The sequence below is a fragment of the Cheilinus undulatus genome, linkage group 5, assembly GCF_018320785.1.
Source record: "Cheilinus undulatus linkage group 5, ASM1832078v1, whole genome shotgun sequence".
Classification (NCBI taxonomy): domain Eukaryota; kingdom Metazoa; phylum Chordata; class Actinopteri; order Labriformes; family Labridae; genus Cheilinus; species Cheilinus undulatus.
The window spans coordinates 51,885,966-52,002,463 of NC_054869.1; the positions used below are offsets into that span (position 1 = coordinate 51,885,966).

The 116,498-nt window shown below is 40.0% G+C and overlaps 2 protein-coding genes across 2 annotated transcripts in view; both read right to left on the bottom strand.

The window, feature by feature from the left end:
* The window catches only part of LOC121509387 (GRAM domain-containing protein 2B-like), a 31,785-nt gene extending 13,423 nt beyond the window's left edge, over nt 1–18,362 (bottom strand). Inside the window, exons 1-8 of the mRNA XM_041786704.1 lie at nt 18,113–18,362; nt 8,742–8,861; nt 4,493–4,580; nt 4,215–4,284; nt 2,696–2,799; nt 1,253–1,348; nt 566–637; nt 270–359 (exon numbers count right to left, since the gene is read on the bottom strand). Coding sequence (XP_041642638.1) covers nt 270–359; nt 566–637; nt 1,253–1,348; nt 2,696–2,799; nt 4,215–4,284; nt 4,493–4,580; nt 8,742–8,861; nt 18,113–18,201 — 729 coding nt within the window. The 5' untranslated portion in view covers nt 18,202–18,362. The remainder of the gene's footprint in view (nt 1–269; nt 360–565; nt 638–1,252; nt 1,349–2,695; nt 2,800–4,214; nt 4,285–4,492; nt 4,581–8,741; nt 8,862–18,112) is intronic.
* A 6,571-nt stretch (nt 18,363–24,933) lies between these two features.
* znf608 (zinc finger protein 608) lies at nt 24,934–110,133 on the bottom strand. Its single transcript, XM_041787454.1, has 10 exons — nt 110,092–110,133; nt 108,897–109,493; nt 69,955–70,225; nt 51,604–51,691; nt 43,173–45,609; nt 41,783–42,260; nt 35,447–35,613; nt 32,588–32,735; nt 30,776–30,832; nt 24,934–25,817 (listed from the first exon to the last, which is right to left on the bottom strand). The coding sequence occupies exons 1-10, from the start codon at nt 110,131–110,133 to the stop codon at nt 25,798–25,800; spliced, it is 4,305 nt and encodes a 1,434-aa protein (XP_041643388.1). The 3' UTR covers nt 24,934–25,797.
* Nucleotides 110,134–116,498: the final 6,365 nt, after the last annotated feature.

Consider the following 116,498-nt stretch of genomic DNA (forward strand, 5'->3'; position numbering starts at 1 on the left):
TGTGGCTGTTATAATTTCTCTGGTTGATCAGTGTTCTCTAAGATGTCTTTAATGTTTCTCTGATGATTCGATTTTTCACTAAACATAATTCGAGAGAAGTTTAGGGAAATATTTTATTTTACTACTAAAGTTGACATGCAACTTAGGCTTCACTTACAATTTTGTTTTCCGTATTAACAGATATCAGTCAGAAAATCTTTTCTCTTCCCATCCCTTTAAGGTAGTGCTTTAATCTTCTTTAAATTTTAGTAGGTATGAATGTGGCATACCATAGGAAAGCGGGGTGACAGAGGTGACCTTTGACCTCTGAAGCTGCTCTCAGCAGAGGACGGTATTGGACTGCTACAAGGGCTCTTCTCCTGTTAGAATGCATAACATAAAATCAGACGTATGACATGTGCTCTTTCTAGTTTTAATTCACCATCAGTCTCCAGGAATCTCAATGCTTATATTTGATGAAATAAAAGCTAACCTAAATTAACATTAAAATGACAAAAAGTGATGCTTTTCTGCCTGGCGACAGTGACTTAAAAAGATTGAACCACATGTTGGAGGCTAGTCTTACCTCCAGATGAAGACAGACAGACATCAGGAACTTGTAGGTGTTGTCTCTGGACAGGAAGGACACAAACATGTACTGCAAAACAAACAAAAATAGGTTGACCACAGAGTTTTTCTCTTTGTTTAATGGTGAATATTTAAACTGACAGTACTGAGCGATCTGCAGGTTGTGCACTCAGGAACTGACCAAACTTACAAATGTTGTCTAAGCACTCAGAAGCAATGGGGTATCATTAAATACATGGAGAATTAGGGGTAATTTGGCATGTCTTCTTTGGCTTATTAAGGACAAAACATCTCTCAAGATTTGAAACATCCTTAAATAGATGCACATGACTCAGGAAATAATAAAGGTTTTCAATCCAAAAAGTTATAGAGCAAATAATTTTACTTCCAAGTGATTAACAAGTTGCTATTCTTGCATTTATTTTCACCGCTTATACCAGTGTTACTCAACCCTGTTCAACAAAAGAGCCAAGTTAATTAAAAAATACATCTGCAAGAGCCAAACGAAGAATGGGTTAAAGTGGCAGTAAGTCAAAGCATGCTGCTGACTAACCCAGGGAGCATCTTTAGAGCAGAACTCTGCCAAGTAAAACTGTAGATCCATTTGCAATAAAATGGTTCAATATAGTCTGAGGAGAGTGTTCCTTAATGAACCAAATATTTATGCAGTTCAGTTCTTTCTCACCCTGTCATTTGCTGTGGCGATCACCAGAGCATTTGGCACCAGGATAGCAGTTTTGGTCTTCTTGATGTGAGTGATGGACATCACTGGAATGGCGATCTGAGAAAGATGGATAACATAATATGAGATGAATCGGGTACAGCGCTGTGAAAAAAAAAAGTATTTGCCCCCTTCCTGATTTCTTATTTTTCTGCATATTTGTCCCATTTGAATTTTAGAAGATCATACAAACTTTATTAGGTCCTGAGCACTGACCTTAGTGCATGTCCACCTGTTTAAGGTCATGCCACAGCATCTCAATCAGGTTTAAGTCCAGACTTTGACTACACCACTCCAGAACTGTCATATATTATTTAGTCCATTCAGAGGGGACTTGGTGTGTTTGGGATCATGGTCCTGCTCCATATCCCAAGTGTGCTTGAGCTTGAGGTCATGAACTGATGGACGGACATTTTCCTTTAGGATATTCTGGTAGAAAGCAGAATTCATGGTTCTAGTGGTCCAGGTCCTGGTCCAGACCATCACACTACCACCACCATGTTGGTCTGATGTTCTTTTGATGAAATTCTGTGCTAGTTTTATTCCAGATGAACAGGACGTAGACCTTCCAGAAAGTTCTTCTTCTATCTGGTCAGTCCACAGAATATTTTCCCAGAAGTCTTGGGGATCATCAGGATGTTTTTAGTCAAATGTAAGACGAGCCTTTGTGTTCCTTTTGGTCAGCAGTGGTTTTGGCCTTGGAACTCTCCCATGATGCCGTTGTTGCCCAGTCTCTTTCTGATTGTTGAATCATGAACTCTGACCTTGACTGAGCCAGTGAGGCCTGCAGGTCTTTAGATGTCGTTCTGGGTTCTTCTGGGACCTCCTGGATGAGTCGTCCATGCACCCTTGGAGTCATTTTCACTCCTGTTCCAAGTTTTCTCCTTTTGTGGGTAAGGGCTCTCACTGTGGTTCACTGGTGTCCCAAAGCCTCTGAAATGTCTTTGTAACCCTTTCCAGACTGATAGATGTCAGTGACTTTGTTTCTTCACTTTGTCAGACAGGTTCTAGTTAGGGGGTTTCAGCAGGTCTAGCAGTAATCAGGTCTGGGTGTGGCTCATGAAAATGACAAACATGAATGTCTTCTTATATCTGTGCTCTGCTCTTTCACCCCTACTGTGAGTACATTTCAATACTTTAGGCTTAAACTCAGATCAAACCTGCTGCAGGGGCACCTCACTGAGTTCATAAAGGAGAGACAGCAGGAAAGTTTAACACAAAACGAGAGCAAACTGACAGTTTGTAGTTCAGTGAGGTTCTTGTTTGTCTGAAATGAAACCAGGAAACTAGAAAGTCTGAGCGCTCAGTGATAAATCCCCAGAGGGAGAAATCTTTGAATTCTTGAACAGAGACGTTGACACAGACATTCACAGACTAGTAGGAGTCGCGTGTCCCTGCCGACGTTACCTTTGTGTCTTTGCCAAACACTTTGGAGTGGAAGCAGATCCAGTGGTCAGAGACGAACATGCGTCCCTGATAGAGGATGTCTTTCTGTAGAGCACACGTGTAACCTGACAGGACAGTAAACAGCATCAGATTACTGAGGGGAACCTGACATAAGTGATGAATGAGTGGAAAAAGACAGAAACGTGACATTATTCAATCTTAAAACAACACAAACAGCAAAATATACTTAAGAATCCAGCTTTACTTTGTCTTGATTGGATGCACTTAAAAAGTCTGCTGCAGTCCAATCATATTAAATTATTATTTTTTAACTTAAAGTTCATCGATTAATTTTTTTTTAAATTCTTTTGTCTTTAACCCTGAGGGATTGTTTTTTATTAGTCACACTCAAGCTGCTGAGCCCAAGAAATATTCTGTTCATGCAGTAGCTGTAAAAATATGATCCATTAATATCTTATTCTACTACTATTGAGCTCATCTCTTTACCTACAACTTAACCTAATTATTGATATCAAATACTCATTAATTTTTTAAAGATTTTAACCCTTTAAATGCCAGTTTTTTGTCATAATGCCACACACTTTTCAATGAAAACAAACAAAAAAATGAATTATTTACAAAAAAAAAAAACCTTTTTGACAGATTTACCCACAGTGGAGAAATCTCACAGATTTTGAATGTCCGATGAAAACTAAATTACATTTTAGTCTAGTTTTAGTCATCTTGACAAACACTAAACTTAGTTTCTGTCAGTTTTAGTCATCACAGATCTATTTTTGTTAGTCTCGGTCTAGTTTTTGTCATGGAAAAAAAGGCTGTCAATGAAAATTTTTAGTCAGAGTTTTAGTCGACTAAATGAACACTGGACTGGCCAGACTGCATGAACATGGCGGTAGCTCTGGGCTGGGTTTAGTTGTACTAGAAGCGACAGCATTGCCTGCTAAGTAGCGTTTACCTTGGATGTAGGTCAATTTTATTTATTGGCATAAATAAATCCTTTCAACATTAGAACCCAATAAAAGCTTGGCCCTGATTTTCAGCTCTAAAATGAGGTTACTGTTAGAAAAGATGCCAGCACCAACGCTAATGATCAAAAGCATCAGTATCAATGTTGTCAAGTGATAAAAGGTGAAAAGATGGAGAGAAAATGCAAAGTACTGTAGCTCCACATAGTGGTCAACGATAGCTGAATTATAGCTGATTCCTCTGAATTAGCCCTTTTTGCCCTCCTCGTGAGTCTACTGACTGAAAGCAATTAATCTGACATTAAAAACAGGTCTTTTCAAATGCTCAATATCTGAATATACACTGCTTAAATGCAATTAACCAGAAGCCATAGTACTCCAAATATTAATGTTAATTTTGACCTTAATCTCATCTAAACCTGATGTGAGCGTCTCTTTTCCCTCACGGTCCGTCGTTATATAAGAAAAGCTGGTTGTATCGAATGTCTGAGTCTGATCGAATCCTCATTCAGTATTTAAGGTGAAGCAAAGAGATGTAATCATTAAAGACTCACTCTGCCTCAGCTGCTCCTCTTTGCTGATCTCCTTGAATATTTTATGGTACTGACCGTTGCTCTTAGAAAGCTGAAACACAACACAAAACACACATTTACAATGACATAACATGTATCTGACCTCTGAAGGTCTAAAACGGCCCTTAATGATGGAATTATAAAGAGAAAGAAAACGTCTGTAAATGCAGCCAGTGATGGAGGTTATACCTGACGGTTCCTCCATACTGGGATGTTTATGGGTGTCATAAAAGCATCAGAGTAGATTAATAAAGCCTCACCTGACTATACTGAGACTTCTTTCTCTCGATCTTTGAGTCTGTGTCCGTTTGGACCTGAGTGAGCAGGGAGTGATCGAAGGTCTTTGACCTGCAGACAGAGCGATTAGTACAGATAGATAAGACTGATATCACTTTATACCACAGCAGGAGGACCGTCTGTTTACTGTTCATCTGAGTCACTTTGTACTCTTTTATATAACACTGCAGGTCAACAGGTGAGATTACATAAATGATACGGAGCAGGGGCCTGAATCCACCCACCAATGAATGGGGGCGTGGCCTGTTCAGTCCAAATAGTCTATAGCACTGATCATCAACTGGTGGCCCAGGGGCCATATCAGGCCCCCCAAAGCTTCCTGTCCGGCCCCCGAAAGATCATTAAATTCAGAAAAGGAGGAAACGAAGATGTTGTGGTTTAAAGAGTATTCTTTGGCTTTAAATGTCTGCAGCTTTTAAATCCACCCACAAACAATTAATATGAAATTGTTTCAGAATGTCTCAACATTCGATCTGTTTTTTAAAAAATTTATTTTTCAGTCATACTTAAAGGGGGTAAGGTTGGCAAGTGTTACAAAAATAATGGGTGATAAATGGTAAAGTGGGTTGTGGGGTGGCACAAAGGGACAAAAATTGGTGAAAAAGTGGTGAAAATGGGAAAAAAGGGTTAAAAGTATCAAAAATGGGTTAAAAGTGTCAAAACTAGTACCAAAAAAAGTAATGAAAAGGGGTTAAAAGGTCTCAAAATATGAAGAAAAGTGGAACCAAGAGGATAAAACCTTCTGGAAAAGTGGGTTAAAAGGGGTTAAGAAAGGAAAAAAGTGGGTTAAAAAGGCAAAAAGTATCAATAAGGGATAAAAGTAGTAAAAACAGCACAAATAGCCTGGCAAAGTTGGAAAAAGTGATTAAAAAGTGGCAAAATAGGTGAAAAGTGGCAAACATTGATTTAAATGTTGAAAAAAAAGTAATGAATAGGGGCAAAAAAGAGGCAAAAATGGATAAAAGTGGGTAAAACAAGCAGGAAAGGGGGTTAAGAAGGGTTAAAAGTATTAAAAATGGGTTAAAAGTGGAAAAATAGTGCAAAGAATTAATGGCAAGGGCTTAAAAAGTGGAAAATAGAAGAAAAGTGGCAAAAATGGATAAAAGAGTGGCTCAAAGAGAATAAAACATGCAGAAAAAGTGGTTTATAATGGGCTAAAGAATTGAAAAAAGAGTTTAAGAGGCAAAAAGTATCAAAAATTGATTAAAAGTCGCAAAAATAGCCTGGCAAAGTTGCAAAAAGGGGTTAAAGAGTGGCAAACATTGATTTCAATGTTGCAACAATTATTGAAAAAAAAATGAAATGAAAATGGGTGAAAAAGTGGCAAAAATGGATAAGAGTGAAGGGGGTAAAATGTGCAGGAAAAGTGATTTACGAAGGCTTAAAATTTTGCAACAATTGGTAAAAGAGGAAAAAAGGAGCAAAAAGTATCAAAAATGGGGCCAGATAGGGATAGAGCTCACTGGGAATGACTAAAAATGTCCTGCTTTTGAAATACAAATACTAAAACCATTATATTTCAATCAGACCAAAATATTTCTTTAATTTTTGTGGATTTGAAAGTCCCGCCCCCAGGGTCTCTGTGGAGAATAAATCTGGCCCTTGTGCAGATATACTTGATGACCCCTGCTCTGTAATAATAATGTAATACTCTTTATAGTGTTTAGGCTTCATAAATCCACTTTCAGTCCCTTTGAATCCACATATTTCAGTAGGAGGCTGCATTTTTTCCTTGGATTGTATGACCTACCTTACTCTGCCTCCCATTGGCTAATATCCATTATGGCCTTTGTCCATTAGCTGAGTAAGTACAGATCAGGTCAGGTTCAACACTACAACCTTGGTCCTGTACTACTCTGGCCTCCTGATGTCCATTCTCCAGACCTGTGCCTAATCTCTCCAGGTTTCCACCCAGCTGACCCCTCCATGACACATGCGGTCACCCCCAGCTGACCCCCAGCATCTGGACTAGAGTTACTCAACCCTGCTCAACCAAAGAGCCAAATTGTTGAAAAATACTTTTGTAAGAGCCACAACCTCAGTGGTAAAAAGTGGTAAAAACAGCATGAAGTAGCAATAACAATAAAAGAACAGTGGCAAAAATGGTTAAAAAAGCAGCAAAAATGTGTAAAAGGGGAGAAAATGGGGAGAAAGAGTGGTAAAATGGTTAAAAAGGAGCAAAAAATGCTCCAAAGGTGTCACAAAAAATGAGTGAAAGTGACTAAAATGGGCAAAAAGTAGTCAAGAGTGGCAAAAATGGGCAAAAAAAAAATAGGAAACAAGTGGTTTTCAGTAGCATAAGGTAGATAAAATGGGTGAAAAGTGGTGAAATAGGGCAAAAATGGGATAAAAGTGGCAAAAAGAAGTGGCAACAACAGGCAAAAAAGTAGGAAACAAGTGGTATTTGATGGGAAAAGGTAGCTAAAATGGGTGAAAAGTAGCAAAAAAGGGATGAAAGTGGCAAATATGGGTAAAAAGTTGCAAAAAAAAGTGTCATAATAGGCAAAAAAAAAGTAGGGAAAAGGTGGTATTTAATGGCAGAAGGTAGCTTAAATGGGTGAAAAGTGGCAAAAAATGGTGAAAAAGGGCAAAAATGGGATGAAAGTGGCAAATATGGGTAAAAAGTTGCAAAACAAAGTGTCAAAATAGGCAAAAAAAAAAAGTAGGGAAAAGGTGGTATTTAATGGCAAAAGGTAGCTTAATGGGCGAAAATGGGATAAAAGTAGCAAAAATTGAAAAGAAAAGAAGCAACAACAGGAAAAAGGTTTCCCTATTTTAAGGTTTTCTGGGGGAAAATGTCTAAAATTAAGACATAAATGAGCCACAAATAATCACAAAAGAGCCAGATGTGGCTCCAGAGCCACACGTTGAGTACCACTGTTCTAAAGGCTCACACCTCTCTATAGAAGGCCTCACAGCTGACAATGATTTTAGAGCAGAAACCAAGGGTCAAAGGTCAAAGGAGCTGCAGAGCTCAGAGAAAGGATTGTTGGACGTTTCCAAGAGCACATTGGCCTCCAAAAACTCTCACATGGAAGAAGTTTGGACCAACCAAGACTCCTCTAAGAGCTGGTCACCTGGCCAAACTGAGCAATTGGGGGAGACGGGCCTTAGCAAGAGTGAAGACCAAGATCCTGATGGTCCTGACTGAGATCCAGAGATCCTGTGTGGAGATGGGACAAAGTTCCAGCAGGATAACCATCACTGCAGCCCTCCACTGATCTGAGCTTTATGGAGGAGAGATGAAGACTCTCCTCAGTGAGAAACACATGAAGGTCTGCTTGGTTTTGTTTGGTAGTCGTTTAAATGAATTGAAATGACTGCAGCATCAGGCTGCAACATAACAAAACTGGCAAAGTGAAGGAATCTGAATCATTTCTGAATGCACCGTAGGCTCTATCAGGGTCAGCCAATCAGAGGCAGAGTAGGGCAGGTGTGATTTCTGCTAGTGCTACTTCCCATCAGCTCGCTCCCCTCATCATAGTTGCATAACAACCCTTACTTCCTGATGCAAACAGCAGAAGTTGGTAGAAACACAAAAGGACAATTCTAGATGATCAAAACATGGAGGGGAAGTCTACAACAGAGGCTGTTTGTATGTCGATGGATAGGTCTCATGAAATGTGGAGCATAGTTTAAGAGCATACCCTCCTCTGCAGGCGCCACCTCTGCACGTAGCCTGAGTGACACCCTGCATGTCAGTCAACCTGTTTTCAAGTTTTCCTTAGCATGCACTACCTCTGCTTCCTGTCCAACTGCACAGAAACTGATGGAAAGAACGACATAAAAATTTGATTTGAGCTGCATTTGTGTGCAGAGGTCTGTCTAAGGAGAGCTCCAGTGCACAGTGTTTATTTTTCCACATCAGGGAGCTGAAATCAGAAGGTAGCAGGGAATCATGGGAGTGATTTCCTGCTAACCTGACACTTTTATTTTGAATATAAATACTCCTACATTTATTTAAGCTGGTGAAAATGCAGGCTGAGCCAGCAGCCCAGTAAGAGGGGACAGATGATGAGAACACATCTGGTTTGTTTGACCTGATATTTGAAGTTTTCTGTCAAAGGTTAGGGAGTTGAGTCTACACATGTGAGCCTTCAACAGACAGCAGTACGACTGAATTCAGATCTACACCACGGCCTGTTACAGTCTCCACTGCTCTGTACTCAGGTTATTTCTTGTTGTGGTTAAAATCTTCTCATAAATTAATACCTGACTAGAGCTGGTTTCCTCCGGCCTGTGAGCTCCTGCTGCTCCAGAACCACGGTCTGCAGAGGCTCGCTGGCCATCCTCTCGTACCTGTGGCGCTCCTCCATGTTTTCTACATCTGAACTACAAAACAGAGAAACAACAATCAGACTCCACAACAGCAGGGACAGAGGAGACTGTGATGCACACACACACGTAAAAAACCCAGAGGACGGGCCCACACATGCATTGATACCAATGCATGTGTGTTGGATCAGTAGCATCGGTGCTAGCGTCCTGAATAACAGTACCTCATTCCAGCTGACAAGTTTGTCAAGCTGTGATTGGATTCTGACGGTGAAATTCTTTAAACACGTCTCTTTTAAACCATTTTTTAACTCCTTGTCACCATTGTTTCCTATCAGTCTGCCACCTTTTCCCTTATAACCCATTTTTGATATTTTTCACTCATTTTTGCCACAGTTTAACCCCTTTTCACCACCATATCCAGCCTTTTTTGGTACTTTTGCAATTTTTTTTCGCTACTTACAATATATTTCGACACTTTTTGCCCATTTTTGCTACTGTTTAACCCCTTTCTGACAAATTCTTTCTACCTTTTTATCCCATTTTCACTGTTGTCCACCCCTTTTTCTCATTTTATTCATTGTAAGAACCTTTTGGGTTTTTTTTGTACTTTTTGTCCTCTTTTAACTGACTTTGCCAATTTTCCCTATTTCATAACTGATATTTTTCAATTTTTCTGGCCTTTTTTTCTAAATTTTTCCACTTTGAACCCACTATGATACTATTTGCCAGCTTTTGTCACTTTTATGCCATTTTAGTCTTCTTTATTCCATTTTGCCACTTTCTCCTTGTTTTCTCCCAACTTTTTCACCCATATTTTACTCGCCATCCAGCCACTTTTGTAACATTTTAACCATCTTTATCACATTTTGGTACTTTTAACTCATTTTTGCTACTGTTTAACCTCATTTCACTACTATATCCAACCATTTTAAACGTTTATGCCCATTTTGCCACTTGAACCCTTTTTTTTTTGCAACTTTTCAATCATTCTTTTGACCTTTTCAACCCTTTTTTCCATCATATTATCCATCCCTTTTCACTCCTTTTATGCATTTGTAGAAACCCTGTTTTGCCACTCTTATTTTTTTTGACCATTTAGTCATCTTTCAACTGATTTTGCCACCTTTCCCCATTTTTATAACTGATATTTTTCACTTTGTGGTTTTTTTTTTCAAAATGTTTCCACTTTAAACCCACTTTGATACTATTTGCCAATTTTTGCCACTTTTATGCCATTTTAGTCTCCCATCCACATTGTTAAATGGCAAAAATGTTCTAAAATTGGTGTTAAAAAGTGATGAAAAAGGGTTAACATTTGGTAAAATTGGTGTAAAGTGGCAACAGTGTAATTTTAAAAATATTGTTTGTGTTTTTTAAGGCATCTGGTGAGCCCCTCTCAGTGTCTTGGGACCCCCCAAGGTTTTTATTTTATTTATTTATTAAGTTTATTTGCTAGGGACAATGCAAATTACACAGTGCAACTTCAGCCTGTTACAAACAAGCTAAAAGTAACTGATGTTTCACATACAGAGATTATAGCTTTTGCTAGTTTCCATCTCTGTCGCTAGTTAGGCTTTTAGAAAATGAAAGAAGGTAAAAATAGAGATATCAAGTTTGTATAGAAATTGCACAAAGAGTTACATTTGATTAAAAAACGGTTGAGAACCGCTGCTGTAAAGGACACATCCTGTCTGCCATCATTCACTAGAATATACTTGTAATGTTTGTAACTGCCTGTTTGAACATTGTGCATTTAAAGAGTAGTATTTCTGATTTGAACTCAACTTTCTGTCTCACTCCAGTCCCATGTTATCATGAATATTTTGAGGTGATAAATGAGAAGGAAAAATCTTCCCAAGCCTAAACCAGATTTAAAACAAAGACTTAGAGTTAAAAAGAAAGCTGTATTTACCCAGCATGACCTCAGAGAGGCTGATTCCAAATGACCTTAAACATATCTTTGACTTTTCAGCTCACTGATAAGGATTTTTTTTTATCTCTGATAAACGTCCAGCTTGTTCATTCTCCAGTGTGTTCTTATAATAACCGATACTTAGTGTCATTATTGACAGAGAGAATTAAATCCACTGTTACATGCAAATTCAGTTTGCTTTTCTACGATAATTGCAGTTCAAATTAAAGTAACTAAATAAATCCCCAATTCTAAAAAAAGCTGGGGCGCTGTGTTAAATGTAAACAGAAGTTAATGATTGTGAAATCTCATAAACCCATACCTGATTTACAGTAGGACATAAAAAACACCACAGATGTTGAACCTGAGACAATTTACCATCACCACCATTCATTATAAATATAAGCTCAACTTGAATTTATGGCAGCAACATATCTCAAAAAAGTAGGGACAGGAAAACAAAATGCTTTAAAACTAAGTGGTACTAATGGAAACAGCTGGAGGAGCATTTTGCAACTAGTTAGGTTAATAATTGACAGGTCAGTAACAGGGCTGAGAATAGAAGGAGCATGCAGAGTCTCTCAGAAGTAAAACCAACCTGATTAAAAAAAAAAAAAAACTGCATCTAAAAGTTGTGGAACAATTTCAGAAAAATGTTCGTCGATGTAAAATAGCTCAGACTTTGAATCTCCCTTCATCTACAGTCCATAATATCATCAACAGGTTCAGAGAACCTGGAGAAATCTCTGTGAGCAAGGAACATGGACTGAGGAAACATGGAAAACTGTTCTGTGGTCAGAGGAAACCACAGACACCGTGTCCTGAACGCTGTGCCAAAACACCGAACATTTTAGTCATTACCAGTGAGATCTGTCCCTACTATCTATAATACAGCAGGACACAAGGAGACAGACCTGACAACAGAACCGGCCGCACCCCTGAAAATCACAGAGAATGGGCCGTCCACAATTGTGATTTAGCACCAGTATTAACCCATTTTTGACACTTTTTACCCCTTTTTCATACTTTTGCCCCTTTTTGCCTCTTTCAACCAATTTTTGCAAGATTTTAACCCCTTTTGACCCACTTTTCCTGCATGTTTTATCCACTTGTGCCACTGTTTTATCCATTTTTGTCACTTTTCTTCTGTTCTGCCACATTTTAACTTCTTTTCACTGCTTTTTCTGCCAATTTTCATCCCTTTGTTCCACTCCACAACCAATTTTGCCACTTTTCACCCATTTTTGCTGCTCTCTAACCCCTTTCCTCCACTTTATCTGGTCATTTTTACAGCACTTATGCCAACCTAAAACCAGATCAAATGTTGAAGCGTTCTAAAACTATTTCAATTTTGTTTTTGGGGATGGATTCAACAGCTGCAGACATTTAAAGCCAAAGGATACTCTTAAAACCACATCTTCTCTGAATTTAATGATCTTTTAACATCCAGCAACATCCAGACGATGTCTCTTTCAGGGAAGGCCTTGACTATTTCAGCGAGACAATGCTAAACCACATACTACATCCATCACAACAGCATGGCTTCACGGGAGAGGAGTCCAGGTCCTGAACTGGCCTGACTGCAGTCCAGATCTTTCACCAATAGAAAACATTTGGAGCATCGGAGAAGGGAAAATCCAGCAAAGGAGACCCAGGACTATTGAGCAGCTAGAATCCTATATCAGACAAGAATGGGACAACATTCCTCCCCCAAAACTCCAGTAACTTAGATATAATTTAAAGTGAAAATAATCTTTGACAGCAATGCAGAAAGGAACATTACATACATGTGTACCCACGAGACATAAAGCAATTCATTCCAATATAAGATCTATCACATATTCTTGATGACTTCCTTTTTTGCCAAATGACCTTTGTTTTGTTGCCTAGGATACGGATGTCCCAGTGCACCTCTGCCTCTATACCATAGCTATCAGCACTACCCCACATGTCTACTGTGCATTCTTCTAAATATCCGAGCCTGTTTGAGTCTGTTCACTCACTGGTAGTCTCTCTCCTCGTGTTTTGCAGATCCTCTGTTCTTCCTGCGGCTGTCCTCCGGCCCGTTCCCACTCTGCTCTGTCATTATCGCTGTAATATCTTCACCAATCAGCCGTCTGTTTGTCTGTCGGCTGCTGTGAGAACTAACCCTGAGTTCAGCCTGATCCTCCCCTGCACATTCACCTGTTTGTGGGCGTGTCTCTGGGCCTCCTGTTCTCACATGTCACAGCCAGTTAGGATGCAGAGCGATGTGGTGTGTGTTTGTGTGCATGAACCATTGTACTAGTGACTTAAACAGCATCTTTTCATCTATGAAGATCTTACACCTCCTCTCTTCATAGTTTTCAGACAGAAAAAGTACATATTTTGTGTAAGCAGGTAAAGGTGAGTTCTCATGCTGTGTCTCATGTTACACAGGAACAAAACTGGCTTCTCTTTTCCCCCCTTTAGCTTTCACGGCTGCAGAACAGGAAGAAATCTGAACACTTTCCTTTGTTGATACCTGCTGCCTTCGTTTCCAGCGATCTCAGGGTTTCTACACATGGAAATGAGAGTTTGGGTTACAGAGAGAAAGAAACCAGTCCAAGAGCCAGAGGAATCCAAGTCAGCAACAAAAAGGACTGGGTCGTTGCTCGGTGGTCCAGATGAAAGTAAATTTTGCATTTCATTTTGGAATCAAGGTCGCAGAGTCTGGAAGAAGAGTGGAGAGGACCAGAATCCAAGGTGCTTGAGGTACAGTGTTAAGTTTCTGCAGTCAGTGATGATTTGTTGTCTCCACTGCTGGTTTCCAGTGGGACTTGAGACCTGCCCACACTGCCCAAAAGTACCAGTACCTGGTCTAAGGACCATGGTATCCCTGTACTTGATTGGCACCTCAGCAGTGCCACGGACTGATCGCCTCATTGCCATGCCACATTGCTGCAGGGATTCATGCAAAAAGAGCCCCGACCAAGTACTGACAGCTGTACACGTTCATACTTTTCAGTTGTCCAACCGTTGTGTGTTAAAAATGTTTTTGTTACAGGTCTCACACTGAGTACCCATAAACCAGCGATACTCAACCTGTGGCTCTGGAGCCACATGCGGCTCTTTCATGTCTTAATTTTAAATGTTTTCCCCCAGAAAACCTTAAACAAGAGAAACTTTTTTGCCCATCTTTCACCATTTTTTTTTTTTGCCACGTTTCACCCATTTTAGCTACCTTCTGTCTTTAAATACCACTTTTTTCCTACTTTTTTGCCCATTTTGACACTTGTTTTGCAACATTTTTTTTTGCCACTTTTCATCCATTTAAGCTACCCTTTGTCATTAACTACCACTTGTTTCCTAGTTTTTTTCCATTTTGGCCACCTCTTCTTGCAACTTTTATCCCATTTTTTCCCCTTTTCACCATTTTTCAGCCATTTCAGCTATCCTTTGCCATTAAATACCACTTTCATACTTTTCAGTTGTCATACTTTTAATCCAATTTTGACACTTGTTTTGCAACTTTTTACCAATTTTTTGCCACGTTTCACCCATTTTAGCTACCTTTTGTCATTAAATACCACTTTTTTCCTAGTTATTGCCCATTTTAGCCATTTCTTTTTGCCACTTTTATCCCATTTTTGCCCTTTTCACCATTTTTTTTTTTTACCATTTTTTGCCCATTAAGCCCATTATCCTTTGCCATTAAATACCACTTTCATACTTTTAATCCAATTTTGACACTTATTTTGCAACTTTTTACCATTGTTTGTCATTTTTCACCCATTAAAGTTACCTTTTGTCAATAAATACCACTTTTTCCTAGTTTTTCCCCATTTTAGCCACTTCTTCGTGCAACTTTTATCCCATTTTTGCCCCTTTTCACCATTTTTCACCCATTTCAGCTATCCTTTGCCATTAAATTCCACTTTTTCATACTATTTTTTGCCCATTTTGACACTTGTTTTGCAACTTTTTACCAATTTTTTGCCACTTTCCACCCATTTAAGCTCCCTTTTGCCATTAATTGCCACTTGTTTCCTAGTTTTTGTCCATTATGGCCACCGGCCACAAGGGCTTAAATTACTGTGTTCTTTTTTCCCAGGAAATAATTTCCACAATTCAAAACACAAACAACATTAAATATGATGATATATTTATTGTGCGTCACATTTTCTTAATAATTTTTTTTAAAGTAAACTATTTATAAATTTTGCCACCTAACTTATATTGCTGACTACTTCAGGCTGTCTTTGCTTCACCGCTTATGACTGTGGCTCTTGCAGTGAGGTGAAATACGATCTGGCATGTGCCTGGCCTGGATATTTTATTTTGGTTTCGGCAAAACTTCCTCCCCTCTTGATCTGCTCCATGCTGAATTTATGCACAGGGCTCCGGAAGTCCTGCTTGTCTGCTGCAGGGCGCTGTGACAGAGTTTGTGAAAGCACTCTCATTGATTAAAACTAAAACCTGTCCATGGGGAGAAGGACAGCACTGCTGCCTCCTGCTGGTCAAACTGAGGTATCACACTGAATCAAATCAGTTACAAATCAAATACATTACCGGCCACAAGGGCTTAAATTACTGTGTTTTTTTTTCCCAGGAAATAATTTCCACAATTCAAAACACAAACAACATTAAATATGATGATATATTTATTGTGCGTCACATTTTCTTAATACATTTTTTTAAAGTAAACTATTTATAAATAAATGTGCCTCCTCTTATCCCGACCTGCTGACTACAGGCTTGGCTGCATCACCGTTATGATGTTTTGTCGATGCAGTGAGGTGAAATACGATCTGGCATGTGCCTGGCCTGGATATTTTATTTTGGTTTCGGCAAAACTTCCTTCCCCTCTTGATCTGCTCCATGCTGAATTTATGCATACAACCTAAAAGTCCTGCTCTGTCTGCAGGATGCGCTGTGACAGAGTTTGTGAAAAATTCTCATTGATATCAGACCACTTCAGTGCTGGTTTCTGAGACATCCTGCCTGGTGGTGACACCAACAAAATCCAATGTAAGTGAAGTAAAGAGTGTTAATATAACTGAGGGTGATGGCATGTAAAAAGGAGGAAAACATGATGACGTGAACTGTGAGACCTGGCTTCTGTGTAAAGAAATGTGACCCTGCTATTATCCTGATTCTTTGTCTGTGTAATCTGAGCTGACTGATATGAGCTGTGGGTCACTGGGCCACTTCACTTGTCAACAAACGTGAGGAGGTTCCTCTGTGTATATGAGTCTCTGCTCTCTGGACCTTGTTATCACATACACTATATTGCCAAAAGTATTTGCTCACCTGTCTTGACTGGCATATGAACTTAAGTGACATCCCATTCTTAATCCAAAGGGTTTCATATGACGTCGGTCCACCCTTTGCAGCTATAACAGCTTCAACTCTTCTGGGAAGGCTTTCCACAAATACACAGGAGTGTGTTTATGGGAATTTTTCACCATTCTTCTAGAAGCGCATTTGTGAGGTCACACACTGATGTTGGACGAGAAGGCCTGGCTCTCAGTCTCCGCTCTAATTCATCCCAAAGGTGTTCTATCGGGTTGAGGTCAGGACTCTGTGCAGGCCAGTCAAGTTCATCCACACCAAACTCTCTCATCCATGTCTTTATGGACCTTGCTTTGTGCACTGGTGCACAGTCATGTTGGAACAGGAAGGGGCCATCCCCAAACTGTTCCCACAAAGTTGGGAGCATGGAATTATCCAAAATCTCTTGGTTTGCTGAAGCATTCAGAGTTCCTTTGACTGGAACTAAGGGGCCAAGCCCAGCTCCTGAAAAACAAGCCCACACCATAATCCCCCCTCCACCAAACTTTACACTTGGCACAATGCAGTCAGGCAAGAACCATTCTCCTGGCAACCGCCAAACCTAGGCTCATTCATCAGATTGTAAAAAGTCAAAATTATAAATTGAAAAGGTCAAAATATGAGACAAAAAGCCCCAAAATCAATTGAAGTCATAATTGTGCAATACTCTGTATTTTTTCCACATTTTTATGACTGAAGGATATTTCATATCATCAAGGTTAAGTTTACAATTTAATTCTGGAGGAAATCTGCAGACCTCATATTTTAGGGCCAGTTATAACTAGGTGTAACTGTACTACGGGCCAGATTTGGCCCCCGGGCCTCGAGTTTGGCACCCCTGCTATAGGCCAATCACACTTATGCTTCCATTTTTAAACTGCTCCAGCCAAACTTCTCTTTGCTGCTCCCTCTGCAACCTTCCTCCACCCCAGCTCCTCCTTTATTTTGCATCGTCATTCTGTTCTCTCTGCTCTGGATTTTTGCCGCTTCTCTCCCTGCCTCAGGCTTTCCTTATACACACAGGAAAGGCAGGTTCCTGCTGTTCCTGTTTCATGCTTTCCACAAAGGCTCATGGGAGAGCGGGGAGATCCCAGAACAGCCAAAATAATAACTGTTGATATAGAACAATATTTACAACTGCACATCAACTGCACTGTGATAAACACTCCTCCAAATGAAAAGAAGTCACTCTGGTTCTATCTCTCTCATTTCTCTGTCGTTTCCATCTGTAAACCATTTCACTGTGACTCCCCTGAAGAGGAGTTGACTAAATGTGATTTAGCTGAGGTGATTAGATCACATTAGGATGAAGTGACACACACAGAGTCTGAGTCTGCTCCATGCTGAGCTGTACAAACAGACAGCAGACGCCCTTTGGAACACAAAAACAAACTGGATGAACTGCAGCTCCGAACGCTAAAATCACCACATTGGATATGTCCTGCAGGAAACCTGAGATTCTGTTATGAAGCATGCTGCCGCAAAAGATCATAGTACACTGCATTCCAAATTATGATGCAAATTGGATTTTAGTGTCATAAACATTCAGATTTTTGTTTTTCAGTTAAACTCATGGATGGCTTTGTGCCTCAGGGCTCTTTGGATCACTGAAATCAATCTCAGACACCTGTGATCATTAGTTTGCCAGGTGAGCCCAATTGAAGGAAAACTACTTCAGAAGGACGGTCCACATTATAAAGCAGGCCACAGGTTTCAGCAATATGGGAAAGAGAAAGGAGCTCTGCTGCTAAAAAGTGTGGACAAGGTATGAAATCATTAGATATTTCAGGAAAACCTAAGCATGATCATCGTACTGTGAAGAAATTTGTGGCTGATTCAGAGAACAGACGGGTTCATGCAAATAAAGGCAAAATGAGGAAGGAAAGAAAGAAGACATTAATCCAGACTCTGGGAAGACTAATGCACTGGTGTTAAATCATAAAGGCAATCTCACTCTCAAAGATGTGACTGGAGGTAGGAACAGACTTGAGTAATTTAACAAGAAGAGAAAAAAACAGATGAAGCATGGATTAGAATGACCGAAGCAAACATGCCACATCAGAACTGGAGCATCTGAGACATGTTAGAGAACATTTCTTACCGGTGATGTGTGCTCGTGTAGTACAGAGGTTTGGACATGGTGCTTTTCCTTTTTAACCTAAACAGGTCGTCTGGACCGTAGTTCTCCATCGCAGCCACAGGATCACTTTAATGCTCCTTTCCTGCCTGAACTGATCCATGAAACATGTTTAATATCGGCTGACTTTACTGAGGTGTTCTGACTTATTTAGCAGTCTCTCCTACTCTCACATTTATACTCCCCTATGAAACGCCTCCTGGACGTCTGCAGCGTAAACACGGTCCAGCAGTGAGTGAGGCTGTACAGTGGCTCTGTTTGTTTGGTCTGACAACAGTGATATAAGATAGACTTTTACCCCCCTCCCCTCATCATCCTGTCCCAGATCTCTTATCACACACTCTGGTCAATGATAGACAAGCTGTTTTTGGACTTTCACTGAAAAACACAACATTTGGGGAGGGAAAGGGTTTGTTTTTAATAAACCTCCTGAACCATCAACATGCGGATGTATTAACCCGTACTACAGCCCTGTCTCCTGGCCGCTCCTGCTCAATTTCAGACTATTACCACCCACAGTAATATCACACTGACATAAGTAGTCAGAGCCTTTAATCAACTCTGTAAATGTAGCTCAGCTTCCTCCATCTCTCCTGATCTTTGCTGAGATGTTTCTACACCTTGGAGTCCACCTGTGCTAAATTAACCTGATTAGACATGATTCTGAAGGCTCACACCTCTCTATAGAAGACCTCACAGCTGACAATGATATCAGAGCAGAAACCAAGGGTCAAAGGTCAGAGGAGCTGCAGAGCTCAGAGACAGGATTGTTAACAGGCACAGATCTGGGGAAGGCTACAAAAACATTTCTGCTGCTGAAGGTTCCCAAGAGAACAGTGGCCTCAAGGATTCTCATAAGTTCTCCAAGTTTGGACCAACCAAGACTCTTTAGAGCTGGTCTCTTCACCAAACTGAGCCATCAGACGAGAAGAGACTTAGTAAGAGGGCATGCTCGGGCCTTTGTTGGGGCAAAATCTTCTATGGAATTTAGGCAGCATGTAACTGAAATGTAACAATTTTTTTACTAATTTGATTAGAAATTTTAAGTAATGATTACTCTATTTTAACATTTTGGGAATTTGCCTGGAATTTAACAGGAAATTTCATGGAATTTTTATTGAAAATTTCATTTATTTCTTGAGGCTTTTCCTGAAAGATTTACTTAAACATTTGGGGAATATTTGAGGATATTTTGTGGTATTTTTAAAAAGATCTTTGCTATTTTAAAGAGAGCTAATGTTGAAATGTTTTTTGGATTTTAATGAAAACTTGAGATTTTTTTAAGTTTTGGTAATTTGGTAGTTTATTGGAAATTTGGAGAGGGAACTTCCGTCCCACTTTCCTGAACTTTCATAGAAGTTTTAAACTCCTTCGATGTTTCAGGGGTTTTCCTTTGGGAAATTGTCCTTTGGAATTTAATTGGAATGTATTTGTAATTTTTTGTGCATTTGATTGAAATTTGGGGTAATTTGCTTGAAATTTCCTGGAAATGTCATGAAATTTTGCTGAAAATCTTAAGGCTTCTTTCCAGAAAGATTTCCTATAAATCTTGGGGAATATTTGAGCACAGGTATCAAGTACCTAGGCTTCTACTTAGGAACAGGATGTGAGTATATTTACAACCTCTGGACTTGGCACCTGTCCTCAGCGAAACCAATATACCAGAAGCTGGTCTGACCTGAACCCCGTAGAGCCGGGGTTTTCAAAGTGTGGGAGAGTGAGCTTCCCCTAAGAGAAAATTATTCATTCGGTGGACCCCCACCCGCATAAAGATTCAGATTGAAAAAAACCTTGACAATATTTTCAAACATTTATGTCTAATTTTAAACATTTTTAACATTTTTATATCTTTGACATTTTGGTTCCAAATATTCTTAAACATCCATCTTTCCCCAGCAATCAGTTATTTCTTTTCAGTTATGATTATTTGCCAATACCTGATTATTGTGCTCTACGCTCTTGTTTAGTGGGAACTACAAGTTTTCATCTCTACATTCGATGCAGGATTGCATAACAGCAGACCCCCCTCCACTTTCAGCCTTTTCTGGCACTTGCTTTTGATCAGTGACGGAAATTCCTGTCATGTCCTGTTAAAATTCCCCTAGTTTGGTCACTAAACTTTGTGCTCAGTCTTCAGAAAACTCCAAGGTTTACCCAGCTCAGTGTTGGGAATTAGCACCTGTGCTAAAACACTCAAACAATGCATCTGGTTTGTCCAATGTAATTATGATGTCCACATCAAATAAACAATAAATAAATAAATAAATAAATAAAGCCTTATGCTGACATTAGCTTATGCATCTTTGCAAATTAAACACTGACTTGTGCATCCTCAGGATCAATGCAGGAAAATCCTAACTTGAATAGCTGACTCTATTTCATAGTCCTTAAAGTAACTATAAGTCTATTTATTTTGCTCCATGCACAGCAGAAGTTAGCAAAGCAAGTCACCTTTTTTTCTGGTTTATGGTTCCGCGCCTCCCCTGAAGCTCTGTGGCGCCCCCCAGGGGAGGCCCACCTCATACTTTGAAAACCACTGCCGTAAAGGATCTCTGAAAGATGAGACAACAGACTCAACAATCCAGACCGGCTGAAGGCTGCTATCAGAGAACCTGGACTTCATAACCCCCCAGCAGGCCCACGGACTGATCGGCTCCATGACATGAGCGGAGATGCAGGACTTCATGAAGAAGGAGCTCAGACCAAGTACTCAGAGAGAAAGGAGCAGAATTTAACAGAAGACTGACATTTCTGTATTAAAAATACTTTTATGTACTGATGTGTAGAACTTTTCCATGAGATTCACCTGTTGCATATTTAGCTTTTTATACACATGTAATCCACATTTAAAGTGAATGTTGTTGGCTTTTTAGAGATCATGTTTTCTACAATGATGTATAGCTGTGTTGTTTTAAATCTAAATTTGTTCTAAAGATGCTTAAAATGGTGCCTCTAACTGTCTGATAGGGAAGCTGACCCCTGGACCCTCCCAAGTCTGAGTTAAACTCTTCTCCATGTGTCCTTGTCCTCCATGCACCCTGGTGAGGCTGTACCAGAAATACCTTCAGCTCTCTAATGTCTGAACAAGCAACACTGCAGCGCCCTCCTGTGGCCAACAGCAGCTGCTGCAGTCCTTTTCTGAAATGCAGTGCTGTAGTCATACTGTCCCTGTAAATAAACATCAATGAATGCATAAATAAATCAAGTCAAACATTGATTTGTTGTAATTTATAAAGAAAAAACTCCACAGACTAAAGAGAATATATATAAACATCCTTTAATCATGATTGCCAAACATATGAATTAAGGCATATACAGTATAAAAAAGCAACAGCAGGTTTTGGATGTCTGTACGGTTTTCAGAGTGATATTAGGTGGGTCCACCGGCTCTTTGCTGTGTTTCTGTCTGTGTGTGGATGGAGTGAACAAACCGAGCAGCCTTTAAAGACAACACTGTGTCTCCCAGAAGATGACAGCGTCTTGTAAACAGAGTTCATAGCACTATATTCAAGTAAGAGAACGATCACTGATACTATGCAGGTGAGGTGTTGTGTAGGTGAGGCAGAGCTGCTCATAGACTCAGAGGTCAGAGGTCACAGAGATAAATACTGCGCTGCACATAAAAATAATGCTCTATGCTGCTGAAAGCATGCACAGCTGCGGATATTAACACTTTTGAGCATTCTCACTGTTAAAGCATAGTTGTTTTAAATGCTGGTGATGTCTGCTCATCAAAATATATACGACAAAGCACAGGCTGTGATTTTCATCTACTCCAAAGGAAAAAAATGACATTTAACTTTGATCATCGCAGCCAATTCAACCCTGATTTATTGATCCTTCTCTGACTATTTTAGCCATAAGCAGGAAACTGCAAATTCCCATCACTGCTCAAACTCAGAATAACCACAAACAGCCAAATTAACACGATTAAAGAGCGTTTTAAATGTCCCAGGACTTCCCAGAACAATCATCCTCATTTTTGGATTTTTGACACCTCTTCTCTTGAATGGGACCCTCGTGTCTATCAGCAGCTCTGCAGCGAGCTAGTTAGCTTGTAGGTGGCATGGGAGCAGGGGCAGCGCAAAGGATCATGGGTGTCTTGATGAGGGTTCACCATTACTTGCAATAAAATCTTTTACTACAGAGGACGATTCAAGCGTGCTCAAGTTATTTCCATTACTAATTTCCATTTTCTGACTTTTTATCTAATCAGGGTCAACAGGGTCAACACTGAACAACGAACTGTCAGCCTCATCTTCATCAGCAATGAATTATGGGGGATTAACACTGAGGATCAATCATTTTGAGATTGAAAAAGTCAAAATGAGAAGTTAAAAGGGTCCAAAAATGAGATAAAAAGTCAAATTTAATAGTTCAAAAGGTAAAAAACAAATTTAAATGTCAAAATAATGTTTTTAAAGCACAAATATACAAGATATAAAGTCAAAATACTGAGTTTTTTAAATGTCAAGATATGAAATAAAGCCCGAGCCTCGTTTATTAGACTACTGCTCAAAATTTACAGCCCATCTTTAAATGAGTATAACTCTGTAACTACATGGTCTATTTGAATGATCAAGGTACAATAATGAAGAGGGCACTCGTGAAATCTGTTCAGAAGTGTAAATATTTGTATTTATCTTACTTGATCAGAGAGAATCAAGTTGGCAAATGAAACATTTCATTTTCGACTAACTGTTTTTGCAATTTTAGCATATATCTCATAGAAATAATGCAGATGAAGTCCAAAAATCTCCAGTAGGCCAAAGCACCACATTTTGACATTACCTCTTTCTACTTTCATGCCACTAGAGGGTTATCAGGACAAAATAAGAGAGATTTTAGCTAAAAAAAATTCCAGCCAAAATCCCCTCTTGTGCCATTTGGGCCCAATTTGGCCCAATTTGGCCAAATCTCTGCCACTGGAAAAATCTCAGGTATCAACGTTTTTTCACTCAAATGTCACTATTGGTGGTCACTGCATCATGGAGTTCTTTTTTTCCCCCTCAAATCACCCAGACCTCCATAAATTTCCCTTTCAAAGGAAGTCTAACAAAGGAACTAAAGTCTGACACCGAGAGGAGCAGATTTATTTTCAGTGACACAAAAAAAAACAGCAACAGAAAATGAAGTGTAGAAAACTAAAAGAAACCGTTGAAACAAATGGAAACTGCAGAAACATGACTGGAATTTTCAGTAGAGGCTTTCAAATGAGCCCATGTTTGTGTCTGCAGTAACAGGCACCATCCCATAGGGGGCGGAAGGCTCTGGCTATGTAGCGCTACGGCCACTTTGATATGTGGTCATTGATTTGAGTCCTTTTTGAGTTGGATGTGGTGGAGGTAAAAATGGTTTATTTGGGCTTGTAGCTGAGCTTCTTCTGTTTAATTTGATGTGTCACATGACTATTTTTGTGCACAGAGCAAGTTTGTTTGGATCAAAGCGAGCAGGACCTAATTTGGTCCAGGTAGCGCTTAAGAGGTTAAAAGGTCAAAATATGAGATAAAATTCAAAACCATGAGATTTAAAGTTAAAAACATGACTTAAATTTTAAATTGTGAGTCTAAAACAGGGGTGTCAAACTCAAGGCCCAGGGGCCAAATCCAGCCCGTGGTACAGTTGTACCTGGCCCGCCAGGTCATATCATATTTTTATTATAACTGGACCACTGGTCTGCAGATTTCCTCCAGGTTAAACATGTCAACCTAACCCTGATGATTTAAAATATCCTTGTTAGGTCATGAAAATACAAAAAAAAAAAAAAAAAAAAAAAAAAAAAAAAATTAAAATAGATAAAAAGCCAGGAATGTGGGAAAATACATTTCTGTTTTCATTTCATATTCTTAATTTGGCATCTCAGAGTTATCAGGCAAAGTTATGGTTCTGAGCTTTTCAATTCACATTTTTTATCTTGTTTTTTACCTTTTTAGATCTTCAATCTTGAATTTTTGAGTAATATTTTCAACTTTAAACTCACGATTTTGATTAATTTTTCTCACGTTTTGACCTTTTAGCTCCTTACTTTGACTTTCACCGCTTAATTTGGGCGTTTGTGTCCTCAATTTTAAAATTTAAGTAATATTTTGACCTGTAAAACTCAAAAGTTAATTTTTTCTCTGCTTGTGACATTTTTAACTGATGATTTGGAAGTTTATCTGATATTTTGACTTTTAAAACTCATGATTTCACATTTTAATCTCATGTTTTGACCATTAAAAATCAAGATTTAAACTTTCTTTCTTGTATAGTTGCCTTTTAAAAACATGATTTTGACTTTAAATGCCTTTTGAGCTAATAAGTTAGAATTTTTATCTCAGATTTTGAGCCTTTAAAGTTACCATTTTTACTTTTTTAAATCTCAAAATCATTTATTATCAAGGTTTTTCTGCCCCCATAATTCAATGCTGGTGAAAATGAGGTTGACACTTTAGGGTTAAATGTTGACCCTGTTCGGCCTTCAGATTGGACCCAAATTCAGAATTTGGCCCCTGCTGTGGTTTAGTTTGACATCTCTGCTCTAAAAGGTCAAAATCTGAAATAAAAATTCAGAATTATAAGTGTAAGTTGTGAAATGCAAATTGAAAATATGAAATGAAATACTTTGTATCTAATCAGGGTTAAATTAACATCTTTGTACTGGAGGAAATCTGCAGACCTCATACAGCTGGGCCAGTTCTAATAAAATTACATGATCTTGCGGGCCAGGTGTTACTGTACCACGGACCGGATTTTGCCCCTGGGCCTTGAGTTCGACACCCCGCTATAGAAGAACGGGGAAAAATGTTCTCATGTTAAGAACATTGATGGTGTCTGTGAGTGAGTGATCTTTACTGAGAATTATACTAAAAGATGTTTTTTAAAACGGCATGTATAGACGGGATTATGAGGAGGAAAACCCCCTTTTATACACGTCTACATGAGGACTAGGATCCAGTCACAGGAAGACACCCTGGACTGGGTTTAGCTTTAAATTAAAACTCGTGGGTGTATTTTTCCCTCGCTGCCCGCTGCTCCCTGCACGCTGATGGAGGTCGACATAGAAAGCGTTAGTGCTCTGCCATGAATCTGTACAGAATATTTACACCACTGGGCTCCTACATGGCACCGGGCAGGTCGATGTGAAGGTTTACTCTCACATAAAGACAATACAATCAACATGGTTACGCTCAAGTACAGGTTAGTAATACAAATGTAGCGTCAGCACTATGGAGGAGGAGCACTTTAATAATCAGGAGGATAATAAGGAGGATAATAGACTTTGTAGCTTCCTAATGCTGCTTCCCAACAGGAGTTTTTAAAAAAATGACCAACACTATTGGGGTAAAGTAAGTCGTCATCAGTACATTCAGTCAAACCATCATTTTACACTACGATACATGTGCAACACCTCAGCGCCGCTCTGCTTCTGTAAAATCCTGCAGAACTGAAATCTTCAGAAGTCCCGGACGTGGATCTCTCCAGACCGCCCTTCTGCTTCCTGTCCATCTGACGTCTTATAAAACAGGTGGTGATCATCAGTAAGAAATGAAGAGGTTAATTCTTTTATTTCAGTTCTCTGCCTCTCAGCGAGGCGAAGCTTATTCAACACCATGGAATTGATGTCTGATAAATCTGCCGTTCCTCATGTGAGACGTGGTCACATGGTCCTACTTCTTCCCTTCACTGTCTGGAGACAAAAACACAAAACATGAAGTCTTATGACAGGCTTTCAATTCAGGAAACTGGGTCAGAACTAAAGGTTTGGTCAGATTAATGCTGTATGATCCCTTTAAAACCTTTTTAGAGACCTTTCTAGAACATTGAAACAGTTTATCAACACAGACCACACACTGTTGGGAACATACAGTCATGGATGAAAGTACTGGCACCCCTGGAATTTTCCAGGAAATACATCATTACTCCCAGAAATTGTTGCAATTACAAATGTTTTTGGTATACACGTTTATTTCCTTTATGTGCACTGGAACAACACAAAAAATCTGGAGAAAAAGACAAAATTGACATAATTTTACAAAAAACTCAAAAATGGGCCGGACAAAATGATTCTCCCCCTTTTAAAACTGTGGGTAAATCATTTTATTTCAAGCATGTGATGCTCATTTAAGCTCACCTGTGGCAGTAACAGGTGCTGGCAAAATAAAAATCCCACCTGAAGCCAGTTAGAATGTCTAAAAGCTGACTCAACCTTTGTGTTGTGTGCCTGTGTGTGTCACACCAAACATGGAGAAGAGAAAGAAGAGCCCAGAATTGTCTGAGGACTGAAGAAGCAAAATTGTAAAAAAATATGAACAATCTCAAGGTTACAAGACCATCTCCAGAGATCTTGAAATTCCTTTGTCCACTGTGCGTAACATAATCAAGAAGTTTATAACCCATGGAGCTGTGGCTAATCTCCCTGGACGTGGACGGAAGAGAAAAACTGACAAAAGAATGCAATGCAGGATAGTTGGAATGGTGGATAAACATCCTCAGTCAACTTCCACACAAATTCAGGCTGTCCTGCAGACTCAGGGTGCAGAGGTGTCAGCTGGGACCATACGTGGTCATCTGAATGAGATGAAGCGCTATGGCAGGAGACCGAGGAGAACCCCACTGCTGACAAACAGACATAAAAAAGCCAGACTGGAGTTTGCAAAAATGTACCTGAGTAAGCCTCAATCCTTCTGGGAGAACATTTTGTGGACAGATGAGACTAAGATAGAGCTTTTTGGAAAAGCACGTCATTCTATTGTTTACAGAAAACAGAATGAGGCCTACAAAGAAAAGAACACAGTACCTACAGTCAAACATGGTGGAGGTTCAAGGATGTTTTTGGGTTGTTTTGCTGCCTCTGGCACTGGGTGCCTTGACTGTGTGCAAGGAATCATGAAATCTGGAGACTATCAAGAGATTTTGGGCCACAATGTAGGGCCTAGTGTCAGAAAGCTGGGTCTGCGTCAGAGGTCATGGGTGTTCCAGCAGGACAATGACCCCAAACATACCTCAGAAAGCACCAAGAAATGGTTGGAGACAAAGCTGGAGAGTTCTAAGTGGCCAGCAATGAGTCCGGATCTAAATACCACTGAACACCTATGAAGAAATCTTAAAACTGCTGTTGCAAGAAGGCACCCTTCAAATCTGAGAGACCTGGAGCAGTTTGCAAAAGACGAGTGGTCCAAAATTCCAGTTGAGAGGTGTAAGAAGCTTGTCCAAGGAAGTGATTGGTTTCAGTTGTTTTTTTTCCAAGGGTGTGCAACCAAATATTAAGTTGAGGGTGCCAACAATTTTGTCCAGCCCATATTTTGAGTTTTGTGTGAAATTATGTCAATTTTGTCTTTTTTCTTCAGTTTTTTTGTGTTGTTCCAAAGCATAAAGGAAATGAACATGTGTATAGCAAAAACATTTGTAATTGCAACAATTTCTGGGAGGAATGGTGTATTTTCTGCAAAAATTCCAGGGGTGCCAATACTTTCGTCCATGACTGTACTTTAGACTTTTGAGAGAACCAGCATTAACATTGAACTTCCAGTTTATATTAAGAGGAAGTCTGGCCATAATTACAAATTAAAGACATGCAGAATTTTTGCACTGAAATGTCTTGAACTTGCAGGCATGTTCATGCCAATAACTGAGGGGTGTAATGGCGAGTAAGCTGCCATCAGACAGGAAGGAGGATTGAGACAACCCCAGTCGTGCTTCTACCAGCTTCTAACTGGATTTTTAAACTCCAGTAGTTCCTGTTCTGTCTCTGTCAGCATCTCCTCTGTAATCTGCTCTATCTCACTGAGATAACCATTTATAGAAAATCACAGGTAATCATCACATCATGCTGTTTAACTGTCTGCCGGGCTTCCTCTACTTTATCTCACACTTTCAAACAAAGGCGGAGCTTTTTGGACTGTCTAAATGTGAAGCAAACGCTGCAGATTAGATAATGATCCGCTGGATGAAAACTCAGACAACAATGCAGAAATATCAGAGAGCGCTCTGTCTCAGGAGACCAGCGTTAGATATTTATTTATTGATCCAGCAGACGGACCAATCTCCGGCTCATTCTGCTCCGTTTGCATCTCATGAAAGGACAATTTTGCCAATTCAATTCATAAGATGCAAATGTAGAGAACAATGTGAGAGTGAGCAGAGAGATGGTGGAAATATTCAGCTCAGACGAGACAAATCATTTCAGAGACTGAGAGGAAATCAGAAAAGCTGTGGATAATTCAGCAACCTGTCTGTCTGGGTTTCAGCTCTACACAGCTGTATGTTGTGGATCACTCTGTGTTGTATTTTTCATTAAAGGGAACGTCTCCATTTGACCATAACTGGTCCTTTGATGAAGCTGAATTAGCATGAAGCTTTTCTGAGGTTTCCAGACTCTGATGGGCATTAACCCTCTGAAACCCTGTGTACACATACAGTATGAGGACAGTTACATGTTGGCTTTCCTACAGTACAGTAGAAAAACCTGCTGTTAGAATTTTTGATATGATTGACCAGAATTTCCATAAAAGTTTAAGTAATTGGCCTGGGATGTTCTTGACAATTCGCTTTGAATTTTCAGAAATTTTGGTACTTTCGTGAGAATTTGGGGATTCCTTTTTTTTTTTTTTAGCTTGGGAAATTTGATTCCAAAAATAGGTAGAGAATTTCCTTTATTTTTCAAGGAATTTTTGGGACTTTGTTTGGATGTTTGGGGGATTTTGGTGAAACATTTTCCATGGAATTTATTTGTATCTATTAGAATTTTTAGTAACTTGATTAAAAATTTTAAGTGATATCTGCTTTGAAATTTGGTAAATTTGCCTGAAAATTCTCAGGAATTTCATGGATTTTTTTTGGGTGAAAGTGTCATGTGTACCTTTAGGCTTTATCCAAAAAGATTCACTGAAACATTTGAGAAATACTGGAGGACATTTTGGGGTAATTTCAAAGTGATCTTGAATTTTACAGAGATCTAATGTTGAAATGGTTATGTTTTAGGTTTTGGGAATTTATTGGTAATTTGGGTACGGAACTTCCTTCACATTTTCCTATTTCTTTAATGGAATTTTAAGAGGATTTTGTTTGAATGTTTGGGGGATTTTCTTTTTGGAAATTGTTCATAGAATTTTGGCAGAATTTATTTGTAATTTTTTGTGAATTTGATTAGATGTTTTTAGTTATTTTACCTTTGAACTTTAGAGGAATCTGCCTGGAATTGTTCAGGAATTTTCATGGAATTATTGGTGAAAATGTCATGTGCTTCTTTAGACTTTATCCAGAAAGATTTACTGAAACATTTGGGGAATACTTGAGGGACATTTTGGGATATTTTTAAAGGAATCTTTGGAATTTTACAGACAGCCAATGTTGAAATGTTTATCTTTTTTTGGAACTTTCATGAGAACTTGGGATTTTTTTTAAGTTTTGGGAATTTATTGTTGACTTTGATACCGACAATGTTGAGAACTGACATATTGAAACTGTCAAGAATGTAGTTTTGTTAGTTTTCTTGTAAACAATAAACAAAAAAAATCATTTTTATTTGTTCCTGTCTTTCTAATGCAGCCACACCTTTTGAATCAAAAAATAGATGTTTCCACAAATATTTCATGATAATATTTGAGACCGTGTAAAATTTTAAGGGTGTCCGAAAAATTTTTTCCACCACTGTATTTGGGAAATACTGAGGACATTTTGGGGTATTTTCAAAAGAATCTTTGAAATTTTACAGAGAGCTAATGTTGAAATATTTATGTTTCAGGTTTGGGGAATTTATTGGAAATTTGGGTAGGGAACTTCCTTTACATTTTCCTGAATATTCATGGAATTTTTAGGGACTCTGTTTGGATGTTTGGGGGATTTTTTTGGGGGATATCTTCCATGGAATATATTTGTATTTTTTTGTGAATTTGATTAGATATTTTGATTGAAATTTGGGGTAATTTGCTTGTAATTTCCAGGAATTTTCATGAAATTTGTGGTAAAAATCTTCAGGCTTTTTTCCAGAAAGATTTCCTATAAATCTTTGGGAATAATTGAGGACACGTATCAAGTACCTAGGCTTCGACTAAGTTACAGAATGTGAGTATATTTGCCACCTCCGGACTTGGCAGGTGCCCTCAGTGAAACCAGAACTACCAGAAACTGGTTTACTGACCATGGTATTACAGGCTTTGATGGGTCTGACCTAACCCCACAGAGGATCTCTGGAAGATGAGAGACACCAGACTCAACAATCCAGACCAGCTGAAGGCTGCTACCAGAGGAACCTGGGCTTCATAACACCCCAAAGGGACCACAGACTGATCAGCTCATGACACGAGCAGAGATGCAGGACTTCAATTCAATTCATGCAAAGAAGCTCCAACCAAGTACTGAGAGATAAACTAACATAATTTTACAGATGGCCGACATTGATTATATATCAACATGTAATATAAGTCCTTTTATTGGCCTTTGTAATATGGTATTATTTTGAGATAATGGATTTTTGCTTGTCTTGAGCTGTAAGCTGGAACAATTATGATTAAAACAAAAAAAATAATATTTTAAATATTTCACTTTGTGCAATAAATCTAGAATATATGGACATTTTACTTTTTAAATTACAAACTTTTTTATGATGTTGTAATTGTTTGAGATGCACCTGTACATTGTCCTCACCTGTAGAGGAGTGTCCTGACACCTGCTGACTGGAGACCAGCGACCTGGAGCTCAGACCTTTAATAATGAGAAGAAAGAACGAAGAATGAGCTGTGATAAAACATTACAACAGAAATGTCTTCAAATGTTGACTGACTCATAAATCTGACTCATAAAACCTAACGTACTGGACTTCCATCAGGTTTGCCTGGTACGTTTATAAAGTTTCAGAGCAGTGATACTCAAAGCGTGGCTCTTTTGTGATGATTTGTGGCTCTTTTATGTCTTTATTTGAAATATTATTCCAAAAAAAAGAAAAACTTAAAAAAGGGAAACTTTAAACTTGGAAATTATCCATTGCAAGTAAGATTAATCAGTTTGTTTCCCACTCTTCTACAGTTTGCTTAAATTGTCATCCTTTATTTTTTTTGTTTGTATATTTCCATTGCCCTTATTTGCAACCCCCCCCCTTTTGTTGCCACTTTTAATCTATTTTTACTGATTTTAAGCCCAAGTTTGCCACTTCTTTTACTCCTTTTCACCAGTTTTTTCTTTTTTGTTCTCTTTTTGCTAGTTGCAATTTTTTCCACTTTTGCAATTGAATGGCATTTTTTCCCAATTTTTTTCCATTTTAGTCTCTTTTCACTCATTTTGCCACATTTTTAAAGTTTTTTTTTTACCATTTTTGCCACCTGTGACTCAATTTTTTAATCAATTTGCCAACTTTTCTCCCCATTTTTGCCAATTTTTCACCAGTTCTTTGCCAGTTTTTGGGCATTTTGCCACTTTTGTCTATTTCAGTCTCTTTTCAGTCATTTTTGCCACATTTTTACAATTTTTTGACTAATTTTGGCACCTGAAACTTGTTTTTTTGTTAAAAAATGTTTGCCATTTTTCACCAGTTATTGCCTTGTTTAGCTTGCTTTTGTTATTTTCCATGTTTTTTTCCACTTCTTGCCATTTTTTGCCCCTTCTTGCACATCTATGCTGCCTTTTGCCATGGAATGCCACTTTTGCCCATTTTAGTTACTCATTTTTGCCACATTTTAATTTTTTTTTTTTACCATTTTTTCCACCTTTGACTCATTTTTTAATCAATTTTTGCCACTTTTTCTCCCCATTTTTGCCAACTTTCACCCTTTTGTTGCCACTTCTTTGTCGCTTTTTCACCATTTCCCCACTTTAACTATTTTACCACCACTTTAAGCCATTTTTGCCACTTTTCACCACTTTTATTGTGGCTCTTGCAAAGGTATTTTTTAACACTTTGGCCCTTTGGTTGAGCAGGGTTGAGTAATACTGTTTTAGAGTATTTTAAAGGGAATCATGTCTACCCTGTGTATCTGAAAATTCCACCATTTAAATGTAAATGTAAAACAGTTGAATTTCAGTTATTAACCTCCACGTCTGTCACTTTTTGAATCTTGAATCAGCTAGTGTCAGTGTCAGGGCAAAGTGGGATCAAAATAAAGTTATCATACAGTGCCTATTAAAAGTAAGCAGCTGAGAAGCATCCCCAGAGCATGATGCTGCCACCACCGTGCTCATAGTGGGGATGGTGTGTTTGTGGTGATGTGTAGTGTTTTTAAGGCACTGTAGGTGTATATAAATACTTAGCTTTATGTCTATTAATTTTTTAAATGATTAATTAGTCTAGTTTTAATGTAAATAAAGGGTTAATTTAATGACCAAACCCCTCAAAAGCTGTACCGTACCAAAGCCGACCTCTTCCATCAAATGAAATATGCTCAAGCATGCTTGGAATCAGTGCAGATGTTCTAGTGTGAGTGAACCCTCAGTCCCAAACGTTGTGTGCTCAGCGTGAGGCCGTACCTTGGTAGATGTCGTACTGTCCTGACATCAGGTTGTAGCTCATACCCAGGTGTGTGTGATGGTGTGTGTGGAGGTGTCGGGCAAAGGACACGTGGTTCCTCTCTCTCTCTGTTTCTCTCTCTCCCTCAGGGGAACCTTTCTCACCAGGCTGGAAGAAAAGATGAACACACATCAAGCTTTACACTCTTTAACTGATTCCTTCCTCTTTTTCAATAGTCTTAACAACCTCATCGTTATTGTTTGTGTGAGCTCAAAAAAATCAGCTGTTTCCCGTCAGTGTTGACCGTGGCGTATTAGGGGTGCTTTAAAAAAGTGTAGTTCTAAAAAGGGAAAATTTGCTATTTTAAATAATAAAAATAGCTTTGAAGAAAACCACACCCAATTAAATTCCATACACAAGAACCGCAACCGAGAGTCTGATCATATTTTAATGTGGAAACAAAACCTGGTGGCATATTTAAAGTCCTTCCTGTCTTACATGGAGGAACATTTTTCTGAAATTGTTGCACAGTTTTGAGATGTGTTTATACATAGAACCTCTGCCCATCTTTACTTCTGAGAATCTCTGCCCTTCTCAAATGCCTTATATACCCAGCCATACTCACCTGTTTCCAATTAGCCTAATGCATAATGCTCCTCCAGCTGTTTTCATTAGTACCAAATTTTACTTTTCCAGCCTTTGTTTCCCTGTCCCTACGTTGTGTGATGTGTTCCTGCCATCAAATGAGCGAATATTCATGAAATAGGAAATGTTTCAGTTTCAACATCTGATATGTTTTTTTATGCTCTATAGTGAATAAAATATGGGTTTATGAAATTTTACTATCATTGATTTTTTTTTTTTTTTTTACATTCTGGACAGTGTCCCAACTTTTTGGGGGATTTGGGTTGCATTTGTGGTTTTAGCCCTGAATAATCACATTATTACTGTCATTTAGACTTAGAAGAACTGGGGCTACCTAACCACTCTTATTCAGTTTGCTTTCTTGTACATTCAGGACTTTATAAACTTGCAATTTTGGGTTTTAAAAAGTCAAAATTGACAACTAATTAAACTCAAAAATTTTGAGTTTTTTCTTGTAACTTTACAGCTTTTGAATCTCAAAAATTCTACTGTTCTTATTTTCTCAAAAATGAACAGAAGCTCCTCAGTTTTCAGAGTGGCCTTTATAATTTATCAGTGTTAAAGAATCATTTTTGAAATCAAATGCAGTATTTGATTGCTAAAAGCCTTTTCTATCCCATCCTTTTTATTATTTATTTCATATAATGTTTATTTGTATAGGAACAAGTATAAAGCAAGTAAACCGTTGCCACACACTACAGCATTCGTAGGCAGAGCTAATTTACTGTACTATGCCCGTCCCTAGCTGGGCTTTTAAAATACATAAGCTATAGAAATAAGTGTTTACTTGGAATGGGCCAAAAAACTAAAATGAACTCTAATTTGGAGGGAGCATATTATTTCTTTTTATTTTTAACTGGTCTGGTCTGATCCGGATTTTCAGTATTCATTTTCTTTGTGGTCATTTTTAGTAAGGAAATAAAAATAATCACATACATCATAATCTTGATATTCACATAACAACCAACCTGAAACATACAGGTTTCAAATGATCACTGCATTTGAGCTTCCTTCCCTGAGTGTGACGAGGCTGGCATGGAAATACGGTGCAACTCCAAAACCTCTGTTTCTTGTAAGTTATTAACCCTCAGGCCCTCCTTTAAAAAAGTCACACTCTCCCTCTCAAAGCCCTTTTAGGACATTGGATATATTTTAAAGTATTAAAAATGAATGAAAAAAACTTCTTTTTATATTTTTGGTCCTCAACTCCAGTCCTCGTCATGTATAGCAGATGTGTACTATTTTTCATAATTTTAACTCTATAAATGCCAGTTTATTTACATGATGCCACATTTTCTGACACAAAAAAATGAATTATTTTCTATTTGAAAAATGCAAAGCAGATTTTTTTTGTGCAGGGATTATCAGTCTTGGATATGTCAATGAGTAGCAGTAACACTGATTTTGATGTACTATTAAGTTTTGTGTAATAAAAAAAAAAAATTAAAAAATCACACTCTTCCTCTTAAAGCCCTTTTAGGGCATTGGATATATTTAGAAATATTAAACATGAAATAAAAAACTTTAAAAAAATTTTTGGTCCCTAACTCCAGTCCTCATCATGTATAGCAAATGTGAATTTATTTTCATAACTTTAATTTTTCACCAGACTCTGACATCCATAGAAAACACCTAATGTAGTTTTAGTTAAAATAAATAATTCCACTGGCCTACAGTCACTGATATATCCTATCAGTTCAAACAAGGTCATCATCTCCCACAATGCCTCTCTACAAACATTGAAAAATCGTGAAATTTGGTGGCATTTTTTTGGTGTGCAAATATTTTTACCTCTGAATGATTGAATTACAGAGGAATTAACAGGATTTCTTATTTCTGTATTGCAGTGGCAGTAGAATGAAAATAAGTGATGAGGCCTAAAAGGGCTTTAGGAGGGAGAGTGTGAGTTTTTGTCTACACAGGGGAAAATTCTGCCAACACAGTGTGGATAATGAAATTTCGCATTAAACACTGAACATCTTTGTCAAATATCATCCTCTTAGCATGATAACTGCCAAAGTAAGGATAAAAAATACAATCAAAAAGCCTTTAAAGGGCTCTAGGAGGGCCTGAGGGTTAAAAAACATACACTTGTGGCTCAGGTACTAGAACAGGAGCAACCCTGTAACTGTTGTGTCTGTCATGATCATTAACCATCTTCTGTCCTGTTAATTTCTATAAGATACTAAAGCTGTGAGCATCAGTGTGCATGTGACAGGAAAGAGGAGTCTCACAGCAGGAGATTTTCCGTGGTACTGATGGCTCTGCTGCAGCAGCTCCATGGCTGAAGACGAGGAGGAATCACCGCTCTGCTTGCTGTTCACCGCCCCCCCTCTGCTGGGAGGAGTCACCTCTGACTCCTCCCTTCCAGCCGTCTTACCGTACAGAGGATAGTGGAAACCTGGCGGACAGAAACACAGATACAGCCGAAGACAAAGACACATTCACGCACAGGCACAGAGACTTTAGAGAGACAGAAACTAAAGAGCTGGGAAGAAACTAGATGATGCTTCATGTTGAAGGCAGACTGAAGCTCAATACCAGCTTTTACCTCATGTCCCTTTAACAATATGTAACAAGACAGCAGAGCGCCCCCTCTGTTCAGCTGGGGGTTGTTTTTAGAGTTATGGTCAATCAGAGTTTGGTGTTACACTGGTATCCTAGGCTGTCCATAAGGGGTCCAGTCAAACTGGGGGCCCATGGAGGTCAGCAAAATCATGGTCCACTGTAAAGTTAAGACCTGAGAACGATATTTTTTCTTTAACCTCAACAATAACTACTCTCATCAAAGAAATAAGAAAATAATTTGATTTATACATGCTGTAGTACAACAACGTCTTTTTAAATAATGTAAACCCCTTTTCCTAAAATGGAATTATCTTTTTACTGGTGATCTTAAAATGTGAATGGGACACTGAACTAAATAATTAGGACGATAATGTGAGAGTTCATGGCTAGGCTATAATGTGCACAGATGCAAGGGTGCCAGAAAATAAAGAACAAACTGAGGTTTTCCCACTTGATGGAAAAGAATTAAGGAATCATAAAAAAAGACAAAAATGGGTGAAAAGTGCCCAAGAATAGCAAAAATGAGTGGAAATCGGCATAAAATAGGTTAACAGGCAAAAATGACAAAAAGAAGTGGAAAAATGGGCAAAAAGTTGCCAAGATTGGCAAAAAATGGCAGAAAGACATGAAATGGGTTAAAGGCGGAAAAGCTGGGGAGCGCAGATGGTCGAGTGGTTTAAGGTGCTACCCATGTACACGGGCGGCCCGGGTTCGAATCAGGCCTGTGGCCCTTTACCGCATGTCTCTCCCCACTGTCCACTGTCCTTCCTCTATCAAATAAAGGCATGAAAAAGCCCAAAAATAAATCTTTAAAAAAAAAAAAAAAACAACGTGGAAAAAGCTGGCAAAAATGGTAACAGGTGAAAAAGAAGTGGCACATTGGGCTAAAGCAGTGGTTCTCAATCTTGGGGTCTCCAGATTCCCTACAAAAAACTAAGAATATTTTTTGAATAATGCTGTTTCCACCTTACACAAATTCTAACCCATTTTCATCATTTTTTCCCCACCAATTCTAACACATTTTTGCCAGTTAACACCTATTTTTTCCCCATTTTAAACCCTTTCCACCACTTTTTTCTGTTTCATTTTTCACTTAAGCCTAATGTTGCCTCTGTTGACCCATTATTGGCACTTATAACATCATTTTACCACTTTTATGCAAGATTTTCCCCATTTTAACCACATTTCACTATCTGATATGCCCATTTTGCCAGTTTAACCAATTTCTGCCAATATCTGCGTTTTATTCTTTCTCAGTTAACACTTTCTTGCCAATTTATATCAATTTTTCATCCCATTTCATGAAATTTCCACCCATTTTTTTGCCCATTTGAAGCCTTTTCAGCTTCTTTTTAACTCCCCTTTACTGCTATTTATGCCCATTTTTGCGTTTTTATTGTTTTTGCAATTTATTATCATTTTTGCCACGTCTAACCCATTTCTTCTACTTTTAAAATCCAATTTTACCTCCTTTTCCACCATTTTATTTTTTTGCCATTATTAACCTTTTTTTTGCTATTTTGAACCCATTTGAGTTATTTTTTTTAACAAAAGTGATTTACATTTTTAAGAAGGCTATTTACAATACATAAGATTAAAAACGCTATCTGTTTCTTTGATAAGTGGTTAAATTTCAGGTCAAATATGAAGTATAAATATCACCGCTCTCCCATTTATCCCCCCTAATGGGCGGCCTTGTCTCCACATGACTATTCTTGAATGTTCATGGCTGTTCCACCACCCTCAGGTACAGTGGGGGTCCCCAGTCTCTGGCATTTTGGGGGTCACGGGCTGAAAAGGTTGTGAACCACTGGGCTAAAGTAGTAGGAAAAGTGTGGAAATTGGGCAAAACGTGGCAATGAATAGCAAAAAGAAATGGAAAAATGGTTAAAGTGGCAGGAAGAAGTGGAAAAATGGGCAAAAAGTGGCCAAGAATGGCATAAAAAATCACAGTAAGCTGCGAAAATGTCAAAAAGATTTGACAAAATGGGTTACAGTGTAAAAAAATGGCCAAGGTGGCAAAAAAGCGTCCAAAATGGGTTTAAAAGGGAAAATATAGGTTATATGTGGCAAAATTGGTTTACACTCATAAAACAGGTCAAATTAAAAGTGGCTATTATAGGTACAATATATCAAAACTGGCAAAAAGCAACAAAAACTGGTTAAAAGCGGCAACAGGAATGGTTTACACACACAAAATAGGTGTGTGGCAAAACTTAGTTAAAAGCAGCCATGACATGCTTGTAAATGAGATTTTTAATCTCAGTGAGGATTTTCTGGTTAAACCAATTTAAATGAACAAAGAGGAAGAGTCCAAAAGGTAGGGCTGGGCGATTATGGCAAAAATCAAAACCATGATTGATTGTGCTTTTTACCTCGATTACAATTAATGAAGAATTATTCTATCCCCCAGCCTCTAACTCTGTTTGGTCTGTAAATATTTTCATAGTGTTAAAACGAATAACTGAGGAGCATGCAGAGATTAACAATTAATGGTTATTTATTGAGACAACTGAAATCAAAATACACAGCTGAAATGAAACTACCTGGCAGCCTATCATGTAACTACACAGCTAGTCGTTTGTTTGTAGGGGGTGGTGCATTAGTAGAGAGAGACATTATAAGGGGAGAAAATGAAATAATTGACATGTCAGGTTTTTTTCAGTTATTGGCTCTAAATGTCAATTTTGATTATTTTTTGATTAACTGCCCAGTTCTACCAAAAGGGATGAAAGTGGACAAAAAAAGAGAAAAAAAAAAGGTTAAATATAGCAAAAAAAGTTTTACAATGCTGTAAATACTGGATTTTAGTTGCAAGAAGAAGTGGCAAAATGAGTTAAAAGAGGAAACTATAGGTTATATGTGGCAAAAATGGGACAAAAAGCAACAAAAATGGTTTACACTTACAAAATAGGTCAAAATGTGGCAAAAATGAGTTAAACGTTTTCTGGTTAAATAAATTCAAATAAATTAAAAGAGGGGGCAAAATGTATGAAAGTGGGGAAAAACCTGGAAAAATGGGTTAAATGTAGCAAAAAATGTTTTAAAAGTGACAAATTTTGGCTTAAAAGTGGCAAAAAGGAATGGCAAAATAGGTTGAAAGGGCAAAAATTGGAAAACGGTGTCTAAACGAAGTCCAATGTAGATTAAAAGTGGCAAATATAATTAAAACATTGTAAAACTGTGAGATAAAGCAACAAAAATTGTGAAAAGTGGCATAATAGGACAAAAACAACAAAAAAAAGTTTACACTCAAAAATGGGTCAAAATGTGGCAAAATTTAGTTAAAAACAGTCATGACATGCTTGTGAATGAGATTTTTAATCTCAGTGAGGTTTTTCTGGTTAAATCAATTCAAATGAACAAAAAAAAGAAGAGGCCAAAAGGGATGAAAGTGGGAAAAAAATGGAAAAAAGGGTTAAATGAAGCAAAAAAATTTAAAAAGCTGCAAATATTGGATTTAAGTTGTATGAAAAAGAGGCAAAATGAGTTAAAAGAGGCAATTAGAGGTTTGACATGGCAAAACTGGGACAAAAGGTGACAAAAATGGTTCAAACTCACAAAAAAGGTCAAAATGTGGCAAAAATGAGATAAAAGTGGCCAGAACACCCTTTTAACTGAGATTTGTAGTCTCACTGAGGCTTAGCTGGTAAAATACACTCAAATAAATAAGATGAAATTGGGCAAAAACCAAAAAAATGGGTTAGATGTAGCAAAAAATGTTTTAAAAGTGACAAAATTTTGACTTAAAAGTGTCAAAAAGAAATGGAAAAATGGGTTGAAGTGGCAAAAATTGGAAAAAGGTGGCTAAACGAATGTCGAATGTATGTTAAAAGTGGCAAATATAGGTGATATGTGGCAACAAAAATGGGTTTACATTGGCAAAATAGGTAAAAAACTAGCAAAACAGGCAAAAAGTGGCCAAAAATGTAAGTATGCATTAATCTGGGCTGAAGTGGAGGCTGGGGGCCTGATGTGGCCCTCAAGCTGCCTGTTGGTAACTGGTTATTGTGAATTCTCTCTATGCTGCCTAAATGGCGGCATCTGGTGGTCAGGGATGCAACTGCAACTTCATCTCTTGCTAGTGATAACTGCCAACAGGTGTGTTGGGAACTCAAGTGTGCCTGCAGCCAGTATTTAGAGCCCAGATTAGACATGCAGAGATCTCTTTACCTATTACTTCAATTGTTTTGTTGTTGTTGTAGAAACCATGGCTGTGAATGGAAAATACAACTTTGCCACTATTGTTAACACCTCTTTAATCTGAGATTCTTAGGTGATGAGCCTTTTCATAAGAATCTAACAAGTTTTAATACTGGTCTTAGGTCTGGATGAGCTGTGTCAGACAGTGCTCGTATGTGGTCTGTTTCCACCAAGTGCTCTGGTTTGGTTCAGTAAAACCTGATCTTGTGTTTCCACAGCTGATGTTCCTCAAGCCTTGTAGTTGTGATGGGAAATTCATCTCTTATAAGTAGGGATGCACGATAATTATCGGCACCGATAAATTATTGGCCGATAACGCATATATTTTACATATTTAAATTTTGCCGATGATAAAATATTAACCAATGAAATCCACCGATAATAAAGGCATTTGTTTTCTTTCTCACGAGACTACACATTCCGAAACAGTAGATGGTACCACAGTACACGACCCACTGTTAACCACCAGAGAAGAAGAGAAGCGGCCTCTGTGCTAAGAGCTAACAACATGGTGAAGTTATTCAGTATTTACTGGGAGGATAACACGACAGTGTGTGTAGAATTTGCCCTGCAAAGGTCCTGAAGCGTGGAAAGAAGTCTTCGACTGGCCTTTAAAGTCACTTAAAGTCATCATCCTAACAACGTTAAAACGAAGCGGCAGTAGCCGCTAGCGTTAGCCGCGAGCATTAGGACCTAGACAAAAGTTAAGACGAGGCCGAGTGCTGATTGAAACTGAAAACTGCAGGAAGTTCGTCAGAGCCAAAAGGCAATGCTAATAATGACAAATCATTCTGACAGTCTCCTGATCCACCGCTGCTTTCATAGACGTATACCTGCCTGCTCTAATCCTAATCTTTATGTAAACATCAGCTCTATTTCTGACTTATGCAACAAAAACAAAAAAGAGACACCAAAACATCTCCATTTGTTAAGCATGACAGCCTATCATTTGTTTTTTAAGTCTGATTTGACATGAGTCAGCTGAATCCTTGTTTAGTTTATTGAAATGTCAGATATGACATTTGGAATTTATTCCAAGGGGAAAGGGGATAATGACGGTTAGAATTAGTTATAAATATCTTTGCTCACTACATATTAACCCTTTCTTACCCCCAGATGTGCATAAATACATGCAATCAACTTATTTTTTAAAATCACACAATTGAAAAAAAAATATCAGTTATTATCGGCCATTAGGAGTAGGAAATTATCGGTTATCTGTGTCGGTTCAAAAAAATACTTACCGTGCATCACTACTTATAAGAGATCTGCATTGATTGGCTCAGCTCGGTAATAAAACCTGGAACCAGTTTGGCTTTTTAAATGTGGACTAAACAAAGACAAAAATGAATGAAAGGCTCTAAAACAGGAGCTAGCTACTGTTAAAGAGATGTTTTGTAGAGCCTGCTAAATGGTGAATGACGCATCATTACTCAGTCTCTCACTCCACAAGGTTTATTTGGTCAATAGTGTACCAGCGTTTTCATTAAAAGTGTGTTTATGACAAAATGAAGGAGAAAAGCTGTTAAAGAGGCTACATCTCTTAGCTCCATACTAGGCTCCTCTAGACTCCTGTCTCCCTTCTAGATGTGTAGTAGGAGGTTTGTAAGACAAAGTCATTAGTGATATGGAGCTCCACCCCATATGCAGCGCCACCTAGAGCTTTAACAGACTAACTTTTTTCCATTCACATTGATTCATAACTGCTGATCTTCACTTCCTGCCTCCAATCTGACGTCATCAGCATCACATGACTGCGGACGACCCATATAAACCCACTTCTGTGCTCCGACTCTTACCTGGGTAGTTGTGGATCAGGGTTGGGGACACACCTCTGTAGGAGCCCCCACCACTCTCACACATTGACAGGTAGGGCTGGTAGGAGGAGTGCTGGTACTGGATGTAGGGCTGCTGGGGGGTCATGGGAGGGGACACTGCTGCCCGGGCGCTCTGGGATTCCTCAGAGAGCCCTCCCATTGGCTCCTGGCTTGAATCATCCAGCCCCTCCAGCCTGTCAGAGTCCTCCTCGTCGATGATGGGCGGGAGATCCTGGGATCCGTGGATCCTGGCTTTTTTGGCCTCTCCGCCAAGGGCCCCTCCCCTCTCTCCACCAGGGACTCCTGCTGAGGTCATCTTGGCCCCGGCAGGCTCCATGGTCGCTCCCCATTCTTTCCCCCTGTCTACTTCGCCCTCCTCGGCCTCCTCCCCGTGCTGACTCTGTAGCTCTGAGTATTTGCTGTGAGGCAGGCAGTGAGCCCAGGCCGGGCCATCTGAGGGCTAGATCGATGGGGACAAGTGTTGGTGCTAGTTGCAGTGTTTCCCCTATAATTCTTAGTTAACAGTGGTGGGTGGGAGTCATTTTGGTTCAGTTCAACCTCGGTCAAAGTCTTTGTCCCAGTTTTTATTTCTATGGCGAGTTGCAAAGTCTAAACTGAATGTCTATTTCAAAAATCTAATGTTTTTGGAGAGAACGTTAGGCTAATTCATGACTGTCATTGGTACATTTTCTTTAAAGCAGGGTTGGAAAATATCTTGCAGCGGCGGCCCACCGCTGCTGAACGACTATAGAGGAAACACTGTGCACTTGAGTGAACAGAACCATAGACAGACCATCTATCACTGGCTCTGGGTGTGATGTTGATGAAGGATGACGACGTTTCGACAGCAGGCGGCCATTCACAGGTGGGATGTGAGGATTGTGGTGTCCCTCTCAATGACACGAATGAAGACACGTCTCATACATGATCAACTGCAGAATTTAGGGCCAAACTGAAAGGAAAAAATCCACCTCCCAATTACGGCTTTCATTCAATTCATTCATACACGAGCCAGCAAAGCTAGAGTTAGCGGTTAACTGCATCATGAAATGACATGGTTAGAAATATGTACAAGCTTTCTGAAAAAGCAGCTCATATCAAAACCAACACTAACGTATTAGAAATATTTCCTTCTTTAACATTTAGAGCTAAAGGTACATATTTGACATTACTCTAAACATTAAAACACTGGATCTATAGAGCTACAGCACCACAGAAGCCACATGGTCGTTGTTGTTAGCACCTACTAGTTTGGCTGTGCACAATAAGTGATTAATCTCTTTGAGACACTCAACAACAGTCATTAAAGCACACCAACAACAGCATCATCATCGGCGGCGGCGGCAGGTTATAGACAGAGGGAGAAACTTACACTGGAAAAGGAAACATTTGAGTCCAGATCTGTCTGACTGTTTTGGTTGTGGAGTGAAGAAGAAGAGGAAGAGGATGATGACTTGATGTCATCACAGTCTTTCATCGAGACCTGGTGCTGGTCCACCATGCCACCGTGTGCTGCCTTTAAGCCCAGGCTCTGTCCCCTTTCTCCCCTCTCACTCATCTCCACGTAGGACAGCACTGGCTTGGGGCAGCAACCTTTAGCACCATCTGGACCTTTACCTAGCACCGGTCCACCAGCTGAACCCCCAATATGTTTATCGTCCTCACCGTCCCTCACCCCCTGTCCTCTGTCGGCCCTCTGCTTCCCACTGTGAGTCTGGTCGCAGCATTTGGAGCCCAGTAACAGCTTCTGGTCCATGTAGAGTCCTCTAGAGTACTGGCCATAGTACAGCGACTGGGCCAAAGCCGTCTGGGTCTGACTCATTGCCAGCTGGAGCTGAGACTGAGGCGGCCCGTCGCCTTTCTTAGAGTCTGAGAACTCATGCGAGGAGATTTTGTCGTCCTCTTTCACGTCTTCCTTTCTGTCTTTGCCTTTGCCATCGAGGGCAGAGTTTTTGTGGAAAGCAACGCCGCTGCTGTTGGATCGGTCCGACTGCATGTACCCCTGAAGGTAGTAGGGGTCGTAGCTGTGGTAGTAAGGGGACTGGGGGTCTTTTGATGATGGGGCAGATGCTGTGGGTGGTGTTTTACCAGAGCTGCCGTGATTACAGTTAGAGCTAATCTCTGTAGAAGCAGAGGAGCCAGGCTTGGATCTTATTCCGTCTGATCCTCCATCCTCCCCCGCATCTGAGATGTCAGAGTAGGCGGGGCTATTATTCTTACTGTTGCTGTCCGCTGTTATCAAGCAGCTACCGCTTGAGTCAAGGCGGGATGCTCCACCAATGGAAGGACTGGGGGCGTTGTCCGTAAAGGTGTAGACCTTGTCGGCCTCAGCTCGGATGCTAGCCATCCTGCTCTCCTGGCTCTCAGTGAGTCCATTCATTACATCCTGCTTACTGAGGTGCTCCTTCAGAAGGCTTCCAGAAATTTCCTTAATGCCCATTTTCCCACCACCATCTTCCATTTTTAACCCATTGTCACCGTTAGGCGTCCTGGTTGGCACGTCTTTGTTATGTTTGTCCTTCAGCCTCCGTTTCTCCTTCTTCCTGGTCTCTTTGCTGCAGGTTACCAGGGTAGCTTTGACCAGGTTCGGTTCAACAACAATGCTCAGCTTTGGTTTGATGGGTTTCAAAGGAAGATTTTTACTGGTCAGGCCTACTGCTGCCATTGGTGAGGGCTGCTGTGAGGTAGCACTGTCCGCTGTACCAGATGGATATGCTGTGTTAGGTATGGCTATCAGCTTTGGTGGAGCAGGTGCTGGGGCAATCAGTCGGTTGGCTCGTGACTTGGACAACTTGTCCACCTTCCCGTTGGCCTTTTTGCCCTTGTCACAGGCACCCCCTTTTTTATCGATCAAACCTTCAGCTTCAAGCTTAGGCATCTCCACAGTGGAGTTTCTGTCAGGAACCATGCAGTTTTCAAGGACCACAGTCATGTTGGAGATGATGGGCAGATTGCTAAGGTCATCGATTAGGCCATCTTTTAGCAGTGAGGTTCTTCTGGTCTTGGAGTTGGCGGTAGGGCTGTGGTCGGTACTAAGGAGCAGCCGTCTGTTCTTAGGAGACCCCACTGTGGTCACCTTGTAAAGAGGAGCAGGTTTCTTGGAGGAGCTGTTGGCGTTACCGCTGTTGTTTGTTTCAGGGAGGTCATAAGCCAAACTGTCCTCGCAGTCAGAGAGACGATCCTCACTCTCGCCATCCTTTGAGGGCTCTAGCTCTGGCTTTCTCTGCTCCTCAGCCTCCAGGTGTGCATGTGTCTGGTGGTAGCGCAGGCCGTTGATGTGCTTGTAGCGTTTAGTGCAGTTGGGGTGTGGGCAGTCGATGAGGATGGGTGGGGGAGGTGGTGAGGAGGCACAACCTCCTCCGGGGTCCATGAACGAGGGGTCGGACTTTCCCTGTGGTGTGGATGGGGCACTGCGGGATTTGGCTCGGATCCTCTTACCGTTTCCATTTTTAATGTCTTCAGAGGAGACCAAGCTGAGGTCGAGTTCAGCTGGCGGTTTGTTCTTTCGCTTCCCTGAGGAGAGAGAGGAGGTGCTGTTGGTCGGTTTCACCTCATCCACAGTGAAGAAGGAAGGAGGGGCTCGGCAGTTGCTGTTGATGAGGTTCAGGCTTCCTCTCCGTCCCTTGCTGTGGATGGAAGAAGCAGTTCCAGCGACGCCGCCTCCGCGGCTCCTGTGCTGTGATAAACCTCTGACTTTGGTAGCAGGGGCCGGTTCAATGCAGGGCCGCTCAGCCATGGCCATTCGCATCCGTTTCCCTCGGCCACGCCCCCCTGACAATTCGGGGTCACTGGAGGGAGACTCACAAAACCTGGAAAGATGAAAAAAATGACAGATTTAGAAGAGAGTTCTATCTTACATCCTGGGAATGATTCCCAGATGAGACAGATTGTACAGTTTAAATGTGTTGGGTTCTGGTTTATCAGCGCAAAGTATTCTTTTTTTCTTTAGGATTTATTTTTAGGCTTTTTCTGTCTCAATTAGAAAGACATTGGACAGTAGATCAAGCTGTTTGTGCAATATATCTTTATCTGCTTATCACAGTGAAAACAGTGCAATATTAAAGGCAGGTTTTTGTCTGTTTGGTTTATGTTTTTATGTACTGACTGTGAGCAGCTAAGTTGAACTTTTGTCCATGACACATTTCCCTCCAGGGCCAAAAAGTTTATCCGTATCCATACTTCTACAAAATATGGTCAAAAGGACCACTCTGTTTCCAATGCAGAAAAAATACTAACATATTTTTATATATCAAGCAATATTTACTCTGTATTACAGCAATATTGCTACCAACCAGAAGTAAAACCTTGCTGATCATATGGCCATTTCAGCTAGGGGAATTTTACTGTAAATTGTGAAATTTCTCAGATTTTACTGGCTTTTCTCTGACTTACATTAGGTCTGCCCAAAGAATTGGCTGGGCCCCTGTAAAACCCCAGAGAATAGGCCCTCACTAGTTTGGATTTATTGCAGATTTCATTGTATGTGTGTTGGATCAGTAGCACTGGTGCTAGCCCACTTGGTAAAACTTACATCATTTTGAAGGTAAAAAGTGTGCCAAGCTATTATTGAGTTCTGATGTTCACCGTCTTATTCATGCATCTGTAGGACCTCCTTTTCATCACTTTTTCTGCCCTTTTGTGCATATTTTGGACCCCTTTAACCATTTTTTGCAGCTTTTTAACCGCTTTTCAGCATTTTTTCCTACCCATGTTTGCCTCAGCCCTGTTTTGCCTGTAATCCAATTTTTGTTACTTGTAACCTTTTTTTTTTGGCCACTTTTAACCAATTTTAGCCCATTGTTGCAACTTTTTAACTACTTTTCACCATTTTTCCCCCACCAGCTTTTCTTCCTTTTGACTAGATAAGCCAATTTTGGCAACTATTCCATCTTTCCAAATATTCCATTATTGTTTTGTGTGGGTTTTTTTTTTTAGAAAAAATATGACCATCCTGTAATCAAACTTGCATTTAAAGGGTTAAAATCCTGAAAATTATTCAATAATCAAAATTTTTTTTCATTAGAACTGAAGTTGATCAAAAGATTTGACCAAAAAAAAGCAGAAAAAAAATTGAGTGTATACTATTTTTATTGCCATTTTTAGAAGTGGACGTTTTTGTCCTTAATTACTCGAAAGGGTAGTAAATTTTGAATCGGATGCTACACAAAAACTAGTAATGCATCAAAGTCGATATTTTGGCTAATCCAAGCTGGATTTAGAAATAATGCCCCAGCCAACATTTGGATGATATCACATTTTTTTCACTTTTTTTCATCAAAAACAACATTGACTTTATCAAACTTGCATTTAAAGGGTTAAAATCCTCAAAATGATTGAGTTCTTGGTAGTTCTGAGCACAGCTCAAGTTGTTCAAGAGATTTATGCAAAAAAAGCAGAAAAAATACTACAAACGTTTTTTGCAAGTGGACATGTTTGTCCTTAATGGCTTTAAAAGGTAGTAAATCAAAATGATGCCTGAGGGTTAAAGCTCTTCCTATTTACCCCCTTATAATCGGCCTTGACTAACATATAGTGTGGTAACTCCTGCTGCATTGGTGCCTGATGATAAAACATTTAATTTGCTGCTTTAGAGCAGAAGATGCCAATGGTGAGCCAGGATGAATGGTAATTAATAATTTTGTGAAATATCAACCCTTAAAACTTCTCATTGCTTTATTACACATTTCTATTCCATTGAAGGTTTTTTTTGTCTCACTGGATAAAAGAAAAAACAAGACATTAAAAAAACCTCCCTCCATTTTGTTCTTGAAAGCTTTTTAGCAAAGAACAACTTGTTCACGTCGTCACCTGTGCTGAACTTTTGTACCATCAGACAAAACAAAGCTTGAAAAGAAAGTATCTTATCATTCAAGGCTCATGTGGAACACTTTACCCAGACGTCAGGGATAAAAAAAATGGATTTTCTTTCTGTACAAAGCTTTCTTATCTCTTGATAACATAAAAACCTGTACTATCCTCTGTTATCTCTGAGACATTTAGTATTCGCTCGTCGTCCCTTCTCTTTGAAGTCTTCTGACGCTGTTTACCGCAGAGCGTCAGATCTGAGTGCTGGCGATGCTTTTTCACTCTTGCTCATTGTTATTTATATCACTAACGTGCACGCTGGGATGAGGAGAATTCATTTCTTTGTATTCAAATGCAGAGAGAGAGTCTGTTGTGAACCTTGCACATGTGCTGGCCTTTTAATGCATTAATTACTAAAGTACATCAGAGGGACGGCTGGTGTTAAATACTCTCAGAGTCAATTCTGACCTTGGAAAGGCTGTTTTGGGTGTTAATCACCTTATTAAAGGAACAGACTGCAGAGCACGTCCATGCTGGACTCCCTCTGTGATTCTTAAACGATGATATCTCACATTTTCTCTGATGTTTGTAATTGCTTTTCCACGTCAGCATGGCCCTGAATGTCAGGAGGATTGCACTAATTCATATATTTCCTCTGGCATTTCAAGGTTATTTGTTGCCTATTTTGATCGATTTAGAGATTTAGCCCAGATAATTTCAACGTTTTAGCGACTAAAGCTGAAAACGAGGCCCTTCAATTATCTCAGACTGCTGTTCTTATTGGTTGGTGTATTTCTTCTTGCTTCAATTTAATAATTACACCTTTCATGGCTATGTTTCATTCAAAGAATCGTCAAAAAGAAAGCATTTCTCCATTGAATTATACAACAAAAAGCATTCAGTCTCCACTGACAGGCGTCCACGGTGGCAAGAGTCCAAATGAAAAAAAGCAATTTAGTCTCTGGTTGCTGAGATTAAGCTGTAATTGCCATGACAACAATCATTTACATACAGGAGCAATAATTGAGAGGTTTCAGCCCCGTGAGGATGGACCGCCACATTTCCACTCAGCAGTTACAAAAAAAGAGAAAAAACCTCCCCATTAGTGACACAGTTGGGATGTAGAGAGCCTTTCTGTCTGAGCTCAACATGAAACAACTGACAGAAGATTTAGGTAATTTTAAAGACTTAAAAATAAGCTCTCTCTGTTTATGAATGGAGCAATCTGCAGCAAATAAAAACCAATAAGGAGATAATGGTGGAAAAATGTTCAAACTGGGAGCTAAAATGAGCAGCAGTAAAATGAATCCATTAAAAAGACGTATTATAAAAACATGCATTAACAATTAGAGTCAAAAACATATTTTTGAGGCTAGCTTCAGTCACTGAACAATGTCCTAGGACAGGGGTCATCAACTACATTTGTACAAGGGCCAGCTTTTTCCTAAACAGGAACTTTGGGGGCCGGACTTTCAAATAAACCACAGAAATTTTCATGATAGTCCAATTTATGTATTTTTATTAAGATATTTTTGTTTTCTTTCAAATGTACACATTTTTTGGCTCAATCAGTGAGATCGGTACCTTTATCGCAGCCAGAGGGCGACTGACTTATTTCATCTAAATATTTTTGTGGCTGTCAGGTTGTCCATTACTGCGTTTGACGCTAATATGCTGTGTAGTGATAAGTGAAAAACCCAAGCAGGAAAATTGCACTCCAAAAACACCTGAAGCTGAAAGTTTCCATAGAAAACAGCAGTTTTTTAAAATCAAGGATAAACTGAAAAAAACAAATTTTAAATTTCTATTTCCATAATTATTACCTCCACCATGGAGGTTATGTGATCGGGTGGGTTTGTTTGTTTGTTAGATTGTTAGTTTGTTTGTTAGCAACATAACTCAAAAAGTCATGGACAGATTTTGATGAAATTTTCAGGAAATGTCAGAACTGGCATAAGAAAGAACCGATCAGATTTTGGGACTGATCAGGATCACCATCTGGATCCAGAAATTTTTTAAATTATTCTTTACTATTGGGAGATAGGGCTAATGGCGGAGGTCTGCGCTGTTACCACTTTACACCAGGAGATGGTGGACATGAGTAACTTCAATCCCAGCAGCATTTTGGGTGTGTTTCTATTCAAAGTTTTGGAGTTTATAGAGTTTTAAAGACGCACGCCTGGTCGGAGCGTAACAGCGAGAAAGACAGCAAATTGTAGTGAGAATACTCACAATGCTGGGAGGAATAGAGGAATATTCACCCTCTGCCATGACTTCCAGTCGTCTGGTAAGACCATGGGTGCTTCCGCCATGAAAGTCCACATATAGCGAAGCCAGTGCTTTGCCTCACTGTGTCTCCACCAACCGGGGAGGGAGTAATCAGCGAATTCGATTTTGGGAGTGATCCGGATCACCGTCTGGATCCAGGAGTGTTTTGAAGGGTTCTCCACTATTGGGGGGTAGGGCTGATGGCGGAGGTCTGTGCTTTCTGAGTGCTTTTCTAGTTGTATTTGTATTCTTTATTCCTATTTCTGAATTTTTATCCTTTTATCACAATTTTCATATTTTTATTCTTTTTCGACATTTCAAATGTTAATATTTATTCCCATTTTAACATTTCCATTTTAATTCCGAATTTTTTTATATTTTTATCTTTCTTTTCATTTTTATATTTTCATTGTTTACTCCCATTTTAATGTTTTTATTCTTTAATTTCATTTTCACATTTTGACTCCCTTTTTTTATCGTTATAATGCTATATTTTTGTGCCTTATTCCAATTTTAATTTTTCATTGTTACTCGAATTTTTATTCTTTGTTCATATTTTTGTGTTTTCATTCTTGATTCCCATTTTGTTACATTTCTTTATTCCCAATGTTATACTTTTTTAATTTTTATATCTTTATTGATCATTCCCATTTTTATCAAGAATTGACTGATAGAGATACAGTATGTTTAACATACATTATTGCCAATAATGACTAAAAGGGGGCTTTCTAAAATGAAACATAAAGTCAAGACAAGCCAATTAAATTGATCCAGTCTCAGTTGTTTTTTGAGTTTTTTTAATATCTGTAGGGAGTGTATTCAGAAAATATAAATGGGAAAAAAAAAAAAAGTTCCCAAAATACCGCATAAAATACCAGTCGTATTCTGGGGGCCGGGTGTGGCCTGGGCTGCCAGTTGATGATCACTCTCCTAGAATGTACAATCACAGTTTGGACATTTCTAGGATATCTTATCTAACCTGAATGTCAACAGCCTGTTACACACCTCAGTTGCACACATTGGTACACTTCCCTTAATGAAAGAAAATCCCACTGAAATAACTGTAAACTGACAAAAGTGAGAATATATAAAAATTAATTCATCAAAATCAGACATTGCTTTTGAATTGTGGTTCAACAGAATCATTTTAAAAACAAACTAATGAAACTGGCCCGCACTAAAATGATGGTACCCTTAACTTCATATTTTGTTGACAACCTTTTGAGGCAATCACTGCATTTCTGTCACTCTCAGTGAGACTTCTGCACCTGTCCCAGGTATTTTGGCCCTCTCCTGATAATAAAACTGCAAAGCATAAACTGGAGGCTGATTGGATAAACAATTTGTCCGTCACATTTATCACATAGTCTTGAGGAAACAGACGTCCCTAGCAACGACTGGACTTTAAAGAACAACTTTATCTGACCAACGCATTTCAGCTTTAAGCCTTCACTAGGGTTGTCAAGAAACAGATGGCAAAAGCCATTTAAACAGAGGAGTATGTAATGAAAAAAACACATTTCAGATTTGTAGATGGAGTCAGGAATTACCGTTATCCAAGCTAGTACCATCATCAGATGAGGACGGAGCAGAGGGCAGACTTGATGAGCAGTTTAGAACACGTGGTATTAAAAGTATGGCAGTATCAAAAACAACCTTAATGTATTGTTTGGTTTGTTTTTCTCTGAGTGTAATGGCAGTGAAAGAAAATTTAACTGTGTGTATTTTACCTTGGAGGAGCCCAATCATGTTTGGTGCAGTCTAACAGAGTTCCAACATAGGTTCTCTTCCTCCACGTTACGTTCACCACCAGCACACCTGTGGATACCAAAGGACACGGACAAAGAGGTTATTACTGGTTTTAAGACTGAAAAAGAGAATTAGGATTTATGATGCGTTCGATTGTACTCAGAACTCGGATAAATCCAACCTCTGAATCAGTAAAGTGCAATAGAACGGCCCTTGAGCTCAGGACTCCGACTCGGGAATTCGGGTAGGATCCAAGCAGCCCAAGTTGGTTGGAATGACGTAGCAAAATGGCGTTGCACACCGTGAGAGTCACTTTCTCCTCAACTTTTATTTTTATGTGTCGTCTAATTTAGCATTTGTGTACAGGCCTCATCACACCTCGCTTTGATGTGCATATAAGTTCAATGATGCATGCAGGATTCCCCTCGCTGGTGCGTTCAAGTCATACTTACAGCATGGCGTTTCTCTGTCTCTCTCTCTCTCTTAAGTAGCTAATATATTTCCCCAACAGCAATTTTTGATCCTCGAAAAACATCAAAACAAACATCAGCTTACTGCATTCGGCCATGTTAAGTCGGAATTTCCGACCCAGATTTTTCCAAGTTCCGAGTACAATGGAACGCAGCATTAGGCCTCATGGGGCTGCACGGCTGTGCAGGGGTTAGAAGGTTCCTGGTTCCCTTCCCAGTCAGGGAAGCTGAGTTTGAATGTTCCCCCAGTGCATGCGTGTGTTCTCTCCAGGCTCTGGCTCCTTCTTAAAGACATGCTCCTTAGGTAAATTGGTGACTCTAAGGCCTTGGTTTTCATAATGACCATGTCTAACCCTGTCTGGCTGTCTGAAATCTTACATCACAGGTGTCAAACTCAAGGTCTGGGGAAGTCTGCAGATTTCCTCCAGTATAAAAATGCAAATTTAACCTTGAAGATAAAAAACAAACAAACAAACAAACAAAAAAAACCTTGTTAAGTTAAAAACAATCTGAAAAAGAAGAGAGTAAAAATAGTCAGGAATGAGGTAAAAAAAATCAATTTGTGTTGTCATTTCGTATTTTCATTTAGCATCCCAAGATTATGACCTAAACTTAGGATTTTGACTTTTTATTTCATATTTTGACCTTTTAAATTCATAATTTTGACGTTTTCTCTCATATTGTGACCTATTATTCTCAAAAATTTGCATTTTAAATCAAATTTTGACCTTTTAAGCTCCAAACTTTGACTCTTATTCCCATTTTTTCCTTTTTTTAAACAACTGATCTAGAATTTTATCTCATATTTTGACCTTTTAGACTCAAATTTATAACTTTATCTCATATTTTGACCTTTAAGAGTCACAATTTAGAATTTTATCTCATATTTTGACTTTTTAGAGACAAATTTAGAATTTTATCTTATATTTTGACTTTTTAAACTCTTGATTTTGTAATTTATCTTATATATTTACCTTAATTTGACTTTTAATTTTGTATTTTGACCTTTAAGACTTATAAAGTTGTCTTTTTATCTCAGATTTTGAGTCTTTAAACTCATTTATTTATTTAGCATTTATTAGGCATGGACACACAGTAACATTGATGCTGTGATATTTAATTATTTTGATTTTTTTTTTTTTTTTTTAGCAATCTTAAAGTCATTTATCATCACTGTTTAATTTCCCCAATAAATTCATTACCTGTGAAAACACAGTTGACAGTTTTCAGTTAAATCTTGACCCTGGTAGGCCCTCAGGTTAAACCTAAATTCAGATTTTGGCCCCTGCTGTGACTGAGTTTGACACCCCTGTCCTACATAAAAAAATAGCCTTTTGTTGTTTTAATTATCGGCTCCTGGAGCTCTGTGAAGTTTCGTTTCTCTTTTTCATCTTGAGAAAAACTATGAAACAGTGATACAAAACATACGTTCACTAATGAACAAAGCTGAGCAGTAAAACAATCACTGTGGTTAGCCCATAATGAAAACAGCAGCAGGTAACAGTTTAAAAATGAAAGCTTCAGCAAACAGATGAAGTTCAACACTCCTAGAGGCTCTGATTACGTCCAAAATGGTTCAAACTTTGAGTTAAATCCGTGACTCAGACTGATGTTCGTCAGAGACAGAGGAAGAGAGCACAGTCATCTGGAACAGTCTGATTTGGTTATTAAGTCTGGGAGGCTTCAGCTGTGATCGGAGGACAGTGCTCTGTGAAATCAACGTCCTCCTCCTCTTCCTCCTCCTCTCAGCCTGACATTTGAAAACCATTAACCTCAGCTTTATGATGCGCCAGAAGCAACGCAGAGTAAATCAAATTCTAGACGCATTAAAGCTTCAAAACGAGGTTTGACTGCAGCACGCGACTCCTGGCTCTTCTGTTGAGCCTGATGGACACCAACGTCACCCAGCATAAAACCCTGAAATCACTGATGGATGAGAGGCTAAAACAAGATAAAAGACACTAAACTGATGGATGAGAGGCTGGAATAAGGCATCTTAGGTTGTTTCCACCAAGCGGTCCGGCTCAGTTCAGTGCGGAGCAAAAGTTGTAAAGGTCCCAAAAAATGACCTATAAGGTCCCACTTTTCTGCACCCTTCCATAGGGGTACTACCTTTACCTATCCATACCAAAAATGTGGAGCTACACACACAACAATAGGGCGTTGCACTGCAGTTAGCCCTGACTGCAGACTGCAGATCGGGGTGGAGCTAAACGCCGCTTAATGTCGGCATTTCATTGGCTGAGTTGAGTTCGGGGGGCAGAGCTCAAAGCCATTCAATTGGCTGTGTTGGAGTTCAACGTTGTTAGCTGTTTTTAAGAAAGACATTTACTGATTTGCAGTCTTTAAAAAAGTATTTACTGATTTGGAGTTTATGTAGATGAGTGGGATAGAAATTTAGGCGTTTACTTAGCTGATTATGAGGTTTTTTTCTTTTTTTTTTTGGAAGAGTGGGGGAGAGACAGAAACGAGGTTCAGCTGTTTGTGGAAGGGGAAGGAAGGAAGACAGCTGGATCTATGAGCTGGATATGGTCCAGAGTAGATGGTTGTAGACAAGATGCTTTTTATGAAAGTCAGTCATGATAGTAACAGTCAGCATCCTTACTTTTAAGAATCGCGCAGCTCTAACCTCTCCTTATGAATATTAGAGGATGCTACATTACAGCACATCAGAACTTATGTTAGATAGCGGCAACAGGGCTGAACCACAGGATGAAAAACCTCTTTAACCAACCAGTATAACTCATCACATATCATGTTAACATGTTTTTAAAAAAGAGCTGATGCTCTAATAAACTCTTCAGCAACGAGTGACACACAGCTACCTATGTGTCTGTGTAACCTGCAGAGAGGATCTCATGCAGTGTCTTTGGATCAAGCCAACTACGGGGAGAGGGGTGGATGTTTCTGAGGTTTGGATATGCAAAAGTAGAGGACTTGCTTTGACCTAAAAAAATTAGAGATGACAGGACCATACTTAAAAACAGGGAGATAAGCAGCAAAAATTACAAGTCGGAAGTCGAGCGGGAGACGGTAAAAAAGCGGTTGCAAAATGAAGTGAAGTTGTATGTAACGAGACTGAACGCGATTGGTTTATGGAACGTTGAGACGGGTGGAGTCAAACGCCAGACATTGAGCGCCGCCCGATCTGAGGTCTGCAGTCAGGGGCTTCTCTTGCACTGACGTCACATCAGCGCGGGACACAGCTGCTCCGCTCTGGGCTGCAAAACATGGAAGTCTGCTCTGTGTTGGAGTAATAAAATGGACTAATGTCTACATTAATCGGGGATGTTTTAACTTGATCCAAACTGTTTCCTAGTTTCCTGCAATACAGTCACGTCATTTTACCTGGCCTACCACTTAGTGGCTGAGTTTCTGTTGTTCCTAATGGCTTCCACGTTGTTATAATACCACTGACAGTTGACTGTGGAATATTTAGGAGCCAGGAAATTTCCCCACTGGACTTGTTGCACAGGTGGCATCCTATCACAGTACCATGCTGGAATTCACTGAGCTCCTGAGAGTGAGCTATTCTTTCACACGTTTGTAGAAACAGTCTGCATGCCTAGGTGCTTGATTTTATACACCTGTGGCCATGGAAGTGATTGGAACATCTGATTTCAATTATTTAGATGGGTGAGTGAATACTTTTGGCAATATAGTGTATTTCACAGTGTTATGGGAAAGCTCCCATTGAAAGTGTTTTAGAAGGGCAGGACTTTTCAGAACCTTATCTGAAGGTGATTGGAGGAACATTCTCTCTGTGACATTCATGAGCAGAGCGTCGAGACAAAATGACATACGCATGCAGGTCATCTCTTGAGCTGAAAGGTTACCGTTGACATATAAGGTTGATGGCGGAGCTTCTCTGTGAATAAAATTGATACCAAGGTCGGTCAAGGGGCATGCAAAAAAAAAAAAAAAAAAAAGGAGATTTTTTTTGGTTATTAAGTCTGGGAGGCAGCCGTTGCAAGTGAGTTAATCTTAACCCCGCCCACAGCTACTGCCTCGTTCTCCTTTAATGACACAGCATCCGAACAGCATTCTGTTCAGCACAAATGTAGATTGGAGCTTTCTAAGATTGATTTGCCTGATGACGATGGAGGCAAATCCATCTGCTTTGCAAGGTTACACAGAACTAACATGCAAATAAAACTGAAGACAATAAAATAAAAAACAGACTGTGTTTTTCTTTTTTTTTCTGGGGGGGGGTTGTGTTCGGCTATTCCTTAAGTACACCTTCCTAAAGTCACTTTCTTGTGCCTAAGACCTCACATGATCACGTGACTTCAGAAAAAAAGAACAAAACACAGATATCTGTCGATATTGTCTTCCTGTCTCTCCACAACAGGCTGTCCTGGCATGTGTTACAGGTACAGCAACAATCACAAAGCAGGGGAAAGACTCAGAATGAAATCATGGCTGGAATTAAGGTAAAGTTGTGTTTGTGATTGTGAGCGGTGAAAGTACGTATAATCCGGCTGTGATGCTACCCCATTTGCTCGCTGCCATTGGTTGTTGTAGGTACTCCGCCAGCAGCACTACGACCTAGAATCGTAAATATCAAACCTGTTTGATATTTATGATTCGGGATTTTGGAGGCTACGGCGCAATTTGGAGCAGTAAAACAATCATGTTGACACCACATGAGGATTATTCAGGCAAAATGTTATTTGTGACAGGGCTCCTCTCGGAATACGCCCCCACGATCGTCGGGGGAGGCAAATTTTGCCCAAATCGGGCTTAAAATCCTGTAGTGTGTGGCTGGCCTTAGCCTGTGGTAAAATCTCCAGAGATTCCCTCTGTACCATTAACAGACACTTTTATTACCAATCAGTGATAAAACTGTGATGGAGGAACCAATCAAAGCAGCTCCTGAGATGAGGATGTTGCAGGAAACTTGGAGCACATACATCCAGGGTTCAGTTTTCAAAAACGTGTTGGCTGCTTTTATTATTCAGTCACTCCTTCAATGACATTTTCCTGCTTTTTAAGACTTAAAACCTCATTTGAGTTCATGCCAGTGTCCCAGTTGGATCTCTTCAGCAGACAGACGAGGGTTTCTCCTCCTTCCTCATGTCCCCTAAAGCTTCACTAGGCCTAAAACGTGACAGCATTTCTATTTTTAGCCAGCGTGACTTGTCTTGGGAAGATGCCAAAACACTCGATAGCTCATCACTTTTCATCTCTGTCATCTCTGTGAGCGCGTTCACGTCGGGACCGTGTTCCCTATAAACTCGTTAGACATTCAAAATCCTTCAAAGTGGGTTTAAGTCTGTATAAACTCCCTGATCCTCCTCTCACTCAGAAACAACCAACAGTGTTTTAAACAAAGAAAAGCAGCACTCATAAAGTCCTTGAACCCAGAAAGTGAGCATCTGTGTCTCGGTGACTTCAGGCTCTGTTTGTTTTCATCACAGAAGAAGAAAATGTTCGCTCTCTACCTTCCTCCCTCACCGCCTTCTTCACAACATTATATAAAAAAATCATGACAAAAGAGAGAAATCAATGTCTTCCCCTCACAGTTCACCTTTATTCCTCCTATAAGCTGTTTGTTTTACAGCCTTTCTGCTGGTTCTCCCTGCTGAACTCGGTCAGCAGCAGCCGAAAAAATAAAAAAAAATCAAACTCTGTGAGTTGGTTCAGTCAGTTCAGACATGAGATGTTCCTCTCTGTGCTTCACCCCCAAACACTGTCAGTGAGGTGCTCTATTTAAGCTCAAAGCCAACCTTCATCCCTTTGCACAGCTTCTTTGCTCTTTAAATATTCCCTGAACCACATTTTCTGCTCCTTTTTAATGCTACCAGCCTTTTTTAACATCCCTGTTTGCATGCTGTGACATTTATCGTGCATTTGTTGCATGAGTTGCTCTTTATTTCAGTGCAGTGGCCGCAGAAACTGGGAGATAAAATCTGCATCTCTTTGTCTTGGATTGTTAAGTGCTGCTGATTTTATGCAATATAACTTAAAATAAGTACAGTCCTGGGTTTGCTCTGCTCTGACTGTAATCAGACAAACCCATCTTTCAAAACTCCAGAAGGTTTGGACCAGTCGGCATCATTTAAGGAGAAGAAGCAGTAGCTGCAGGCACGGTTTAGGTGATCTGTGAGCCGACAGCAATGGCTGCCACAAGTGTGGCACAGCACTGAAAGCTTTTCATGACAGGAAAGATGTTTTCCTGTCATGAAGGAGGAATCAGCTCCTTAGCATGTGCTTGTATTTGATCACCTTTTTTTTCTAAGATGCTGAGCACAATGTAATGGGAAATTCCTTACATCTTTGTCATTTACTTTACCCCATATATCAACAGATGGACAGACAGACAGACAGAGAGGCAGGTAGACAGACAGACAGACAGACAGGCAGGCAGGTAGACAGACAGATAGACAGACAGACAGATAGACAGACAGACAGACAGACAGACAGACAGACAGACAGACAGACAGACAGACAGTCAGACAGACAGACAGACAGACAGGCAGGCAGGTAGACAGACAGACAGACAGACAGACAGTCAGACAGACAGTCAGACAGACAGACAGATAGACTGACAGACAGACAGACAGATAGACAGACAGACAGACAGACAGACAGACAGACAGTCAGACAGACAGTCAGACAGACAGACAGACAGACAGGCAGGCAGGTAGACAGACAGACAGATAGACAGACAGACAGACAGGCAGGTAGACAGTCAGATAGACAGACAGTCAGACAGACAGACAGACAGACAGACAGACGGACAGACAGACAGACTGGCAGATAGTCAGACAGACAGACAGAAAGTCAGAAAGATAGACAGACAGACAGACAGACAGTGAGACAGACAGACAGAAGGACAGACAGGTAGACAGACAGACAGACAGGTAGACAGAGAGTCAGACAGACAGACAGACAGACAGACAGGCAGGTTGTCCTAAAGTCAGACAGCCGGTGCAGCTCCACTCAGAGTTAAGCCAATCACCATCTGATGAGCTCTCATCAGACTGTCGATCTCCTGCAGGGAGGACGAAGAGGAGAGGAGCGGGGGCTCTTCAGCTGAAGCGGTCTCCTCTTCCTCCTCTCTCCAATTAACATTCTACTTCATTAACATGCATCACAGCATCCTACCTTTGTATCCCTCCGCCGTCACCATGAGGAGTCCCTGTTTTCCCTCCACTTCTCTAAAGATATTATAGTCCCCAGCATTAATACGCTCTCATCTCTTTTCTCTGTTTCTCTTTGTCTCTGGCATTATTCAGGATTCAGTAATTCAGTTTAAATTCCTCTTCTCCTCTCTAACATTCATGTTAGGAAGAAAAACTCAAAGTCTCTCTCTCCATCCATCCATCTATCCATCCATCCATCCGTCCATTCATCAATCCATCCGTGCATCCATACATGCATTTATCAATCAATCCATCCATTTGCCAACAATCCATCCATCCATCCATCCATCTATCAAATTATGCATCTGCGCATCCATCCATCCATCCATCAAATTATGCATCTGTGCAACCATTCATCCATCCATCCATCCATCCATCCATCCATCTATCCATCCATCCATCAAATTATGCATCTGTGCAACCATACATCCATCCATTCATGCATCCATCCATCCATGCGTGTATTCATCCATCCATCCATGCATTCATCCATCCATGCGTGTATTCATCCATCCATCCATGCATTCATCCATCCATCCATCAATCAAATTATGCATCTGTGCAACCATACATCCATCCATCCATCCATGTATTCATCCATCCATCCATCCATCCATGCATTCATCCATCCATCTATCCATCAAATTATGCATCTGTGTATCCATCCATCCATCCATCCATCCATCTTACATAGGTCCAGGTAGATCTGGCTGTCTTTTCCTGTTTATAAATAGAACAATTTAAAAACTGCAGTTTCTTATTACTCAGGCTATTTTTGTCTAATATTAAATTTGTGTGATGATCTGAAACATTTTAATGTGACAAATATGCAAAAAAAAAGAAAAAAAGAAAAAAGAAACCAGGAAAAAGGGATCTCTGACAAGTCCAAATTTCCCTAATCTGGGCTGACACTCTGTTTTTCTCCAGTTTTCATCAGATTATTTTGCTGTCAGAGACAGTGTGTTGCTGAAGTTATGTTGGTGTGTACCCTCTATTTAAAATCAACATCACTGATACTACTGAGGAAAGCAGAAGTTATCCTAGCATCAATAAACTCTGATAAGAACTGAACACAGGCATTAAACTGGTTTTAAAACAAAATATACAAACGGTGAAAAAGACAAAAAACAAGTCCTGTTATGACCTCCTCAATGGTTTCATTTCCAGTGAAATAAAATAAAAGCAATAAATCCTGACCTTATGGCTATTCCTGTGATTAAAAGATTGACTTTACTGCTTCAGAGGAAAATGTGGCTCTCATTGGAGAGCTTTACATCTATAATCTTCTCTATTTAAGCTGTTTTTAATCCTGAGTAGTTTGTTTGTTGTTGTGTTTTCTGTTATTATTAAGAATATCACATCTGAAGGGAAACACAGGAATTCAGTTTTCTTTAAGTGCTTTTCCTGAGCAGTTTGAGCTGGTTTTTTCTCTCCTGTCAGGCTTTTTCTCATCGAGTCTGCAGCAGAAGACGGATTATTCTCTGTCTCTCCATCTCTCTGGCCTGTTTAAAAGCCCTTTCAGCCTCAGATAAATTCCCCTGTGTTGTGTTTGTTTTCTCCTTCTTCTTCTCCTGTTTTTTATTTGTGCCCGGGCTGACTGAGTGTATCTTCAGTTAATTAATACCGGGCCGGGAAACAAACGCCTCTCCGCCAAACTCCCCTCTCCACTTCAGAGGCCCTGTGGCTGGCAGAGTGAGACGGGCAGGCAGAGATGGGATTTATTCATTAGCAGCCTGCAGTAAGGTATTACACCTCCGCTGAGGTCCTCGTTAACAGACTATCAAAGAACGATGGCGGGTTTATCATCAGGTTGTCTGATCAGCAGCCCGGTTCTCCCGCGGTATCGTTTTGTCAACTTGGATGGATTTCTAGTTTGACTTCTCGTTTTGGACTCATGAAAATGTGCAGCTTGGCGCCAGTTCTGCTCTGCTGAGGATTCCCAGTGGTCCTTCAAAATAAGCATGGGTTTGGTGTTACTTGTTTGGAAAGTGTCTGGAATGAGAAGATATGAACTGCGTTTGTTCTTGGCATATGATTTTTAAGCCCGCACTACACTCAGAAGGACGCCCAGCATTACTAAAGAGAGGGGTTATATAAGGTACCTGTCCAAAATAAGAATATTATCCGCAGGAGAAGTCCATCTCTATACTGAGAAACTGACACATGTGAAGGCATGAATGAAAGACCCTTTAAAGGACCCTTAAAGAGACTCTTTAATTCTGGGCAACTAAGATAAAATGGATTTTAGCATGAAGCCTTCATCAGCATCTTTGTTCCTGTATTCCACATACAGAAGCTTGAAGGTCAGGTTAATTTTTATTGAACTGTATTTTCTATAAAGCGCCAGATTCCTATAAAGCAGGTCTATGGTCCCTTTATTAAACAAACTAAACAGCCTTATGTTATTTATCTAGTTTACAAGAAGGCATGTAATTTCTGATTCACGGTTTTCTGCTTGTTCTGTCTGACTTTTTGACCACAGCTCAGCAAGCTCACTGACCAGAGAGCCCCGCCCCCTCCTCCCCATGTCAGAGCTGGGGTCACATGTTTGCTAGGATGCTTTGACTCAGTATCATGAGAGAGAGTCCTCTAATGCAACTGATTTATCCTCTAAAGTTGTGTATGAACCGACACCCCCGCTTGTTTTACGTCTGAGATAGTTAAACGAGCGTGGGAATTGCGCACAATTTATTAAATTCTCACAACAAGTCTGACACTTGTAATGCAGGAAAGTCCTGCAATCCCCCACTTATCGCTACAAACTGACAAACCGGTGGGAAAAGTGGTTAAAATTAGCGACAGTTGGGCTCATGTTCGCACTAGCTCCCTCCTGGTCTTCTCACACAGAAATACACACAGTCACTCACAGGTGTGGGATCAGTTCTAGACTATGACTGAGCGGCCCATCCGCGGGTCACCTGACGATCATTTTATCATTTAAAATTCATTCATCAGGGATTAATAAACTGGTGGACGCCCCTTTAGTGTTTTTATCCCTCGCGTGCATGTTTCTCATAGCGCCTGACGCTATTGGTGATATTTATGATCGTTTTTTACACGCTTAAATAAACCTCATCCACATGCAGATTTCAACAGAACCTCTTCAACCTTTATAAACGTAGGAGTGTTGACAAAAGACCACACAGGCATTGAGAGGACAATCAGTCATCATAAAGAAATATTTACCAAAATACATAATCATACCTATTCTAAATATGTTATATGTTACAGTAAACGGTTTCCTTCATAATTTGTTGGTTATTTATTTATTAAATCTATCAGATGTCAGACTCATTTGCATGTGGGGAGGCCTTTTGGTCTGATACAGTCCTAAAGTTACTCCTGATGTGGCAGTAAGGCAGGCACAAGAGTTAATTTCCAAACCTGTCATTCATACAAGCATGCCCCCCCCCCAAAAGGCTGTAAACCTATAGGGAAACACTGGACTTCGTTTTCTGCTTGCAAGCCTTATTTTAGAACAACTTCAGCACACCTACCTAAGACTGTGTTCTTCCACCACTAACAAGCTGTCAGAGTTGCAACACCCCATAGACAGTGTTTGGGGTGGACGGCACCTTTAAAAAACAAACTTAAGCCCAGCACAGGACTCTTTCTAGTTCCCCATCCAGCCGGATTTCTGACCACTACAGCCCACTCCTGGAGCGCATGCCATCCACTCCCGCCTGCATCCACAACAGGTCTGTCCAATCCTGTCTGCACACACAGCAGCTCACCTGTTTCTCACCTATTCTGCTTTCTTTCTCTCCCTAACTGTGTTTCTGCTGTAGTGTTATCATCAGTAGCCTTATTTATTAAATCAACTTTAAACATATGTTGTCATTATTTGTTTTCACCCACGAGTTGATTTAAAACAGCTGATCTGAGTGAGAAAGTTTGATGTTTATTAATTCATGATCAGAACCAGCAGTGTAACCTGATGGAGTTTCTTCATACATTCACAAATTAAACGATGTCAGAAGTTGACGTTTAACAGGAAGGGATGCATTTACAGCAGAGATCTGATGAGAGAGTCTCTGTACAGAGAGAGATACAGAGGGAGTGACCACTGCGCACTTATTGATTGATCACAAAATCACGTACGTTGATAGCACTTTTCTATGCAGAAATCACTTCCTGCCGGGGTTCTATGCTGTCACTGAAAGTCATCTGCAATCTGCTTGCTTAAACCATACAGTGCATTTGTGAAAGTCTCAGTTCGCAGAGGAAATTTAAATTCATGGTGACAAAAGTGGTACTGTTCTCAAAAGTTTGCACTTTTGATCCTGTTTTTTCATGTAAACAAAAAGCCATAAAACAGCAAAGGTCAGAAGACTGGCAGAAGAGACTATAGAGAGGGTCATTTGGGTTTCTAAGGTCAATTTGCATTTATTAATTTCTCTGGGATTTTAAACACAATATTTGAATCTACCTCTGGCCTTTAAGGTTGTAGGGTCCTCAACCCTTTGCTGTTGTCAATAAAGAACAGCTGTTGTCATTAGGGGTGCACTGATCGATCAGCACCGATTTCCTTAATTTTGGGTGATCGGTGATCAGCTGATACTTACATATGAAATTGATCTTATCCACCGATCTTATCTAACTCTACCTACTATAATGTGAAAAATTAGAGACTAAAGGAACTGATATAATTTAGTAGTTTGGACAGCAATGCTCTAGACTTTTCATTTATTTTTGAGAGAACTATCTCATGTGCAGTTAAAACAACAAGTTTGTATTGTTTCACGGGTATTGTTCAGTGTTTTTTATTAAAATAAGAATGGAACATTGAAGGTGTATGCTGTCAAAATCGGAATCGGCAGGTCAGGCTTTTTAAAGATCGGTGTTCGGCCAGAAAATTGCAATCGGTGCACCCCTAGTTGTCATGACTACCGTATAGCAGGGGTGTCAAACTCAATCACAGCAGGGGCCGGATTCTGAACTTGGGTCTAACCTGAGGGCCTAACAGGGTCGATATTTAACCATAAAATGTCAACCTTATTTCCACGAGAAATGAATTATGGGTGGAAAAACATGGCACTGATGATAAATGATCTTGGGCTTAAAAGGTGAACATGGTAAGTTAAAAACTCAAAATCTGAGATAAAAAGTCAAACTTTTAAGTTTAAAAGGTAAAAACATGATATTTAAAGTAGGGCTGGGCAAGTTATCGCAAATTAGATTAAATCGAAATATGGCCTGCTGCAATTTTCAAATCGCAGAAGGTGCAATATTTCTTTTACCAGAAATTTGTGACAAAATACCAGTTTAAAAGATTTTTTTTGCAGCAGAGACTTTATGCATTGCATATCATGCAATTATTCTAGTGGCATATTTTGAGAATAGTGCACAAATAAAACCTACTTTCTTCAGTTTTTGTTTGTTTTTCTTGCTAAATATGAGAATTATATCAAAATTATCATTCCCACAGTTTATATCCAATTTGCAAAATGAGTCAGAATCATCCCAATTAGATATTTTTTCAAAAATTTCCAGCCCTAGTTTAATCTAATATTGTTTTGGTTAAAGTATAGAATGAATTATTGCTTGTTTTTGTTGGATAATACATGAGATGAGAAACTTAAGAAATAGTCGCATATTAAATCGCAATATTGAGTAAAAAAATCACAATCAGATTATTTTCCCAAATTGTTCAGCTCTAATTTAAAGTCCAAGTAGTGTTTTTAAAAGGCAAAATATGAGATAGAATACTGAAACCATGAATTTTAAAACTCAAAATCTGGGATAAAATTCAAAATCATCATTTTTAACACTCAAAATATAAGTTCAACACTGAAATCATGAGTTTAAAATGTCAAAACATGAAATAATATTAAAAATCATGTGTTTTTAAGGAAAAAAAATGAGATGAAAGTTAAAGTTAGGAGTTGATAAAGGTCAATACGTGAGATAAAAGTCAAAACCATGATTTTTTAGAAGGTCAAAAACTGTGATTACATGAAAAATCCTGCATTTTCAAGGTAAAAAAATGAGATAAAATTTAGTTGGGAGTAGAAAAAGGTCAAACGTTACGTTTACATTTTTATACTGGAGGAAATCTGCAGACCTCATACTGGTGGGCCAGTTCTAATAAAAATATATGATCTGGTGGGCCGGGTATAACTGTATCACGGGCCAGATTTGGCCCCCAGGCCTTTAGTTTGACACCCTTGCCGTATATGATGTGGTCATTGTCCAAACCTTTATGATCCTTATCATATACTGTGGTTGAAGGAAATACCCAGCCCTAGTCTACACAGGACAACAGCCATCATCAGAGGAAATACAACGATCGTCTTCTAAAGGAGAAATATTTACTCAGCTTTGATTCTAGACAGACGTTTCCCTGGAGCTGTTAGAAATTCAGACGCTGTTCTTTCAAAGCTTCTAAATAAAGAGCCTCCAATTACCGGCTCTCCTGCAAACTGCAGCGTCTTTATTTTTAATGAGGACGACCAAAACAAACCATTAGCTGCAAACTCACACCTGAATTTTTAAACGTCTCAGAGAACATCAGAGGGATGGACAAAGTGCAGCTTGAACTCTGAATGCACTCGGTAAAAAGCGCTCATCTCAGCCTGTCAGAGTGTTTACTGCCTTTAAAGTTAAAGATGAAATGTGAAGGACATTAATCCTCAAATGTGACAACAATAGGAGAAAAAACGCTGCACCTGACAGAGAGCAGTGAAGGGTAAATCTGGGCTTTTCCAAACATCAAGGAGAAAAAGTCTTTTGTTGACGTGAAGTCAGGCTTGTAGATCAAGAAGCTGCTGATGTGTTTCCACCATCTTGGCTTTCACTGAGCCGCGACACGAGGATTTTATTTACCCACATCTGACACATCAGACTCAGCGGCGAGCACTGACTCTGACTTTCAGCATCTGCTGATTTCCAACACTATCACCAAAGAATCATCAACACCAAACATCCTGGCCAAAGCTCCATGTAAAGACCAGAATCTAGTTGTTAGACAGCAATGTAAGCTAGCCACAAGAGGGCGCTCAATCAAAACAATAACAAAGGATAAGGGCTTTTTTAAGGCCACATCTTTGGTTTCATTCTCAGCTCCATCCATGAATCTCTGCAGAACAGTAGGGCGAATACAAAAGTATTGGCACCCTTCCAGGCTTTTCTCTTTTTCTTTTTTCACATTTGTCACTTAAATGTTTCAGATCAGCAAACATATTTTTACATTAGACAAAGATAACCTGAGAAAATACAAATGTCAGTTTTTTAATTGGTGATTTTATTCATTAAGGGTAAATCCATCCAAACCTACCTGTGTAAAAAGTCATCGCCCCCTAGGCCTAATAACTGGTTGTTCCATCCTACAACTGCAAGCAGGCGTCTTCACATCACTTCTTTGCAGAATTGTTTGAATTCAGCCAGAATTGTTTTAATTCAGCCACACTGGAAGGTTATCCAGCATGAACGGCCTGTTTAAGGTCATGCCACAGCATCTCAGTCAGATTTAAGTCCAGACTTTGACTAGACCACTCCAAAACCTTCGTTTAGTCTTAAGTTCATTCAGAGGTAGACTTGCTGGTGTGTTTGGGATCACTGTCCTGCTCTATAACCCCAGTGTGCTTGATCTTGAGGTCATGAACTGATGGCCGGACATTGGTCCAGATCCTGGTCCAGACCATCACACTACCACCACCATGTCTGACTGTTGGTCTGATGTTGTTTTGATGAAATGCTGTGTTAGTTTTACTCAAGATGGAACGGGACACACACCTTCCAGAAAGTTCCACTTCTGTCCAGTGCATGTAAGACAAGCAGTGGTTTTGGCCTTGGAACTCTCCCATGATGCCATTGGCTGCGTCTCAGGTTGACTAATGTATGGCTTGGGTCTCTGGCATGAATCTTTTCCTTGAGTCTTAGTCCTGCCCACCAGAGACTCATGGAGAGACTGGAGGACCAATGTTTAACGGCTCACAGGATGTCCTTCCCCCTCCAGTGTCACGTGAAGTGACGTCAGTTTATGATGACGGTGCAGGCTGATCATCAATCAGCTGATCATCAATCAGCTGTCAGGAGGCAAAAACAGCTGTGTCTGCATAATTACCTCCGCCAAGGAGGATATGTGATCAGCAGGGTTTGTTAGTTAGTTTGTTTGTTAGATTGTTAGCAACATAACTCAAAAAGTTACAGATGGATTTTGATGAAATTTTCAGGAAATGTCAGAAATGGCATAAGGAAGAACTGATTAGATTTTGGGACTGATCTGGATCACCATCTGGATCCAGGAATTTTTTAAAGGATTCTATACTATTGGGAGATAGGGCTAATGGCGGAGGTCTGCGCTGTTACCACTTTACACCAGGAGATGGTGGACATGAGCAACTTCAATCCCAGTAGCATTTTGGGTGTGTTTCTATTCAAAGTTTTGGAGTTTATAGAGTTTGAAAGACGCACACCCGGTCGAGGAGACAAGTCGGAGTGTAACAGAGAGAAAGACAGCGAATTGTAGCGAGAATACTCACAATGCTGGGAGGAATGGAGGAATATTCACCCTCTGCCATGACTTCCAGTCGTCCGGTGAGACCATGTGAGACTGTCAGTTCATCTGTTAGCACTGGTAGACAATGCTTTGCTTCACTGTGTTTCCACCCCATCGGAGAGGGAGTACTCAGTGAATGCTGTGGTGGGGGGCACATGGGGATGGATCCAGGACTTTTTTAAAGGATTCTTCACTATTGGGAGGTAGGGCTAATGGCGGAGGTCTGCGCTCTCTGAGTGCTTTTCTAGTTATAAAATTATTCATTATCCTAATTATTCAGTGTGAAGGTTAATGATCAAACCTGATGCTCACTAACAATCAGACTGATAGAAACTTTATTAACTCCGCTATGATTTTAACGTGTTTCTTCCTGACAGACAGACTGCTGCTGTCTGAGTTTCTGGACTCTTTTCTTATTTTAACAATAAAAGGCCCAGAAAATGTCTTGTGAGTACGTGCTTTTGCCCATATTTCCACAATACCAAGAAATTTTAATATGGCAGTTATTTACATTTTACTGCATGTTAAGAGTGTTTTAACAGTTTAAAATGAAGAAACACAAAAAACTGGGGAACTTTATGCTAGAGTCTTAGTGAGAAAAGGGGAAATTACAGTAATAGCTGCATGCTGGCCGTGAAGCACAGTTTCTCAGCTTTCAGAAACTGTTTGAATTTTTTAGCACAAACAGTCATGCAATTATGGTCATGCAACGTGTGCTTCAACATGCTTCAACACAGGATTTAAAGGGTTAATTCTCTTCATAATCTAATAAACAGAAATAACTGGCTACTAACCCACCCAGCAAATATTAGTTGTAAAGACATTAAAAAACGTCTCCACTATGTCTAAACAGCGTCTAGATTTAATTGAAAAGTGAAAGGTTAAAAAATGTAATTTTCAGGTCATTGAAAAGATGTCTCTGTAAAGACGTCGCTGTAATATGGTCATATTCTAAACGACTATTATTGGGCTACATTTGGACCAAATCAGACAGACAAAACATGGCTCAATTTCCTACGACTATCTTTTGACTAAATTAAGGCTATGACGGACCGAATGTAGAAAAAAATGTCTAAATGATGTCAGTGTTTGGGGGGGAAGGGAATATTTATACCTGATTCTTTAGATTTTATGAGCTTTTAACATGTTTTATGTTTGAAGGTAAAACAAATCAAATATTAAACTCCATACTGATTCACTCTTCAATATTGATTTTATTAAATACTGTATATTCTCAGTATGGGCTTATTTCAAATGCTTCTTTTTAATCCCAGCCCATCAGTTATTGAGCCTTTTAAAACTTCTGATGTTTGTGTTCTCTTGAGAGTCTGCTAAGTCCATTTGAAGTCAGTTATAAACTCCTTTTCTCTGACATCCACTGTGTAGCAGCATCCAATTAGAGAGTGATATCCAATAAGCGGGTGTGTCTTTGAGTAAAAAGAGTTCCGGAAAGTCTGCTGTCATGTGTCTTTGCTCATCAGTGCAGCATGGGATCCACCTGTTGTTGCCCAGTCTCCTTCTGATTGTTGAGTCATGAACTCTGACCTTAACTGAGTCAGTGAGGCCTGCGGGTCTTTAGATGTTGTTCTGGGTTCGTCTTGGACCTCCTGGATGAGTCGTCCATGTTCTCTTAGGAGTCATGTTGGTTGGCCGGCCACTCCTGGGAAGGTTCATCACTGTTCACAGTTTTCTTCATTTGTGGATAATGGCTGTCAGTGTGTTTGGCTGGAGTCCCAAAGCCTTAGAAATGTCTCTGTAACCCTTTCAGACTGATAGATGTCAGTGACTTTGTTTCTCATCTGTTCTTGAATTTCTTTAGATGGTTCCATGATGTGTTGGAGATCTTGTAACCTACTTCACTTTGTCAGAAGGTTCTATTTAAGGGGTTTCTGGATTTAACAGGTCTGGTAGTAATCAGGTCTGGGTTAGGATAGTCATATTGAACTCAGTGCCCCATAAAACATAGTTAATCACAGTTAATTTAAAAGGCGGTGATGACTTTTAGACATAGGGCCAGTTAGGTCTGAATGTTTTTAATAACTGAAATCACCATTTAAAACACTAATTTTTATTAACTCAGGTTATCTTTGTCTAACATAATAAATATAATACATAATATATAAATATATAATTTGTTTGATGTTCGGGAACTTTTAAGTGTGACAAATCTGCACAAAAAAGAAAGAGAAATCAGGAGAACTGTCTTCTCCTTACCTTCCTCAGTCTCATGCCACACGATCCCCTCCAGGTTGACGCTGGTCCCTGGTTGGCAGGGTCCCAGACAAGCCGAGTCTCCCTCCAGAGCTCCCGAGCCGCCTCCATCCTGGGTGTTGGTTCCTACGGACCTCGTCCTCACCATGAGCTGCTTGGGGTTAGAGGTGGGCAGGGCCGGAGAGGAGAAGGAGGGGGTGGAGGGGAGAGAGGATCCAGGGGCCCCTGGGTGGCCCGGAGCAGGAGGCGCTGGCACAGTGAACATGGGGTCCACCTGGCGGGAAAGGAGAGTTTTTAGATCTGATAAAAAGAAAGCCTTTAAGGATTAGATAGAGCCACTGGCCAATGATGAATCAATGTGGCTCATAACCTGTCGTCTTGATTTGAGCCAGTATGTCAATCTAACCTGTAAAGCACAAGATTTATTTACTAAATATTCTATCATCATTTCCTTTAGAAACATGTTTGTGACCACATGAGGGGAAGCTGTTCAGCTCAGTACATAACATGGCGTGTTATGTGTTCATCCATCATTACTGCTGCTGTACAGGAAGTTAGGATTCTTCTGACCAATCACTGACTGCAGCGTGTCTGGCTCCACTCCCCAGGGTCAGACGGATATGCTTAACTTCCTATCAGAAGGGTGCAGAACAAGCAGGATGGTATGAGTTGGTTATTTTGGTACCTATCCCAGCAGGAGTTGGTTAAAAGTCTCTGTGACAGTCAGTACGGTCTGTAGAGGGTTAATATTAAATTAAAAAGAATAAAACAAAACAATGCAAACATAAAAAAACAACACAGATAAAGAAAATGTCCTGATTTCAATTCACAGAAGAAATATAACAGAAAAAAAACTAAATAAAATACAGGCTACATTCCAAAAAAGTTGGGGCGCTGTGTAAAATGTAATTAGTGGGGATGCTGAGCATCCACACAATTGATATTCGCAGCGGCCATTTTGTTTATTATTCTCCTCTCGCGCTGGCTATCTCCTCCTTCATGCTTTGTTGTATCGCCGCCGTTTAACACACTTTAAAAATTCAGTTTCTTCGTCATTCGACTGCTATGACTTTTCTCATTTCTAACTTTAATAATTTTTAAAATATAGCTATTGTCATGCTATTTTCAGCTATTTCTATGCCTTTCAGCCATTGAATGCAATTTTCAGCTACTTTTAGGCCAAAATCAGCTACTTTTAGGCTTTTGTCAACTTTTTTAGGCTACTTTCAGCTTTTATTTCCTTTTTTGAGCTACTGAATGCCATTTTCAGCTACTTTTCTGTCATTTTATAGTCTTTTTATGCTATTTTCAGCTATTTGTAGGCTACTTTCAGCTATTTTTTTTCTTTTTTGAGCTATTGAATGCCATTTTCAGCTACTTTTATGCCATTTTATGCTCTTTTTATGCAATTTTCAGCTATTTGTAGTCTATTTTTCTAGCTTTCTAGGCTACTTTCAGCTATTTATCCTTTTTTGAGCTATTGAATGCCATTTTCAGCTACTTGTATGCCATTTTATGCTCTTTTTTATGCGATTTTCAGCTATTTGTAGTCTATTTTTCTAGCTTTCTAGGCTACTTTCAGCTATTTATCCTTTTTTGAGCTACTGAATGCCATTTTGAGCTACTTTTATGCCATTTTATGCTCTTTTTTATGCTATTTTCAGCTTTTTGTAGGCTATTTTCAGCTTTCTAGGCTACTTTCAGCTATTTATCCTTTTTTGAGCTATTGAATGCCATTTTGAGCTACTTTTATGCCATTTTATGCTCTTTTTTATGCTATTTTCAGCTATTTGTAGGCTATTTTCAGCTTTCTAGGCTACTTTCAGCTATCTATCCTTTTTTGAGCTATTGAATGCCATTTTCAGCTACTTTTATGCCATATTGCATCCCCATGCAATTTCAGTTGAAATTGCAATTTTGATCCAATTCAAAACAGAAGTCAGTGATTGTCAAATCTCATAAACCCCTTATTTTATTCACAATAGAACAGAAACAACATGTCAGATGTTGAAACTGAAATATTTTACCAGTTAATAAAAAATACTGGCTCATTTTGAATTTAATGGCAGCAACACATCTGAAAAAAGTAGGGACAAGGCAACAAAAGGCTTGAAAAGTGGTACTAATGAAAAACAGCTAGAGGAGCATTTTGCAATTAAAGAAGTTAATTGGCAACAGGTTAGTCACATGACTGGGTATAAAAGAAGCATTTAAGAGAGGCAGGGTCTCAGAAGTAAAGATGGGCAGAGGTTCGCCAATCTGTGATAAAACTGCATCACAAAGTTGTGAAATTTCAGAAAAATGTTCCTCAATGGAAAACTGTGAAGACTTTGAATATCCCACCATCTACAGTCCATTATATTATCTAAAGATTCATCTCTGTGAGCAAGAGACAAGGCTGAAGGGGCCCTCAGGGACCACTGCATTAAAAACAGGCTTGTTTCTGTAGTGAAATCACTGCATGGGCTCAGGAACACTTCCAGAAATCATTGTCTGTCAACACAGTTGGCCATGCCATCCACCAATGACAGTTAAAGCTGGATCATGGAGAGAAGAAGCCATATGTGAACAGGATCCAGAAACAGCGCCGTCTTCTCTGGACCAAAGCACATTTAACATGGACTGAGGGAACATGGAAAACTATTCTGTGGTCAGATGAAACCACAGACGCTGTGTCCTGTAGACCAAAGAGGAGAGGGAGCATCCAGCTTGTTCTCCTGGCTCAGGTCTAAAGCCTGCATCTCTGATGGTATGGGGTTGCATTAGTGTCTATGGCGTGGGCAGCTCTAACATCTGGAAAGGAACTATCAATGCTGAGAAGTAGAGAGAGGCTTTAGAGCAACATCTGCTCCCATCCAGACAACGTCTCTGTCAGGGAAGGCCTTGACTATTTCAGCAAGACCATGCTAGACCACATACCACATCCATCACAACAGCATGGCTTCACAGGAGAAGAGTCCAGGTTCTGAACTGGTCTGCCTGCAGTCCAGACCTTTCACCAATAGAAAACATTTGGAGCATCAGGAAAGGAAAAGAGACCCAGGACAACATTCCTCTCCTGTCAGCTGGTCTCCTCACTTCCCAGACGTTTAGACTGTTGTTAAAAGAAGAGGAGATGATACACGGTGGTAAACATGGCCCTGTCCACACTTTTTAGAGATGCCTTGCTGCCATCAAATTCAAAATTAGCTCATACTTTCATGAAACTGTAAAATGTCTCTGATATGTTGTTTCTGTTCTATTGTTAAAATGTAGGTTTCTGAGATTTGACAATCATTGAATTCTGTTTTTATTTATGTTGTACACAGCGCCCCAACTTTTTTGGCATTGGGGTTGAGGGTTTACCCTGAGTCAGTGCAGCATGCTAGGATTTATGAAGTGTTTGGTAGTTGCTAAAGAACAGCAGATGTAGGAGTTATCAGCCATTAAGGGACCGCTGACTGGTTTATGTCAACAAAAATTAATCCAACCCACAGATGAGGCTCCCCCATGTATCCAGGGTCTCTAAATTTAACAAAATATTCCTCTAAAACAAGATTGATTAATCCCAGCCTGATTACATTTGATGACATTGTGCTGTGCTGATATCGTTTTAAGGACATAGACGTCAGAAATACCAGAGATGGTGACGTGATGTGAGCCCTGCTGATTCTTCAAATGTTGAATCTGGATATAAAATGGAAAGATATTTTAGAAGAGGAGACATTCTCTCAAAATGTCATCCAATTCATTATTCCCTCCACAGTCTGCTCTCAGCAGCTTCCTAATATTGAGTGGCAGCTCATTCTCCACTATATCCAGACTTAGAAAAGCCTTATTTTTCACCCCGTCTCCTCCAATTCATCTGCATTTGTCTCTCAAGACTCTCAGAGGCTGTTGGAGGGAGAGAAGAAGCAAACACGGACATGCAGAAGATACACATTAGTATTCGCACTCTCTTTAGCACACAGCAACAGCAAAATACAGGTACATTTCTGCAGCTCAGACTGAACCAGATTAAAACACCAGAGCACCTTTAGTCAGCCCATTCAGACATGTTTTTGGTAGATAATAATGGTCGGATGGAAGCTTTAACAAGGCATTAACAGCAAAGTGTGGAGAAGAATTCCTCTGAAGGTTTTTACAGTATCACATCCACAAGACTATCCATTTTCTATACTGCTTAGCTGCCTTGAGGGTGGCGGGGGGGGGTAAAGCCTATCTCAGCTGTCATTGGGCGAGAGGCGGGGTATAGGGATGGGTACCTTTCACATTTGAACTGGTACCGGTACACAACGGTACCCACTTTTGTGTGTCAATAATATGCAGTAATAAATGTTATATAACCACAAAACTTCTGAATTTTAGATATTTATTTCTCAATATAAAAACACTAACAAATATATCAAAACAACATCAAACACCATTTGTAATGCAACAGCACAAGTGGTTTTACAAATTACTCCAACATGGAAAACCTAAACTACTATAACTACCCAGTGTTTAGCACAAACTAAAACCCAGTCAGCTACTGAGAGCATGGAGGCATAAAAACAACAACGTACAGCACATAAATGAGATCATTTTGGCACTGTGTGCAACCAGCTAAACAACGCCAAAAGACATCATGAGCATGCTCCACAGCGCCATTTGGGAGTCAGTGAGCATGTTTGACTGACTATGGTAGCTGGTTTAGACCAAAAAGCTCTATGGCTCAGATTGAGGTTGAGTTTGTTTTAACCAGAGCAATCAGTGCCAAGAGTAGAAGCATCCTTTAACAGCTCTGACTACTGTTTTTCTCTCTCCCTTTTCAAGCAAACCTACATTTAGTTGATTAAAAGTCTGCTGGTCTTGCCTCTGTCTCCTCCTGTTCATCACTCAGAATCAGCTCTGAAGGTTTAAACCAACGATGACAAACCGAGGCCAGTCAGACTCAGTATGAATACAGGGACATGAATTAGATGTGATTGCTGCAGAGCTCTGATAAACTCACTGTCTCATATTGTCTCTGCTCTCCTGCAGCTTTTATTAAACCGAGAAGATCTTTTTTTAAACTTTTTAAAGCGTGTGATCCTGAGAACCTCTGGATGTGTATGTGAGCTTCTGTCCTACCATTTAATGAAACCCTAAGTCATCGGTGCCTGTGAGAGCCTCACTCTTATCTTCACTTATTACGCTCCCAATTACAACAGCTGTGGGAAATAATTCTGCAGAGAGAGCGGCGGCAATCAGCGATGAAGGATTTTTCTGTCCGTTATGACTCAATAAAGATTACAGCACTGACAGATAACTCGCTCCAACGCCGTCTGGAGACTCTTTTTTTATATATATAAAAATAAAAAGGAGACGTTTTCTGCAGGCCGAGTCTGTGAATCCTTCAGGAAGCAGCCGTTCTTGTCATGCGGTACACAGAGCCCATCTGTGGCATTATGTTGGTGAAATACAGGATTCCAGCTTCTTCTGATTTTACATGAACATCAGTCACTCACATCTGATGAGAAAAGCTGTTATTTTTTTTCTGTTCAACCTACAGAGGGGCAAAAAGCTCCAAGTCAGGGGTTGGAAAGAACCCCTTCTCTCAGCCAAAGGTGGCCCCTTTAAACGAACAAACCTTTAAATAATCCAACAGAATAGAGCATTTACACCAGTGGTCCTCAACCTTTTTCAGCCCAAGGTATGCCTAAGATCAAGATCATACCTGCCAACATTTATCCTGGGTTTCTCACCTTGTCTCCATCCTCCATTGATCCATCCATCTTCTTCAGCTTATCCGGGGCCCAGTTGCAGTGGTAGCAAGTTGAGCAAGTCAACCCAGACATTCCTCTCCCCAACAACACTTTCCCAATCCTTCTGTGGGATCCCAAGTAGTCCCCAGACCAGACAGGATATATAATCCTTCCAGTGCATTCTGGGTTTTTCCAAGGTCTTCTTCCAGGACCTGTCCACATGGAAACGAATTCAGGTGTATATGCAAAAGTTTTTTTGTCGGATTGGTGTTTCATCCACACGGAAATGGCAGTTTGGGTGACTGTAAACGATACTTTTTGAAAACGGGTCCAAGAGTGCATAAATCCATAAACGACTACTGTCACACATAGCGTAGCTCGACGCCTGGGCAGGTCCGACCAAAACAACAATGGCTAAATACAGGGTTGTGTTCGTGCTGCAGAAGCTACTAAGCTTGTTATGGATTTTATAGCAAAATCTGATGCTCCTTTACACATCCACCACATGTTCTTAAATCCAATGCGGAGAACAACCAGAAGGACAACTAGAAGAAAGTTTGTGTCAGTTTTCTGTGATCTTCTTCTCTCATTTGGCAAATGTCCGTGGCAGCGTTACAGCGCCACACACAGGCTTGGCATATGCACTACAGCGTTTTAAGCGGTTCTGTGCTTAGGTGGATATTTCCTGAAATGATTCCGTCTTTACGGAAAACTTTTTCAAAATGAAACGGCAATATATCGTTTTTGTCTCCGTGTGGATGGGACCCCAGAAAACCTCCAAAGGGGGGTGTCAAGAAAGTATCCTGATCAGATGCACGAACCACCTCAACTGGCTCCTTTCAGTGCAAAGGAGCAGCGGCTCTACTTTGAGACCCCTCTGGAAGTCTGAACTCCTCACCCTATCTCTAAAGCTGAGCCCAGCCACCCTCTGAAGAAAACTCATTTCAGCCTCTTGTCGTTTGGTCATTACTCAGAGTTCATGACCATACCCAAGGGTTCTGCTCAGCTCCCACTTCACCACAACAGTCTGGCACAATGCCCACAGAACTGCTGATGCTGCACCGATCCACCTGCCAATCTCGCACTCCCTTTTCCCCTCACTCACGAACAAGACCCCAAGATACTTGACCTCTGTCACCTGAGGCAGAGACTCAATTTAGTTCTGGAACCAGAGCTGTGGGGAGGTGAGCCCAAGTCGATATGGCTCCACCACCTGCACTGGCTCTGGCTCCTTCCCACCAGAGAGGTCATGTTCCCAATGCCCACAGTCAGTCTGTGCCACCAGGGTGCACGCCAAGGCTGACGCCTTTCCCTACCACCCGGTGCACACTGTACCTGGTTACCATGCTGTTCCCTGCAGGTGGTTTTGTTCAGGTCAAGTTGGGCTTCAAGAATAGGTGTGCCACAAATGTCACTGGAATTAAAAAACAGTTACTATAAAGACAAAGGAAAAAAAACTCAGTTAACATTAACAACTAAGGGTTTCTTTCACAAACTTCTCTCATCTCTTTGAGACCAAAATGTTGGCAAAATCATAAACATTCGGAGACATAAAGTCCTCAAAATATTCAAATTTTTACAAAAAGTCCTTGCACTTTTGAGATTTGAGTCCTTATATGAAGCAGTTCCTGTCTGTAGTGGCCGAGGGGCACATCACGGCCCCTCTGTGTCTCTTTCTCTCTGCTATGAGTCACTCAGGCTCTCTTCTGCAGTTTGTAAGTGTGTGCATGCGCTGACTTGCAAACTATGACGTGACGACCTGCCATTGGTTGTCACATCCCAGTCACACTGCATTCTGGGAAACAGACAATATGGCAGGCTAACCCTGATAGCTGCCAGAATGATCAAAAATTGATCATAAATGGATAAAAAGACGTCCAGTATCTGAGTTACTGGTGTGGATTTGATCTTCAGACCCCGGAAGGTCTCTCAACTTCAAGGCTCACTAAAAAACGTTCTGTAAGAGCGATATAGGCGTGGATAGGGTCATTAGAACAGCACAATGGAGGGCTTTCAGAGGAGAAAACAAGTAAATGGCTATGTTTTATTATCAAAAGTTACTGAACTTTGTGTAGCATGTCTTTTCTTGGTGTATAAAACAATGCCAGTCTCAGAAGGTAAAAGGAAGGGTACCTGACTTGCAGTCTGGACACAGGCCTGCTTTTATAAGTAGATTTAAAATTAAGACATGAAATAAACCACATAAAAAAGAACTTGGTATGGATCTTAAAGTAAATAAATGCCAATAAAAAGTTACATGTTTGGTATCATAAGGTTTAGATATCTTCTGACATGTCCACTGAGCTGTCTGTGAGTTTTTAAAGTGAAATGAGACAGTAAGGAGCAGTAGTAAACTTATTTTAGATCACTGTAGATGAAGCTCAGCAGTACTTCAGGGTTCAGCGCCGGTCTCTGTTCTCTCATACTAACACTGTCTGTAGAGGAGCTTTGTTTCAGCTGTTTGTTTCATTGCTCCTATGTTAAAACCCTGATAAACAATGCAAATTTATCATGCAAAATAGTGATAAAACAAAAGACAGTGGATCCCCTGAGCTTCCACAAAGCGTCTGCTAACTCCCACACAGCTGCTGACAAAGACCACCGAGGACTTCTCCCACCAAATCACAGAGCAAATTAACTAGAAAGAGAAGAATCAGCATCCCCCTGGGGGTTTCAGCTCTGTTCCTCCCTCAGACACCCAGAATAACAACGAAACCTCCCAGCAGCTATCAGCAGGCCGAGTCACACACAACATAACAATAAAAACACAAACCTGCTCCCCAGAGGGCTCAACACTTCACACAAATCATCCTCTCTGCTCCACTTCTTAATCAGAGAGCCTGAAACACACAGGGAGAATCACAGCACACTAAAACCACGTAGGCTGGTTCAGTTCTGAAGATGGGGGTCAGCTGCCAGACCGACTCTGCCGCTGAGCAAGGCATTAGAACCAACAACAAGATTAGTTTTCTGTGTCTGACTGTTCACTTTATCTACACATTTTTCTAAGGCAGTGATGCTCAACCTGTGGCTCTTTTGTGATTATTTGTGGCTCTTTGTGGCTCTCAAGGGAAAAATGTTTTGCCCTTTTTTCACCATTTTTTGCCACTTTTCACCACTTTTATCCTACCTTTTTGCCCATTTTGACACTTGTTTTTGCATATTTTTACTATTTTTTTGCCACTTTTCACCCATTTTAGCTACCTTTTGTCAATAAATACCACTTTATTTTTCCTAGTTTTTGCCCATTTTAGCCACTTCTTTTTGACACTTTTATCCAATTTTTGCCCTTTTCACCATTTTTTCTCCCTATTTTCACCCATTTCAGCTACCTTTTGTTAATAAATACCACTTTTTCCCAGTTTTTGCCTATCTTAGCCATTTCTTTATGCAACTTTTATCCCATTTTGCCCTTTTTAACCACTTTTCACCCATTTCAGGTATCCTTTGCCACTAAATACCACTTGTTTCCTTTTTTGCCCATTTTTGCCACTCTTGACTGCTTTTTGCCCATTTTAGTCACTTTTCACATATTTTTTTGCAACACTTGGACCATTTTGTGTCACTTATAACTCATTTTTTCTCACTTCTACCCCATTGTTTTGCTACTTCCTGACCCCTTTTCCACTTTTACTCCCTATTTTCACCCATTTTTGTTGCATTTTGACCATTTTTGCCACCTTTACCTTGTTGTTATTGCTACTTTGGTTGAGCAGGGTTGAGTAACATTGTTCTAAGGTAAATGCTGCTTTAAGTCAAAAACTAGAACCTCCTCCATGCATTCATCCACAAGGTATCAAACAGCTGAACAATGAAGGCATGGCGGTGGGTAAAGAAGAAGGCTGAGGGGCTTTCTGTAGTTGTGTGAATCATAGAAGAAGCTGACCATGACACCCAGTGACCTCAACCTTTGGCCTCCAAAATCCAATCAGTTTATCTCTGAGTCAGGTTGAGTATGTTTGCAGAGTTTGAATTAAATCTGTCAAAGCATTCTTGAGATAAAGTTCTCAACAATGACCCGAGGTTATGAGCGTATAAGGCCAGAACACCAGAAACCACCTCCTCGTTCGGAATGAAGTTCCATTCCAAATGTGCAGAATCGGAAGATTTGATTCCGAATGGAGTGTGTATATGAAGCATTTTCATTCCGATCAGGCATTTATTCTGATTACAAGTGGTCCATGTAAACATACCTACTGTCCCAACAGCACCAGCCTGAATATTCCCAGATAACAGTGTCCTGTTTAGGAACTCTTTGTTTCCCAGTAAAACAAAGACAACAACAGTAGCGCTGACATTATTTAGAAGCTGTGTCGCTGACAGCACGTCATCCAGAGGACCAATCAAATCATTTTAAAAAGCACCACTCAAACAAGAACGCCACTGTAGGGGAACAACAAAGTCTCACCAGCTGGTTATGAATTTCCTATTATTTAAGATTGTTTTAATTTTAACACTGGTGCTCTGGCTCTGTGAATCAAATTAATTCTACCTTCAACAGTCAGCTTCGAGGAGGGAGAGGAGACTCCATCATGTCTGCAGCTGCATCATAGCTAAAGTTATCCTCAGATTTCACACGGCTCTAACCTCTTTGTCTGCCAAGACGGGCTGTGAAAAGTTCTCCCAAACTTTGTAGTAGGTTAACCTTGAAAAGCAGATGGATACGCCCGTTTCCGTGTGTCTTACTGGCGAATCCATCTTACAAAGCTCTCATCTGAACCGTTTGGGCCTGGTTAGCAAGTGACAGGACCAACCAACGACGAGGGGCAGCACTTTCTGGCATGGTGGAGTCAAGACGTACACAAGCAGCAGCAAGAGCGGGTGCAGTTATGGAGGAGGAGACTAGCGTGGATGCTGCTAAAGCGCCAGTTTCATCAGAACTTGATGACATTTCTTTGTTAAAAGAACAAAGAACAGCAGTGAGTTATTTTCTTTTCAAAAACAAAAGTCGTGTACTGGCATGTCTACAGTCGCCATGGTTCGCGTATTTCTCTGTCGCAGCTACGTCATGTGTTTTGTTGCTCTGATTGGCCCGTAAAGATGTGGCAGACAGAACGTTCATCCAATCACACAGAGTTTTTTTTCAAAGGCTCTGCCCTTTCCCAAATGCTTAGTATTGAAGTATCAGGTTAGTAGTAGGTCCCATTGGTTAAAAAAGTAATCCAGTGCTGAAGTCCGTGTTGAAATCTGCAGGATAGATGCTAATTAGCATCTTAACAAGCTAATGCATGGTTGTGTGATGATGTGTTTCAGTTGGCTCGGACATTTTAGTGTTTAAAGAATGGGTATAAATTAGGGCTGTCAAAATTGACGCGTTAATACGGATTTATCCATCATCATGATTAATCTGATTAAAAATTTTAATGCAGTTAGCCCATCTACAGCGCAGAATGACTCAAAATCCCTGAAACGTCTCTGGCAATGCATATCCGGCAGTTTGTCCGAGTAGGGTTACTGTCGAGCAAATGGGACGTTGATCCGGTAGTGACCGACCAACTCAATATGGAAGACGCTAAACAGCATGTTGGCCCTCTCCATGGGAAATTTGAGTACAAAAAAAACAAGACCGAACAGTCGACCGACTTTAGGTATTATGAACATTCTACAGGAAGGAGTTTTCTTTTCACCAAAGTACTTCCAGCTTAAAATACCACATTAACGCGAAGCATACGTGCCTCGGAGATTGAGTCTGTTTGCTTATGCAAAATGAAACGTAATTAATATAGATCAAAAATGAATGTATTTAATCAGGATTAATCAAAATTAATCCACAGCAACCCTGTGATTAATCTGATTAAAAATTGTAATCGTTTGACAGCATTAGTGTAAATATGTCAATATATCAATTAAAACAACCCAGTAATTCAAAAATGTATTTATTGATTAACATTTAAAATCATTGAAGAACTTTTGGACGGAGGTTGCAGCATTATTAATAATTTAAATGTAATTTATTTAGCTTATGTTCAAAAGCTTAGCTTAAATTCAAAATTAAGTCTTATTTATTTACATCAATTACTGTACCAAAAATGTACAGAACCGTGACTTCAAACCCAAAGTACATATTGAACCGAAATTTTCGGTACTGTTACACCCCTAATATCCACCAAAGAATTTGCTCTAATCATATGCTGGTGCTAAAACACCAACATGAATCGCCAGCTGAGAGCAGGCCTCATGGAATAGAAAAAAAAAAAAAAAAAAACACTTGAAAACTCGCTGCTAATAGAATTATTTAAAGGTGTCCGATAATAAGCCACACTGATGTTCAACCTCATTTGACCTTTGACACTAAGGCTGTTTTCAAATTAAAGAAAATTGAAAAGAAAAGATGGCTGTCATAAATAAGATGTCACTCTTCCTCAACCGTCTGAAAAGCTCTGGGAAAATTCCTTGAACTAACAATATGAGAAGAACAAAAGATCTCACAACTCTTGAGTGAGTCCTTTAACCTAAATGATTAATATAACTGCTGTGGTATCGCTATGTTTGCTATTATTTACAACATCGTGTCTTCTCGTCTCTGCATCACCGTCTTGCCTCAAGCTTCTCTCATCTTCAGTTTCACTTGTTTTATTTTCTCCCTGCTTCTGTCTGTGTGTTTAAAGAAGTTAGAAACTTGAGCTTAAGCACGCAGGAACACAAAGACCCAAACATCACTGAAATATGTATGGAGCCTGCAGCTGTGCACAAACACCTTCTCTCAGAATCACCAGACAAACCTCAGAGTTACCTTTTAAACTTAATTCTTCTTTCAATTCTGTCTCCAAAAACTCTACCTGAGCACTGAGCCGCCCTCAGAGAAAATAAGGATGTATGGAGCCTGTTTATGCTTCAAATACTGAAACATGATTTATATTTTCCCTCTGCTGGAGCTCAGACTTTAAAATCCAAGGAAGCTTCTGACATAAGACTAAAAAATGAAGATAAAGGCTTGATTTTGACCCTTAAATCCACTTTAGATGTGACTGATGGAGGATGCAGAGAGGAAAACAGATGACAGAGAAAATCTGCTGCAGCTCCACCTAAAGCACATTTATCTTTATCTGCACTTCTGTTTTAACATTGAAACACGAACATAAAATGACAGAGAGAGAGAGCTGAATTCAGCCAAATTAATCAGGAGACAGAGGAGGTACCGAGGGAGCACGCTGAGTTTTTCATTAATTCTGTTTCTAAAATCTATAATTAAACAAAGACACTTTTATGCTGAGTTTTCTAATCCTGGTCTTATTTTTATGAGAGTGTGACTGCAGAGAAACGCCAACGACTGAGGATGATGGAGATGGAAATAGAGTTAAATCATTCTGACATATCAATAGACAAGGCATCTGTTCATTTACCCATCCATCAGTCCATCCATCCATCCATCCATCTATGCATTCATCCATCCTTCCATCAGTGCATCCATCCATCCATCCATCTATGCATTCATCCATCCATCCATCAGTGCATCCATCCATCCATCTATGCATTCATCCATGCATTCATCTGTCCATCCATCCATCTACTCATCCATTCATCCATCCATCGATCCGTATATCCATCCATGCATCCTTCAATTCATCCATAAATCCATCCATCCATTATCAATCCATCCATCCATCTATCCATCCACTCATCCATCCGTCCATCCATCTACTTATCCATCAACCATCCATCCATCCATCCATTCATTTTGTACATATTTTTGTATTCAAATTAAGAAAGGCAGAGAAATCATCATTCCCTTCAATACAGCAATTCGTATTAAATTTGCAATACGAGTCAAAAACAATCACAATTAGATATTTTCTCAAATTGTTCAGCTCTACCTCACACAGCACAGTTGAGGATGATTTTGACCAATAATGAGCAGAGTAAGTCCAGGTTTTTTGGGGCACAAAATGAGCCCAAAAGTCTCAAACTGCCTACTGTGGCACTCGCCCAAGAGAAAACTACAATTCACAGAACCAATGAATTCTGGTCGAGGGCCTGCTGCTGTGCTAAATGATATCTGACATTTGTGGACCTGCAATTCTTCTTTCCACCTTTATCCTTCCTGGCTTGTTTTAACTCGGTCATCCATCCTCTTGCCTTCATTCTTCTTGTCCTCATGTCCTCTCCTCTACTTTGTTTCTCTGCTTACTTTCAGGCCATTCTGTCCAACTTTTCTTTTCTTCTGTTACTTTCATTTAGTGAGGGTAGTAAATCTTAAATCGGATGCCACACAACAACTAATAATGCATCAAAGTCAATATTTTGGCTAATCTTTGACATATCCAAGCTGGATTTAGAAATGATCCCTCAGCCATCCAACATTTGGTTTGAGGAGGATATTCCTGTTTTTTTGTTTTTGTTTTTTGCTTTTATTCATAAAGAACAACATTGACTTTAAGTAATCAAACTGGCATTCAAAGGGTTAAAATCCTCAAAATGATTGAATCTTTGGTAGTTTTGAGCTCAGCTGAAGTTGTTAAAGAGATTTACGCCAAAAAAGAAGAAAAAATATTATTCTGTGAAGTTTTTATATCAGTTTTTTGGAAGTGGACATATTTGTCCTTAATGGCTTTAAAGAGTAGTAAATTTGTTTCAGTGTTCCCCTGATCTATTAGAGCTATTGAAATTTGAGTTTAAAAATTTGCCTTGAAAGAAACTTTGCTGCAAAAAATTAGACCACATGCACTAACACAGCCAAAATGGTGAGCAGAGAAAGAGGAAGAATGTGCCCAAATGGACAAAAATGTCCCTAGTGATGCCTGAGGGTTAAACATAAAATGTTTGAGTTTTTCCAAATTTTTTTTTTCTATTTTTTTTCTTAAAAAAATAGAATCCTTTCATTTTATAAGTGGCCCTTACACACCACCATACATTTCCCCTTTTCCTCTTCCGATTTTCTCTTCCGTTTCTCTCTCATCCTGTTTTCCTGCAGCATTGTTGTCTCCTTCATGATTTTCTTTTTGCATCGATCCTTGACCGATCTTCTACTTTCCTTTAGATTTTTATCTCCTTTGATTCTCCTTCTCCTCCCCTCTTATCTCCCTTTTTTCTCCTCTCTGTTCTCTCCCTCCTCTGTTCCTTCTGCCTCATCTTCCTTTTCCTCCTTCCTTTCTCTCCATCTTCCTTTCCTTTTCTTTCATCTTGTCCTCACGTCCTCTCCTCCTCCTCCCGTTCAATTTCCCACTGAGCCGCCACACTGATGTTTTTTTTTCATCTCTGTCTTTATCGTCGAGCTGTTGGAGGAGGAAGCGTTGTGCGTGCGTGTTCAGACCAGCCATGGTTTTGATGCAGTGTGCGTTATTGTTTGTGCATGTGCAGCATTCTTGTATTTTTTGTATTTTCTCAAACGGTAGCCATCTTTTTTTCTCCGCTGTATCCTCTTCTCCCTACAGTATCACCGTGAGAGCACACACACGCTCACACACTCACCTTCCCATTGACAGACAGGCTCTAATGGCTGCTGTAATAACTCCTGCTGCTGAGAAACGTTTGAAAACTAACAATCGCTCTCTTCCTTCCACATCGCTGCCGCCGCTGCTGCTGCTGCACTGTCAGGCATTAACAATAATTATGTTAGCCCAATTCTGCATAAATTAATCTCCCAGAGCTGCACTGTTTGCAAGCAGCGTTTTCATAATGATCTTATTAAAAAGCATGTGAAGTGAGGCAGACGGCACAGGCTGATGAAACACCAGAGACGACTTTAATGGAAGAGACTCAATCAGGTCACTGCAGGGAAACCGGAAAGCTTCTAGATGAAGAAAAACCTGCAAAAAATGGGTTCAACTACATTTCCAGTCTGTGTTTAGGGTTTAATGTCTTTACTAAATGATATTTCATTAACAGAGGAGCTCCAGATGTGGACCCGGGGACAATCACTGACAAAAAACACATTTAATTAAAAAAACATTCTCTTATCCAGTCATCCATCCATCCATCCCTCAATCCGTCCATTCCTCCCTCCACCCATTCATCCATCCATCTATCCATCCATCCATGCATCCATGCATCCATCCACCCATCCATCAATCCATCCATGCACTCATCCACCCATCTATCAATCCCTCCATGCACCAATTCATCCATCTATCCATGCATCCATCCATATGTGCATTCATCCATCTATCTATCCATGCACCGGTCCATATGTACATCCATCCATCCATCTATTCATCCATCTATCCATGCACCCATCCATGCATCCATCCATCCATCTATCCATCTGTCCATTTATCCATCCATCTATTCATCCATCTATCCCTGCATCCATCCATATGTGCATCCATCCATCCACCCATCCATCCATCCATCTATCCATCTATCCATCCATCCATCCATCCATCTATTCATCCATCTATCCATGCACCCATCCATACGTGCATCCATCCATCCATGCATCCCTCCATCCATCCATCCATCCATCCATCCATCCATCCATCCATCCATCCATCCGTTTGGTTCTGGAACCAGAGCTGTGTGGAATTGAACCCAACTATATCCAGTTGGTATGGCTCCACCTTCTGCACTATGGCTCTGGCTCCTTCCCCACCAGAGAGGTCTCGTCCCACATGCCCACAGTCAGTCTGTGCCACCTGGGGTCAGCACGCTAATACTAATGCCTTTCCCTGCCATCCTGTGCACACTGCACCCAGCCTCCATGTTACTCCTTCAGGTTAGACCCAGCTGGGCCCCATGGAGATAAGTCTGGCCACCAGACACACGCCTTTGCGCCTAACCGTAACCCTAGCCCTAACCCTAACCCTTGGTTCCCTTTCTGTGTGGAGTGTGTATGTTCTCTCTGTGCATGGGTGGGTTCTCTCCTCTTGGTTTCCTCCCACCACCAAAGACATACTCATTAGCTTAATTTATGACTTTAAACTGGCCATAGGTGTGAGCGTGCCTGGTTGTCTGTCTTTATATGTCAGCACTGTGAGTGACTGGTGACTAGTCCAGGGTGTACCCTGCCTCATGCCTAATGACAGCTGGAATAGGGTCCAGCCCCGTGCAATGTCGAGCGGGATAAGCGGTATTGAAAAAGGATGGATGGATTTATGATAGCGAGTCTGTTTATGATGTTTTATTTTGAAATCATCCAGATCCTCTATGCATTCCTGCCTGACTTCCTGTTAAGTAGTGATTGGCATCCCCAGTCACCAACACCTCTATTCTTTCTCAGAATAGCACACACTGAGCATTTTATTCACTAATTATCTACTGACACCCGCCTAAATATTAACAGAAACTCGAGAGTTCAATGAAAGCCTAATAGATGGCCCGATCAGAAGTCTAAAAAAATCCCATGTTGTAAAAAGAGACGAGCTGTGAGTAAATCTGTAGTTAAATAAAATCAGAAAGTCTCAGGATGAAAAGAGGAAATGCTTCTAAGAATCCGTTGACAGTCTCTGCTGGTGTTTTTCTGATGTATTTTCAGTATTTCCTCCAGCAGCAGCCGTCTGAGCTGAATGAATGCAGAGGAAAAACCTGGCAGCCTGCAGAGCGTGTGGGCGTAGCGCCGTACCATAGAGCCCTTTCACTCCGGCTGGCACTGATACTGTGATACCTAATGGACTCTCAGCTCAGCCTCCACATGAAAACACACTTTATAGAGCATCGAGTGGAGAACAACACACATTTACTAGACCTGCGATCATTCTTCTTCTCTGGTTATTAATCAGTGATCTTATCGTCCAGTCAAACATCAGATTTTTCTTCTTCCAGAGTAATTAATCAGAGATTATTGACAGCTCATTCTTGATCATCTCGCTCTGATGGTGCACATAATTGATCAGATATTTGCCCACATTCATGGGCTTATCAGTGTCACTTTTGTTATATAACACTCAGTAATAAAGGATCATTTCATGAGTCTCAACCAGGGCTTTTATTTGTGATCTACAGCTTATTCAGAAAGAATTCAGGCCCCCTCACTGATTTAACCTGATACAACAGTCATTTCAATTCCTTATTTTCATTAATCTACACTCAGAACTCCATCATGGCAAAGTAATGTCAATGAAACAAAAATCTGTGCTGTAAAATAAGTGACTGCAAAAATATTCACCACCTTTAAAGTGACTGACCTAATCCAACAGAGGTCCAGGCAGTTGGTGCTTGTAGTCTCACAGTTAGTGAACCGATTAGCCTTTCGGCCCTATACCCAGGTTGGACTGATTTGCATGTTACGGGCCTGGCTACCATTACACCATGAAGACAAAAGAACACTCAGAGAAAAGGTTATTGAAAAGTCTAAGTCAGGGGATGGAGACAGAATCATTTCCAAGGCTCTGAACATCCCCCAGAGTTCATTTAAATCCATCATGAAGAAATGAAGGAATATGTCACATGTGTAAATCTACCCAGATCAGACTGTCCTCACAAACTGAGTGGGCGTGCAAGAAGGAGACTAGTGAGAGAGGCCACCAAGACACCTATGACTACCTATGACTGCAATCTGCAGCTCGAGCTGGTTTTCCTAATGTAATCAGAGTTATTGACTGAGAGTCAAATTAAAACTTTAATCACACACATCCACTGGTCTCTGGAAATCTTTCTTCACCCCAAAACAACTGGAACACCTCAACACTGAGTTAGTAGAACCATCAACTGAGGAGTTGTCTCTACTAAGAAAAGAAACTGCAGTTGACATCTATGAGGATTTAACACAGTGAGACTCAACCTGTGGCTCTGGAGCCACATGTGGCTCTTTTATGTCTTATTTTGAAATATCATTGCCCCAAGAAACCTTAAAAAAGGGAAACTTTTTTGCCACTTTGCACCCATTTAAGCTACCTTTTGCCATTGAATACCACTTGTTTCCAATTTTTTGCTCAGTTTTGCCACTCGACTGCTTTTTGCCCCTCTTCTGACATTTTTATGCCACCTCCAACTTTGTTTTTTTGTCACTTCCCACCCATTTTTGCTACTTTCTGACCCCTTTTCCACTTTTCCTCCCCATTTTTGCCCCTCTTCACCTATTTTTGCTGCTTTTTGACCATTTTTGCCACCTTTAACTTATTTCGTTTGCTACTTCAAGCTGTTTTTGCCACTTTTCACCACTTAGGTTGTGGCTCTTGCAGAAGTATTTTTCAATAATTTGGCTTTTTGGTTGAGCAGGGTTGAGTAACACTGCTAACAATAGAAGAGATGAGGTCACAGACCAGTCATTCCAGTCAGACAACTCCCATCTGTAATGGTTTAGAGCTCTGGTTCCCAACCTGGGGTCTGGGCACCATGAGGGGGGCGCCAAAGATCTCAGGGGGGCGCGGTGTCCTGTCTGCTCTGATTTTTTCTAAATCAGTCTGCATATATTTGGCTAAAATCCTGATAAGAAACAAGATGTACGACAGTGTTTTGAGGCCACCCTTGAGAATAAAAAACAAACAGGATCTTTAATTTTTTGAGGAAAAAATAGGTAGTCCTAATATAAATCCCCATGATGTGCAATGAGCATGTGCACCCCTAAATACTATCCCGTCTTCACAGCACCATTACTAGTCAGTGGTTAAAGTTAGTGACTTGTTGTTTTTTGCTGGTTAAAGTACAGCTTCAGATCTTTCCAACAAGCCCCTGATTGTCTTTGTGTGCAGAGTACACATGTTAATAACCCTGTGCGTAAAGTGTGAAATGTCCTAATCAGCCTCACCTTTTCCTCGGCTCACTTCTGCATTAATTTGCAACAATAGTGTGCGATCCATATAAGTGGCGTATAAAATGAACAAATGGAAACTGTAAATCCAGTTTACTTTGTCCGCTTTCAGTTGACCCCAGGCGACCGTGGCTACCCACTTAAGAGCTGGTGTGTGTGCTTTTCTGACCCCACAGCATTGACAGCCTCACACACACCCTCCCACATAGTTTGGCATCATAACTGTGAGATGTAAAATTAAGAATATAAAACGAAAACAGAAATTTCTTCTTCCTCATTCCTGACTTTTTAACTAATTTCTTCTTCTTTTTTTTTACTTTTCTTATTTTTATGACAGAACAAGGATATTTTAAATAATCAGGGTTGGGTTTACATTTTTAAACTGGAGGAATTCTGCAGACCTTAAACCAGTGGGCCAGCTAAAATAAAAATATGATATGACCTGGCGGGCCTGGTATAACTGTACCACGGGCCGGATTTGGCCCCCGGGCCTTGAGTTTGACACCGGTGCTTTAGACTGAGAGGTGTTGTTTGTGAAAGTTTAGTGAATGAAAGTTAAAAGGCTGGAACGTGAAGTTGTTTGGAGCGATAGTACGATACTTTCTCTCAACCTGCAGATCATCCTGAAGGTTTTCCCAGGGGTCATGAGAGATACAGCAGCATACTGATGAACTCAGGTGTTAAAAAGGACTTTCAAGGTTACCTGCTTTCACTGAAAATCCTCTGAAAGTTCAGATTTTTCTCCAACACACCAGGGGGTCTGCTCCTGCCTTCTGCCTGTCTGATTTCCATGTTTTCATCCGTTAATCTGCCGTCAATCACCGAGCAGTGAGAGGAGCTGACGGACGACACAAAAGCACAAACTGGTTTTACACTCAGCTTCTTTCCTACAAAGAGATCACAGTCTTTAGGGATGGAATCGATGAATAAGGAATGAGCCTGACCCTGAACACTTCCAGAATTCTCTATCAAGCTCATCTTACCGGACTGAATCTGAACCTCACCTGGATATCTGAAAAACATCTCATCGCACAGGAGCAGCATTACGTCTGCTTCAGCATTCAAGAAGTTTTCCTCAAAATCCCGAAGACAAATCTCTGCTCTTTTATGACGAACTTTGGATTTAATGTCAAAAATGAGTGTCAAATTAAAACTTTAATCACACACATCCGCTGGTCTCTGGAAATCTTTCTGCACCCCAGAACAACTGGAACACCTCAACACTGAGTTAGTAGAACCCTCAACTGTGGATTTTTCTCTACTAAGCAAAGAAACTGCAGTTTACATCTATGAGGATTTAAAGCAGTGATACTCAGCATGTGGCTCTATTATGTCTTAATTTTCAATATTATTCCCCAGAAAACCTTAAAAAAAGGGAAACTTTTTGGTCAAAAAGCAGCAAAACTGTGGGAAATGAGGCAAAAACTGGATAATAGTGGAAAAAATTGGCAAAAAGTTGCAAAAAGAAGTGGCGAAAGTGGGCTTAAAGCAGCAAAAATGGATTAAAAGTGAAGGTTTTCTGGGGGAATAATATTTCAGATTAAGACATAAAAGAGCCACAAATCATTACAAAAGAGCCACACGTAGAGTGTCACTGGTCCAAATCCAACGCTATGTTGATTGTTGTCTTTGACATAGATTTAAATATTTTTTTACCACAATGAGCGGCGGAGGAAAAAGGCAGCCGCTCGCCAGCTGGATACATGCAGCAACGACACTTCAGAGACGGACTTTTCCAACCCAGACTCTGAGGAATGGCTGCCGAGTGAGCGGAGCGGATCTTGTTCTCTGTCACAGAGCGATGGAGGTAAGTTAACGTTAGGAACCCACTGATTATTCAGCCAGATTTATCAATGAAACCATCACTCATACTCCTGTGATTTCAGAAGCAGATTTGAGAGAAGAGCCCCATGCAGTTCTACAACACTGTTGGCAGAAAAAGAGGTAAGAACAAAAACATTCTAGATTACAGATGATATATTATATATATAAAACATATTATATATTATATTACTTCTATAATTTACAGGAAGTGCCAGGGGACATGCAAGCAGGAGAGGACGTGGGCACATAGGGGGTCACGTGGAGGCCGTCCAGTTCCAGAGTGTAAATGACAGTGACTGGAATCGATCAAGATTGGAACAAGCTGCAAACAAACATAATTTTCCATGATGAAATAGAGAGTTTCTTCTTTCATTTGAGCTATTTAGTGTTTTCAGAATTCATAGTACAAAATATTCTGTGGGTCTTGAAAAATGACCCAAAATGGCCAAAAACGCTGGCACAAGCCACTTCCCATTTTATAAAAGGGCTGGCACTCCATGAGTTAACCATCTGATGAAAATTTGAAATAAAAACACCACAGGATTAATAAACGATGTTCCGTTCAAACGTCAGCGATCAAGACCACAATTTCACTTCTTGATAACATGAAATAGAGTCATAGGTAAATTAATTCAGGGGATGATAGTTTGGCATTATAATTTCATAATAATGAGAGATTAACCCCGGCACACACTCGCCCCACGTATTTGGCAGACTCTCCTTTTCTCATGGACGATTAAAGCTGTTTGTGGCTCAATCAAGGGAAGAAGCTTTATTTCACGAACCAAAACAAACCTCTCACACTCGTTAAAGCCCGACTTTGCAAGAAACTGGTCAGAAATGTGGACTGGGATCCATTAGAACGAGGAGGCCAGCGCCCTCTACCGGATAAAAAAGACTACTGCTATAGTTTTTAAAGCTGATTTAAATGTAGCATATTTGTGTTGATTTTTCGCTGTATTTAGAGCAGTGGTTGCATCCCTATGACTCAAAGACTCAGATTATCAGTTCAAACATCTCTAAGAATATTCATCTCTGACATCTCCTCTCTCTGCATCATAAAATCTGAATTTTCTGGCTGTGTTTTGTGACATATTTGGGGTTTGTTTTCCTCTGCATCTCTGCACTCAGACTCCTGCTGCGTTGATTCACCTTCCTGATTGTAATGAGTAAGCAGTGGCGTTTTTCACACAGGGCCGTCTGTCTGCGCCAGTCCTCAGTCAGATCCATTTGATGTTTAGACTCACGGCTGTTTCTCAGTGAGAGATTCAGACCCTTACATCGGTGCTGAATGCCTGTTAAACTGCTGTGGATGTGACTCTCTGCTTTAACTGTGTTAGCACATGTCAAAGCTGATGCCTCAGCAGACCTGAGTCACATCCCTCCTGGTGTTTTAAATCCACATGAAGAGTTTGGAGTCAGACATTTTGTGCCTTTAAAAAGTGAGCCGGCTGTTTTAGAAAGACGTCAGAGCGGCTGGCTGTTAGATAACTGTCTGACCGCGCAGACGGACGCTTGCCACTGCCAATCTCCTCTGAAAATGAAAGAATGAACAACATCAGAGCGACCACGATGATTATCAGCTTCAGGTGCAGACGGGACGCGTCCTACTGAGGAGAGGTGACCTTTTCCTGTTGATAAAACGCCAAATAGAAAGGACAAGCCTCTGTTTACCGCCGTCACTGATCGTCTGATCATAATAAATACAGGCTACATCAAAAGTAAGGTTATATTTTCATTAATAAACGTGTTCATTTAGAACAAAATAAATACAGGTGGATGCTCGCTATTGAGATATCTGTTCTTCTGGAATTTTTGTGTAAAATTCAGTCAGTTTTGGCTTTTTTCTTCTGTTTTTTTGTGTTGTTCCAATGCACATAAAGGAAATAAATGTGTGTATTCCAAAAACATTTGTAACTGCAACAATGTCTGGGAGAAATGGTGTATTTTCTGGAGGAATTCCAGGGGTGCCAATACTTTCAACCATGACTGTATGTTTCAGTGTGTCTATAAAGATCTACATCATTGTTATTAGTTTGATATGAAGATATTTTGGGGGATTTTTGAGGGGCTTGGACTTTGCTGCTGGGGCCAGGGGTCTTTGGCAGGAACTTAATTTTTCTATTTTAAGACTTTTTCATTCACTTGTAATTACGATTGAGACCAAGCAGACTGGAGGGCTACAAAGTCATTTCCAAGGCTTTGGGACTCTAGCAAACCCCAGTCAGAGCCATTATCCACAATTGGAGAAAACTGGGAACACAGGTAAACCTTTCCGGTAGTGGTCAGCCAACCAAAATGACCCCAAGAGTGCAACAACGACTCATCCAGGAGGTCCCAAAACAACCGAGAACTGCATCCAAAGACCTGCAGGCCTCACTGGCCTCAGTTAAGGTCAGGGTTCATGACTCAAACATCAGAAAGACACTGGGCAACGATGGCATCATGGGAGAGTTCCAAGGCCAAAACCACTGCTGACCAGAAAGGACACAAAGGCTCATCTCACATTTACCCAGAAACATCCTGATGATCCCCAAGACTTTTGGAGAAATATTCTGTGGACTGACCAGACAAAAGTAGAACTTTCTGGCAGGCGTACGGCCCGTTACATCTGGAGTAAAAATAACAGCATCTGATAAAAAGAACATCATGTCAACAGTCAAACATGGTGGTGGCAGTGTGATGGTCTGGGGCTGCTTTGCTGCTTCAGGCCTGTGATTAATGGAACCATGAATTCTGCTGCCTACCAGAAAATCCTGAAGGCCAACGTCCGGCCATCATTTCATGACCTCAAGCTCAAGCGCTCTTGGGTTATGCAGCAGGACAACGACCTGAAACATATCAGCAAGTCCACCTCTGGATGGCTCAAGAAAACAAAATTAAGGTTTTGGAGTGGCCAAGTCAAAGTCCGGACTTAAATCCAATTGAGATGCTGTGGTGTGACCTTAAATGGGCAGTTCATGCTGGAAAACCCTCCAATATGGCTGAATTAAAACATTTCTGTGAAGAAGTGTGGGACAACATTCCTCCACCGTGATGAGAAAGACTCATCAGCAGTTATCACAAACGCTTGATTTCAGTTATTGCTGCCAAGGGTGGAACAACCAGTTATTAGGTTCAGGGAGTGATTACTTTTCACACAGGGCCAGATAGGTTTGGATTTTTTCCCCCTTAATAAAACCTGAACCTGTCCAATTAGAATCGTCTCGGTAGTCTTGTTAAAACTGCTGGAAAAATCTCAGGAAGTCAGCAGACAGGGGTAATGTCTATCTATAACAGACAGGTCTTGAGGAGGGCTAATGCTATTCTGGATTGTCCTAATCATCCACTTGGAAACAAGTTTAAGCTTTTGCCCTCAGGCCGTCGTTTTAGGGCTCCTATGAGGAGGACTACAAGACTTCAGGTCTCTTTTATCCCAAGTGCAATTTATTTACTTAATGGCAGTTAACCCTTAGGTTGCTCCTGTTCTTGGTGCACTATGATTGCTCATTTGCACATCCACATATTGCACTTTTAAATTACTTGATAGTAATTTTCCATTTTTGGTATGAGCTCTGGACTAAACTTTAGTTAGTGATTTTGTGTATGTGTATGGTGTTTTTTATATTGTGTTGTTTCATGTTTTTTTAATTCTGATGTTGTCATTGTGTACCTTGTCTTTTGTGTGCCCCTGCTGCAAAACTAATTTCCCTTCACAGGACAATAAAGAGATTCTGATTCTGGGATTCATCATTTAGAAACTGCATTTTGTATTTACTTCGGTTGTCTTTGTGAGATATAAAACTTGGTTTGATGATCTGAAACATTTAAATGTGATAAATATGCAAAAAAATCAGGAATCAGAAAGGAGGTAAATACTTTTTCGCGGCACTGTATAATGTCTACATCTTGAGGTCCCTTGGAGCATGAGGCCCCTGGACAAAGTCTGTTGTTGCATAATAGAAAAAGCACTTATGCCCTTTAAATAAAGTCCTGGTACCTTCAGCAGTTTGTAAATAAAGCCTCATTATTAGAGGATTTACCGCAGTGGTTTTCAAACACCTAAGGTTAAGCCAAAATCTCATAGCTCACCAAATTTAAATCTATACAAAACAGAAATTTCAAATAATGTTACATTCAAGGTGGCCTATAAGGGGAGAAAAAGGGGAGCGCTTTCTGGGGCCCAGCCAACTGGGGGATCATGGAGATGGCAAAATTAGGCAAAAAGTGTCAAAACAAAGTCAGAAATGGGTGAAAATTGGTAAGAAAGTGGCCAAACAATGGGTTAAAATTGGCAAAAAACTTATTGAAAGTGTCAAAATAGTGGCAAAAATGGGTTACAGGTGGGCTAAAAGGATTACATGTTGTAAAAAGATGGTAAAAATGGGTTAAAAGTGATCCAAAAAAAGAGCAAAACTGGGCAAAAATTGGCAAAAAGGTGGCAAAATAGATCACAAGTGATGGAAGAGTAGCACAAAGGGTTGAAGATGCTAAAAGGAGGTACTAGGTGGCTAAAAGTGATGGGAAGAAATGGAAAAAATTGCCAAATTTGGGCGAAAAATGGCTAGGAATTTGTAAAAAGGGGTTAATTGTGGCAAAAAATCCAAACAAGTGGCAAAAATTAGAAAGTTAGTAATTAGTGGGTAGAAAATTGGTTTACTTGGTTAAAAGTAGCATTAGTTAATAATTTCAACCCCTATTTCAACCCAATAATAGCTCGCCATGCTTTTCATCTCTTAATGAGGTAACTGTTAGCCAGGATGCTAGCACTGATGCTACTGACCCAACACACACACACACACACACACACATTGACGTCATCAATAAATCACAACTTTGAGGTCCCATTCTCTGGGTTTTTCAGGGGTCCAGATCTGTGGGCAGGCCTGGTTACAGGACTTGCCATAAAGTTGTAGTAATAACGTATTAGACTAGCCTGAAGGCACACTAGTGAGCCTTGCCGCACCTTTTGAGAACCACTGATTTACGGTAATCAGATGTCTTTGTCTATACAGAGCCTTTTGAGTCTCTTCAGATCAATCTTTGTCCTGATGCTCTGGATCAGCTGTTTACATGCAGCATCACACCCTGACCACAACTCTACCTGAATAAACCACACACCGTCAACGTTGCCATGGAAACAGAGCCTGTGCAAACCTGTTAAAACCCACCACCAAGTAATGGGACGACCTGCGAGGTGCAGCTTTCACACAACACCTCAGATCACCTGTCAGCCAAGGAGGCAGCATTTACAGCAGATATGAGACGTGACTCTGCTGCTGATAGAAATGTAAAAATAAAACAAAGAGGAGTTAATGAGAAGACGTGGATGTTGACAGGCACGTCGGCGCTGCTGTGAGTCGATCAGAATTCAAGATAAACCCATAAAATCAGTGCGGAGCGGGCCGTGTTTGCTGTGCGGTGGTCGTGCAGCCTGCAGGGATCCACGCTGATGGACACAAAGTGACAGCAGAGCAGCCGCTGTCATTCACAGACGAACTCCAGCGAATCTTATTATCATGCAGATGACAGTCTGAGATTCAGCAGACACACAACTGCTTTCATTTCTGTCAACAAGCACAGATCAGATTTTAAATGCTAGACTGATCCTTTTAGCTGCTACTGAAGGTTTTTATCCTTACTGTTGGAATATTTTCAGCTCTAATTCAGAAGCTTTGGTGAACTAGTGAAACACCAATCTAGCTATTTAAGCTCTGATACCCATCCAGGATCGAGGTTTGGGGTATCTGCTGATACTGATCTGCTATCTGAATCAGATTAATAACTTGTACCGTACTGTGAAGATTAGGCTGGGAACCCTCTGTGTGCAGCATCAGGTTTTCCTAAATTTGTAACTCAGCGTTCTTTTAGGCAAGGGTTCTCAGCATTGGGGTCTGGACCCCATTTGGGGTCACAAGAGACTGAGAGGGGGTCTCCAGATGCCTTAAAAAAAACTAAGAACATTTCTGAATTACACTGTTGCCACTTTACACCAATTTTGCCAAATTTTAACACATTTTTGCAACTTAAAACCCATTTTCTGTCAAATTTAAAATCCTTTCCACTCCTTTTTTCCAGGGATGCACGATAATTATCGGTACCTATAATTTATCGGTCGATATTGCATATATTTTACATATTTTAATTTTGCGGATAATAAAATATTAACCGATAAAATCCACCCATAATAAAGGCATTTGTTTTCTTTCTCACAAGACTACACATTCCAAAACAGTAGATGGCGCCACAGTACACGAGCCGCTGTTGACCACCAGAGAAGAAGAAAGATGCAGCCTCAGCCGTACTGGCGGAGTTTTTCAGTACATACGGGGAGGATAACAAGACAGTGTTTGCAAAATTTGCCCTGCAAAGCTCCCGAAGAGTGGAAAACAGTCCTCGAATTCTCTACTCTCACACAACGGATCTTATAAGTCACTAAAACGCCATCGTCCTGACGACGTTAAAACGAAGCGGCAGTAGCCGCTAGCGTTAGCCGCGGGCATTAGGACAAAGCCAAAGGTTAAGACGAGGCAAAGTGCTGATTAAGCAGGCACTGGAAACTGCAGAGAGTTCTTCAGAGCCAAAGGCAACGCTAATAATGATAAAATCATTTTGACAGTCTCCTGATCCACCGCTACTTTCACAGACGTATCCCTGCCTGCTCTGGTTCATGTGGTTTCATTCAGTCTGAGCGACGTTAGGAACAGAAGTTTACCCAAAGACCACGGCTGACTTTACATTTTTAACCTCTCTCTGATATGACTTATGTTAGTGCATATTTTTAATCTTTATGTAGAACATCAGCTCTATTTCTGACTTATGCAGCAAAAAAAAAAAAAAAAATGAGACCTACAAACATCTCCACTTGTTAAGTATGCCAGCCTGTTATCATTTGGTTTTATGTCTAAGTCAGCTGAAGTCTTTTTTTTTTTTTTTTTTTTAAATCAACAATTGAAAAAAATGATCAGTTCTTATCGGTTATCGGCCATCAGGAGTAGGAAATTATCGGTATCGGTTCAAAAAAACACTTATCGTGCATCGCTCCTTTTTTCTGCCTGTTTTTGCCCCTTTTAAACCAAATCTTGCATATCTCTGCCTGTTGTTGGCTCTGTTAACACATCATTGCCACTATTTACCCCTTTAACCACTTTTTGAGCCACATTTCACAATTTGATATGCCGTTTTTTGCCAGTTTATATTAAGGCTGTCCCGATATACCGGTATTGACGATATTCGTGACATTAAAAAATAAAATTTCAGTATTGTGTTAAAAATGTGCATATGATAATATCGTGTAAATGATCCAGTGCTACTTGAACACAGTTTGGAAACAGAAAAAGAAAAATATGCCAGGGATTGTTCAGTAGGCATTGGATTATTCCAACGTTATTAGTTGTCATTCTTCAGTTGCACACAAATGCTGCGTCCCCTGCTATCCACAAATGATTTTGTTTCAGTTAATATTGTAGTTATAGCAGATGTTGCACCTTGTGGATTTTCTGTTTATCAGTTCATCTGGTTATCTTTTAACTAGCTATTGAGTTTAACTGCACTTTTTATATACATTTGTACAGTTACTGTTTTCATATTGCTTCAGTACCTGAGGGATGGGACCTATCCGATCCAATATCGGTATCGGGTCCGATATGGACGTAATTAATAGATCGGATATCTGACTGACGGCGCCAATCCAAGTGACCGATCTAAATCCATCCTACAGTTTGCGGTAGACCATGAACGCACCGCAGTCTAACACGAGACAGTCTGTGTGTAACTGAGCTAGTATCAGTTAGGATGTTCTTAGAATGTTCAACGAGGAAATTTTTCAGTTGCAGAATGAAACTGAGTCCGTTGCTGACATGTATCATAGGGTGACTTTTGCAGATATGCCAGACCAATGCTGGAGCAATGCATCTTAAACCGCCCACATGGAACATTTGGTAAACAGAGCTGTCTGTACTTCTGTAGACTTTCTTTGTGGCGGTGCTCTAAAGAGAATTCTTCTCTGCTGTATGTTAGCATCACTGAAGCCGAGTTCTGACTGGGACGTCTCTGATTTTAGTGATTTAGTGTCCCTGTGCTCTATAGCAGGGGTCGCAACCTTTTAACCCCTAAGTAAAGGTGCCAGAGACCAGGGACCCCCACTGTTCCTGAAGGGGGATGAACACAGCCATGCACATTCAAGAATAGTCACATGATGACAGTGCCGCCTGTAATGGGGATAAATGGGAGGGCTTTCTGGGACCCAGCCAAACTGGGGGGCCCATGAAGGTCGAGAAAATCATGGTCCATTATAAAGTTGGCTAGATATCCATATTCATATTTTATACTTAACCTGAATAATAACCACTCTCAACACAGCAACAGATATCTTTTTAAGTCATTTGTGCCCTAGTTTATACTAATCTTAAAAAAAGTAAATTCCTTTTCTTAAAAACAGATTTAAAATTGTTTAAAAAAATGTCCAAGAAGGTGGTGGGAAAGGTGGTTAAATGGGATTTTAGAAGTAGCAGAAATGGGTAAGAGGTGATATAAAGTTGATAACAGTGGCAAAAAAGAGCAAAAAATGGCAACAGTGGGTTGAAGTGGCAAAAACAGGCACAAAAAGTGGTGAAAGGGGATTAAAAAGTGGCAGAAAATGGTTGAAAGTGGCTAAAATGGGTTAACTAAGACAGTGGTTTTCAAACTTTTTTCGCCCAAGACACCCCTAAGGTGAAGCCAAATCTCAAGGCACACCATATTTAAATCAATACAAACTAGACCTTTTAAATAATGTTACAGTCAAGGTGGCCAAATAGGGGGTGATAAAGGGGAGAGCTTTCTGAAACCCAGCCAACTGGGGGATCATGAAAATGGCAAAAGTGGGCAAAAGGTGGCAAATATGGGTTAAAAGTGATGAAAAAGCATGGCAAAATTGGGCAAAAAGTGGCAAAACAAAGTCAGAAATAGGCGAAAATTGGTAAAAAAAAAATGGCCAAACAATGGGTTGAAGTTGGCAAACAACTTGTTGAAAGTGTCAAAATAGTGGCAGAAATGGGTTACAAGTCGCCTAAAAGGGTTATATGTTGTAAAAAGGGTTAAAGGTGATTAAAAAAAGGCCAAATTGAGCAAAAAAGGTGGTCAAACAAAGGCAAAAGTGGGCAAAAATTGTCAAAAAGGTGGCAAAATAGACCACAAGTGGCAGGAAAGTAGCAAAAAAGAGGTTAAAGTTATTAAAAGGTGGTAAAATGGGGTTAAAAGTGGTGCGGGAAAAAGGCAAAACATGGCCAAATAATAGCAAATTTGGGCGAAAAGTGGCAAAAACGTAGCAAAAATGAGTTAAATGTGACAAAAAGTTCCAAAATAGCAGCAAAAATTGGTCTAAAGTAGTAATAAGAAGTGGCAAAAAAATGCTGAAAAAAAGCAGCAAAGTTGTTTACGTTTTCAAAAGAAGTGGCAGAAATTGGTTGAAAAATTGGTTAAATTGGGTAAAATTGCATGAATTAATAATTTCAACACCAATTTCAACCCAATAATAGCTTACCATGCTTTTCTGCTCTTAATGAGGTAACTGTTAGCCAGGATGCTAGCACTGATGCTACTGATCCAACACACATGCACTGATATCATCAATAAATCCCAACTGGGGAGGTCCCATTCTCTGGGGTTTTTCAGGGGTCCAGCCAGATCTGTGGGCAGGTCTGGTTACAGGACTTGCCATAAAGCTGCAATAATAACGTATGGTACAATTCCCATGGCACACCTGGACTTGCTTTAAGGCACACTAGTAAGCCTTGCCACACCATTTGAGAACCACTGATCTAGGGCAGATAAATTGGCAGAAATTGGTTGAACTGGTCAAAATGGGCATATCAAACAGTGAAATCTGGTTGAAGCGGGCAAAAATGGGTGTAAAATGTGATAAATAGTGATTGATAGTGGCAATAATGGGGCAACAAAGGCAACAATATACAGAGAGGGGCAAGAATTGGTTTAGAAGTGGCAAAACAGGCGGTAAAAAGTGGTGTAAAGGACTTGAGTTTGATAAAAATGGGTTAAGAGGGGCAAAAGTGAGTTAGAATAGGCAAAAAATGTTGGTAAAAAGGGATAAAGTGGCTGAAAAAGGAGTAAAGTGGCACAAATGTTTCCAAGTTGTGCAAAGTTGATGAAAAGTGGCTAATATGTAATGATATTAGGTGAGAAAAAAAACTATTTCAAAAGTATTCTCCATTTTTTAAGGCATCTGGCGACCCTCTCTTAGTGTTTTGCGACCCCCCAATACGGTCCTGAACCCCAGGTTGAGAACCACTACTCTAGAGGGGTCCAACAGGACAAAAACGTACAGTCTAGATGAATATCTCTGCTTCTCTGTGTTTGATAGGCGATGTAATTATGTGTTGGTTTGGAAAGATGGAGGATAAAATGTCCAGTGCTGCAGCGCCACATAGTGGTCAATGCTACTGTCTTTCTGCCCTCCATATGATCATGTGATTGAAACTATGAGGATGGCGACTAAAAAGCCCCTCTTCAGTACTCAGTACTTCAGTACTTTTCTACAGTCTATGATGGACAAAAACACCTTCACTCTTGACCTTCCTTCTTCCTCCTCCTGCCAGTTTCTGCAGTGAGTAGAAAAATAAATATGGGTAATGTTTTAATCAGATTAAAGATTGAAGAACATAGAAAGACAAAGAATACAGAAAGGTCCGTGGACGTGGAGCTACAATAAATCTCCACTTTTATTGTCTTTTAAATGTGTAAAAGCCTCCAGAGCTCCTCTACAGCCATCACAGGACACCAAGTCTTCAGTGGAGCCCCGATTACTGTTGACAGAGACTGAATTACAGTCAGCACAGAGCTCAGGGTGAGACTGAGTCTGTGTGTTTCACAGCCGAATGGGAATCCTTCAGATCAACAAATAAACAAAGCAGCCGGGGCAGGCCGGCGTTCCTCCTGTCAGCAGCAGGGAGGACGCTCCGGCTTTTCCTGCTTTAGCTTTAATCCTGCAAAGAAAAACGTCCAAAAACTCCTCCGTGACCTCCTCCGTCTGTTTCTTTTTTTTCTGTCAGCCGGCGTCCTCTGTCTGCTGTCACGTCTCATTCTTCCCTCGCTATCACATCTCTTTCCCCATTTCACCTCTTCAACCGTCCCTCCGTCTTCCTCCATCTGTGTCTCTCCTAAAGACCATTTATTTAAACTCAATTAGCATTAGGGTTGAAAGATTTGCAAAAACAACTGAATTGTGATTCCCCCCCCCCCCAATATTGTGATTTAATATGTGATTATCATTAGGTTCCTCATCTTATGTATTTTTTAACAAATTCAAGCAATAAATCATTCTGTATTATAACCTACATTCAGTCAGGAACACTCTCATCATACATTTTACCATTCTATTGCAAAATAGTTTTGCAATAAAACACTTTTACTGCTCTAAAGATTCTACCTAGGTGAGTCAGCAGCATGCTCTGACTTTCCAGCGAGTGCATGGCTAAATACCTCCATATGGATAGATACATTTATGACAAAGCATAGAGAAAACAATCATGAATCTGCAGCATGAATCTGAATATGACAGTGCAAGAAGGTTTAAGCTATAGAGGAGGCAGCTGGGATGGAGGAGGTGAAGCTTGGGCCGCTGTGTTGAGAGAAAGAGCTGTGATTGGCTGAGGGAGCTGGGAGGTAATAACTGGTATCAGCTGATCGTGGCTGGGGGTATGACTACCATAAACTAACGCCAAGTTCCATCAATATTAGATGGAATAAAATGAGGCAGAATGGTTAAAAAAAATGTGACATTTTTGCTCATATTGCAAATTTGTTATCAACTGCTTTACAGTATTTAAGTGGATTATCATTTTTATGTCACTTGGTTGCTAAAGACAGACATTAGGGATGCACGACAGGGCTCAACAGTGCGAGCGTTTCACTCGCATTTGTAGGGCCCTATGAATTCCGCGTTAACGGAATTGCAGACAGAATCGCGGAATTGGCCAATAAAAACGGAATTTACAATTTAACGTGAAAATCGCGGAAATTGAATTAATTTGACTGAAATGCCGTGTTTTTTTGGGAAAAGGAACGTATATCCAGGAATATCCCGGGGGAACACTACAGCGGCGTACAACTTGTCCCTCCCTACACAAACACTCACCCCGCCCCCTCCTTAACAATAACAGCATGCGCGAGGCACACCACTCGCCCCTAGAAGGATTCAAAATCGAGTCGGACTGACTCGTGATTTTACGAAGGCCCGTAGTCTAAATGATGTTAAATAAGAGTGTTAGTGTAATAATTCCTCCCGTAGATTCTGTAGTTCCCTTTGGTTGCTTAATGAGCAAATACGTAGCGGTCTGATATGAGGCAGACAGCGAAGATGGAGAGATGAGAACCGTTAGGAGTAAAACACAATGCAGCATCAAACTGCATGCACTGTTACATATTGAGAGAGTAAAGAAAACGTTAGGTATCAGATTTGCTTTTAACCATTTAACTTTAATGTGACCGTCTTACTTAGTTACTATCACTCTGAGAGAACAGAAGGATTTCTTCGTTTACATTATAAACATCAGCTAGGACTCAGGGTGATTCTACACGTGGCTGTGTCTTGAAATGTTGGAAATATCTGACTGTTACTTACCCTGGTTATAGTTCATTTACATCAGGGTTATCCAAACAACGGCTCCTGGGCCAATTATGGCCCTTTTCAATAAATTTAAGGTTAGTTCTATTTGATTAGTGAACACTTTGTTCATTTACATAAACAAGACACTCGTTTTTCTGGTAAAATTAGTGGAAAGGTTAAAAAACGGAATTCCAAAAAATAAAACGGAAAAAATGGAATTTGGAAAAAAATTTAAACAGATTTCATAGGGCCCTACATTTGCACCTAAAAATAGGTGTGTGCGAATTGTAAAAAAACACTTAGGGGCACATGTGCGCATAAAAAAATCAGCCAAAGCAGCCGAAGGAGAGATCCATGGAGGAAAGACGCCTCTCTTGGTGTCTGTGTAGCCATAGCAACACGTCGTAGTCTGTGCTTATTTATTTGTCTCATGTTAAGAACGACATGTTGGACAGCTCACCGTCTCGCTGGCTACTCATAATGCCCCAGTGCAAGAGCAGAAACCCCAAGACAGCGTAATTTGGTGTTTTTTCATTGTTAATGTCAAAAAAGACAGGTGGAAGTAGCTGGATTTCCCCGTTTCATCTTCTTCTACGACGGCTTTTCTTCTTGGTCGGCGTATTTTGTGATGACAGCGCCCCTAACAGGCAGAGGTTGTAGGGGTTCAGACGGTTTGGTCCGTTTGGCCAAGAGCAGTCTGAATGTGAACCAAACCAAAGGAAAGTGGACCGAGTCCCCCGGACTACACAAAAATAAAACCTATTGGTCACTTAGATCGACTCCGACTGAAGTTGCCAAATTTAAAGTAAATTTTAAAAAAAACAAAATTAGTAACGTTAAAGACAAAATTAAATTGCAATACTTTTTCAAACCTCAATAATTCTACCTTTCTGTACATTTTGTATACAAATTCATTAAATAATTTTACTTGTAAATGTCTATTTGCATCACGTTTATTAGGGAAAACACATTATCTGATCAGTTTTCACTGTGCCCCTAAATTTCTTCATGTGCTCCTAACTTTTTCAACATAGGAGCACATGTGCTCCTTGGGAAAAAAGTTAGCATGACGCCCTGCACGATATTATCGGCCTGATATTGGTATCAGCTGCTATCAAAGTTTCTGCCGATATTTACATCTAATATTTTAGCCGTGAATATCGCATATACTGACAGAGTTTTAGGCTGGACCAACAGACCTATGTAAGTTGAGATCATATTTCTTTATTCATTCTCATTCTTTTAACTTTAAAGTGTGTTGTAGGAAAAAGGTTTTCTTTTTTCATCCTCAAACCTTAAATTGTGTTCTAAGGACTGAACTTTTGGTTATGTAAAACATTTTTAATATCAGTATTGATATCAGGATCAGCTAAAATGAATCTCTTAAGTATCGGCATATCGGATATCGTCAAAAAACAATATCGCGCATCCCTAGAAAGACATTAAACCCTAGTACATGGCTGACTGAATCTATCTTGGATGCCTGTTGAAATGCCTGACTGAGTTGTGTGTTCTGGCAGAGTGAGTAGTGTTCGCGGGGTGTAATTGTGCTGTCCTTAATGTCTGTAGGTGGAGAATTGAAGGACCCTTAAAGTTTCAAACATAAAGCCCAGCTAACCTGACACGCCAGATCGACTGAATATATTTCACATTCATCTGGGAAAGTTCCCATAGAAAGTGCTTGGGAAGGGCAGGACTCATCAGAAAATCTTTAGAAGGTGATTGGAGGAACGTTTCTATGACGGGCTGTCAGACCAACAAATGACGTAGTGCGCATGTGTTACTCTTGTGCAGACCACTGCTGCCTTAGATTGTTAACAGCAGAGCTTCACGTAAAATTTATGCCAAGGCCGCTCGGGAGATGTGCAAAAACAACTTCTGTGCCGACATTTCAGTGGGACTCTTCGCACTTGTTTTACAAAGAAATGTAGTCCTGTTCTCATTAAACTGCTGCTTTCCTCCAACTAAATCCGAGCTAACGGCTACCGTAGTAGCAGCCCCTGGATGCACTGGAACGATCACAAACTCACGTCGAAACAGAGCAGGAGAAAAGCAAAAACATTTTTTCTGTTACAGAAAGCTTTCAGTGTTGCTCTCTGCTCTTGTTTCAACAAAGAAAGGTTGTCCAGTTCTGACCAAACTGCCACTGTGGTTAAGTCCAAGCTAATCACTTCACTAGCAGACATTGTATACAAGCATTCACAACAGGGTAGAGTCACTCGCTCACTCGCTCACTCACTCACAGACAGAGCCATGTGTAAAGCTGACCTCAGTGGTCAGCCAACAATAAATGTAAGATTTTTCTAAATCACTAAAAAAACTCCGCCATTAGCCCTATCTCCCAATAGTAAAGAATCCTTTAGAAAATTCCTGGATCCACACAGTGATCCAGATCACTCCCAAAGTCTAATCAGTTCTTCCTTATGCCATTTCTGACATATCCTGAAAATTTCATCAAAATCCGTCCATAACTTGTATTGAGTTATGTTGCTAACAAACAAACAAACTAACAAACCCTGCCGATCACATAACCTCCTTGGCGAAGGTAATTAAGCTTCAAAATCATGAAATATGAGGCAATAAAATCTGCTCCAGGATGGTGTGGGCATGTCTGTTGAATGAGATGAAGCCACGCCCACTCAGGAGAAATACGATCCTCTCAGATTAAAAAAAAAAAAAGTTACAATCTCAATGGAAGACAGCACTCATGCTATTAGCCTGCCTCTTGACCTTTTGTTGACCTCAGAAGAAGAGACAAAATGTGTTTTCTGTCTCAGATCTCTGTTCTGATGCTTTCAATGATCCATAGACCACTGTGGCTGATAGATTTGGTAAATTTACCTCACAATGAACAGAAAAACAGCATTTAACTGACTGTTAACTTTCAACAAAGGCAGTGACATCAGCTAACGACAGACTGGACTGAGATGAACTGCTCTGTGGTTTCAGATTGGAGTGTTAGAGGGGCGGGGCCATTCGTGACATCACGAGCCCCACATATTAGCCCCGCCCACATGAAACCCAGCCAGGAAAGAGGTGAAAAACGTTCCAACGGTCTAAATCCAGAATTCAGTCACAGGTAGATCTCAGTGTTTTCACATGTTTACAGCAACCAGATTCCAACAAATCTAGAGTGTTAGGACACAAACTTTGTATTTCACTTTACAGGGTCTTTAAAGTGTAAGGAATGATGATGAATCTGTCATAGGTCTGTTGGTCCAGCCTAAAATCGCACCAACTTGCATGTATGTTCATAATTAAAGCTGAGATAGGCAGATTGTTATGGCCAAAACACTGCTTACAAATACCTGCAGAAATTGTCATATCAGCCGATACGATAATTCACTTTTTGAGTAGATATCTGCCAATACTATTGTGCATTGCTATTGATTTTGCAGCAAAAATGTAAACTAAGTGCTAAAATACAAAGATTTAGAGCCGATGCCATGTGCATCAGTGTTCTTTAGAATAAAGCGCGGGTGTCAAACTCAAGGCCTGGGGGCCAAATCCAGTCCCAAAGATCCTATCATATTTGTATTCCAACTGGCCCACCAGTATGAGCTCTGCAGATTTCCTCCAGTATAAAAATGTAAACTTCACCTTGATTATTTAAAAGATTCTTGTTAAGCCATCAAAAACTGAAAAAGTAAAGAGTAAGAAAGATTTCATAAACAGTCAATGATGTGGGGAAAGAGATTCATTTTTGTTTTATTTCATATTTTTGCATCTCAAGATTAGGATTCAAACTTATGATTTTGACTTTTCATTTCATACTTTGACCTTTTCAACTCATAATTTGGACTTTTAATGTCCTTTTTTTATCTTTAAGATTCACAAGTTAAAATTTTCAACTCCTTACTTTGGCTTTTTATTCCCATATTTTGACTTTTAAAAACATAATTCAATTTTTTTCTCATATTATGACAATTTAAATGGCTAATTTTTACATTTAATATTATGTTTTGACCCTCTACACTCCCAATTTTTTTATTTAAATCATATTTTTAACTTTCTAAATCATCATTTTGAATTCTAGCTCATCTTTTGTCATTTCAAACTCCTATTTTTTGGCTTTTTAATCCCATATTTTGACTTTCAAACTCACAATTTCATTTTTTCTCATATTTTGACATTTTAAATTCATAGTTTTTACTTTATATATCATATTTTGACATTTTCCACTCCAAATTTTGAATTTAAATCATATTTTTAACTTTCTAAATCATCATTTTGAATTCTAGCTCATCTTTTTTCATTTCAAACTCCTATTTTTGGCTTTTTAATCCCTTACGTTAAACTATCAGACTTTCAATTTAAAATCTAAAGTCATATTCGACTTTTAAACTCATGAGTTCAAAATTGATCTCATACTTTCACTTTTCAAACTTGATTTCAACTTTCTCCTCATATATTTGCTCTTTAAAAACATTTTTCTATTTTTAATATTGTGTTCTGATCTTTTGAACTAATAAATTGGAATTTTTATCTCAGATTTGAGCCTTTAAACTTATCATTTTAACTTTTTGTCCATTTGTTATCCATAAATCCTCTCCCACTCTGAGCTTCAACTGTCATCCTGCAGGATAGATGTCGTATTGATAAAGATCAGTATGCACAACCCTACAGCTGATTATTTATGACACTAGGGCTGTTCGCCCCTAATGAAGACAGCAAACAAAGCCTGAGCAGATGCATCAAACGGGAAGGCAGGGAAAGACTGAAAGTAAGGAATGTCTGGATTAAATGGTACTGAAAGGAGGAGGAGGAGGATGGAGATGGAGGACACACTGCTGCTCCCCTCCCTCCTCCTCCTCCTCTTCATCTCCCCTCCAAAAAGGAAAAATGTGAGTCCATCAGCAGCATGGTAAATATGAGCAGACAGACAGTGAGTCTGGGAACAATGACACCAGCTGGGCAACAACAAAAGGAAATAAATATCATGTGGCAGGCGCTCATCCCTCCATTTAAACACTGCTGCTGTGTGTGTGTGTGTGTGTGTGTGTGTGTGCAGCCTCTTTGTGGCCTTCACACCTGCATGTCTCTGCCTGAGTGTGCTCTGAATATCAAAAATTCCTCCCTTTCTTCCACCTTTGGAGCAGAGATGCTGCTCTGATGTTGTCAGATCCGGAGTGTGCTGACAGCTGATGTCAGCCTCATTGTGTTGTTGTTGTGTTTTTGCCTTTGGCTCCAGACAATAAAAGCAGCTTACCTTCTCGGCTCCTCGGTGTTTCTTGGCCGCCGGCGTGTCGTCATGCTGCCGCCTCACAACAATAGCGCCTCCGCCGCTCTTAGCTCCACAATCCAGCGCGCTTTTGTTGCCGTTACTCCCGTTAATGCCGTTATTGTTGACGGTGCCGCTATCTCCCATGATCCTGGAGGAGTCACAGAGGCACAGATGATGCTCGGGCAGGGCGGGCGACGGGAGGAAGACAGAGGGAGGAGGAGACGAGCCATCCCCGGGCTTCTCCTTCCGCGTCCGGACCGCAGGAGCAGCAGGAGCGGCAGGAGCGGCGTCCCTCTCCCTCTCTCTGTCTCTCTCCCTCTTCCAGCCGCGGATCACGTTCTTCCCCTTCCGCTCCTCCTTGCCTTTGGCGCAGGACGCGGGAGCGGAGGCCGTGGTGCTGTCTGGGATGCCGTTGTTGTTAATGTTGCCGCTCCCGCCGCTTCCACCGCCGTCCACGTCTCTGCTGACCGCTGAGAGCATCTCCACACTGCGTCCTTGAGCCTCCAGACGCTGCTGCTGCTGCTGCTCGTCTCCTCTGACCGCAGCCGCGCACTGATCCTCCGCCTCCTCCCGTCCCTGCCGCTAGGGCTGCTGGGTGACTGCGAAAACCGTCATCAGCGGGTTTTGGCTGAAAAGGAGACCACAATTGAGAAATTCTTTGTGCATGAATTCCCGCGATTAAATAAAGTCTTCCTGTTGCCTTCAGGGCAGTGGCGGCTGGTCGCTAGAGGGCGCCAGAGCTGCCTCATCAGCAGGGGCGGAGCTAGGGATTGAAATGTTACACAGGGCCCCCTGAGTCAGCTAGCAAAGCAACTGTGTTTTAATGTCTTTTTGACCCATAATGTCCCCATTTATGAACGATATTTTTACTATATTAACTCAGATTATTTCGCAGTGGTGCCCCCCCCCCCGTTTTTATTTTACTCTGTTTGATACAAATCTCAGTCTGCTGACCGATTCATTTAGTCACTTTTGATTCAATGATGACAAAAATCAGTGAAACTCAACATGTGGCTCTGTTGTGTCTTCAATTGAGACATTATTCCCATTTTTGACACTTTTATCCAGCCTTTTGCCGTTTTTTGGCCCTACTTCTCACCCATTTAAGCTGTCTTTTGCATTTAAATGTCACCTATTTCCCATTTTTCCACTCTTTAATGCGTTTTGCCCATTTTCCCACCTTTTTACTTATTTTGGTCCATTTTGGTCGCTTTCCACTCATTTTGTGCCTCAGTATCGCCACTTTTTTTTGCCACTTTATGCCTTTTTTGCCACTTTTCTCCCAGTGTTTGCTGCATTTAGCCCATTTTTGGCACTTTTAACCCATTTTTGACTCTTTTATCCTGCTTTTGTAAGTTTTTGCCCCCCCTTTGCCTATTTTTTGCCACTTTAAGCTGCATTTTGCAGTTAAATTCCCACTTAGTTCCCATTTTTTCCTTTTTTTTCTGATTTTTGCCCATTTTACTCACTTTACACATATTTTCTGCCACCTTTTTGCCACTTTTGGACCAATTTTGCCACCTGTAGCTCATTTTTTGCCACTTCTCGCCAATTTTTGCCACTTTCTGCCCTTTTTGCCACTTTTTTCCCAGTGTTTGCCCTTTTTTCCACTGAATCCTTTCCACCACTTTTTCCACTTTTTTTCTGCCTGTTCTTGCCATGTCTTAAACAATTCTTGACACATAAGCCTAATGTTGTCTCTGCTGACCCATTATTGCCACTATTAACCAATGTTTACACCCAATTCTTCCCATTTTAACCACATTTCACTATCTGATTCGCCCATTTTTGTCAGTTTAACCTGTTTCTGCTACTATCTGCCTATTTTTTTCTTTCTCAGTTAGCGCTATTTTGCCAGTTTATATCATTTTTCATCCCATTTCACCAAATTTCCACCCATTTTTGCCAGTTTAAAGCCACTTCAGCCATTTGTTAACTCTCTTTTACCACTCTATGCCCATTTTTGCAATTTTTTGGTCATTTTTTGCCATTTTTGTCTAATTTTTGCCACTTCTAACTCATTTCTGCCACTTTAAAGATCCAATTTCACTACTTTTTCCTTCGTTTTTTGCCATTATTAATACATTTGAGCTATGTTTTGCCCATGTTAATTCTTTTTTCAACAAAGGGATTTACGTTTTTAAGAGGGCTATTTACTACACAAATGGTTGAAAAAAAAATAGGTATTTGTTTCTTTGACAAGAGTGGTTACTTTTTCAGGTTAGATATAAAATATGAATATCACAGCTTAACTTTATAATGGACCACGATTTTGCTGATCTCCGTGGTCCCCAGTTTGGTTGGGCCCCAGAGACCTTCCCCTTCATCCCCCCTTATAGACAGCCTTGTCTGCACATGACTATTCTTAATAGTGCATGGCTGTGTCCAACCACCTTCAGGTACAGTGGGGGTCCCCGGTCTCTGGCACATTTATTTTGGGGGTCACAGGCTGAAAAGTTGAGAACCACTGATATAAGCCAGAACACACACAAACATCAGGGAGCTAGAAGGAGACGACAGTGAGACAACGGTCATTGAAACTAACTGAATTATTGTGAAAAGAGACAAAAAATGGGTGGCAAGTGGCAAAAATGGGTTAAAGTGGCAAAAGGAAGGGGCACAATCAGGCAAGAAGTGGCCAAACAATGAGCAAAAAGTAAAAAAAAAAAAACAGTTAAAAGTGGTATAATGTGACAAAAAATGGCAAATGCAGCAAAAATTGATTAAAAGTGGGGAAATGGGGCATAACTGGAACAAAAGTGGCAAAGAGGCAAAAAGTTGCAAAAATTGGTTAAAAGCAGCAAAAGAGAAAACAGCAAAAAAGGGGTTAAAAAGGCAGGAAACAGAGACAAAAATGGGAAAAAGTGGCCAAGCAATGGCAAAAAGTTTTGAAAAGTGGTATAAACTTGGCAAAAATGGACAAAAAGTTGCAAAATAAGGTAAAAAAATAATAAAAAAATGTGTTAAAAGGGTTTGAGAAATGTAACAACAATGGGCCAGAATTGGTTGAATAGGACAAAAAGTGGCAAAAAAGGGTAAAAATAATGAACAAATGTGTTAAAAGTGTTTGAAAGATGTAACAACAATGGGCCAGAACTGGTCAAATGGGAAAAAAGTGGCAAAATTGGGTTAAAAAGACAAAAAGAATTGTCAAAATTACGCAAAATATTGCAAAAAGTTTTGAAGGTGAAGTTTTAAAGTGGCAAAAATGGACAAAAAGTAGCAAACTAGGTTTATAGTGACAAGACAGGGTAAAAATAATGAAAACCCAATTAAAAGTGGCAGAAAGAAGTATCAACAATGAGCCACAATTGGCCAAAAGGGGAAAATATTGCTTAAAAGTAGCAAAAAGGGATGGGAAAAAATGTGTTAAACAGGCAAAAGGAATTGGCAAAATATGGCAAAACTCTCAAAAAATGGGACATTTAAAAAAATGTTCAAAATGCAGAAAAAATTGGTTAACAAAAGGGTAGAAATAATGAAAACTGAGTCAAAGTGGCAAAGAGAATTCACAAAATGGGCCATCATTTTCCATAAGAGGCAACAGTGGCAAAAATTGCTTTAAAGACCCTGTAAAGTCAAATTTAAAGTTTGTGTCTGAACACTCTAGAAATGTTGGAATGTGGTTGCTGTAAACATGTGAAAACTCTGAGATCTACATGAGACTGAATTCTGGATTTAGGCCATTTCATCTCTTTCCTGGCTTGGTTTCATGTGGGCGGGGCCAATATGTGGACTCACGATGTCATGAGCCCACAGTAGAGAATGACCCCGCCCCTCTAACACTACAATATCGTGGAGGGAAGCAGTCACCTGGAGCAGGGACTTCTGGTTCATTTGTGTGAAGGACTTCAGTCTTGTACTCTTGTTCCGTTCTATAATGTTCATGTTTCATTGCAAAGTTATAGTTCTGCATGTTCTGTTTATCGGTTCATGTTTTTAGGGGAAAATATTTTTCCAAGTATGACACCATGAGTGAGGGGGTTAATGCTGCAGACTACATGTGTCCTGAGTGGGCGTGGCTTCAGCTCATTCAACAGACACACCCACACCATCCTGGAGCAGATTTTACTGCCTCATTTTTCATGATTTGAAGCTTAATTTATGTGGCTGAAATTTGACCTGGGGGTTCATCACACAGTGATCTATCATACCACAAACCTGAATACAGATTTATTTTTACTTTACAGGGTCTTTAATAGCAGACATAGAAGTCCAAAAACAGATAAATAAAAAAGAAAAAACTATATTAAAACTATCAATGGATGAACAAATACCTCCCAATGATAAAAGACATCCACACCAGTGTCTGGACTGGGATGACTGGTATCATGCAGCACTACAGCTGGGATTAACAGTACATCAGATTTCTCATAAGAGCCTGGAGCGTGTCAACTCCTGCTTTACAAATCATTTCACCTGAACTTTCCCAATGATGTTTTTTCAGTTGTGTCCTCACAGCATCATTGAAAGCAACAATGATTTTTTTTAAATATGTACAAGGCAGCGCTATAAAGATGGGTACAATAAGCTCTAATGTTGGCATTGTCAGAGCACAGAGAGAAGTTTATTGGCCTGAGCATACAGCACTGTCTATATAATCAGCATCATCACACAGGAGATCAGGAGAGTAGTTTCTCCAGAGATACAAATATTTTGCTAAAAAAAAAAGTCAGATTTACTGTTTTGTTTTTTGAGTGTATTTATTTCCAGCCATCACCAGAGTTGGGGTAAAAACACAGATGAAACTCTACTGGAGTAAAACCTTAACCACACCCACTGGCGTTCTAATTCAGCTGCCATCATGGCTGCAGCTCGTTAGCTGTCCCACCTGCAGATAATCACTGGAAATCACAGTCTACACACCTGCTGATGAACTATCAGACACTACTGAATGCTGCAGCTTCTCACCTGGCTCCTCTTCAACCTGTTGCACTTAAACTGGCATATATGTATGCCAAAATTTAATATTTGACATTTATGGTAAGGTCTTTTTGTAATTTAAAAATTAATGCAAAAAAAGGGCATAAAAAGTTGAGTGTAAAAATTTCTTTAAATAAAACAAACTGAAATGCAGAAAAAGCAAAGTTGTTGACTGAAATTTGATTTAGGGGTTCATTACACAGTGACCTGTCACACAACAAACCTAAATTTAGATCTATTTTCACTTTACAGTGTCTTTAACATTAAAAACTGTCAAGGTTGTGGCAGAAAACTCAAAATGAAGACCCAAATGCTGATAAAGAAACAAAAGAACTTACTACAAAATAAATCCACGGGAAACCAAAACTCAAAGTCCAGAAAGCACGGGAGGCACGAGGAAAAACACGAGGAGTATCACAGAGGAACACATGCAGCGATCGACGAAGGACAGGGAGAAACAGAACATAAATACACAGGCAGTGATTGCACAAGGAGAGGCATGGGTAACGAGACTCAGGTGAAACTAGAGAGGGCAATCACAGAGGAGGGGAACTGGAAACGCACACAAGAAGAAAAACTTACTCACAAAATACTAAAAGTACAAACTAACAACCAAAGGGAGTACAAAGAACACAACACAAGGAGGGAATCTCAAAGACAGGGAGGGACAAGGATTTACAAAACACACTAGAACTATCCAAGAAATAATGAAACACAAATGGTAATCAAGTAAACACTAAACAGGATATAAAAAGAGCACGCAAACCATAGAAACACAAGGGCGACAGAAAACACCTAATAAACAGAACTAAACAAAATCAGGATCATGACAAAAATATCAGAAAATTTGCACCTAAACTGACATTTAAAGGGTTAAATTCTCCCAAAATGTAGTGGAAGTGGTGAGGAGAGAGGGATATTCATTTTAGCTCAGTGATGTAGAGCAGAGGTGGGCGTGGCCCTCAAATCAATTTAAAATATCTAGAAATTGTTAAAATGAGGAAAACATGATGCCGTTTACCATAAACACATGAGAAATAGACACATAGTTATCTTTAAATGCTAGAATGCTTGTAAAATTAGGGATATGATTGGCACTTTTTAATGTTAAAGACCCTGTAAAGTGAAAATAGATCTATATTTAGGTTTGTTGTGTGACTGGTCACTGTTTAATGAACCCTTAAATCTAATTTCAGTCAAATAAAACATCTCTAAGTTTCTAAAATTAAGCTTCAAAATCATGAAAAATGAGGCAGTAAAATCTGCTCAGGGATGGTGTGGGCGTGTCTGTTGAATGAGCTGAAGCCACGCCCACTCAGGAGAAATACAACACTCTTGGACTTGAAAGAAATATTTAGACTGCTGGCAGTGGGAAAGTAATAATAAAAAAACAACAAAAAAAAAACGAAAATTCGAACATGGGCAGCAGGCCAAAAATAATCACCCGTGGCCCCAAACTGGACAGCCCTGCTGTCAATGATCCATAGACCACTGTGGCTGATAGATTTGGTAAATTTACCCCACAATGAACAGAAAAACAGCATTTAACTGACTGTTAACTTTCAACAAAGGCAGTGACATCAGCTGACAACAGACTGGACTGAGATGAACCGCTCTGTGGTTTCAGATTGGAGTGTTAGAGGGGCGGGGTCATTGCCCACTGTGGGCGTGTGACATCACGAGCCCATATATTGGCCCCGCCCACATGAAACCAAGCCAGGAGAGAGTTGAAAAACTTTGTCACAGTCTAAATCCAGAATTCAGTCTCATGTAGATCTCAGTGTTTTCACATGTTTACAGCAACCAGATTCCAACAAATTTAGAGTGTTCAGACACAAACTTTGGATTTCACTTTACAGGGTCTTTAACCGTCTTCAAAAGATTGTATGCATCTTTAAATACATTTGTATAAAAGCCTAGATGTGCATGTAAAAATACTAAAATAACTATAAACTTTAATGTTCATTGCACTGTAAAACAAAAAAGAACTTTATTCTGGTGTAAATTCTGTGTCAGGCCAAATAAATTTCTCATTACTATCAGCATTTGCATGATGAAAGCTGGGTATTTGTCCCTTTTTCTTCATTAATATGTTTATTTGGGAGTTTTGCACAGAAACTGCTGAAACAGTTACATTGGGATCTTGACATCTTCATATACCTGTATAAAAATAAATCTCTGTAACAGGTCAAATAACATCTTATCCTACACACACACACACACACACACACACACACACACAAAGTTAAACTACTTTATAAAACTGTATAGAAAAGAGGAAAGTTAGAGGGGGAAGCAGCAGAGAAGTAGGAAAAAGAAAGAATAAAGAAAGTAAGGAGTGAATGAGTGGAGGGGGGCTTTATGGGATTAACAGGGGTTTAAAGAATTAAAATAGACCATAAAAGAGTCCCATTTCTTGTGAAAATTATTCACATTACCTCTGACAGACTATCTGATTCTTTCCCATTTTTAAAAAGACATCACCTCTCCAAGCCACTGACCACTGGAGGGAGGTATAGTAGATTTCCATTGTAAAAGAAGGTGGCGTCTTGCTACCAAGGAAGTAAAATCCAAGACTTCTAATTGTCTGTGACTGAATTGAGTATAGTTTTCCGGGACCCCAAAGATAGCGGTATGGGGAGAAGTATTTACAGAGATCGTGAG

Excerpts from the sequence above, each read along its gene's own strand:
- znf608 (XM_041787454.1), bottom strand. The coding sequence starts at position 110,133 with ATGAGTGGAAAGCGACCAAAATGGACCAAAATAAGTAAAAAG. Across the intron at positions 42,261-43,172 it reads CAAATGTTTCCTTTTCCAGT|CCCTCAGATGGCCCGGCCTG; the intron begins GTAAGTTTCTCC and ends CCATCGATCTAG. Across the intron at positions 30,833-32,587 it reads ACAGTACGACATCTACCAAG|GTCTGAGCTCCAGGTCGCTG; the intron begins GTACGGCCTCAC and ends TCATTATTAAAG.